The sequence below is a fragment of the Nycticebus coucang genome, chromosome 10 (assembly GCF_027406575.1).
Source record: "Nycticebus coucang isolate mNycCou1 chromosome 10, mNycCou1.pri, whole genome shotgun sequence".
Lineage (NCBI taxonomy): Eukaryota > Metazoa > Chordata > Mammalia > Primates > Lorisidae > Nycticebus > Nycticebus coucang.
In genome coordinates, this window is record NC_069789.1 from 9,908,406 (window position 1) to 10,052,584 (window position 144,179).

Sequence of the window (144,179 nt, forward strand, 5' to 3'; positions counted from 1 at the left end):
AACATAACCTTCATGTTGTAAACCACTATGATTTGGGGGAAAGCTAATACAACCCCTTCTTGCTATGCAACCTCTTTGTTACCACCTCTGTAAAATAGGGTAACCTGCCAGGACCCGTATCATTAGGGGGATGTGGGGTTCAATAAATAAGTGTAAAAGCACTTAAAACAGTGCCTGACACACAGTGAACAGTCAATAATGGTTAGCTACTCTAATTCTAATAATAACATGGGAGAATAAAAGAAATACTCTAAGAACGGTGAAGTGAAATTTCAAACAAAACATACTGTTACTCAGGAAAAGCTGGCAAGGAAGAGTATCCCTTCTTCCTACCCCACAAGCCCTTTGCCCTTTTAGAGATCTGGAGTGCCCGCTCTGTCCCCACGCCTACCTGATCTTTCCCTAATACTGTACCCCACAAACCATCATCATAACTGCTTCCTTGCAGATTCCTCAGCTCCCTCGAGGAATCTTTCATCTCACCCATGTGACAAAACCTTAACCCGGAACCAATATAGCTACCTACCATTTTTACTCCCGAGCCTCAGTTACTGAACAAAATCCTCCAGGGTTTCTTGAAAATTCTTGCATGGCCTCTTTCTCAACTCTTTCTCTAGGCCCCACAAGAGATATTTCAAAATTTGACCATTCCCCTCAAGCTCCTCCCCCAAAGAAAATAGGGACTACCTAAGTGGGTTCTTTGTCCTCAATGCCTTTTTGCTCTGGGACCCGGCCCCTCCCGCCTCTTAGAAGGTTCCGTTTCCCCGCTGGCTCAGCCCCTGAGATACAACTGGTGCCTTCAGCCTGTTGTCTCTGTCCTTCTCTTCACTGCTGAGTAACCTGCCTTCCAGGCTCCACTTTCTCCCATCTGTTCACTCCTCAACCTCCTGAACTCTATCTACGCCCTGTCACTTCACCACATCTGCTGTGGGAGAGGTCCTCAGTGAACCTTTTGTTGCTGACCCTAGTGGACATGTCCCCATCTTTGATGAACCTCACCTCTCTGTGGCATCTGACGTGGCCACTGGCTCCTCCTGACAAGTCTCTCCCATCTCAGCTTCCAAGATGTTTTTTTTCTGGCCTTCCCTCTCTTAGGCTTCTCTCTCCCAGTCTCTTTCGTGGGTTCTGTCCTCCCTTAAACACCGCTGTTCCCCACGGCTCTGCTCCTGACCCCCTCCTTCCCTTCCAAGGCAAAACTGCTACTTACATGCTGAGATCTCCACACTCCAGATCCTGAGCCACATCCCCCTCCCGTCTCTCCAAGTTATTGTTGAACGTCCCCTTGGGTGTCCAAGATGCCCACAGCCATGCTTGTTGTTTTGCCTGCCATCCCCCACACTTGCTCCTTGGACTGACCTGAAGGAATAGCACTGTTAGTTACGCGTTGTCCCAGCCAGAAACCTGGGACTCATGCTTGACCTTCCCCAGGCATTCCTCCCACCAAGAGCCAGCTGGGCTCTTCACATCTTGATCTATCAAATCTACTTTCCATACTGTTTACAATGATCATCCTAAACTCTAATACTGAAACGTTAACTCTCCAGCTAAGCTAATATTCCTAACGACATAGCTCCTGTCTACACTCTAATTTTACCTCTCCTTCTGTCTCCCAAATCTCCTACCTGCCCAATATACTAAACTACTTTCAATTCCCATAGTGTTCCATGTTGCGTGACACCCCTGGGGGTTGTGCCTGCTGCTCTCTGCTGAAATGCCGGTGCCCTGCCACTCACTAGGCAAGCTGCTCATTTTTAAGTCAGGCATTCCCTGTCCTGGGAAGCCTTCTCTACTCGCGAGCACCTTTTGTCTCTCAGAAAGCTCCCTCCCCACCAGGGCTGATTAGCTGCCTCCGTTAGGACTTCCACAGGACCCTGAAGGTGCCTGTCTGAAATGTGGTTGCCAGTTGACTTGCAGGTCTCCCTCACTAAACTGTGACCTTCTTTATTTAGAGACTTACCTTTTCCCTCCAGTTCCCACCACATTGTCTAATGATACTCATTAAATATTTCATGGACGAGTGGACAGTAATAAATAGTCTCTCGGGTAGCAGCCTACTCTCTTGGGGACAGGCGATACTGCAGGCCTTTGAGGAAGAATCACCAGCAACCTTCAACATTTATGCATTTACACATAGATATAGTGGGGAAGCTATCTTTAGAGATTTGTGTGTGTGTGTGTGTGTGTGAGAGAGAGAGAGAGAGAGACAGAGAGACAGAGAGATGAAAGAATACATAGGTTGTTCATTTTCCTTTATCTTACAAGCTGCCATGTGTTTTTCAATCATGGGTTCTTGTGCACAGGTAAGTTTATTCTGTTCTTTCAACAGCTGTACCTCCTGTACATCATAAAAGTTCTCAACATTCTTACTCAGTAAGGACAGATGCTCCAAGCAGGGGAGACTCCTAAAGACCAAAAGAGAGTGGTCACTACCACGTACTATCAGCTGCTGTGCCGTCTTCTCCTCTCTAGCTTCCATTACCTCAACTCCTTCAGCTAGTCCACAGATAGTGACACGATGCATCAGCAAATTAAGATTTTTACACTCAGTTATTATAATGGCAAATGAGATTTGTAATTAGCGCTCTGAAGGAATCAATTATTAATAACATTGATATTCCAACGTTGGCATTCCAATAACTCTTCTTCCACATTCAAATTGCTGAAGAGTTTGTTGTTTTAAAAAAGAAGCCGCTGTCAAATTGCTGCTCATTTTCAATTTGTGGTCATTCTGCCTCCCTCAAGATCTTTACGTGCCAAACCCTGGGTCACTGCAGTCATTTTTCATTTTGTCAGTTTAATCAATCTGAAGGTAATATGAGTTTTATTGTAGAAAATAAACAACAATCCATTCGAATGTTAAAATGTTTTAAAAATAGTTTTTAAATATATAGCAGTTTGTCAAATCTGTCATTCTGTAAGTCTAGACAGACTAAAATCTTGTTTCGCATTGTTATGATCATCTTTTTTTTTGTTTTTGTTTTTTTTATTTTTGGCAGGGGCTGGGTTTGAACCCGCCACCTCCAGCCTATGGGACCGGCGCCCTACTCCTTGAGCCACAGGCGCCGCCCCTGTTACGATCATCTTTAAAAAACAAAATATTGGGCAGCACCTGTGGCTCAGTGGGTAGGGCACTGGCCCCATATACCGCAAGGTGGCAGGTGCGAACTCGGCCCCAGCCAAACTGCAACAAAAAAATAGCTGGGCATTGTGGTGGGCGCCTGCAGTACCAGCTACTCGGGAGGCTGAGGCAGGAGAATCGCCTAAGCCCAGGAGTTGGAGGTTGCTGTGAGCTGTGTGAGGCCACGGCACTCTACCGACGGCAAAAAAGTGAGACTCTGTTTCTACAAAAAACACCCCAAAATCTTGAAATAGTTATATTACAATGTATTATATATCACATATAGGAATTACAAGATGAAATGTGAATTTTTTAATTATCTTTTCATTTAGAACTTGGAATGTTTAATGCTCATCTATCACCATCATTGCTATATAGTCCTTGTAATGAATTGCGTTTGACTCTGGATCAATTGCAGCAGACAACATTTCTTCCATTTCTTCTTGAGAAAAAGGCTCACCTGGGAGGGACAAGAAGGGAAAATCATCAGGTATGATCATCTTTCTCTTTACACTAGCCTGTTTAATTACCATGGAGCCACCCAAGCCCCCACCGTGTCACTAGTTGCTCTCCCTGGAGCTGTAAAACCACCACATCATGATAGTTCAGAGGTTCAAGACCATATTGATAGCTCAACAAAGTGAATATAGTCAATGATAAATTAGGGTGTACTTTAAAATAATGAGTAAAATTGGAATGTTCCTAACACAAAGAAATGATAAATGCCTGAGGTGGCTGATACCCTGATTTGATTAATTCACATTGTATGCCCGAATAAAAACATCACATGTACCCCATAAATATAGGGTTGCCATAAAGGTCACGTGCAATTTAAAATAGTGTACAACATTATGGCCACCCTGTATATACAACTATTATGTACCCATAATAATTAAAAATTATTTTTTTTAATTTTATTTATTTTTTAAATTTTGAGACAGAATCTCAAGCTGTCACCCTGGGTAGAGTGCTATGGCCTCATTGTTCACAGCAACCTCCAACTCTTGGACTCAAGCGATCTTCTTGACTCAGTTTTTCTATTTTTAGTAGAAATGGGGTCTTGCTTTTGCTCAGGCTGGTCCCTAACTTGTGAGCTCAAGCAATCCACCTACCTTGGCCTTCCAGAGTGCTAGGATTACAGGCGTGAGCCACCGGGCCCGGCCTAAAAAAATTTTTTTAAAGAGCATGCTGTTGTACACCCCAGCAGATTTTAGACTTACTTTACCCTGCAGATATCACAGATCAAGGAACTTACAGAATCCACTATTTCAGCCAAAACATCAGGAGTACTTAACAACATCATAAACAAATATGTTTTTTTTTTTTTTTTCTTTTTTTTTTTTTTTTATTGTTGGGGATTCATTGAGGGTACAATAAGCCAGGTTACACTGATTGCAATTGTTAGGTAAAGTCCCTCTTGCAATCATGTCTTGCCCCCATAAAGTGTGACACACACCAAGGCCCCACCCACCTCCCTCCTTCCCTCTTTCTGTTTCCCCCCCCATAACCATAATTGTCATTAATTGTCCTCATATCAAAATTGAGTACATAGGATTCATGCTTCTCCATTCTTGTGATGCTTTACTAAGAATAATATCTTCCACGTCCATCCAGGTTAATACGAAGGATGTAAAGTCTCCATTTTTTTTAATGGCTGAATAGTATTCCATGGGATACATATACCACAGCTTGTTAATCCATTCCTGGGTTGGTGGGCATTTAGGCTGTTTCCACATTTTGGCGACTGTAAATTGAGCTGCAATAAACAGTCTAGTACAAGTGTCCTTATGATAAAAGGATTTCTTTCCTTCTGGGTAGATGCCCAGTAATGGGATTGCAGGATCAAATGGGAGGTCTAGCTTGAGTGCTTTGAGGATTCTCCATACTTCCTTCCAGAAAGGTTGTACTAGTTTGCAGTCCCACCAGCAGTGTAAAAGTGTTCCCTTCTCTCCACATCCACGCCAGCATCTGCAGTTTTGAGATTTTGTGATGTGGGCCATTCTCACTGGGGTTAGATGATATCTCAGGGTTGTTTTGATTTGCATTTCTCTAATATATAGAGATGATGAACATTTTTTCATGTGTTTGTTAGCCATTCGTCTGTTGTCTTTAGAGAAAGTTCTATTCATGTCTCTTGCCCATTGATATAAGGGATTGTTGGCTTTTTTCATGTGGATTAATTTGAGTTCTCTATAGATCCTAGTTATCAAGCTTTTGTCTGATTGAAAATATGCAAATATCCTTTCCCATTGTGTAGGTTGTCTCTTTGCTTTGGTTATTGTCTCCTTAGCTGTACAGAAGCTTTTCAGTTTAATGAAGTCCCATTTGTTTATTTTTGTTGTTGTTGCAATTGCCATGGCAGTCTTCTTCATGAAGTCTTTCCCCAGGCCAATATCTTCCAGTGTTTTTCCTATGCTTTCTTGGAGGGTTTTTATTGTTTCATGCCTTAAGTTTAAGTCCTTTATCCATCTTGAATCAATTTTTGTGAGTGGGGAAAGGTGTGGGTCCAGTTTCAGTCTTTTACATGTAGACATCCAGTTCTCCCAACACCATTTATTGAATAGGGAGTCTTTCCCCCAAGGTATGTTCTTGTTTGGTTTATCAAAGATTAGGTGGTTGTAAGATGTTAGTTTCATTTCTTGGTTTTCCATTCGATTCCAAGTGTCTATGTCTCTGTTTTTGTGCCAGTACCATGCTGTCTTGAGCACTATGGCTTTGTAGTACAGACTAAAATCTGGTATGCTGATGCCCCCAGCTTTATTTTTATTACAGAGAACTGCCTTAGCTATACGGGGTTTTTTCCAGTTCCATACAAAATGCAGAATCATTTTTTCCAAATCTTGAAAGTATGATGTTGGTATTTTGATAGGAATGGCATTGAATAGGTAGATTGCTTTGGGAAGTATAGACATTTTAACAATGTTGATTCTTCCCATCCATGAGCATGGTATGTTCTTCCATTTGTTAATATCCTCTGCTATTTCCTTTCTGAGGATTTCATAGTTTTCTTTATATAGGTCCTTCACCTCCTTCGTTAGGTATATTCCTAGGTATTTCATTTTCTTTGAGACTATGGTGAAGGGAGTTGTGTCCTTAATTAGCTTCTCATCTTGACTGTTATTGGTGTACACAAAGGCTACTGACTTGTGGACATTGATTTTATATCCTGAAACATTACTGTATTTTTTGATGACTTCTAGGAGTCTTGTGGTTGAGTCTTTGGGGTTCTCTAAGTATAAGATCATGTCATCAGCAAAGAGGGAGAGTTTGACCTCCTCTGCTCCCATTTGGATTCCCTTTATTTCCTTGTCTTGCCTAATTGTATTGGCTAGAACTTCCAGCACTATGTTGAATAGTAAAGGTGACAGAGGACAACCTTGTCTGGTTCCAGTTCTAAGAGGAAAAGCTTTCAGTTTTACTCCATTCAGTAAAATATTGGCTGTGGGTTTGTCATAGATAGCTTCAATCAGTTTTAGAAATGTGCCACCTATGCCTATACTCTTCAGAGTTCTAATTAGAAAAGGATGCTGGATTTTATCAAATGCTTTTTCTGCATCTATTGAGAGGATCATGTGATCTTTCTTTTTGCCTCTGTTAATATGGTGGATAACGTTTATAGACTTGCGTATGTTAAACCAGCCTTGCATCCCTGGGATGAAGCCTACTTGATCATGATGAATGACTTTTTTGATGATAAGCTGTAATCTATTGGCTAGGATTTTGTTGAGAATTTTTGCGTCTATGTTCATGAGTGAGATTGATCTGAAATTCTCCTTTTTGTTTGGGTCTTTTCCTGGTTTTGGTATCAGGGTGATGTTTGCTTCATAGAATGTGTTGGGGAAGATTCCTTCTTCCTCAATTTTTTGGAATAATTTCTGCAGTACAGGAATAAGCTCTTCCTTGAAGGTTTGATAGAATTCTGGAGTGAAGCCATCTGGACCAGGGCATTTTTTGGTTGGAAGCTTTTTTATTGTTTCTTTGATCTCAGTGCTTGAAATTGGTCTGTTCAGGAGCTCTATTTCTTCCTGGCTGAGTCTAGGGAGAGGGTGTGATTCCAAATATTGATCCATTTCTTTCACATTGTCAAATTTCTGGGCATAGAGTTTCTGGTAGTATTCAGAGATGATCTCTTGTATCTCTGTGGGATCAGTTGTTATTTCCCCTTTATCGTTTCTGATTGAGGTTACTAGAGATTTTACTTTTCTATTCCTCGTTAGTCTGGCCAATGGTTTATCTATTTTATTTATTTTTTCAAAAAACCAACTCCTTGTTTCATTAATTTTCTGAATGATTCTTTTGTTTTCAATTTCATTGATCTCTGATTTGATTTTGGATATTTCTTTTCTTCTACTGAGTTTAGGCTTAGATTGTTCTTCTTTTTCCAATTCCATAAGATCTCTTGTGAGATTGTTGATGTGCTCTCTTTCAGTTTTTCGAATGTAGGCATCTAAAGCGATGAATTTTCCTCTCAAAACTGCTTTTGCAGTATCCCACAGGTTTTGGTAGCTTGTGTCTTCATTGTTGTTATGCTCAAGGAAGTTAATGATTTCCTGTTTTATTTCTTCCTGCACCCATCTGTTAATCAACAGAAGATTGTTTAGTTTCCATGCCTTTGGGTGGGGTCGAGCATTTTTGTTAGAGTTGAGTTCCACCTTTAGTGCCTTATGGTCTGAGAAGATACAAGGTAAAATTTCAATTCTTTTGATTCTGTTGATATTTGTTTTGTGTCCCAGGATATGATCAATTTTGGAGAATGTTCCATGGGGTGATGAGAAGAATGTATATTCTTTATCTTTGGGGTGGAGTGTTCTATATGCGTCTATCAAGCACAGTTGTTCTAGAGTCTCATTTAAGTCTCTTATATCCTTGTTTAATTTCTGTTCAGAGGATCTGTCCAGCTCTGTAAGAGGAGTGTTAAAGTCCCCTGTTATGATGGTATTATCAGATATCATATTGCTCAGACTGAGTAAGGTCTGCTTCAAGAATCTGGGAGCATTTAAATTGGGTGCATAAATATTTAGAACTGAAATGTCTTCTTGTTGTATTTTTCCCTTGACCAATATAAAGTGACCATCTTTGTCTTTTTTGACTTTAGTTGCTTTAAATCCACATGTGTCTGAAAATAAGATTGCAACTCCTCTTTTCTTCTGAATTCCATTTGCCTGAAAAATTGTCTTCCAACCCTTGACTCGGAGCTTTAATTTGTCTTTTGAAGCCAGGTGTGTTTCTTGCAGACAGCAAATGGATGGCTTGTGTTTTTTAATCCAGTCAACCAATCTATGTCTCTTCAGTGGGGAATTCAAGCCATTAACATTTATTGAGATAATTGACAAGTGTGGTAGTATTCTATTCGTCTTATTTTGTGAGAGTCCATTGCTTAGTTTTATCTTTTGCATCAGTGTGGAGGTTAGGTTCTGTCCTTTAATTTCTGAGTTCTTACTTTGCTGCTGATCCATTGTGGTGGTCAGTGTGCAGAACAGGTTGAAGTATTTCCTGTAGAGCTGGTCTTGTTGTGGCGAATTTCCTCAATGTTTGTATATCCGTAAATGATTTGATTTCTCCATCAATTTTGAAGCTTAGCTTAGCAGGGTACAGAATTCTAGGCTGAAAATTGTTCTGTTTAAGTAGATTAAAGGTAGATGACCATTGTCTTCTTGCTTGGAAAGTTTCATTAGAGAAGTCTGCGGTCAATCTGATGGATTTGCCCCTGTAGGTCAACTGGCGCTTACTCCTGGCAGCTTGCAGAATCTTTTCTTTGGTCTTGACTTTGGAGAGGTTCATCACAATGTGTCTTGGAGAAGCTCGGTTAGAGTTGAGGCGACCTGGGGTCCGATATCCCTCTGAAAGCAGTGTGTCAGAATCTTTGGTAATATTTGGGAAATTTTCTTTTATAATATTCTCTAGTATGGCTTCCATTCCTCTGGGGCATTCTTCTTCCCCTTCTGGAATTCCTATAACTCGTATGTTGGAACGCTTCATAAAGTCCCATAATTCTGACAGTGAACGTTCTGCTTTCTCTCTCTTCTTTTCTGCCTCTTTTACTATCTGAGTTATCTCAAAAACTTTGTCTTCTACCTCTGAAATTCTTTCTTCTGCATGGTCTAACCTGTTGCTGATACTTTCCATTGCATCTTTAAGTTCCCTGATTGACTGTTTCATTTCCTTCAGCTCTGCTATATCCTTTTTATATTCTTCATATCGTTCATCTCTTATTTGATTCTGTTTTTGAATTTCCTTTTGGTTATTTTCCACTTTATTAACAGTTTCCTTCATTGTTTCCATCATTTCCTTCATTGTTTTCAACATGTGTATTCTAAATTCCCTTTCTGTCATTCCTAACATTTCTGTATAGGTGGAATCCTCTGCAGTAGCTACCTCATGGTCCCTTGGCGGGGTAGTTCTGGACTGGTTCTTCATGTTGCCTGGAGTTTTCTGCTGATTCTTCCTCATGGGTGATTTCTTTTATCTGTTTACTTGCCCTAATTTTCCTTTCAATTCCTCTTGCTCTTTAAGTTCTTGTGCCTGTGGACTAAGGGTTACAGGACCAGAAGGGTGAGAAGGTTTAAGAGCAAAAAAGCAATGAAAGAAATGAGGACTGAGTGATAAGAAAAAAAAAAATGAAAAAAAAAAGAAAAATAGAGAAAGGAGAGTGGTTGGGTGAAAGGAATATTGACAAAAAGAAGAGAGGCACAGAAAGAGGGAGACAGAGCAATATAGGTGTACAGTAGGGTACTTTGATACGACCTTAAAAAAAAAAAAAAAAACACCTTCTGGGGGGTGCCAAGTGGGGTGGTTCCCTTGAGGTCAGCAGCTCTTTGCTAACCTGATCAGACACAGTACCCCACCTCCACCAAGTAGAGAGGAAAGACAAAAATGCTATAAATCAAACCAAAACAAGCAAACAGAAAACTTTACGGGATAAAATTGGCTGGAAAAACCAAATAATAGTGGTAGAAACACTAACAAAAATGAAGTTCAGATTATTGAAATAGGCAGCAATGGGAAATTATAATTAAACTAGAAAAATTGAGAAAGAAAAAGGATCTGTATGGAAAAGGTTGAACTTAAAAAACAAAACAACAATCTAGAATGTCAAAATAAACAAAAAAAACAACCAAACCAAAAAAAAACCAAACAAAGAAACAAAAAAAAACACACACGCAACCAAAAACAAAGCAGTATGTATATGGAATTGAATATTGTCTGGGCAGCACGTGGTCTTCTGGGGTATGAGATGTTAATCACAGTTCTGATACGACTGGAGGCTGCTAGTTTCTCGAACCCCAGCAGGTAGACACCCTAAATCTCTCTTCAGCCCACTTAAAAGGCACTTTGAACTTGTTCACTTACTGAGCAGAAGCTTTCTCAGGGAAGTACTTGTTGCTGGAATCACTGCTGAAGTGGCTATCCACTTACCCTGTGTGTCAAAACTGGTCTCCCTCTGCCCCCGAGGGTTAGGGCTGCAAGGCGGCTCAGACCCCGCCCTTAGGCTACTTGGTCGCTGGGTTACCAGCTCCCACCCAATTCCAGCTCTGCGACCCTGAGGGCGGAGCTTGCCAGGGCAGATCGCTCACAATGTCTGCCTGTGACCCAGAGCCAAACTCTATTAGCTCCGTCTGGCTCAGCGGCTCAGACTGGGGCCCTAGACAAAGGCCAGAGTTCTCCACACTCCCGCTCAGGCTCTCCCCAAGGCAGTTCAGCTGAGTGCCAAGTCCAAAGACACCAAAACAGTTCACAGGTAAGGCCTTTCTGGTTTGCAGTCTCGCTGCTACTGAACTTACAGTTGCGGGCGGGTTTAGGCGGATTGAACACACGCGACCACTTGCCGGTTTTCCACTGTTTTAGTCCTCCTCTTGGGGTCCAGAAGTCTCTCGCTGACTCCCTGTATCCTCTCAGGGGTGATGATAGGCAGATCCCACCAGCCAGAGATGCCTGGAGTCCTATATCCCCAGACTCACGGTGCCCAGATGCAAGGAAGCTGTTACTCGGCTGCCATCTTGCCCGCGTTACTGAGGAGGAGGAGGAGGAGGCGGCGGCTGGAGCGCGGCGCGGCGGAGCGACCCAAATATGTTTATTTATTTAAGTTAAAACTATCAAAATTATCTAAGGATTAAACCGAAGCTACAGTTTCACAGGGAGTCTAATCCTTAAGTTTAGTAAGAGTTTGAAGAGATGCTTGCTGCTATACAAAATTCCCAAAGAGCAGATAACAGAGACTTGAAACTGTAATGATCATATGTCTGTAACTGTAATGATTATATATCTGAAAGTGTAATACTTCCTAACCAGGTCTGGCCAACCTAGTGATGCCAGCTGAACCCAGTGAGAGACAACCACTCGTCAACTGTTTCCAAACTCCCCTTGGTTACAGTTTGGCCCAATGATGGTGTCCAATAAAACCAAAAGAAAATGTATAGGCTTTCGTTGGATTCACGTAACAGCTGAGGGCCATGTTGGAGACTGGTTTCACTAAGATGAGAAGCAAACTCAGGAAGAAGGTTGAAAAGGCTGCACACTACTTAAGTTAGAAATTTTTCCCTATGTTAGATAAAAATACAAAAACATCCAAACATCATCTTATCCTGAAGGAGGCTTATTTAAGCAGGTGACTTTCAGGGCCTGAGACTTAACCTATCTTAAGTTACCTGCCACTACAAACAATGCATTCTAAATTAGAATTTAGCTGGGTGTTGTGGTGGGCTCCTGTACTCAGGAGGCGGAGGCAAGGGGATCTACTTGAGCCCAGGAGTTTGAACTTGCTGTGAGCTGTGACATCACGGTACTCTACCGAGGGTGACAAAGTAAGACTCTGTCTCAAAAAATTAATTAATTAGAATTCAGTTACTAATACGTACAGAAATGATTCAAACAGGGATCTTAATGACAATGAAGAAAATACTGTCAAAGAAGGGGAATGTGCAGAGTTCTTTTGCAATCATGCTTACAACCAAGGAAAAGAAAGAATGCGTAAAGTGCCAAAAAGACAGATTCTGAGTCTTTTGTATACCTGATTGTTAAATACTAAATCTATTGCCAAATGAACTTCTATGTGAATCCTGAAAAAATACGAATAACTAATATTTATTGAGCACTACTGTGTGCCAGGAACTGGCCTAAATGCTTCACGTATATTAACTAAGTTAATCTCCCAAGCACACAATAAGAGGTAAGAACTGCTATCATCCCCATTTATAGCTGATGACACCAGCACATAAAGAAATGTGGCAGCCTGCCCCAGTGAGTCACGGACCCAGGGGCTGAAAGCCAGCAGTCCAGCTTACGGTTCATGGGCTGAACTACCACACCCAGGGCACAAGGCCTTACTTACTGCAATTATAGTCACGTTGCTTCTTTGGGCAAGGAAAAAGATAAGTGGGTTTGATTAAGGATGGCAGGAAAAATACCTCATTGGTTAAAAGCTCAGGTTTGGAAGCCAGTCTGCTTGGGTTCAAATACTAACTGTCTCTAACTAGTTTTAAGATTGTGAGCAAGTCACCTAACCACTCTCTGCCTCAGTTTACCTGCCTATAAACAGAATGACAGTAATACTCCCCATCACATAGGGCTGTGAGGATTAAATGTGTTATTATTTGAATAGAACTTAGAACAAACAATACCTGGAACTTAAGTAGCAACATGTAAATGTTTGTTTAAAAACATTTTAAGATCCGCTGCTAAATACTGTCTGATACAACACACACCCCTGGACACATGTGGACTTCCATCTTGTAGGAACTTGACTCAGTATGATTTATTATGTTTACCATATGACATCCTGGGCATTTAGAATGCATATTCTCAAACTGACTGATGCGTTTGATGCTCTGTGGATATTGTGAAAAGATTGTGCAAGTAACTGCTAATCCATATTGTTATAAAGCATAGATACACATAGAAACACTTTGTAGAATTCTGAGAATCTAAGACAGACAAGTGGCCAACAAACACATGAAAAAGTGCTTATCAGAGAAATGCAAATCAAACCACCTTGACCTATCACCTGTGGGAACAGCCCCTATTACAAAGTCCCAAAGCTGCAGGTGCCGACGTGGGTGCAGAGAGAAGGGAACACTTATACACTGTTGGTGGGATTGCAAAGTAATACAGACTCTTTCCATAGGAAAGAAGTATAGAGAATCTTCAAAGAGCTAAAATTTGATCCATTTGATCCCACAATCCCATCACTAGGTATTTACCCAGAAGTAAAAAAAAAAAAAATCATTTTATCATAAGGAAATTTGCATTAGAATGTTTGTTGCAGCTAAACCTACCCAAGTGCCCATCACCCCATGAATGGATTAATAAACTGCGGTACATGTACACTATGGAACACTATTCAGCCATAAAAAGATGGAGACTTTACATCTTTTGTATTTACCCAGATGGAATTGAAAAACATTCCCCTTAGTAAAGTATCACAAAAATGGAAAACCAAGTATCCAATGTACTCGATACTAATGTGAGGATTTTGAGCAGGTGAGTTACGAGGTGCAGGAGTGATTGTGGGAAGGTTATTCTGATGCTGGTAGGTTTGTTAGATGAGTGAGGAAGAGATGAGGGAAAAATGAATTAAACTCAAATGGGGAGGGAGGAAGGAGGGTGGGGGATGAGTAAGCTCTCGGCTAATGGCACAAGGTAAGGCACAGGGCACACCTCCTGGGTGAAGGGCTCAGCTACAACTTGGACTTTACATAACAAAAGCAAACAATGTAACCTAATTGTTTGTACCCTCATATTAATCTGAAATAAAAAAAAATGTAGAATTCTGAGAATCTCAAAGCACCAATTTTTACCAGACTGGTTTACCAGATGGTTGAACTGCTATTACACTTAACTGTTGGGTCTGTTATATGAAATAATACCTTACATTTGTGTAGTACTTTGCATTTTATAGATTATCATCAAACACACTAGTTCATATAATATGGAAGATATTTAATAATATTTGTTGAATGATTGACACCACATATATTCTTATCTGAAAATAATTATTCTATGCTTGGTCCACTGAGATACCCAACAATTGATCTTTAAATACTATTAATTCTGTAAATATACCTTTTTGGAAATTATCACATAGCACCTCCCAAGTAAACCACATGACTGTACTGTGTCTGTATACATTGAGTCTGTCTGATTTCCTATTTCAGTCAGTAGTGTTACTGTAACACCTGTCATCTAAGTCAAAGCCATCCATCTTTGTCCCCAGCATTCTGATGTAGACAGTCCCCCACTGTATCGGTCCTTTCTTTCTGTTCTCTTCATTCCTATTGCCCTTATTAACGTACCTTCAAAATGCTAAAATAGCCTTCTTATAGGGCTCCCTCATCTAACCTCTTTCTCACTCACCTAGCAAACCTACCAGCATCAGAATAACTTTCCCACAATCACTCCTGCACCTTGCAACTCAGCTGCTCAGAATCCTACAATAAATACTTCCTCAGTGCCCACAAGATGAATTCCTAAGTCCTGAGCCCAAGCTTCCACAAGCTTTACCAGCTTCTTTGTCCTGGTAAGCCTATCTAAATTAATTTCCGACTGATTGCTGCCTTACCCTCGGGGCCAGCTAGGCCTGCCTTCTCACAGGCTTCTGGAATCCCATGCTCATTCCTACCTCCCAGTCTCTGTTCACACTGCTCTCCCCGAGTGTGTCTCCCTCTCAGCAGCTCCTTTACCCCGTCTCCATTCATCTATTCATTCATTACCTAACTCAGCAAGCCATTTGCTGAGATCTGCTCTGTGTGAGGATATTATAATGGTAAGATTTTACCCCTGACCGCAACAGCTCATCCATATAAATTCTACTATCTTAAGAAACCTATTTTTTCTTTAATCTTTCCAGGCTGGTCCAGCTTGCATCGATCTTCTGACATTTATTTTTCCATTGCCTTGTGAATTGTTTTGTAGGTTAGTTTTATTTCCCTAATAAGACTGTAACACCCTTGAGGGAGGAGCAGATTCCGGTGTCATTATCCCTTACTGCACTTACTAAATGCTAAACACACAGCAGGTACACCATCTCGGTGAAATTGAACCGCTTTGGCTGTTTTGACAAAATTAATGTTGCCTAATATAACCTAGGAGTTACTTCCTTTAAAGTTAAACTAATCCTTAGGATTAAGAGGATGAGGCTTTGAAAATCATAACACTTCCATCAAACTTAATCCCCAGATAGTTTTACAAAGGCCTAAGAGTTCTCTGACAGCAGCTCTGATGGTCGCGTCCTTCCTACTCTCACCCCGTATCCTCACCTGACGGTGGATCAGGTAAAAATGGTCAAACCAGTTATGCGTGTAGATGCGGTCTTAGTTCCTCCTAGTCCAAATTACTTGCTTTTTGATTCTATAACAAGTGTCCAGTGACTTGGAATCCCTCAGGACTCAGTTTGTAAACCAGTGTGGGAGGAGGAGTGGTGACCACTATGACAGCAGTCTCAAGAGACTGACCATCAGGCTATTGACCTTCACGGAAAACACATTTACACATCAGTCTAAGCAGAGAGAATTGCTAAAGGAAATATGTTGGCATATTTCCATATTTTTTGTGTGACTTTATATTTGATTGAGGCTGCTAATTGATCTGTAACTTCAACTGAAAAGCTCTTTAAAAGGGATTTTTTTTGGGGGGGGAGGGGACAGGGTCTCACTCTGTTGCCCAAGCTAGAGTGCTGTGCCATCAGCTTAGTTCACAGCAACCTCAAACTCCTGGGTTCAAAGGATCCTCCTGCCTTAGCTTCTCGAGTAGCTGAGACTATAGGTGCCCTCCATAATACCCAGCTAGTTTTTCTATTTTTAGTAGAGATGGGGTCTTGCTCAGGCTGGTCTCCAACTCCTGACCTCAAGCAATCCTTCCACCTTGGCCTCTCAGAGTGATAAGATTATAGGCATGAGCCACTGCACCTGGCCTAAAAGATAATATTTCTTAGAAAGAATTTTTACTTTTTTATTTTTTGGAGACAGAGTCTTACCTTGTTGCCCTGGGTGGAGTGCTGTGGCACTGTAGCTCACAGCAACCTCAAAATCTTGGGCTCAAGCAATCCTCTTGCCTCAGCCTCCTTAGTAGCTGGGCCTATAGGCATCCACCACAACATCTGGCTAGTTTTTTCTTTTTAAAAATATTCCTTTAATAACTGTATAATATTTTGTAGTATGTATATCTTTTATTTTATTCAATAATTCCCCTGTTTATGAACAATAGAATTATTTCCTTTTTTTTTTTTAATCACTACAAGTAATGTGAAAATAAGTATCTTTCAACATAAATCCTTCCACGTTGGAAGTGGTGTTGGGCATCTCCCTAAAGCCTTGCATTTTGGATATTGCCAAATTGGAATAAATGAGTCATAAAGGACAATTTAGGCAACTGACTAGCTGGCCAGGGCTCCAGGTCCCTAGCTGGTCTACCTTCCTCTCTCCATCTTTCAGAGTCTTCTTATGTTTGTTTGATATCCAGTATCTGGAGTTTTTAGTTGAACTTTGCAGGAGGAATATGGGAAAATATGTCTGCTCCATCCTCCCTGAAGTACAGGTCCCCATCTTCGGTTTTTGATGCTGTTCTGTGGTTTCTGTCTTGCTAAGTATTATGACCAAGTAATTTTTCAACAAGATAGTGTCTCTGTTAGCAGAACATCACTATTGTCCATTTGGCAAATCTATTTTTTTTTTCATTTTCTTTTATTTCAAATTAATATGAGGGTATAAATGTTTAAGTTACATTGTTTTCATTTCTAAAGTAAAGTTCAAGTTGTAGTTTAGCCCTTCACCTGGGGGGTCATGCTGCACACCCCACATTGTTACATCAGATGACATCCCACCAGTTGCCCTCCCTCCTCCCTCCTCCCTTCTACCTCCTCTCCCCTCCCCCTTGCTAGACTGCTGCTCTCAGTAACCCAGCCTTCAGAGACACAGGCTGCATCCCTGAGAGGGAGCTCCCCAGGGCTGCAGGTGGAGGGCCGTGAGCACAAGCTCCAGTTCCTCGGACCTCCAGATCTGGTCTCACCCCACCAGTTTTTTCTATTTTTAGTAAAGTTGGAGTCTCACTCTTGCTCAGGCTGGTCTCAAACTCCTGAGCTCAAGCAATCCACCTGCCTTGGTCTCCCAGAATGCTAAGATTCCAGGGTGAGCCACCTCACCCATCCAAAAGATTATTATTTTTATTTTTATTTTTTTGCAGTTTTTGGCTGGGGCTGGGTTTGAACCCACCATCTCCTGAATGGGGCCGGCACCCTACTCCTTTGAGCCACACGCGCTGCGCCCGGAAAGAATTTTTATATAATTCCAATCTTCAATCTAGTAACAGGCATTAATTGGTAGTGATTGATAGTTGATGTTTTCCAGGTGGCATATCTTTTTTATTCTGGAGATACCCTGAATGGAATTACTACAATTTACAGAAGTCATCATTATACTTTACAAAACCCCATGAGGCAACATTCTGTGTCCCGTTACCCTACCCTTTGTCTCCTAAACCTCTGGAAACCAGAAACCATCCCTAAACCAAAATAAGAGGAAGAGCGACATCTACCTGGGTGACCAAAAACAAAACAAACAAAAAAGAAAAAAAAAAGGAAGAGTAAATAACTCCTTGAAACAGAATAATTTTAAAGTATCCCCTATAACTTTTCCATAATTATTCAAAATGATTCTTTCTTTACATAAGTCACTCTTACCTTCTTCTGTCATGTACTTGACCAGTTCCTCCTTAGTAAGAAACCCGCGTTTAGCTGAATCTAAAACCTAAGGGAAAAGAAAAAACAGATACTGTGTTTTTGTTTGGGAATAAGTTTTCTCTCTCTCCCTCCACAAAAAATAAAATCTGGCGCTTACATACCTCAAAAGCTCGAAGAAGGACATCTTCTGGAACTGGTCGGTATCTATAATTATGCAATAAAATGAGTAAATGTCACAGATATTTACCTGAGTCTTTACATAATAAATAACCACTGCTAACATACTGGGAGGATAATACTTCCCTTACTGAAGTTTTCTTTTCAATTTCTGGACATGAAAGTTGAAAGTCCCTCTCCCCCTGCAGGAGATGTTCAGTGTAGAGTCACTGGCATGTTTGATACTGTCTATAAGCTTATTGAAAATCAACTCATCTGGGCATAAAAATTAGGATTCTTAATAATTAGGATTCTTATTTATCATGGATAATTCAATATAGAAGATAATAAAGGATGTTAATTAACAATTCTTGTAGCTTACCTATTTGCCCTTTAATCATGCTTTGCGTGGATTAATAACAATGTGCTTGATAATTCTAAGCACATACCATCTGGCCGTTCAGAATTATAATAAAGTATTAGAAGGAAGGTATCCTAAGATTTTATTAGTTGAGTCTGATGCACAAAGTGAAATAACCCAGTGTTTTCAAATTAACGTAATTCTTTGTCTTAGCAACTGCATTTATTTATTTACCTTCTTTCTAGCAGTACACTCGTCATCACTGGAAGAAATTTTTCGAATCTTATGTATCCAGTGGGTTCTTCCTCCTCCACCTAAATGTCCATAGAGAGCCATTTATTCATTCAACAAATATATTCAGCAGCGACTTTCTCCAAGCACTATGCCAAATGCTGAGATATGATAGGGAGCAGGGACTATAAATTTATGAAAGCACAATGAAGTGACGGAGCAACAATCTGTAAGAGCATGTAAGAAAGGAAACTCTTTTAGACCAGGAGATCAGGGATGCCATTCATGAAGAAATAATACTCGAGCTGGTTTATCAAGGATGAGCGGAAGGTAATGAGATAAAGACAGCAGGGAAGAGACTCTGTGTCACAGAGAGGAAATTACACGCACTGAGACTCAGTGTGACAAACCAGAGGCTGTGAGGCTGGAGCACAGAGGAGGAGGAGGAGGAGAATGTTTCCAGGTGAGCCTGGAGAGAGACAGGGGTCAGACCTTGCACGGCCTTATCACCAAGAAAGTGACTTTGGAGAGGGGTGGGGCCTTGGTGTGTGCCACACCTTCTGGGGGCAAGACACAATTGCAAGAGGGACTTTACCTAACAAATGCAATCAGTGTAACCTGGCTTATTGTACCCTCAATGAATCCCCAACAATAAAAAAAAAAAAAAAGTAAGTGACTTTGGTTGTTATCTTGCCAATGGGAAATCACTGAAGGTCTCGTCCACATGTGCTTTGAAAGACTGCAGTGGTTGAGAGTGAGGCAGCTTCTTCCACAGTAAAAGCAGATAGGATGAGGGCTTGGGGTGCAGAGGCAGCCATGAAGAGAGAAGTTGATGGTTTCAAGGAATAATTAAGAAGTAAAACTGATAGACCTGGTGCTGCATCCATTATGGGTAAGGAAGAGAGAGAGTGGTAGCAAGGATGGCTCCCAGGATTCTGACTTGCATAACTGCCTTTCCCCAAGATGACGAACGCTAAATGGGGGACCTGGTTAGGGGACCAATCACTATCTCGAGGACCTTCCTGTAGCTCAAACCACTATAATATTTATTCGAGTCAGACTGTTTATAAGCTGTAAATTCTCTGCTCCCTTTCAAATAGCCTATTAAAAGACTCATAGATCCCAATTCAACACATGAGCTTTTAATAGATTTATTCTTTGAGCAACAAAATACAAAACCTATAGGATGCTGGTAAGTAGAAAACACTGTCATCCAAATGACAACTAGTTTTTAATGTTTATACTAGATTCACATGCAGGGTGAGTGGAGCCCTCAGTACACTATCAGCAGATAAAATTTAATCCACTTAATGACAGAGTGATGTGCTCCGCAATTCCTGAGTCCATACATGAACAACTCTCTTCAGCAGCCTCTGGGTCAAAGGTGAACATTTTGCAAATTGACATTCACATGGCTCTGATGCACTTGAGTAGCACTCTGCAACTCCTGACCCCAGAGCCTCTCACAAATAAAATGTCAATATCAGGAGATTACCTATGATGTCATAATTTAATAACTTTAAAATTAAAATCTTGAGTTGTTATTCTGATTTTGCAGAAATTTGCTCCAGAAGCATGAGCAGTGGTCACCTCCCATTCCTCCACCCATAACAGACCACTCTAGAGCAGTCTCAAACTTCAAAGATCAAAACCCCTCTTTATCTTATAAGCATCCTCATCAATCTAAAACGGCTTTTAGGTTGTCCAGGGGAAAACTAGACAGCTCTATAATGTTGTCTCCATCATGTAAGAATTCACTAATGGCACATATGTGCCTCATATCACTTCCCCGGGTTCCCTCACAACTCACAAACCTTCATTGATCACTGCGGTGAAAACTGCATATCATTCTTGCCTAGTAGATCTTTGCGGAGCCAAAATTACATGAAAATAAGTTAAAACAACATATCCAACTAATCAGAATAGCAGAAGAGGCATTTTCTTTGGCATTTTTTAAAAGCAGTATAATGAATAAACAGTGGCCTATAGTTAAAATGTAAGAAAAATGGTTAAGTCCATCTTTAACCTGGGGAGAAATTATGCAAGTCCTTCTATGACCCAACACTGTCCTCTAGAGGCCATATTTAATCTGTTCATTCATATAAAAACATAAGCAATGGTTTTATAGTTCTCTCCATAGACATCCTTCACATCTCTTGTTAGGTATAATCCAAGTTATTTCATTTTCTTTGTGTAGAGTATTGTATCTTTGATTTAATTCTCAGCTTGACTATTGTTGGTGTATATGAAGGTTACTGATTTGTGGACTACCACTACTGATTACTGGTAATCTTTAATCCATTTTGAGTTGACTTTTGTATATAGTGTGAGATAAAAATTCAATTCCATTATTCTCTGTATGGATATCAGTTTTCCAAACACCATTTATTACAGAGACTATTCTTTCCACATTACGTATTACTGTACTCTTATTGCAGATAAGTTGACCACACAGGCATAGGTTAATTTCTGGACTTTCTATTCTGTTCCAATAATCTATGTCTGTTACACACTTACACACTTTTGGTGGGAGTCTGTTTCTATGCTAGTACCACACTGTTTTGATTATTATTGCTTTGTAACATAATTTGTAATATAATTCCTCCATTATTAATTCTTACATTATGATGGCACACTTATTACAAATAATGAATCCATATTAACACATTATTATTCACCAAACTTTATTTAGATTTCATAAGTTTTTCTAAAACTCAGTGGGGGCTGTATTTGCTTTTGTTTTTGAGAGAGGGTCTCACTCTGTACTCAGCTAGAGTACAGTGGCACTATCATAACTGTAACCTCAAACTCCTAGGCTCAAGTGATTCTCCCATCTTGGCCTCCCAGAGTGCTAGGATTAGGCCTGAACCACCATAGCTGGCCCTAAATCCTTTTTTAAAATGTAGTATATCATCTGTCATAAAAGAGAAATAAGCCAGGTGTGGTAGCTCATGCCTGTAATCCCAGCTCTTTGGGAGGTTGAAGAGTTTGAAACTAGTCTGGCAACATTCTCTACAATAAATAAAAAAATTAGCCGAGCATGGTGGTATGTGCCTATGGTCCCAGTTACTCTGGAGGCTGAGGCAAGAGGACTGTTTGAGCCTAGGAGTTAAAGGCTGCAGTGAGATACCATCAGGCCATTGCTCTCTGGCCTGGGCAGTGGCATGAGACTTTACCTCTTAAAAAGAGAGAGAAATAGAAAAGAAATTAGAAGAATAGGGTAGACTAGCACTTCTAGTAATCTGGAAACAGGTGGGAAGAGCTCAAGGATAGGGGATGGTTCTATTATTTCTGGTACAGGACAAGATAGGTAACTTTGTAAGAAAAGACAAGAACACTAAAAATGTGATGCAATGGTGACTTAATATGATTATTTAAGTCCATAAATTTAAATGCCTTTAGGATTTAATATCAAATATTGAACCATACTCCTTTTTTGTGTGTAGAAAGAGAGAGCACACACATGAGCACATTATGGGTTGTATTGTGTCCCCCAAAATTTAGATGTTGAAGTCCCAATCCCAACACCTCAGATTGTGATCTTATATGGAGACAGGGTATTTACAGAAATAATCAAATTAAAATGAGGTCATTAGGGTGGCCCCTAAATCAATTATGACTGACATATTTGGACACAGGCAGCCACACAAGGAGAATGACAGGTGAACCTCATTTCTAGTATCTACCTTACAGGCTGCACATGTAGGTTACACGGGATGTGACACGGAGATAGTACATGCTTTGTGAGCGGTGCAAATCTATGACCAAAATGATATTTCTACCAGTAGTGCACACACTTCTATGACATGTAATGACATTTCTTCCTAAAGCAGTGGTTCTCAACCTGTGGGTTGTGACCCCTTTTTAAAAATGAAAAAACATTGCAGCATTAGGAAGGTTGAGAACCACTGTCCTAAAGCATCAATCTCTAGGGCTCAAATTTCAGGCTCACCATATAAACCTGACTGTTTACACAGAAGTCTGGCCTTGCTGCCTCTTTGTAAAATGCCATGTGAAATGTGGCAATTAAACAAAATAATGCATTAAATTGCTAAGCACATGGAATACCTTGTCCCTGGCCCCTTGTCACCTCACCCCACGTCTCGAGGACAGGCCATGTGGCTGAGCAGTAATGCCTCCTCCTCTGCTGTTTCCTTGCTTGCCTCTTTGGACTGAAAACAGATGGGAAATAACAGACACCCTCCATACTCTACACCCCTCCTCTTCAATAGACAAAAACAAAACAAATACATCCTGCCTGCAAACACGAACAAGGGAAAAGTAAATTAAATCTACTCCATTTCTTCTAAGAGGAGGGACAATGTACTGAAAAGGAGGTAATAATTTGGAAGTAACCTGGGCAGCATGTATAAATGGTTAAGGGAATAAAACCTCTTTGTGGGAAGATTCCCCATGTGCAGCCCACTCAAAGCACCATTTCCAGTGAATTCATCTTAATAGTGTGCCAGCAGATGTTTGCTTGGATGACCAAGGCCCTGGTACGCCTGGCTGCTCTTCCTCCAAAGAATTATAGTGGAGCAGGGGACCTGAAGAAAATATACTGCCTTCATTGCCACACAAAGGGGCCCCACATAACCGAGTCTCCCACAGTGCCTTCAAGCATTCACAATCTCTGCATCCTCTTCCCCAGCAGAGACGTCTCAATAAATCCATACATGCTGTAAGATTTTTAAAAAATAACAACATTGATCTAAGCCTTAAAGCGTGCAGCAAATACTGTTTCTCACTCTTCTCTGGTTGAAGTCAATTTCCTTAATCTATTTTGAATGTGGGGTAATACAGGCACAGGGAGGTTAAGTGCAGATTTGAGGTCGTCAGAGTTAGTCAGGTGTTTTGATGAGGTCACAGCCCAGACTTCTTTGCTCCATTCCTATAGAGAAATCACCAGGCCATCTCTTTTCTCATTACAGCATTATTTATTTTAATGCTGAGCTCAGGGAATAGACCCAATAAAACACACAGTGAAAATTCATTTCTCCCCAGTGACATAATAATCAGTCAATAAACTGAACTATTTCATGCTTCACAAAAAACAAGATGATATCGGTAGTTAAGAAGCTTTATTAAGCATCTACATTTCAACCAGTTCCAGGTCACCAAAAAAGATATACACAATGAGTACTAAAAAATATAAAAACTGTAAGATAGGGCCAGGCGTGGTGGCTCACACCTATAATCCTATCCTCTGGGAGGCCAAGGCAGGTGGATTGCTTGAGCTCAGGAGTCTACTGTGGGTGATAAAGTGAAACTCTGTCTCTACAAAAAAAAAAAGGATGTACACTCTCCATCTTTTTTTTTGCAATTTTTGGCCAGGGGCCAGGCTTGAACCCGCCACCTCCAGTATATGGGGCTGGTGCCCAACTCCTTTGAGCTACAGGCACCGCCCTAAAGTCTCCATCTTTTTAGTGGCTGAATAGTATTCCATGGTATACATACACCACAGCTTGTTAATCCATTCCTGGATTGATGGGAATTTAGGTTGTTTCCACATTTTGGCAATTGTAAATTGAGCTGCAGTAAATAGTCTCATGTAAATATCCTTATGGTAAAATGATTTTTTTTCTTCTGGGTAGATGCCTAGCAAAGAGATTGCAAGATCAAATGGGAGGTCTAATCTGAGTTCTTTGAGGATTATCCTTGCTTTCCTCCAAAGAGGTTATGTTAGTTTATAGTCCCACCAACGGTGTAAAAGTGTTCCCTTCTCTCCAAATTCACACCAGCATATGCAGCTTTGGGACTTTGTGATGTGGGCCATTCTCACTGGGATTAAGTGATTTCTCACGGTGGTTTTGATTTGCATTTCTCTGATCATCAGGGACAATGAGCATTTTTTCAAATGTATGTTAGCTGTCACGGTAGGTATCAAGGTGATCACACCTCTCCACAACCACAAAATCCTGGGCTCAAGTGATCCTCCTGCCTCAGCCTACTGAGTAGCTGGGACTACAAGTGCCTGCCACCACACCTAGCAATTTTTTCTATTTTTTAAAGAGATAGGGTCTTGTTCTTTCTCAGTCTGGCCTCAAACTCCTGAGTTCAAGCTATCGCCCACCTCAGCCTACTAGAGTGCTAGGATTACAACAGGTGTGAGCTACCACACCCAGCCTATTTATTTAAAATTTTTGTAATATGAGTATTATTTTTACAGTAAAAATTTTGAAATAAAAAAATTGTGTTAGTCTACTGTAATCGTTATTTGTGTTTTGGGTTTTTTTTTTGTTTGGTTGGTTTTTTTGAAGCCTACACCACCATGCCTGGCTAGTTTTTTCTACTTTTAGTAGAGGTGGGGTCTCGCCCTTGTTCAGGCTGCTCTGAATTCCTGACCTCAAGCAATCCACCCGCCTCAGCCTCCCAGAGTGCTAGGATTGCAGGCTTGAACCACCGCACCCAGCCCATGTTCTATATAAAAATAAATTTTATTTACTTAATAGAGGAAAAATCCACTTTTACAGATTTCCCTGGATCCTGTTTTCTTCCTGCTAATCACTGGTTTAGCACCATTTACTGTACTATTTTTTTTTCCAATTACAAATAAGCATTATTTTTAGTATATTCATTATTCTTTTTACAACATATTTGCCGATTTCCACTCAAAAATAATGGTTGGTAACTATCACTAGGTAATCTCCAAGTACTACCAAGTCTATAATTCTTTAACTCCATCATCTAAAATAGACAAAATTAGAGCAGCTCTGTTCATTCTCCTGCCTTCCCCAATGCCAGGATGTGTAGGAACAATAACAGATAAAATATTTCATATCATCAACTACTTCAAAATAAGAAAATAATTACTCCCACCTTTTCTCATTTTCCAAGAAGTTTAATACAAATTCTGAATAATGTGAAATCTCAGGGAACCCCTAGAACCACAATGATGTGATAAAGGTGATCCCACTTCACAGGAAAGTAGATTACATGGATCTTGCTCTACTAAGTAAAAAGCCATTTTGGAAGTTTCAAAGAAAAAAAATTCTGAGGATATTGAACCAGTTAAAAATAATGAGAAAGAGTGATTTGAGACCTTTGAAGCTTGTGGTATGTCTGGTATGGTATGGCACTTCTCATTCAAGATCAAAAAGTGTGAGGTCCATTTTACCCCCAGGGATGCTTAAAAAAAAAAAAAAGAAAAGAAAAAGTGTAGAAAATGATTCAGTAGCATCATTACATTGTTTTTACTGGTTACTAGAGAGTATCAATTACACTTTGACATCATGAAGGCTATAAATTTAACATTAAATCATTAATCATTATATAAAGATATGTAAAATTCTATTGAACATTTATTTGCAGGTTTCTTCATTTAGCTAAATGAGTAGGGATTGAATATGATCTCAAATACTAAATATACATGTATTGAAAACTTTGCTTCGGCCAGCATGGTGGCTTATGCCTGTAATCCCAAGAGTCTAGAAGGCTGAGGCAGGTGGACAGCTTGAACTCAGGAGTTCAAGACCCACCTGAGCAAGAGAGAGACCCCATCTCTGCTAAAAACAGAAAAACTAGCCAAGCATTGTGGAGGTGCCTGTAGTCCCAGATACTCAGGAGGCTGAGGCAAGAAGGGTCACTTGAGCCCAGGAGTTTGAGGTTGCTATGAGCTACAACACCACTGTACTCAAGCCTGGGGCAACAGAGTAAGACTCTGTCTCAAAAACAAAAACAAGAGAGCAAAAAATAAGCTACTGGACATTAAAAGCACAACAGAAATGGAAAACCTGATAAAAACATCAGAAGACAAAGTTCAAGAAATCTACCAGAGAGAACAAAAAGATAGAGATGGAAAACAGGAGCGTGAAAAATAAAGACATTAAAAGATGAGTCTGGAAACACACAATGATAATAGGAATTCCAAAAGAGAGAACAAAGAAAATGAGCAGTAGTTAGAAGTCATCAACAAAATAATTGTAAGAAAATTTCCTGGAAAAAAAATATATAAGTCACCAAGGCTGCAAACTCCCACCAGATACCTAACACATTAGATATAGATACACACACAAGGGAAACCATTGTGAAATTATAAACACTGGAGAGAAAAGAGACAGTAGAGTGCCGTGGCGTCACAGCCCACAGCAACCTTAAACTCTTGGGCTCAAGCAATCCTCTTGCCTCACCCTCCCAAGTAGCTGGGACTACAGGGACCTGCCACATCACCCAGCTATTTTTAGAGATGGGGTCTCACTCTTGCTCAGTCTGGTCTTGACCTCCTAAGCTCAGGAAATCTACCTGCCTCTGCCTCCCAGAGAGCTAAGATTACAGGTGTGAATGCCTTTAAAACTCTTTCTGAAGACCTTTAAAAAAACCAAAACACATTGAATATAAAAAAATACACTGAATGCAGAATTCTATGCCCCAGCAAACAAATAGACTTTCAAACACACACAATCTCAAAAATTTTACCTCCAAGTCACTCTTTTTTCAAGAAGCCATCTAAGAATGTGCCAAAATGCTATAGGAACTAGAAAGAGAGAAACTTGGGATATAGAGAAATCCAACTTAGCAGAGGGAAAACAGAGATTCCCAGGAATATCATAGTGATCCCAGAATGACAGCTGTGCACCAGATGCCGATGTCAACCATACCATATTGAAGTTGGTTGCCTAAAGAGACAAGGATGTTGAGGGCTATCATTACCGGGATCTCCCTGCCATGGAATCATCTTTTTATCTAAGGACAAGCCTGGCCCAGTTCTTATCCATCGCTCACCTCTCTTTACCAGGTACTGGTTAAGTTTTTGCTCACTCACCATGCCCCTACTCCTTGGATTTGATGAGGAACTTCATTTCATTCCTGGGTAGTTTTCTGCTTCGATCTAATCCTGAAAGCCAGAAGCAGGTCATGATAAGCTTAGAATGAAAGATACAGAGCAGCCAACTCCTTTTGGTCATATTCTATCGGACATAGAACCTGGTTCACATTGCAGCTTTTCCAGGTGCCAACTATGGCAACCACGAAGATGTACCTTTTAAATTTCCAACGGCCGGAAACATAATTGAATAATGCTCCCAGCTATCACTGAGCCAAGGCCACACTTCCTGTGGTCTTCTCCTAGCTCTTAACTGAGGGTTAAATCTCAGCATAATCTGGCTGGGGAAGTGCTGGGCCTGATGAGGGAGGAAAGAGACTATACATTGAAACAGCAAAAGGAATTAGCTGGCCAGGACTAAAAGAGCTGAGAGTATCCCTGAGATTGGATGAGAGTGCTTGACCAAGAGGGCTGGAATACAGAACTGGATAAGCAAAAATTATCCACTTCAGGTACTTTCTCATGACACAAAATCTAATAATGTGCAAGAACCTTAGGAGACAGGGCAAAGTACTGCGAGGGTAACTCTTATACAGACCTGGAACAAGTGATAATAAGCACTGAGTGAAGCAGAAAAGCTGAGCTGATGGCTGGGCGCACTGGCTCATGCCTGTAATCCCAGTACTCTGGGAGGCCAAGGCAGGTGGATTGTTTGAGCTCACAAGTTCAACACCAGCCTGAGCAACAGTGAATATTAAGGATATAAAAAAAAATAGCTGGGCATTGTGGTGGGCGCCTGTAGTCCCAGCTACTTGGGAGGCTGAAGGAAGAGAATCACTTCAGCCCAAAAGTTTGAGGTTGCTGTGAGCTATGATGCCACAGCACTCTACTGAGGACGACAAAATGAGACTGACTCAAAAAAAAAAAAAACTGAGTTGACAGAAGTGGGTACTTTTAAGTCACAAAACCCACCCAGAGAGGAGCTTAGACAACACACCGTTCACTATCAGCATCAGTCATGTGCCCAGAAGGGAACCAGCATCACCAGGCTCTGTGATGGCGCCCTCTGCAGGCAGGATTAACCAGAGCACAGACCTGGGCTTGTTAAATCCATGCAATGATTTGCTGGCCAATCCCTGCAACCTAGGTAATAAAAGCCAGACAGAGTTGTTTAACCACAGACGCTAAGAGACTTCATATAACAGTAAGTAAAGTTGAAGAGGCAGCCACAGGGAATTATGGAAATGGTTAATAGAGCACAGCATATTTAAGAGCAAAATGGGTAGCTAACAGGGTATTGCTTAATGTCTACATCCTAAAAAGGGCAGGAATGGGGAAGTGGAGGCTATGAATGGTCATGCCAAAAGAGAGTCATAATCCTTACACAGTTCCTAAACCTGAGTCAACAATCTTACCAACATGAGTCTTATTTTCAAAGATCTTTTAGTTCTCCTTTGTAATTAGTTTAAATCCTCCCTAATTCCACTTAGGTTTGAACTTCAAAGGATATACATTTTTACCTATGGAAACAGAGTGCTGGGCTATGCCTCAGAGAGCTCCTCCCAGGCCTGGGGCTCTCTCCTTGGAAGTGGGCAGACCCCCAGGGAAACATTCCAGGTGAGGAAGGTCTAGGCCTAAGTAGAGCAGAGGAACAAGCACTCGCCCCAGCCCTTTATCCACCTGCAATAGCTATGCAGGACCCACCTACCTGCTCCTGGGGCCATCTCCCACTGGAGTGTCCAGGGCTGGGCCAGGGACAGCCTGCCCACAGAACACAGCCTACCCCAAGGCCCTGGGTCAGCCCTAAAGCAGGAGGACAGCTGGAAGCAACTGGGTGAGGGGCCCTGTCCTGCCACTGACCAGCCAAGGTTGCATAGAAAGCCATTCACTACCCACTGGGGCTGGGTCATGGGCAGTAACAATTTGGGAAGAGAGGGGCAAGGCAGTCAGTGAGATAGGGGTTTGGGGGAGGAGCCCCTCCAAAGAAGCACAGCCCTGTCCACAAGTCACTGTGAGAGAGTCACTCCTAGTTACAGGTACCACACCAGTGTCTGGCCCGCCCATGTCATGCTCAACACACAGAAGCCCCTGCATTCCAGCCTGTCTAGGGCTATGTGAGGAAGGTCCTTGACACGGTGCTCACAAAAGCTGTTTCCCACAATGCCTAATAATGTGGCAAGGACCTTAGGAGACAGGGCAAACTACTGCAAGGGTAACTCTTACAGACCTGGACCAAGTGATACAAGCACTGAGTGAAGCAGAAAAGCTGAGCTGATGGCTGGGCTGATGGCCTAGAAGCTGCATCACCTCCACGTGCAAGTGCTTATTGCCTACCATTATGAGACCCATGTCCATGAGGACCTGGGTGCTGATGAGCAGGTAGGGAACCAGGTTTCTATCCAGTAGCACTGGACTTGATGCTGACACCAGCCCACATGGGGACTGTGACCACCCAACATACATTTAAATGGTTTTATATCTGACACTATTACAGAACATTTAACAATATCTGATATGTACCCTTAGATGTTTACTTTACTATTATGGAGCTTTGATTTTTAAATGTATTTAAATATATTAAATATTAAATGTATTAGGGTGGCACCTGTGGCTCAGTGGGTAGGGCGTCGGCCCCCTATACTGAGGGTGGCGGGTTCGAACCTGGCCCTGGCCAAACTGCAACAAAAAAATAGCCGGGCGTTCTGATAGGCACCTGTAGTCCCAGCTATTTGGGAGGCTGAAGCAAGAGAATTGCCTAAGCCCAAGAGTTGGAGGTTGCTGTGAGCTGTGACACCACAGCACTCTACCAAGGGTGATAAAGTGAGACAGAGTCTCACTTTTTTTTTTCTAAAAAAAAAAAAAAAAAATTAAATGTATTTAAATCTGTACAAATATGCATGTATATATAATTTTCCCCTCTTATTTCCTTGGGAATATTCAAAAAGAGCAGTCATGCTCAAAGCTGTTTAAGTATATTACTAGAATTTAATTAGAAGTAATTGTGTTGGTATTCAAATATAGAAAAAAAACTATCCTCACTGCTCCATAATTGTTCTAAATATCTGTAATTTTCACTGGTTGCATCAATGTGCCTAAGGAAAAGGATAAAAATAAAACAAAACTTTGGGATCTAAGTATCCACAATGGCTAAGTGCCCCAAATAGTGGGTTATTTTGGTAGAGAGCCACCTGCAGCGCAAACCCAAATGTGTGCCGAGTGCCCACCAAGTAACAGTTGATTCCTCACAGTTATTAAATTTAATCCCCATAAAACCCTTGATATTATTATACTCCTTTTGCAGATGTAGAACTAAGTTTTGAAGGATTAAGCAGCTTATTGAGAGCCCTATCATTTAAGTGGTAGTTGTAGGGTTTGAACCCAGATCTTCTGATACTAGAGGTGGCATTTGTTTTACTTTGGCATAGAAACCTACAGATTGAAAGTTGGGCAAACTTTTTCTGTAAAGGGCCAAAAAGTACATATTTTAAGCTCTGCAAGCCTTTCTGTTGCAACTATTAACTCTGCCCTTATAGTGAGAAAATAGCCACAGATAGTACATAAAGACTTTAACCATGTTTCAAATAATTTTATTTACTTTTTTTTTTTTTATTGTTTGGGATTCATTGAGGGTACAAAGAGTACGGTTATACTGATTTAATACAACTTAATTTACAAACACAGGCAATGGGCTGAATTTGGCCAGGGGCCATGATTTGCTCATTTCTGATAGAAGTTAAAACATACAAATGACTGACTAGGTTCTCAAGAGTCTCTTTTTCTGACCTTCAGAGGCTTTTTTTTTTTTGATACAGAGTCTCAAGCTGTTGCCCTGGGTAGAGTGCTATGGAATTCATAGCTCACAGCAACCTCCAACTCTTGAGCTCAAGCAATCTTCTTGCCTCAGTTTTTCTATTTTTTAGTAGAGACGGGGTCTTGCTTTTGCTCAGGCTGGTCTTGAACTCATGAGCTCTGCCTCAGCCTCCCAGAGTGCTAGAATTACAGATGTGAGCCACTGTGCCGGGTCTCAGAGGCATTTTTTATTACTGCTCTGCTTACCCTACTGAATATGCAATAATTATGATTTAACTGTAAATTCATCTTCTTGTTTCTATCTCTTCCACAGGGCCAGCCTGCTTCTCCCTAACACCAATTCCAGTATTGTGGTTAACAACACTTTAAGACAGCAGCTATTTTTTTTTTAAGTGTTAAGTACCAATTCAGGAAAAATAAGCTTTCCCACTACACTTGGTAAAAAAAAGCTTTATTGAATCCCCAAATGTAAAAACAATGTATTCTTAAAACTTATATTCCTTTATCAAATATTTTCAGAGTCATCTTTCTAATTTTCCATTCCTCAACTTTATACAGTTTGGCATAGAAACCATGCAAACCATGTCTTCTAGGGGCCAGATACAGTAGCTCATGCTTATAATCCCAGCATTTTGGGAGGCTGAGGAAGGAACATTGCTTGAGGCCAGGATTTCAAGACCAGCCTGGGCAACATAATGAGAGACCATGTCTCTAGAAAAACTATAAAAATATTAGCCAGGTTGCGGGGGGGGGGGGGCAGAGAAAGATGGCAGACCAGAAGGATCATTCAGGTGAGCTCTCCTAAAACAACTGTGGAAAAAGAGAGAACCTAGCCATACCTAGTGTGGGGACCTTATCCAGAGTCATAGCTTAGGGAGCACAGCAAGGAGGTGGTGAGCTGGATGCAACATATGACCTGGAGAAGTGGAAATCTAATGAATTAGGCAAGGGACTGAGACCTTCTGGGATTGGCTGGCAGCCCAGGGAGGGCAGGAAGTCTTTCTGGAGTTTTCAGTTGTTGGGGAAAGCTATGCATTGAGTGGAAAGCTTGGAAGAGTGGACAGTATACAACAACCAGATTTGACATAGGTTTGGTAGCTGGAGAGGCAGCCATACTGAGAAGGTCTCAGCAGGCAGGGGGCTGCCATTATGGGAAGGTCATGAGAAGGTCTTAACAGGGGCCCAAAGCAAAGCTGTCTTAATTCCACCTGCCAGGATCAGAACTCTACTCTTGGGACAGACTGAGGGACTCCTGCACTCCACAGGCACTGGAGTTAGGAGCTGCTATGAGACCTGCCCCTGAAGGATTCTTGTGAGCTTAAAGATCCCAACCCAGCAGTGTCTGAATGCTGAGGAAACAATCAGGCAATCACCAAAGGCAACTAAGTTTAGAATAAGAACCATAGAGGTTGCTGGCTGTGTGCTCTGCTAAAAAACCCACAGTGCCACCTGGTGTCCCAGTGACACAATGCAGCATACTGTCATCAAGAGCAAGGACTTCTGTTGGAAACAAAGGAGGCAGTGAGAAGTAAAAATGACGACAAGGGGCTGAACAAGAGGAAAGAACACATGAGGAGGAACCAACTGAAAAATTTGGGCAATGTGAAAAACCAAAACAGAGGAATGCCCCTAAGGGGCCATAAAGTACCTACCGCAGAAGGCTCTACCTATAAATAATTAATGGACTTGACAGAAAGAATTTAAAATATGGATGATAAAGACAATTAAAAGAATGGACGAGAAAATGGAAAGACAGAAACAAAAGTCAGATGAGAGATGTATAGAATACAGAAAGCTCCTTATGCTGGAGCTTAAGGAAATGAAGGAGACAATCAGGGAATAAGATGCAGCAGAAAGTATCAAAAATAGGTTAGACCATGGAGAAGAAGAAAGAGCCTCAGTGCTAGAGGAGAAAGTTTTCAAGTTAAATAATGGTTCCCAAATTATTTATGAGATCAGCCTTGGCCATGCCAATGCCAGTGTCTACCGAGGTCAGAGTTCATTCCTGAAGGTTGGGGATGATGTCAATTTTTAACTCTTTACCACTGTCCAACTTGGAAGGATCTGTCAGGCTGTCATAACAAATCTTGTCCAAGGCAGCAGAAGCATTAAGAATCAACTCTCAAAGGAAAATTTCCTTGTTGGAATAGAAGGTATTGATGATAAGAGACATGAGCTGGGCAATTTCTGCCTGAAAGACAAAAGTCTCCATCTCCTCCTCTCCACATTGCACTTCTTCAGGCATCTTAAAGAAATAGGGCTACAAGTACTAGGAATCAGGTGAGTCGGGGCTTTGTGACTCGCATACCACACTACAGCTACTCGAGGGTGACTACCAAAAGCAGTCTTAAGAGGGAAATTTATCACATTAGATGCCTACATTCAAAAAACAGAAATAGAGCACATCAACATATTCATGAACCATTTTATGTAATTAGAAAAAGAAGAGTATCTAATTCCAAACCCAGCAGAAGAAAACAAATAACCGAAATTAAATCAGAGATGAATTAAATTGAAAACAAAAGAATCATTCAGAAAATTAATCAAAAAGTTGGTTTTTTGAAAAAATAAATACATAAACCTTTAGCCAGACTAACTAGAAATAAAAAAGTAAAATCTCTAATAACCTCAATTAGAAACAATAAAGGGGAAATAACAACAGATGCCACAGAGATATAAGAAATCATCTCTGAGTACTACAAAAAACTCTATGCCCAGAAATTTGACAATGTGGAGGAAATGGATCAATACCTGAAATCACACCCTCTCCCTAGACTCAATCAAGAAGAAATAGATCTCTTGATATATGCAAGTAACAGCTAAGATGAGAAGCTAATCAATGATACGCACTGAATTCAAGAAATGAGATTGAAGAAACAATAAAAAAATCTCCCAACAAAAAAAATTCCTGGTCCAGACATTCCAGAATTCTGTCAAACCTTCAAAGAAGAGCTTATACCTGGCATACTGCAGAAATTATTCAAAAAAATTGAGAAGGAAGGAATCTTCCCCAACATGATATACAAAGCAAACATCACCCTGATACCAAAACCAGGAAAAGATGAATTTCGCACCAATTTCACTAATGAATATAGATGTAAAAATTGTCAATAAAATCTTAGCCAATAGATTACAGATGCACATTAAAAAAAATCAGTCATCACGATCAAATAGGTTTCATCCCAGGGAAAGAAGGCTGGTTTAACATATGTGAGTTCATAATTCACCGTATCAACAGAAGCAAAAAACAAAGACCATATGATTCTTTCAATAGATGTAGAAAAAGCATTTGATACAATTCAGCATCCTTTTCTAATTAGAACACTTAAGAATTTAGGCATAGGTGGCACATTTCTGAATCTGATTGAAGTCATCTATGACAAACCCACAGCTAATATTATACTGAATGGAGTAAAACTGAAAGCTTTTCCACTTAGAACTAGAACCAGACAAGGTTGTCCTCTATCACCACAACTATTCAACATAGTGCTGGAAGTTCTAGTCAAACTAGAACTTCAAGAGAAGGAAAATCAGGCAAGAGAAGGAAATAAAGGGCATCCAAATGGGGGCAGAGGACATCAAACTCTAGCTTTTTGCCAAAGGACATCAAACTCTCGCTCTTTGCCAACAATATGATCTTATACTTAGAGAATACTAAAGACTCAACCACAAGACTCCTGGAAGTGATCAAATATACAGCAATGTCTGAGGATACAAAATCAATGTACACAAATCAGTAGCCTTTGTATATGTGAGTAACAGCCAAGGTGAGAAGCTAATCAAGGACACAATTCCCTTCATAGTAGCTTCAAAAAAAAAGAAAAGAAAGAAATACCTAGGAATATACCTAACAAAAGAGGTGAAGGACCTCTACAAAGAAAATTATGAAACCCTAAGAAAAGAAATAGTAAAAGATAACAAATGAAGAACACACCATGCTCATGGCTGGGAAGAATCAACATTGTGAAGATGTCTATACTATCCAAAGCAATCTACAGATTCAATGCCATCCCCATTAAAATACCATCATCATACTTTCTATTTTTTTTTTTTTTTTTTTGTAGAGACAGAGTCTCACTTCATGGCCCTCGGTAGAGTGCCATGGCATCACACAGCTCACAGCAACCTCCAACTCCTGGGTTTAAGCGATTCTCTTGCCTCAGCCTCCCAAGCAGCTGGGACTACAGGTGCCCGCCACAATGCCCAGCTATTTTTTGGTTGCAGTTCAGCCGGGGCCGGGTTTGAACCCGCCGCCCTCGGTATATGGGGCCGGCGCCTTACCAACTGAGCCACAGGTGCCGCCCACCATCATCATACTTTCAAGACTTGGAAAAATAATTCTTTGTTTGTATGGAACCAGAAGAAACTCCATATAGCCAAGGCAGTTGTTAGTAATAAAAACAAAGCCAGGAACATCAGCCCATATCACAAAGTCTTAAATCTGCAGATGCTGGCATGGATACGGAGAGAAGGGAACACTTTTGCACTGCTAGTGCAACTGCAAACTAATATAGCCTTTTTGGAAGAAAGTACTGAGAATCCTCAAAAGAACTCAAATTAGAACTCCCATTTGATCTTGCAATCCCTTTATTAGGCATCTACCCAGAAGAAAAAAAATCCTTTTATCATAAGGACATTTGCACTAGACGGTTTATCACAGCTCAATTCATAATTGCCAAAATGTGGAAACAGCTGAATGTCCACCAACCCAAGAATGGATTAATAAGCTGTGGTGTATGTATATCGTGGAATACTATTCAGCCACTAAAAAAGATGGAGACTTTACATGTTTTGTATTAACCTGGATGGAGGTGGAACACATTCTTCTTAGTAAAGCATCACAAGAATTTTGAAGTAAGAATCCAATGTACCGTATTCTAATATGAAGGCAAGAGATCAGCTAATAAAGGGGGGGGGTATAGGGAAATGAGCAAATGGGCAGGAGAAAGGGGGTTCGGGGGGTCACAGTGTATTGCACATCTCTCGGCGGTGGACACAATTATAAGAGGGACTTTATCTAACAAATGCAATCAGTGTAACCTAATTTTTTTGTACCCTCAATGAATCCCAAACAATAAAAAAAAATTTAGCCAGGTGTAGTGGTGTGTGTTTATAGTTGTAGTTATGTGGAAGCTGAGGCAGGAGGATCACGTGAGCCTAGGAGCTTGAGGCTACAGTGAACGATGGTTGTACCACTGCACTCCAGCCTGGGCAACAGATTAAGACCCTGTCTGTAAAAACAAAAACAAACTTACGAGGTTTTTGTTTCTAGTCCTTATCTTAAACATTATTGTTGTTATTAAATTTTAAGCCTTTTTAATTTTGTGAAGGCAAAAAAATGGAAATCTAATAAACATGTGTATATGTAAAAATAAAAAAATAAAAAACACATCTTCTCATTTATCTTTGAAGCATACTTTGAAGTGGGTATTATTATTATAGAAAAACCTACACTCACAGAGGTTGACTCCCATTAAGTCACAATTCCTTCTCTTAAATTTAACACTGAACAAGTACTATGCTAGGAGTAAGGAATAAGGAGACAATTAAAGTCCCCACTAGGTGCCTTTCTTCTTTCTCCTCTTTGTTATACTCCACCCTAGAAGCTAGATAAGCAGTTCTGAAGATTCTTCTCCTACGGGTGGTCCAGGTAGCTGTTTCCCTTTAAGGTCTCTGTTAAAATGAAAGCTACACATGAAATTAGATGAGAAACCTTTCTGGAATACCAAACAGAGTATGACGCACTGTGATCTTAAGGTGCTTCTCCACTGCTTTGTGGAAAAATTCTCCAGGGACTCATCTACGCTATTATAGTCATTTAAAAAAATTATGAGAGTATTTGGTCAATAAGAAGTTAGTTCTTATTATCACGTTCTGTTTACTACTTGTTCTGAAACTTAGTTTTATTGCCCCAAATAAATATAAATTCCTTGTAGTCTCTGTTTCTGTTCCTGTTGAAACAACATTTTTTACATTATTTTCATCTGCCAATAGCCTTTCTGCATATGGTTGGTCCCTTGTGTCTACTGATGTTTCTTCAACTAATTTTAAAGAAAGGATAGTTTCTCTTTTTTTTAATTTTTTTAAATGAAATTCTATTGTTTATTTTGTTGCTGTTGTCATTGCAGTTTGGCCAGGGCTGGGTTTGAACCTGCCACCCTGGGTATGTGGGGCCAGCACCCTACTCACTGAGCCACAGGCACCACCCAAGACAGGATAGTTTCTAAAGTGGGTTCTTCATTTGGTCAATTGTGTTATTTGTTCATAGGCATTTTTTCAAGATCTGATCTTAATTCTTTCAGATCTTACTGGTCACTAATATGCAAAGCTACACAGCTGTCCTATTATCTTCACTGAGCCCCTCAAGTAGTCTGGGGTATTTTTAAGTTTCAGAGAAGGACTGTTGCGAATTACAAAGAGTAGCTGTCACATAGATGGGCTTCTGAAAGAAAACTTTCTTAGCCCACTTACCTCTGCAATCAGATCTTGCAGCTCTCCCTCACTGGGGCAGCATCCTAATGACCTGATGATTGTGCCAATCTCTCTGGGGAAAACAAAGGTTATCAATAATTTTAGAATATAAACTCTGAAAAGGCAAGTGCTATGTTTCTCGAAATTATTTCAGAGAAAATGGATCGTAGCAAACCAAATAACTCAGATATTGCTTCATGATTATAAAAGATGCTTTCTGGGAAAAGAAAAAGGCAGACAAGTGAACCAAAGACGATGAAAGAAATGTTTTCACTCACTGGCAAATGCAAGCCTTGCCTGGCCAAAATCAAAAAGTGCTAGAAAGGGAATAGAAAGGAGAGATGGGGAAGTAGGAAAAGGAATGTCATCCACTGATTTTAAGTGGTACTTAACTCTTTTGAGCCCCAGTTTCCACATCTGTAAAATGGGCATGATGATGTTGACCCAGGGGTTTTTAGGTGAAGTTTACATTAGTATCACAGTGCTTAAAAGCATGGCCTCTGATGCCAAACTGGCAGGGTTCAAATCCCACTCTGACTTGCAGGTTACCTGCCCATCACTTGCCTTTTTCTGTCCATAAATATCTGGCCATGTGGTAACTCTGGTGTCACCCTTTACCTAGTCTGTTTGAGGGGGATACCTGATTCTCAAATCATTCTTTGCTAATTACACTCTGTTAAATTTATCTGTCAATGCCTGCTTCTTTTTTACGTTTGAACAAAATGTGGCTACTAGAAAATTTAAATTTTCTATGTAAACTCCTTTCAGATAGCGCTTCATAGGGAACAGCTGCTATCATGACTCAGATTTTGAGAAGAGAGGCAAATATAAAGAAAATTAGAATTACATAGTACTCTGTCAGCACATAAACCCTCTGTGCCTCTCTGAGAAACTTAAACAATATTTAAATAGTTTTTCTTTATTTTATTTTTGTTGTTGTTGTTGTAGTTTGGCCAGGGTCACATTCAAACCCACCACCCCTGGTATATGGGGCTGGTGCCCTACTCGCTGAGCCACAGGCGCCACCCCTATTTAAATTGTTTTTTAATGTTTTGGGGATATTGGATTGTGGTTTTTCTCTAATGTTAACACTAGACCCAAGGTAGCCATTTTATATTCAGGTTACTTAAGTACTTTAATATATATGATATCATGACATAAATTCCCATACTTTATATTTGCTTAATACTTTATTTGCACAATATTTGGAAAGTAGTTTCACATATACCATCTTACTTGATCTTCCTAATAGTCCTGTCTTAGTTACATAGGTAATATTATTCCAACACACAGATAAATAAACTGAAACTTAGAAAGGATAAATGACTTGCCCAAGGTTGCACAGCTAGGAAGTGGCAGCACTAAAGTTAAAATAATTCCAGATCCCATTCAGTCAACAGAACAAACATGAGTGCTCAGTATGTGCCAGAGAGTATGCTAGGAGCTAAGGATACAGTAATGAATAAGCTAAAAATTGTCATTGCACTCATGGAATTTCTGCTCTAACAGAGAATGAAACGAATAAACAAGCTTTTAACATAAAGGAGATAAATCATAGCTGTGTACATTAATGCAATCATGGGGTACAATGTGCTGGTTTTATATACAATTTGAAATGTTTTCATCGAACTGGTTAACATAGCCTTCATGGCATTTTCTTAGTTATTGTGTTCAGACATTTATATTCTACATTTAGTACGTTTCACCTGTACCCTTCTAAGATGCACCGTAGGTGTGGTTGGTTTTTAAATGTTTAAGACCAGGAAGATATGAGCACATTTTAATGCTAAGGAAGTGAGCCGGTGCAAGGCTGGAGACTGGTGAGGGTATTGTTCACTGAGTAACTTAACGAGTAAGTGGGCTTCCTGGGAAAGTGGGAAGGCCTGAGCCAGGCACCCAGTGCTCAGTGTCCCTGCAGCCACTCCCCTCCTAGGTCCTGCCACCTACACGTTGCTACGTGTGAGAGCACGGCCCGTCTTCCCTACAGACTAATGGAATTCCCCTCTTCCTCTTCCCACATCCCCTTGCAGAACCTGTCACCATCCTCTTCTCAGCTAACTTAGCTAGATGGTCTCATTTTGCCTACGTAGACCACAGAAAACAAAGTCTATGCAATGTCTTCTGGGCATCAGGCAACTTCTGTCTACTCCTGAATCCAAAGGCCTGACTTATACAAGGGAAACAGCAAGGATTCTTTTGGTGATGGGCCTACAGTGGCCTAAAGACCAACACCATGACTGCCTCCAGAACTGACCCTATTCTCCTCTAACTGACCTGCTAGCTCAGCTCTCTTTCCCTCTTTTCCTGACACTGGACAAAGTTTCCTCCTCCCGTGCAAAGCTAATCTCTTCCTTTGAGGTCTGGGGATTTGGAAGCGGTGCTAAGGCTCCCTGTGGCTGAGCTGGCCTAGAGGAAGTGGTCACGACTCCAGCCTCAAGTCTGGACAGCCTGTCAGTTCAGTGGTTTTCCTCTTTCCTCTTTCCCCCTGAAGACTGCAGTAGTGTTGGGGTCCCAGTACAGAAACTTCTTCACTTAACATCCTGGGTTATGTTCTTGGAAACTCCGACTTTTAAGCAAAAAGATGTACAATGACATAATTTTGTTATTAACATTACAGTGAAATTTTTCAAGGACTTGCTGCAAGTCCTTGAAAAGTTGCTTTGTTTAAAGTCAGTGTCCAAAAACCTATCAACATTGAGAGGAACTTTTGTACAATATAAGAGAGGAAAAGAAAGAGCCACAAAAACAGCTCATATTGAACTTTTTACTAATCTTGACAAGTAGGGAAGTGGGACTTGGTTGCACTCAAAATGGAAAGAAATGTGACTAATTTATAACCTCAACTCTTACGGTGCAGTTCTTATCGGTATCTCTAGCATGTGCTTTGGAAATGGGATGATGAAGAAACTGTCATGTGAAGACTTCTCTTTCCTCTGTGTAGTAAAAGGTCTCTGCCAAGAGTGAAAGGGAAAGGAAAAAAGAGGAGTCTTAGCTGTTTCCAGGCTCTCTCCAGCACTTAACCATCACCAGGACTTGCCTCTCCAGCACACGTATGTCAAGATGACAAGCCCTGTCCTTGCTCTCACATTATGCACCTGCGCTCCTTCTACATAGATACTGTCCACATGCCCCTCCATTCTTCTCCATCTTGCACAGATCTCCCTTGGGACTAACCTCTATTTTTGCATCAGCCTCCCTGGCCTCAGGCTTCCTCTCAGACTTAACACAAAGCACAGCATTGCAGCCTTCTAGTGCTGTGTAACAAGCTGACCAAAACACAGTAGCTCAATCAGTAATGATTTACTATTTTTCATGACTCTGTGGGTTGACTGGATGGTTCCTTATTGGTTGTGCCTAGGCTCACTCACGCAGTTATGTTTAGCAGTTAATTAATCTATACACGGCTGCTTAATACTGTACAGCCAGCCGTTATCACCACCCTGAATCCTGCCTACTCTGTCAATCTACAACCCTGAATATCTCTAATTTTCATTTCCTCTGCTCCTACAAAGTACTGCTGGAAGAAAACAGTTAACAGAATAAAACATGACCTGTTGTGGGCCATCCAGTGTCAACTGTGTCCTGGCCGTGGCCCACAATACTTCCCTTCATGTCCTGTTGATTTCCTACTCTACAGGTAGGGGCGCTCAGTCATGGCGGAATAAAAAGTGCTCTTCCTTCGTCAAGCAGTCCCGCTTCATTTTTCTTCGTTGCAGTCTTGGCTCTTGTTCTTACCACACTTCCCTTTCCCTCTCAGCATCTCCATTCTTTTCTTTAGTAGCTGCTTCCTCTTCTGTCTTAAATTTTTCAAGTATCTTCTTTATGTTGAAAAATAAATTGTTAGGCGCTTCACTACCTCTAACCATTCTATTTCTCTGCTTCCTTTCACTAATCATAAGATTTCTTTCTTTCTTTTTATTTTTTATTTTTGCAGTTTTTGGCCTGGGCCGGGTTTGAACCCACCACCTCTGGTATATGGGGCTGGCACTCTACTCCTTGAGCCCCAGGTGCCACCCCTAATCACAAGATTTCTTCCAAATTACTTACCGTGTAACTGTCAACTCCATTTTCCACCATAAGCCTAATCCGTTTGCAGAATTCTGCCATCACTAGCTCTCCACTCCATGTCTCCCTCCCACTCCCTCTTTTCCTTCCTCAACTCTATCTCCCTCTCTTCCTCCTATAATCCCCTCACTGCCACCTGTCCCCAATCCCCTGATTGCAAGATGATCTCTATGGTTTAAAACATTATAGAAAACAGAGTATTATTACAGAATAAGCAAAATCTTAGATTTGGACAAACAGAAGATCAGTGGTGGCCTTAAAAAGAGTGCTTGCAGAGGAGAAGGGAGGAAAAACCCCAAAGAGAGTCAGCGGTAAGAAAATTTAAATCATAAGTATAGAACACCATTGAGGCTATTAAAGAGTATGGACATCATAACCAAGAGCTAACAGTTCCACAGCGTGAGTCATCATTCTGGCACAGGACATGGATTAACTCATGGAATCCTCACAACAACCTAGGAGGTACTACTATTATTATCCCCATTTTACAGATGAGAAAGCTAAAGCCCAAGATGTTACATTACTTGTCAGCGATCATAAATAGCCAATATATTCAAGCAATGACTTCTTCAGGACTAGGGAAATCTAAGTAAGAGCTGGGAAGAAGTCTGACAAGAGGGATGAATATAAAATGAGATGAGTGGCTGGGTGCAAAGTACCATAACCTCAGTACTTTGGGAGGCCAAGGCAGGAGGATCACTTGAGGCCAGCCTGGGCAACATAGCAAGAAAAGAAATTATCTGGACGTGGTGGTGTGCACCTGTAGTCCCAGATACTTGAGAGGTTGAGGCAGGAAGATGGCTTGAGGTCAGGCTGCGGTGAGCTGTGACTGTACCACTGCACTCCAGCTTGGGAAACAAATGAGACCGTATCTCAAAAAAAAGGAAAAGAAGGAAAGAAGAGAGGAAGGAGCGAAAGAACAAAGGAAGGAAGGAGAAAATGGAGATGGGAACAGAAACAAGGTTGCTCATAATGTGAAAGTAGATAAATTAGCTTTCTGGCTTGGGAATGGACATCTCTTCTAAGACTCCTAGTAATAGTCCCCATCTCTCTCAAATCCCTTATACCAGTATCATGATCTTTACAAAAGTCAGAAAAAAATATCTTCTGGCCATCAGATTAGTATTAGTAGAATACAACTGTATTCTACTATAGCATTTTATTATGTGTGCCAGGCTCTGTTTTAAAGTGCTTTAAATATTTTTATTCACTTATTCCTCACAAAAGTTCTGAGAGATGGGTACTATTATTTCACAGATTAAAAAAAACCTAAACCACAGAAATGTTAAGTTTTTCCCAAACCATAACACTAGTAAACAGTGGAAATGGGATTTAAACACACCGAGCCTGAGATCCATGCTACTAACCACTCCCACAGTTGCCCCTCTCCAGTACCACCTGGGCACTTAGACTGAAAGGAGAACTCTCACTGTGACAGGTGCCTCCAAGTAAAGGCGTGGATCTTCCACTGCATGGGACACAAACTGATTACTCAAGGGACAAATGTGGCCCCCAGTTGAGTCTAAGGCATACAGACTGGCATGACTACTGTCCTATACTCTGGTTCCCGTGTTTATATTACAGGCTGTCCCTGTAAGAATTTGTGTTTATCACTCCTGTAAAATGTCAGTTTTGTGCTGGTTAGGATTTATCTGCAAGAAGAAGGGGAATGAGCCAAATGACATCTTAATCCAAGTTTCTGCCTCTAAGATTATTTTTATGAATACACACAGAGACTAAGCCTGCATTTCAGGAAAAGGTTACAATGTTTACAGCTTACTGTCAAATAGTCCAGCAAAATGGAGATGATGATCATAACAACAATACTAAAATGTATAAATGTGTATGTGTGTGTGCATTATATACACACACGTACTAAACGCAGAGACACAGAAAGGGGGAAGAATACACAGCTATGATTTAATTTTAAAAAGAGAAGAAAAACAATAACATGCAGTGAAGAAATACAGCAGACACTACCTTCACCATGGCATCTCCGTTACCAATACAACAGAGGGAAAAATTGACATACTATGCCTTCTGGTATTTAGAAGAACAAAACAACATCTCTGGGGTGTTCTTGACAAAAATACATAAATGGAGTATAATTATAAGGTAAGATTAGCCCTACTCAAATGAAGGCACATTCTACAAAGTAACAGATTAACAATCATCAAAAGAGTCATGTAAGATAATGAAAAATGGCGGACAGGGTGTGGTGGGAGCCTATAATTCCAGCTAGTTAGGAGGCTGAGGCAAGAGAATTGCTTGTCCCCAAGAGTTTGAGGTTGCTTGAGCTATGGTGCCAACACACTCTACCAAGGGCCACAAAGTGAGACTCTGTCTCGAAAAGAAAAGAAGACAATGAAAAACCAAATAACTATTTCAGATACAAATGACCAAAAGAAATATGGAAATTATGACAACATACATCCTACATCCCTAGACCAGCAAAGGGATACTAGTGACACAAGTGACAATTTATTAAGTGTATAATTAAATATTTTATATTGTTTATATTAACATTATAATTTTGAAAGTTTTCCAGTAGCTATGTAAGACAATATTCTTATTTTCTTTGCAAACACATAAGAGTTTATGTTTAGAGATCAATGAATGGCAAATACAGGTTACACTCAAAAGTTTCAAACAAAACAATTATAAATTCTAAAGCAAATGTGATAACACATAATATCTGAAAGAAAGGTGTATCGGGATCTTTGTATTAATTTTTCCAGTTTTTTAGTCTGAAAGTACTGTGCTTGGAGAAGAACATTTTCTTTTTCATCAATCTATTTACACGTGTAAACACATACAGTGCTTATGTACATTTCTGTGTATATGTGTATAGGCATACATATTGTACAATACATATCCCTGCTGAATGTAGGTAAAAGAATATAAAAATTCTTTACACCATTTTTGCAAGTTTTCTGTCAGATTATTTCAAAATAAAAAGTTTTAAAATGTAAAAAAAAAAAAGAAAGGGGGAATGGGGGAGAAAGAGAGAAAGCAAAGCCAAGCAGCAAAGTGTTAATAACTGGTGAATCTCAGTAAAAGCACACAGGAGTTCAGTGTACTAGTCTTACAATTTACAAGTTCAAAATTTTTTTAAATAAAAAGGTTTTACTAAAAAAAAGGCTCGGTGCCTGTAGCACAGTGGTTATGACGCCAGCCACATGCACTGAGGCTGGTGGGTTTGAATCTAGCCTGGCCAGCTGAACAACAATGACAACTTCAACAAAAAAACAGCCAGGCATTGTGGCGGGCGCCTGTAGTCCCAGCTACTTGGGAGGCTGAGGCAAGAGAATAGCTTAAGCCCAAGAGTTTGAGATTGCTCTGAGCTGTGACGCCAGGGCCCTCTACCAAGGGTGACAAAGTGAGACTCTCTCTCAAAAAAAAAGGAAAAAAACAACAAAATAAACATACTTCATTTTCAGCAATTAAAACCAAAGTAATAACAAATGATAATAGAAACCCTATCACATATAAACTATTTATAAAAGAATTTACTTTTGTGTTATACTATTTATGTCACTTTGGCTTGAAAAGTGATTATTAAAGATGCCTTAATCCTCGGTTTCATAATACAATGTTAGTTACAATATTTTTACTGAGTAAAATGAAACCTGGCAATAGTGGATACATCTAAAATATTGTTTTATGAAATAAAAGTGGAAGTGAAGCTAGATGTAAGTCTACAATTCCTTGCAGCTAAAAGTACAGTTGACCTTTGAGCAACATGAGTTTAAACTGCAGCTAAAATAAAAATACAGTCGACCTTTGAGCAACATGAGTTTAAAAATCCACTTATGTGTGGATTTTCTTTGGCTTCTGTCACCCCAGAGATATCAATTCAACTCCTCTTCCTCCTCAGCCTAACAAGGATGAACATCTTGATGATACACTTCGCTTAATGAATGGTAAATATATTTTCCTTATGTTCTTAATAACACCTTATTTTCTTTTGCTTACTTTATTATAAGGATACAATATAAAATACATATTGCATATAAGGTATGTATTAATCACTGTTTATGTTATCCATAAGGCGTCTAGTCAACAGTAGGCTATTGGTAGTTAAGTTTCTGGTGTGTCAAAACTTAGGCACGGATTTTCAATTTCATGGGGGGTTGGCTTTTGCAAACCAGCTCAAAGAAGGAGAAATAGCCTGAGTGGAAATGAGAAAGAAAGACAGGGAGACAAAGATGGGATCGGGAGGTCTGGCATGGCTGATGTCTACAGCCAGCACCAAACTGCTTTATTTATAAAGTATCTAATCAAGGTGACACCTGGGTAAAGATTAACTTTAAGGAGGAAAAGCTGTGTGCTGGCCCATAATAAGGACTAGGTGACTTCTGGCAGAGGAGTAAAGAATGTTGTTAAAGGAGGAGAAGCAGCTGGGGGGGTGGGGTGAGAGGGTTGTTCTCTGAACGTCTCCCCAGACTGAGGGGGCCCTGCCACCTCACAGCCCATATTCCACAGTTGGCACCCTAATCTCCACACTGTTGAGAGTCAAGCATCCGTGGAAAGGATGAAGCCCTTTCATCCCTCTGTACACACTGATGAAGGTAGCGCTGTGAACCGCTCCTTGCTGCTACAGCCTCAGAGCTGCTTTATGTGACTGACTTGTGTTGATCACTAAGCTCAAGTCATCAGAAGAAGAAATGGCTAAGTTACCACCTGACTGGTCAGACTGACCTTGGGCCCCAGAAAGGACCTCACTGGCAGGTGCCTTTCAGTGGGCATCAGTTGATTAAATTGCCCAATAAAGGCTACATAGAGAGTGACTGAAAAGAAAATAACACAGGAGCAAATGAGGCAGGGGAAGGGACGTGATGTTTAAATACTAATAGCCCCTTCTCAAATGTTGCTTTCTTCAAGTGATAATGGAGTGAGATGTATTTATTTCAAGAGTCCTCCCAAATTCCTAGAGTGCTTAGAGAATAAAGGAAAATTATAGCAAAGAAGCACAGTCTTATACAGTGGAGAAGCGGAGGCATCTGGGTTACTACAGATGAGAAAACTGAGGCCCCACAAGGCCAGGTGGGTTGCCCAAGCCTCCCTGAAAGCTTCTGTTATTCTCCCAAGTTCTGAAATACAGGGCTAGAGGCACAGGATGAATGATCCTATGAGCTACTCTCACATCATAACTCTGGTGCCGAGAACACGGGAGTGCAGCAGAAGGGGCCAGGCAGGCCCTGAAGAACTCCAGACGGTATCCGGATAGAGCTGGGATCCTGGCCATGGCGGAGAAAACCATACTGCCAACAGTTCAGCCTTAAGGGTAATAAGGCTTCTAAAGGTGAGCGAAGAGAATGGCAAGAAAGAACATAGGCCAGGAAAAGATCAGGCCATTAATTTTCATAAAGAGAGGTCTATATGTGGAGAGATCTGAAAAGAAAAATATAAGAAAACACTAAAAGAAGCAAAAGTAAAGTTACAAGAGGCAGGAAATTAAAACTTCAAAGCTTAATAAAGAAATTAAAACAGTTCAAAAATAAGAAGAAAAAGTAAGATACTAAGCAAGAACTAGAAAACAAAACAAAAATTTAAAATAAGTAATTTGTAGAATCACATTTAATATTAAGGTTGCTTAACCTGTTTCTACTAAATGTGATTTTTTTTTTTTTTTGAGACAGTCTCGCACTGTTGCCCAGGCTAGAGTGCCATGGCATCAGCCTAGCTCACAGCAATCTCAAACTCCTGGGCTCAAGCCATCCTCCTGCCTTACCCTCCACAGTAGCTGGGACTATAGGTGCACATCAGGACACCTGCTATTTTTTTTTTCTATTTTTAGTAGAGAGGGGGTCTGGATCTTTCTCAGGCTGGTCTCCTGCGCTAAAGGGATCCTTGGCCTCCCAGAGTCCTACGATTGCAGACATGAGCCACGACTCCTGGCCTAAATGAAATTGATGTTATTTATTTATTTAGAGACGGAGTCTCAAAAACATTTAGTTAGCATTTTATACAGAATAACCTGAAAAACTGCAGAACACTCCATGAGTCTATGTGTCAACCTTATGCAGGGGCCATGATCATCTTCTCTGTGTTGTTCTGATTTTAGTGCTAAGTGCCACTGAAGACAGTGCCTTTGTTTTTAATAAAATGTAATTAAGTTTATATAATTTATCTCTTCACAGAAACTAGTTTTTTTAACAGCAGCTTGCAGAATTCCTGAAAATTTAACAATCAGCTCTTGTGAGCTACTACAAGTTAGCACAATCTGGCTCTAGCACACCACTGATATTGTGAGTCACAATCACTCCATTCAGACAGTTAACATGGCCTCACGCAGGCTCTCTACAGGTTCATCTGGTCAACAACCAGAGTGGTTAGGACCAACTCATTTAGTATTCCATCATGCATACAAAACCGAAATTGAATGCAACTTTTATAAAACAAACAAACAAAAAAGCACAACTTTTTCTTTTGAAAAAATATTTTCTTCCTTTTAAATCAATTTCATGAGATTTAAAAAAAAATTACTAACTCCTCAATTTTGGTAAGATTTTAAAGAAAATGAAAATCAACTGTTTCATATAACACCTTTATTTTTTATTTTTATTTTTTTTTGGCCAGGGCAGGGTTTGAACCCGCCACCTCCAGCATATGAGACCGGCGCCCTACTCCTTGAGCCACAGGCGCCACCCCTCATATAACATCTTTAAAATACGCAGAGACATTTCATTTCTTTTGTCAAAGTAGATGTCTTCTATTGATAAGTTCATACTAAACTCCAAAAGTCTTTATGGTTAAGTGTAAGAATTTGTTTCTGCATCTGGGCCATGTATGGAATAATGGATATGAGAGTAAAATTATTTCAGAGCAAATGAGTCACAATAAGGTGGCCCAGTGGTGTAATCATCATTTAATAATACACAGCATTTGGACCACTTAAAATGTTTGGTGAAGACTGGTTCTTGGCAACCTGGCGTTCAGTAGGTGTAGTATCCCGTTCCTGACACGAGGTGGAGCCAGTGCCATTGAGCTAGACTAGAGCTAGACTCAGAGCCTTCAGTTTAAGGGCAGTCTAAGGTCAAAAATATCCCAGAGTAAATATCTGATTCAGGACATTTGATGCAATTCTAAGAAACAAAAGAATAGGCAAAACATCTTACTTCCTCTGTGAAATAGCTAATGTTATTCTAAGTATGAGAAAACATTTAAAGTAAGTAAAAAATCTAAACAAAGGATTTAAAAATGATTTTTATTCATTTAACAAATACTTGAACACTACTATGTACCAGGTACCTTTTAAAATATGGTAGAGAATAAAATAAAGACTTTGACTTTACGGAGGGCATTTTTCACACTTTAACCTGATTTTGCAAAGCCATTAAATGAAGCCAAAATAATGACAAATCTCTTTATTTAGCTGAACTACAATTCAAAAAAGTGTCTTTTAGGCCAGGTGCAGGGCCCATGCCTGTAATCCTAGCACTCTGGAAGGCTAAAGATGGTGGATTGCCTGAGCTCACGGGTTTGAGACCAATTTGAGCAAGAGTGAGACCCTCCGTCTCTAAAAATAGCTGAGCATTGTGGTGGGCGCCTATAGTCCCAGTTGCTTGGGAGGCTGAGGCAAGACGATCGCTTGAGCCCAAGAGTTTGAAGTTGTTGTGAGCTACACAACAGAGTACCACAGAACTCTACCAAGGGTGACAAAGTGAGACTGTCTCAAAAAAAAAGTGTCTTTTCTCAAGGTCCCTCTAATCCAATGAAGATCATTTTTCCACTGCTAACATACACTTCCTGAATATCTTCTGGTTCTAACTTGTTGCAACATTATTTCTTAGATAGCCCTTTCTGCTAGAGTTTGCACCCCTCTCATGACCTCAGGGTCTCCTGTACTTTACAGAAAAAAAAAATCTCTATAAGTGTGTTGAGGTGGCTTACACCTGTAATCCTAGCACTCTGGGAGGCCAAGGGGGTGGATTGCTTCAGCTCAGGAGTTCCAGACCAACCTGAACAAGAGCGAGACCCCATCTTTACTAAAAATAGAAAAACTAGCTGTGCATCAAGGTGGGAGCCTGTAGTGTCAGCTACTCAGGAGGCTAAGGCAAGGGGATTGCTGGAGCCGAGGCATTTGAGGTTGCTGTGAGCTATGCTGATGCCATGGCATCTACCTAAGGTGACAGAGTGAGTGTCTCAAAAGAAAAACAAACAAACAAAAAAAGAAAAAAATAGGCTCTATAAAACACTGGGTTATTATAAAGAGTGATATAATAAATAAATTTAGTGATGTGGTCACTTTTAAACAACGTTGCCCTAGGCACTGCCCCGTGGCACAGGGGATTACTGTGAATTGGACAAAGTCCCTGGCTCTTACTATGGAACTTATAGTCAGGAGGGAAAAAGCACAAATGTAAATAAACATGAGCTAATTTTAGATGGCAGTCCTAAGTACTATGAAGAAATCATCACTACCATCATCATTTTCATAACTACATTAGAAGGCTGCTGCAACAAAATACCACAGACTGGGTGGCTTACACAACCAAGTCAACTTCTCCCAGCTCTGGAGGCTGGAAGTCCACAATCACGGCAGCAGGACGTTTGGCTGGTTCTCAGGCTTCTCTCCTTAACTTGCAGAGGGCCGCCTTTTCCCTGTGACCTCACACAGTCACCCTTCTGTATGTTAGCATTCCCAGCGTCTGTGTGTCCAAACTTCCTCTTCTTAGGAGGCTGACAGATTGCATAGGGACCCTCCCTAACAGCCTCATTTTAACCTAGTCACCCCTTTAAAAGACCTATCTCCCAATAAGGTCACAGTCTGAGACTTCAAAAAACATGAATGAGGATCGTGGTAACACAATTCTCCCCATAACAAAAACAAGAATGATAATGACAACTTATGCCTCACCACCACCAAGCTTGTCTGGCCACCATCCCCTCCTGCCTTGGACCACTACCTAGCATTATGCCATCTTTCTGTTTCTGTGCTTGCTGGTCACCTCAACCCATTCCCATAACTCCCTGAACAAATCTTTTTTTTTTTTATTATTGTTGGGGATTCATTGAGGGTACAAGATGTGTTACACACTGAGACAAATCTTTCTAATGAAAACCATATCTTATAACTCTCCCACTTAAAATGTTCCAGTGGCTTCCCATTGCACTGATAATAGAAACTCCTTTCTGTGGCCTTGTAGTGCTCTTCATAATTTGGGCCCTGCCAACTTTTTGCACTTGACCTTTTACCACTAACTGCATCCCAGCTACACTATCCTCTTTGCTTTCCTCCAACATGCTAAACCCCTTCCCTTTCACAAGACCTTTGTATTTGCTGGTCTCTGCTTCTTTACATGGCTGCCTCCTTCTAATCTAAAAAGATCTTGGGCTTGGGTGGTGCCTGTGGCTCAGTGAGAGGGTGGCAGGTTCAAACCTGGCCCCAGCCAAACTGCAACAAAAAAATGGCCGGGTGTTGTTGCAGGCGCCTGTGGTCCCAGCTTCTTGGGAGGCCGAGGCAAGAGAATCACCTACAGCCCAAGAGCTGTGATGCCATAGCACTCTACCAAGGGCGCCATAGTGAGACTCTGTCTCAAAAAAAAAGATCTTGACCGGCACATATTTTATACTAAGATTGTATTTCTTCGATTTCTACTTTACTGAGTCTTTAAAATTATAACTATGTTGAATTCTGTCAAATGCCTCTTATCTCAGATCTATTTATAGGATGAATTACATTTAAAAACATCCCCATTATCCTGATTTGATTAATTCACATTGTATACCCATATCAAAACATCACATGACAAACAATGTAACCTCATTGTATGTACCCATCTGAAATGAAAAATTTACATGGAAACTCCCCAAAATACCTATCATGTGTATCCTATAAAGATATACGACTATTAGGTACCCATAATAATTAAAAATAAAATAATATTGGGCGGCGCCTGTGGCTCAGTCGGTAAGGCGCCGGCCCCATATACCGAGGGTGGCGGGTTCAAGCCCGGCCCCGGCCAAACTGCAACCAAAAAATAGCCGGGCGTTGTGGCGGGCGCCTGTAGTCCCAGCTACTCGGGAGGCTGAGGCAAGAAATCGCTTAAGCCCAGGAGTTGGAGGTTGCTGTGAGCTGCGTGAGGCCACGGCACTCTACCGAGGGCCATAAAGTGAGACTCTGTCTCTACAAAAAAAAAAAAATAAATAAAAAAAAAAATAAAATAATACAATTTTTTTTTTTAAAACTTACCAATAGAACTATTTTTACATTCCTGGAATAAACTCTAGTTTAGGAGATGGGCCATTGACACATGGACTCTGCCTAGCTGTGTTAGAAAAATACTTCCTTAAAATACCCATGCAGAGTCAGCACTCACCTCATTTACGCTATCAAGAGCTCCCTGGACACTGAACCTCTAAAGGGAGGAGGTCTCCTCTGAAGCAGGAGCATCAGGGTTTCCTGGGAGCCGAACATAGGAGCGTGTAGGCCTGGGGTGGGTCAGGCCCTGGTAGCACTGCACCGTGGGAGGAGCCACTTCACCTTTGTATCAGTTGTTAAAAATAGAATTTTGATCCTTTGGTCAGGCGTCAATCAAATTTGTTCTTTAAGTCCCTGTTCAAGTCTTTTGCCCATTTTTTCTCATGCGTGTGTGTTTAGGAACTCCCCATGTGATTCTAAAGTGAACCCAAGATTAGGAACCATTGCTCTAGTCCATATGCCAATCTACAATCCTACAACTACAATTTTCTTTCTTTCTTTTTTGAGATCTCACTATGTTTCTTTTTTTTTTTTTTTTGGTTTTTGGCCAGGGCTAGGTTTGAACCCACCACCTCCGGCATATGGGACCGGCACCCTACTCCTTGAGCCACAGGCGCTGCCCATGAGATCTCACTATGTTTCTAATAATATATTTTGTGCTATTTTCTTATTTTATCTTTTTTGTTGTGTGTTTTTTCTTTTGTTTTGTTTTATTTGAGACAGAGTCTTGCTCTGTTGCCCAGGCTAGAATGCAGTGGCATCGTCATAGTTCATTGAAGCCTCCAACTCCTGGGCTCAAGCAATCCTCCTGTCCCAGCCTCCAGAGTAGCTGGGACTACAGGTAAGCACCACTGCACCTGGTGTTCTCGCTTCTCTGCATGTATGGATTTGTACTGCTTGCATAATGAAATGCAGGCTCTTCAGGGCAGCAAACAAGATCATTCACTGACTGGCCCCAGCCCACCTTTACACATTCATTCTTAACAACACCATACAACTAGTTACATACCCTCAGCTAATATTATTAGCACTGTTTAGAGAAAAAAGACAATGTTGCATACATTATAGAACCCAAATCTTAAATACATTTTGTCTTTTGTAAGTTTATAACTTAGGAGAGAAAGAAATATAGGCTTTTGTTTTAAAATGTAAGTATACAGGTGGTGCCTGTGGCTCAGTGAGTAGGGCGGTGGGCCCATATACAGAGGGTGGCAGGTTCGAACCCAGCCCTGGCCAAACTGCAACAAAAAATAGCTGGGTATTGTGGCAGGTGCCTGTAGTCCCAGCTACTCGGGAGGCTGAGGCAAGAGAATTGCCTAAGCCCAAGACCTAGAGGTTGCTGTGAGCTGTGACACCACGGCACTCTACTGAGGGCAAAAAAGTAAGACTCTGTCTCTAAAAAAAAAAAAAAAAAAAAAATTGGGAGTTAGGCAGCAAAGGAAAGATGGCCTAAAATTAGCTCTCAGTGGAGGGCTAGAAACTATAACAAAATGCACACTCTGTAGTTCTCAGAAAAAAATAAACATTTGAGTGTGACTTCTCAGGAAATCAAAAAATGAAACAGAAGAAGGCTATGGGTTAGGAGTTGGTGTGGCTGCCATGCCTTTAAATTAACCAAAAGCTTGCTTGAATCACAGCATTTGCAACCTGGCTTCTGACGTGGCACCCCTAGTTACTAACCCCTACTTCAAAAAACCTACTTCAAAAAACTGCTGAACTCTCTCACGTAACTATACAAATATATCTGATATCCACAACTTGTGATTTGTGGAAGAAGTATTAAAGGAAGACATTCTTCACGTAGTGCTGAACAGGAATAGTATTAAAAAAACGATGGCTCTTCTATACCCCATCAGCCCTCTCTGAAGGGGGTACCCTGTTAACCAATTTCAGCCTATAAAGTAACTCACCAAGATATCTAGGGGAAGGTTCCTGTGAATCAAATTTGGTATTGCCACTATGTGAGAATAATAGTCACCATTGTACCAACTGCTAACCTCCTGTGGCTTACCACAATAGTCACAGAGATGGCTTACGTTAAGTCCAAAATGGATTTCTTGATCAATGAATGGCTTACCTCCAAAAAAGTCATTCGAAGACCCAGCTCCTTCCACCTTATAGTACCCTTATTATCAACATGTAGCTTCCAGTGTCACTTTGCTGTATCAAGCTGTAAGGGGGAAAAGCCTGAAGAATCACACATGGGAGGTTTCGTGGACCAGGCCTAAAAGCGGCACACATCACATTCCACCAGCAAATTATACTATAGTTACGTGCTCAGGAGAAGGGGAAATAAAATTAGACCCACTCTCTACCACAACTGACCACCATGACATGAATCACTAGTACACTGGGAAAGGGTCAGGGGTGGGAGTGGGGTGTGGGGATGGGGTAATAAAACAGTAAGTTCACCGCAGAGTTCTCAAACAACCTCATCAGGGTGTGTGGCTAACGTACCAGATAGGCAGTTAAGGGACCTCCTTGACAAATCCACAGTCCCCTTCTCAGAATTCTGAGAGTTTCTGAATTTATAGATTGTTATGCTTTGTACCATTTGCTCTGCTGCCCTCAGCACAGAAGCAGAGATAGCCACTTAACCAAAAAATGGCATCTCTCCATAGGCCTGCAAAGGAGGATCCTCTGCTCAGCAAAGGCCTCTGCACTGAATACTGACAAATGATCAACACTGACTTGTCTTCTTTATTCCTGGGAAGTTTTAAAGCAAGGCACACAGATAGAAGACAGATGGAAGAGAAACAACAGAGAGAGAAGGCAGTAAGCTGAAGCAGAAGGCATTAGAAGCCAGGAGGAAGTGAGGTAAAGGGGTAGGAGACAACACGGCAGAGATGAAAGTCATCAGGAGCAGAAGAAGAAAAAGAATCTAGGAGAGAAGGAATAAAAGCAGAATAGGAGAGTCACAAGCATGTTTGACGACTAGAGTTGACATGGAGCTACCAGAGGACTAAATCCAAGTGGGTTTTTTTGTTTTGTTTTCTGTTCTTCAGACAGAGTCTCGAAACTGTGGCATCACCATAGGCCCTGGGCTCAAGCAATTCCCTTGCCTCAGCCTATGGAGTAGCTGGGACTACAGATGCCTGTCACAATGACCAGCTAATTTTTCTGTTTTTAGTAGAGAGCAAGTCTTGGTCTTGTTCAGGCTGGCTTGGAATTCCTGAGCTCAAGTGATCCTCCTGCCTTGGCCTCCCCAAGTGTCATTTTTATGTCACAATGCCATCCTTCAATACATAAAACCTGGAACACAGTCTGTAGGAATATCTAGAACTCCTAGAGGACAACCTTGTCTGCTTTCGGTTCTAAGTGGAAAAGCTTAGAAAAGTTTTACTCCATTCAGTATAATATTAGCTGTGGGTTTGTCATAAGTGACTTTGATCAGATTCAGAAATGTGCCACCTATGCCTAAATTCTTAAGTGTTTGAATTAGAGAAGGATACTGAATTGTATTGAATGCTTTTTCTACATCTATTGAAAGAATCATATGGTCTTTGGTTTTGCTTCTGTTGGTATGGTGAATTACATTTATAAACCATCCTTGCATGCCTGGGATGAAGCCTACTTGATCATGATGATGATTTTTTAAATGTGTAGCTGTCATTTATGGGCTAGGATTTTACTGAGAATTTTTGTATCTGTATTCATTAGTGAAATTGGTCTGAAATTCTCCTTTTTAGTTGGGTATTTTCCAGATTTGGGTATCAGGGTGATGTTTGCTTTGTATATCACGTTGGGGAAGATTCCTTCCTTCTTAATTTTTTGGAATAATTTAATTTCTGCAACATGGGTATAAGCTCTTCTTTGAAGGTTTGATAGAATTCTGGTGTGAAGCCATCTGGACCAGGGCTTTCTTTTCTTTGGGAGATTTTTTGTTGTTTCTTCAATTTCAGTTCTTGAAATCGGTCTATTCAAGAGATCTGTTTCTTCTTGATTAAGTCTGGGGAGAGGATGTGACTCTAGGTATTGATCCATTTCCTCCAAATTGTCCAATTTCTGGGCATAGAGTTTTTTATAGTTTTCAGAGATGATTTCTTATATCTCTATGGCATCTGTTGTTATTTCCCCTTTATTGGTTTTTTGTTTGTTTGTTTTTAAAGACAGAGTCTCACTTTGTTGCCCTCAGTAGAGTGCCATGGCATCATAGCAACCTCCAATTCTTGGGCTTAGATGATTCTCTTGCCTTAGCTTCCTGAGTAGCTGGGACTACAGGTGCCCGCCACAATGTGTGGCTATTTTTTGTTGCAGTTTGGCTGAGGCTGGGTTTGAACCCACCATCCTCAGTATATGGGGCCGGTGCCCTACTCACTGAGCCACAGGCACCGCACCTCCCCTTTATTGTTTCTGATTGAGGTTATTAGAGATTTTGCTTTTCTGTTTCTAGTTAATCTGTCCAAAAGTTTATCAATTTTATTTATTTTTTTGAAAAACCAACTTTTTGTTTTGTTAATTTTCTGAGTGATTCTTTTGTTTTCAATTTCATTAATCTTGGATTTAATTTGGTTACTTATTTTCTTTTGCTAGGTTTGGGATTAGATTGTTCTTCTTTTTCCAATTCCAGAAGATGGTTCATAAGTTTGTTAATGCACTCTCTTTTTGTTTTTCGAATGCAGGCATCTAATGTGATAAATGTCCCTCCTAAGACTGCTTTTGCTGGTAACTTGTGTCTTCATTGTTGTTATGTTTGAGGAATTTAATGATTTCCTCTTTTATCTCTTCCTGATCCCAACTATCATTAAGCATAAGGTTGTTTAATTTCCACATTCTTGTGTGGGGATGAACACTTTTGTTAGAGTTCCACCTTTATTGTCCTATGGTCTGATACAAGGTGTGATACAAAGATACAAGGTATAATTTCTGTTCTTTTAATTTTGCTGAGGTTTGATTCATATCTTAGGATGTGATCGATTTTGGAATTTGTACCATGGGCTGACAAGAAAAATGTATATTCCTTAGCTTTGGGATGGTATGTTCTGTATATGTCTATGAATCCCATTAGTTCTAAGTTAAGTCCTTTGTATCTTTGTTTAGTTTCTGTTTAGAGGATCTAGCCAGTTCTGCCAGAAGGGTGTTAAAGTCCCTGACCATTATAGTGTTATGGGCTATTGTATTGCTCAAACCCATCAAGGTCTGTTTCATAAATGTGGGAGCATTTAAATTGGGTGAATAAATATTTAAAATTGAAATTCCTTCTTGTTGTATTATTAATTTGATTAGTATAAAGTGTCCAACTTTGTCTTTCTTTAGTGGCTTTAAATCCACTTATACCTGCAAATAAGATTGCAACCCCTCCTTTCTTCTGATTTCCATTTGCTTAAAGTATGGCTTTCCATCCCTTAACTTTGAGTCTTGATTTGTCCATCAAGGCTAGGTGTGTTTCCTGGTGATAGCAATGGATGGTTTGTGTTTATTTTATCCAATCAGCCAGACTGTGCCTCTTCAGTGGTGAATTCAGTCCATTGACATTTATTGAGAGAATCACTAAGTGTGGTGCAGTTCTATTCATCTTATTTTGTGAAAGTCCGTTGTGTAGTTTTATCCTTTGTGCCATTGTGGAAGCTAAGTTACGACCATTAGCTTCTGGGTGTTTACTTTGCTGTGTCCATTGTGGTGGTCAGTGTTGAGAATAGGTCTAAGTATTTCGTATAGAGCTGGTCGTGTTGTGGTGAATTTCCTCAGTGCTTGTATATCCACAAAAGATTTGATTTCTTCATCAGTTTTAAAGCTTAGTTTATTAGGATACAGAATTCTGATCTGAAAATTGTTTTAAGAATGTTGAAGGTGAATGACCATGTCCTTCTTGCTTGGATGATTTCAGTTGAAAAGTCTGCTGTCATCTTAATGGCTCTGCCTCTGTTGGTCAGCTAGCACTTACTCTTGGCTGCTTGCAGAATTTTTTCTTTCATCTTGACTTTGGACAGATTCATTACAATGTGTCTTGAAGAGGGTTTGTTTGAGTGGAGATGACCTGGGGTTCGATATCCATCTGAAAAGAGTGTGTCGGGTTATTGAGTAAAACTTGGATGTTTTCATTTTTTGTAAGTAGGGCTTCTATTCCTTTGGGACAAGCTTCTTCCCCTTTAGAAATCCCTATTATTTGAATGTTTGAATGCTTCATGGAGTCTTGTAGTTCTCTAAGCACCTGTTCTGCCTTCTCTTTCTTCTTTTCTGCCTCTTTATCTACCTGGGTTAACTAAAAAACTTTATCCTCTAGGTCTGAGGCTCTTTCTTCTTCATGGTCTAATCTATTTTTGATACTTTCCACTGCATCTTTACATTCCCTGATTGTCTCCTTCATTTCCTTAAGCTCTACCATATCCCTTCTATATTCTACATATCTCCCATCTGACTTTTAGTTCTGTCTTCCCATTTTCTCATCCATTTTTTTTATTGTCTTTATCATCCATATTTTAAATTCCCTTTCTGTCAAGTCCATTAATTCTTTATAGGTGGATCTTCTGCTGTAGCTGCCACATGGTCCCTTGGGGGAGTTCCTCTGTTTGGGATTTTTTTTTTTTTTTTGTAGAGACAGAGTCTCACTTTATGGCCCTCGGTAGAGTGCTGTGGCATCACACAGCTCACAGCAACCTCCAACTCCTGGGCTTAAGCAATTCTCTTGCCTCAGCCTCCCGAGTAGCTGGGACTACAGGCGCCCGCCATAACGCCCAGCTATTTTTTTTGGTTGCAGTTCAGCTGAGGCCGGGTTTGAACCCGCCACCCTCGGTATATGGGGCCGGCGCCTTACCGACTGAGCCACAGGCGCCGCCCTCTGTTTGGGATTTTCATGTTACCTGAATTTTTCTGTTGGTTCCTCCTCATGTGTTTTTTCTTTTTGTTCACCTCCTTGTCCTCCTTTTTCCTTCTCACTGTCTCCTTTATTTCCAACAGAAGTCCTTGCTCTTGATGACAGTATGTTGCAATGTGTTGCTGGTACACAGGTGATGCTGTGGTTTTTTCAGGAGACAAAGAGCACAGCCAGCAACCTCTATAGTCCTTATTCCAAACTTTGTTGCCTTTGGTGATCAGCAACTCAGCATTTGGACCCTGTCAGCTTGAGATCTTTAAGCTCACAAGAATCCTTCAGGGACAGGTCTCACAGTGCTCCCTGACTTCAGTTCCTGTGGGATGCAGGAGTCCCTCATCCTGTCCTAAGACTAGAGTTACGATCCCGGCAGGCCGAATTAAGACAGCCGTGCTTTAGGACCCTGCGAAGACCTTCTCATGACCTTCTCCTGGGCTGCTGAGACCTTCTCAGTATAGCTGCCTTGCCAGCCACCCAACCTAGGGCAAATCCACTCCAACCAGCATTCAAATATGGTTGCTGTATCCTGGTCAAGTCCACCCACTCTTCCAAGCTTTCCACTCAATACACAACTTCCCCCAACAACTGAAAACTCCGGAAAGACTTCTTCCTGGCCCGGACCTCTGTGATGGAGGTGGGGTAGCTGATCCAAGCTGGTCTCAATCACTTGCCTAATTCATCAGATTTCTACCACTCTGGATCATACACTGTATCCAGCTCACTACCTCCTTGCTGTGCTCCCTGAGCTATGACTCTGGGTAAGGTCCCCGCACCAGGTATGGCTGGGACCATCCTCAGCTGAACTATCCTTCTGGTCCACCATCTTGCCTCAACTCCTAGGATGGACCCTTAATCCAATGACTCCTCCTTTTGTAATTTTTTTTTTTTATACAGTCTCACTATGTTGCTCTCAGTAGAGTGCAGGGGCGTCACAGCTCACAGCAACCTCAAACTCTTGGGTTTGAGCAATTCTCTTGTCTCAGTCTCCCAAGTAGCTGGGAATACAGGTGCCCACCACAATGCCCGGCTATTTTTTGTTGCAATTGTCATTGTTTAGCTGGCCCAGGCCAAGTTCTAAGCCGCCACCCTCGGTGTATGTAGCTGGCACTATAACCACTGTGCTATGGGCACCGAGCCCTTTTGTAATTTTTTTAACTCAACATTGCTTTTGAGGTTTATCCAAGTTACACATGTAGTCTTCACTTTGTTCAATATATGTGAGCAATCACTGTATTAATAAACATACAATTTCCTACTGAGGGGTATGTTTTTGTATTGCAGGAATGCAGACCCAGTTACCTAGGCAGTTTTTCAAAAGCTCTTTGAGTAGTCTCAAGGATTCTGAGATAATAATTGTTTTGGGGAAATTATCAATGCAATTTCTACATACTGCTCACACTTTTTACTACCTGATAAAAAATGAATTATGAAATGTTTTACTATCTCTTCAAAAACAGCAATGATGTGAAGAAGCAGAAGTGATATTTATGGCACCTCCAGTCCTCTTAGGAAGAGTTATTTCTAATCCATTACAAATAGTTTCTTTTTACCTGCTTCTTAACTGAATTTTAGATAGGATCTAATCTACTCAAAAGTTTCTGCCAACTGCTAATGAAACTTTAGTCTCCCAGTCAGTGAAAGAGATGAATATTGGATGTCATGAGCCTCAGACTCATGCTGAGTTGAAGATGGAAGCAGTGAAAGGAGAGATTTGCTATAGAAAGGCAACCTTAGCTTCAAATTCTCCTTTTGCTTTTGGTAGTGTCTTCAGCGGCTGAGGAAGACCAGGTGCTGTCCTCACCTGCAAAAGTTTAATCCAGTTGTTGTAGAAAGATATATCCACATACTGAAAAGTTAACTCACGTGAGCACAGGATGTCACCACATTTCCCTCCACTGGCTGTGCTGGTGGAACTCAGGGGCTGAATCACCCCTGCAAGAGTCTCTGGGATTGCTTGTAATGTTGACCTTACTGCTAACATTTCGATGGAACATCATCAGCTCCATGGAGGAAGGAAAACACTTTAATGAATATGACAAACAAAAGGATCTAGTTTGAGGCACAAAGAAGGATAAGACAGGTTGAAAAGAGCTGATGTCTTTCATCAAAGAAACATGAATTCTGCTAAAATTAAAGCAAGAAGAAACATAAAATTTTACGTGAAGCTTGGGTGAAAGAATGGTGAAATCATTGATGCTTAATGAAAAGTTGATGGGGACAATGTCCCAAAGAAATCAGTAGTTTACAAATGGATAACTTGTCTTAAGTAGAAGAGATGATGTTGAAGATGACGCCCACAGTAGCAGACCATCCACATAATTTTGCAAGGAAAAAATTCCTCTTGATTGTGCCCTAATTAAAGAGGACTGACAACAGAACAAACAATAGCCAACACTGGAGACATCTCATCTGTTTCAGCTTCCACAATTCTGACCGAAAAATTAAAGTTGAATGAACTTTCCACTTGATGGGTGTCCACTGCACCCAGATCAGCGCAGCTTTCAGTGGAAATTTTGAAAAAGGGGGAGATCCTGAAGCATTTTTCTGAAGATCTGTAACAGGAGATGAAACATAGCTTTACCATTTACTTTCAAATTTAACTTATCAGCTACATGGAAAAAATAACTTCTTTATTTTAGAAAAACACTTTATTTAAAAAAAACACTCTTATGAGTGTTTTTAATTATTATTTTTTTTGAGACAGAGTCTTACTTTGTCACCCTTGGCAGAGTGCTATTGTGTCATAGCTCACAGCAACCTCAAACTCTTGAGATCAAGCAATCTCCTTGCCTCAGCCTCCCAAGTAGGTGGGATTACAAGCACCCACCACTACACCAAACTAATGTTTCTGTTTTTTGTTTTTGTTTTTGTTTTTTTTTTAGTAGAGATGGGGTCTCACTCTTACTCAAGCTGGTCTCAAACTCTTGAGCTGAGATGATCCATTCCCCTTGGGTTCCCAGAGTACTAGGATTACAGGCATGAGCCACTGTGCCCAGCCTAATTTTTTTTTTTTTTTTGGCGGGGGCTAGGTTTGAACCTACCACCTCCGGCATATGGGACAGGCACCTTACTCGTTTGAGCCACAGGCACCGCCCAACCCAGCCTAATTTTTTTTTTTCTTTTACAAACTAGGTTTCTTTAGGATAACCTAAATTTACTCTACTAAAACTACTAAATGACTTTTATTTCAAAAAATTAAATGAATACTCAAAATATGTGTATTTGACTAAATTTTGAAAAAAACTTCTGAATGAGCCTAAGCACAGTGATTTGAGTTACCCATGAGGCTAAGGTGAAAGGATGTTGTGAGAAGGAGTTTAGCCCAGACAACACATTGAGTCCCTGGTCTCTTCACAACAAAATCTCTAAATGCCAGAAAGAAATAATAGAGTAAAAAGACAGATGACATATATATCACAAACTAAGGCTAAGAACTTTTTTTTTTTTTTTGTAGAGACAGAGTCTCACTTTATGGCCCTCGGTAGAGTGCCGTGGCCTCACACAGCTCACAGCAACCTCCAACTCCTGGGCTTAAGCGATTCTCTTGCCTCAGCCTCCCGAGTAGCTGGGACTACAGGCGCCCGCCACAATGCCCGGCTATTTTTTGGTTGCAGTTCGGCCGGGGCCGGGTTTGAACCCGCCACCCTCGATATATGGGGCCGGCGCCTTATGGACTGAGCCACAGGCACCGCCCTAAGGCTAAGAACTTTAATATATAAAAAGATAAACAATTCAATAGAAAAAACATGGAAAGGTCATGAATTGCCAGTTCAAATGAAAGAAAATGCAAATACATTGTAGAGATATAAAAGATGTTCATAATTCAAAAAATAAAAATTAACACTGTGTTTCTATTTTTCACATATCAGATTAGCAAGAATACCAAAGTTTTAGAATTAAACTTTGTTTAAGAAGGACTGAGAAAACATGTACTCTCATGTGATGAGAGAGACTGTATTGTCAAGCTAGCAACATTTACCAAAAATATTCATGCAGTTTGACATATTTCCAAGAATTTTTCCTAGGGAAAAATTTTCACTTTCACAAAATGGCACGCATACTGGGTGGGATATTCTCTGCACCATGGACTATATACAGTATAATAACAAAAGCCTAGAAACAACTTTAATGTCCCTTAGTAGAAGATGAATTCAATATATTATGGTTCATTCAGACCATGAAAAGAGGAAAATCTTTATATGTATACTAATAAAGAATAATCACCAAGGTATATTGATAAGTGCAAAAAGCAGATTGCAGAATGGTTTATACAGTATCTCACCACTTGTATTAAAAAATATACATGTATCTAGCCGGGCGTTGTGGCGGGCGCCTGTAGTCCCAGCTACTCGGGAGGCTGAGGCAAGAGAATCGCTTAAGCCCAGGAGTTGGAGGTTGCTGTGAGCTGTGTGATGCCACAGCACTCTACCGAGGGCCATAAAGTGAGACTCTGTCTCTAGACACACACACACAAAAAAATACATGTATCTTACAACCCAACAAGGAAACAAACAACCTGAGGTTAAAAATGGGCAAAGACTGGGAGGGGAGGGAGGGGGGAAGATGGGCAGAGGGAGGGTGATTGGTGGGATTACACCTACGGTGCATCTCAAGAGTATATGTGAAACTTAGTAAATGTAGAATATAAATGTCTTAACACAATTAACTAAGAAAATGCCAGGAAGGCTATGTCAACCAGTGTGATGAAAATATGTAAAATGGTCTATAAAACCAGTGTATGGTGCCCCATGATTTCATTAATGTACACAGCTATGATTTAATAATAAAAAAAATGGGCAAAAACTAAACTAGACATTTCTCCAAAGAGGATGTATAAATGGCCAATAAGTACCTGAAAAGATGCTCAACATTATCAATCATAGAGGAATGCAAATCAAAGCCCCAGTGTGATACTACTTTGCACCCATTACTTTGCTATCAGAAAAAGAACAGTAACACGGCCTCAGTAACATGGCGAGATCTGTCTCTCCAAAAAATAGAAAAATTAACTGGGTGTGGTGGGATCCCTTGACCCCAGGAATTTGAGGTTGCCGTGAGCTATGATAATACCACTGCACTCTAACCCAGCAAACAGTGAGAACCTGTCTCAAAACAGACCAAAAAAAAAGTGAAAAGTTCTTATGAAGGTTTTGTTATATAGTACAATATAATATTACTCACATAGATTAAAGAATGGAAAAACAAGTCCAAATTATTTAATTCAAGAATATCAAGAATCTATGAAGTGGAATAGTTATAATAGTTAATACTGTTCTAAGCTTTAAATCCAAAGCTAATTTGTCCCAAGTTAATACTGCACCGAGAGCTTTAAAAATGTCCTCTGACAGGCTCGGTGCCCATAGCATAGTGGTACAGCCATGTACACTAAGCCTGGCGGGTTCAAACCAGGGGACAGGCCAGCTAAACAACAATGACAACTGCAACAAAAAATAGCCAGGCGTTGTGGTGGGTGCCTGTAGTCCCAGCTCCTGGGAGGCTGAGACAAGAGAATTGCTTAAGCCCAGAAGTTTGAGGTTGCTGTGAGCTGTAATGTCATAGCACTCTACCAAGGACAACATAGTGAGACTCTGTCTCAGAAAGAAAAAGAAATGTCCTCCAACAAAAACTGGCTCTCAAACTTTTTGGTTTTCTAAAAATTATCAATACCTTCAAAGAGCTTGTGTTTATGTGAGTTACATGGATCTTTATTTATCATATTAGAAATCAAACTTTAAATTTAAAAAAGCATATTTATTAGTTCATTTAGAAATAATAAACTTTTGTTTACATAACTAATAATTTTTATTGAAAATAACTATTTTCTAAAACAAAAAATAAATTGAGAAGACTGACACTCCTTGACATATTTACTTACGCATCTCAGATCTCTAATCTCTGGCTTAGCAAAAGACGTTCTTTAGCAAAAAGACAGCTGGATTCTCATTTCTAGTTCTGTATTCAATCTGTTGTAATATCACACATAATGAGACTTTGAAAAACTCCAATATACACTCATGGAAAAAATGAGATCAAAAATAGCTAATGCTGTCTTAGATTTATTATGAAAATGGCCCGGGCGCTATGGCTTACACCTGTAATCTCAGCACTCTGGAAGGTAAAGGCAGGAGGACTGCTTGAAGCCGGAAGTTTGAGGTCAGCCTGAGCAAAAACCCTGTCACTATTGAAAATAGAAAAATTATCTGGGCATGGCACACCTGTAGTCTTAGCTAGTCATGCTGAGGCAGGGGATCACTTGAAACCAGTTTATGCTGCCGTGAACTATGATGAGGCTACTGCACTTCCTAGGAGGCAGAGCAAGACCCTGGGAAAGAAAAGAAAGAAAAGAAGGAAGAAAAAGAAGGAGAAGGAAGGAAGGAAAGAAAGAAGGGATAGGATGGGAGGATGAAAGGGAAGAAAGGGAGGGAGAAAAGAAAGAACAAAGAAAACAGTTTTGGCTTTGCAGACCCCTGAAAGGATCAGGGAACACACAGCACAGAAGTCTCCAGACCAGACTGGAGAACTCCTTTTATACTAAGTCCAGCAAGGCAAGTGTAAACACAGACGCACGAAGAGCAGAAATAAGTTACTCACAGTTACAGAGCTGGGATGGGAACTCAGGAAGTCTAATTCCAGACCTCAGGCCTGGCCCTCAGAGGTCCAGGCAAAGCAGAGGAGCTCATGTCATAGTGGTGTGCGACCTGCTGGTGACTGCCCCGCAGTCGTAATACGGGACCTCCCCTCTAGCTAATGTGATAACATTTCAATTACATCTTTCAATTTGTGCAAAGCAGATATGTGGGAAGGGAGAGCAGCCAGCATAAAACTCTCAAGACCTAGACCTCTAAAGGAGCCCAGGTCTGCCCTGAGAGAGAAGTGACACCGTACCTCCACCTGTGGGAGGAAGCACTTTGCGGAGAACCAGTCAATGCCTTGGAGCCTGCCAAACAACAGGGACAACTACAACCAAAAAAAAAAAAAAAACCGGGTGTTGTAGCAGGCGCCTACAGTCTCATTTACTTGGGAGGCTGAGGCAAAAAAATCGCTTAAGCCAGGAGTTGGAGGTTGCTGTGAGCTATGATGCCACGGCACTCTACCAAGGGTGACAAAGTGAGACTCTGTCTCAAAAAAAAAAAAAAAAAAAAAAAAAACTTTCTTTGCACCACTCAACCTTTTTTTGTTTCTTTTATTTTGAGTTGACACATAATAATTCTACATATTTATGGGATATAAAGAGGTAGTTGGTACAAGTATGTGATCAAATCAGGGTAATTAGGATATCCGCCACCTGACATATTATTTCTTTGTTCTGAACATTCAAAACCCTCTCTTCTAGCTTTTTGAAAGTATACAATAAACTACAGTTACCCATGTTCACCCTACAATGCTATAGAATGCCAGAACTCATTCCACCTGTCCAGTCATAATTTTTATATCTGTTAATCAACATTTCTCCATCTTCCCCTCCCCCTCATAGCCTTCCCAGCCTCTAATATCCACAATTCCATTCTCTATTTCCATGAACTCAATTTTTTTTTTTGTTTAGCTCCCACGCATGAACGAGGCATCATGATATTTACCTTTCTGTGCCCGGCTTATTTCACTTCGTGTCCTGTCCTCCAGGCTCATCCCTGTTGCCATGAATGACGGGATTTCAAACTTTTTTATGTATACCACTCAATCTTTACACAGAACATTGCATTCAATTCTTAATTAAAATGTTTTAAAAGAAGAGTAACAAACTAGTTTTGTCAGATGTTCGAGCATTTTATAAATTGATGGCAGTTAATGCATACACGTTTATTTATTTTTATTTTTTTGAGACAGAGCCTCAACCTATCACCCTGGGTAGAGTGCCGTGACATCACAGCTCACAACAACCTCCAGCTCCTGGGCTCAAGTGATTCTCCTGCCTCCTCCTCCCAAGTAGCTGGGACTACAAGCGCCCGCCACAGTGCCCAGCTATTTTTTGGTTGCAGTTGTCATTGTTGTTTGGAGGGCCCGGGCTGGATTCAAACCTGCCAGCTCAGATGTATGTGGCTGGTGCCTTAGCTGCTTGAGCCACAGGCGTTGAGCCGGCATACACGTTTAGTACTAAACCAGTATAAAACTGAAAGGCAGAGGAATACATCGGAAGACAGCCCTGATCCAGTTATACAAAGTGTAGCATATTATAAAGAAGGCCTAAAAATGCAAAAAAAAAAAAATTTAGTAATGTGGCTGTAAAAGTCCATTTAGATCTTCACTTTTAATCATAAGTTAAAATAAATTCCAGGTATAATAACCACTTTTACAAACAGAGACAGAGCTGAGGCTGGGAAAGGCAGGACCAGACCTTACCCATCTTGTTTCCAGAGTCTCCCCTGGGGCAGGCACATAGTATGCCCAAAGAAGAAACTAATTCAAGGGTGGCACCTGTAGCTCAGTGGGTAGGGCGCCAGCCACATATACCTAGGCTGACGGGTTCGAACCCAGCCTGGGCCTGCTAAACAACAATGACAACTGCAACAAAAAAATAGCCAGGCATTGTGGTGGGTGTCTGTAGTCTCAGCTACTTGGGAGGCTGAAGCAAGAGAATCAATTAAACCCAAGTGTTTCAGGTTGCTGTGAGCTGTGATACCACAGCACTCTACCCAGGGGAACATAGTGAGACTCCGTCTCAAAGAAAAAAACAAAGAAGTTATAACTTTGAGTTATAACTTTGCTGCTAACCTACTATACAATATTGGGCAAGTCTTTGCTTCTCTGTCCTTAATTTCCAGTTCAGAAAAAGCAGACAGTTGCCAGGCACGGTGGCTCACGCCTATAATCCCAGCACTTGGGAGGCCGATGCAGGTGGATCACCTGAGCTCACAGGTTCAAAAACAGCCTGAGCCAGAGTGAGACCTTGTCTCTAAAGGTAGCCAGGTGTTGTGGCGGGTGCCTGTAGTCCTCCCTCAGCGGGAGGCTGAGGCAAGAGAATCTCTTAAGCCCAGAAGTTAGAGGTTGCTGTGAGCTATGACATCACTGCACTCTACCAAGGGTGACAAAGTGAGACTCTGTCTTAATAAATAAATAAATAAATAAATAAGAAAGAAAGAGTGGACAGTAATGATACCAGCAGCTTGAGAACACTTATCATAAACTTTAAAGTGCTATACTAATTAATATACAGGACAGAGATTAAAAAACCACGTTCATCCACATCCCTACTCCTCAGATATGCCTAGCATCGATATTTTAATGCTAATTTCCTTAGTAACCATCTTTATTTAATGAACTATACCATTTAAGTTTTAAGAACATACACTTTCCTCCAGGGCCTCAGTAAAGTTATTTTAATTTTGAATAAAAAAAGATGCAGCCCATAAACATGTTTATTTTCCTGAATTGGCCCTTTAAGCAAAAGAGGCCTGGCCCCACTGCTCTGGAGGATTTGGGAGATTTCCTTTTCACTGCTACTGTCAGAAGCCTAAAGGCAGAAGATAAGCCCTGAGGTTCTTGAAGGGTAAGGGTGGGCAGAGTAGGCAAAGTAGCACAGCCAAAGACTTAGAATTAGAAAAACCATGATAGGCTAGATGGAGCAAACTATTTAACCGGTAGTCTCCAAAAACTGGAACTGCCAACCCTTACTACACAAATAAAAAGATGAAGATGAGGTGATGACACAGGCCCCTCGCATCCAACCACAGGTAGTTTGTCAGCGAGCCTTAAGTAAATGCTGGTTTCCCTCTCTCATAAAGCAATACCGTCTCTGGCTTCTCTTGTAATACCTCTCTGCCCTGCGCCCAGGATACTAAGTGTGAGGTCAAGGCGCTTGCCATACACAGATTTACTCATTCAAACTGCAGGCCAGAACTGCCTGCTTTGCGCACCCTCCCAACCCTGATCACCCTACCCGCTCATTTTCCTTCTCGATACACTGAGGTCTGATGCTCCGTGGAGTGGCACTTTTACAGAAGGCAAAGTGACCAGAGCCACTTGGAGCTTTGTGTGTGCGACAGCCCTGCACACTACCCTTGCTCTTCCTTAGCAATGGCTGAGCCAAGGTTCACATAAGGCCTACTACAGGGAAGGGGCTGAAAAGATGAACTCAATTCTCCTCCTTAACCACTGTAGTAAGGCCCATAAACATAGTTGAAGGATAAAACAAAACTTTGTAAGGTGGGCGGTGCCTGTGGCTCAAAGGAGTAGGGCACCGGCCCCACATGCCAGAGGTGGCAGGTTCAAACCCAGCCCTAGCCAGAAACTGCAAAAAAAAAAAAAAACTTTATAAGGTACTACTATAAGGCAATGAAACTAATTATCAGTCTTATCCTTTTAGATATAAATAACTGAGGGATACATACAGTTACAACTTGTCACAAATGAAGTCTCATGTTTTCATTCGGTTTAGTTCAAGTTTAAGGCATTTAGTCCCCCAACTAGTCTTGAAGTGATGGTACTGATTTATGAGCATCAAACAATTCCTTTCCACTACCATTTCTTTCTTTTCTTTTAGAGATGGAGTCTCACTATATTGTCCAGGCTGGCCTCCAACTCCTGGGCTCAAGTGACCCTCCTGTCTTAGCCTCCTGAATAACATGTGTCACCACACCTGGGCATTGAGAACCATTCTAAAGTCATTTCCCAACGCTTTGCTGACCTCCATAGTAAATTCTGAGTCTTTAGACTGTAATCCTACCAAATAATCTTCATGTAGCCTACACTCCTAGAAGAACGGTTTGGTTCCTTTTCTTTGATATGTGTAGCAAAGATCCTACAATCCTATAGACTCTAATCACTTCTACCTTTTGCCTTTTTGAGGCTCAAGCTATTCTTTATCTCTCGTCCTCCATTCCAGATCTACGAGTATTCTCATCTTTTTATGTTCTTCTGTTTGGGTTGTTTTTGCTATTTCATTGTACCATTGTTTAAGCACTGTTAATCATGCTTTATAATATCCCATCCATGACTCAATAATACATATTTATATATTTTTAAATGCAAGTTCTATTCATTCACTCAACAAGTATTTACTGAATTCCAACTATGTGCCAAGTACAAAAATTATAGTAAAGTTCATCTCACTCACAAAGTTCACAATCTCTAGGTTGGAATGGGCAATACGATATAGTATATTCTTCCCATAAGACTATGAAGAACAAGAAACAGCATTTATCTGAAACAATAGTTAGTAAAGACCTTTCCAGGGCTCAGGAAAATAAATACTCTACATAGCATAATAAATTCCAAAATACAGTATAATAATAAGAGAAAAAAAAAAGCCCTTTTCCATAGAATTATAATTTTAAAAAAGTATTTCCAAACCTCACATCCACTGTATTATTCGTTTCATGGTCAAACACTTCAAACGCGTCTTTGATTTTCTTGTGATATTCTGCTACTAAAATCTCTACAAAAGATAAATTAAATAAAAATTAATTTACTTTCTTTTTTTTTGAGACAGAGTCTTTTTGTCACCCTCAGTAGAGTGCTATGCCATCATAGCTCACAGCAACCTCAAGCTCTTGGGCTTAAGCGATTCTCTTGCCTCAGCCTCCCAAGTAGCTGGGACTACAGGTGTCTGCCACAACGCCTACTTTTGGTTGTAGTTGTCATCATTGTTGTTTGGCAAGCCCAGGCTGGATTCGAACCCACCAGCTCCAGTGTATGTGGCTGGTTCCCTAGCCGCTCAGTTATAGGTGCCAAGCCTAATTTACTTTAGTTTTGAATTCAAAACAAACGGTTCAATAACCAAACTAGAAATCTTAATAAGGAAAAACATGAAGAACTCTTTCCTGATATTTTTATTTACTTATTTATTTATTATTATTATTTTTTGGAGACAGAATCTCAAGCTGTCACCCTGGGTAGAGTGCGGTGGCATCATTGTTCACTGCAACCTCAAACTCTTGGGCTTAAGCGATTCTCCTGCCTCAGCCTCCCAAGTAGCTGAGACCACAGTTGCCCACCACAATGCCCAGCTATTTTTTGTTGTTGTTGTTACAGTTGTTATTGTTGTTTTAGCTGGCCTGGGCTGGGTTTGAGCCCGCCAGCCTCAGTGTATGTGGCCAGTGCCCTACCCACTGAGCTAAGGGCGCCACCAATTTCCCGATCTTTTTAAAAAATATATTTTTAATTATTATGAGTACATAATAGTTATATACTTTATCTTTGTAGGATACCTGTGATGTTTTGATATAGGCATACAATGTGAATTAATCAAATAAGGGTAATTGGATTTTCCATCACTAGGGGCAATTAATATTTCTCTTGTGTTAAGAACATCCCAATTCCACTCTTTTAGTTATTTTATAGTAAACCCTAACTTATTACTGATCACAGTTCTGATTTTCTTTATGTATCATTCAGCAAGTTTGACTGAGTTTTTTTAAGTGCTGGGATCACAACTGTCTGTTTAAGACAGAGTCTCAAGCTGTCACCCTGGGTAGAGTGCCGTGGTTTCACAGCTCACAGCAACCTCCAACCCCTGGGCTTAAGCAATTCTCTTGCCTTAGCCTCCCAAGTAGCTGGGACCACAGGCGCCTGACACAATGCCCAGCTATTTTTTTTTTTTTTTGGTTGCAGTTGTCATTGATGTTTTAGCTGGCCCGGGCTGGGTTTGAACCTGCCAGCCTCGGTATATGTGGCTGGTGCCCTACCCACAGAGCTGCGGGTGCCACCCAAGATTAACAAATTTTTAACATGTATATACTCATGGAACCACCTAGATCAAGGTAATAGAGTATTTCTAGTAGAGTCTATCTATCGCAAGTCCTGAGTGGAGTCCTAGCCTGAGAGGCAGAGTAAATCTGATACAAGAGATATTGTTTGCTTATCAATTTTGCGCCCTTCCATAGTATAGAATAAGGCCTACCTTGCCTTATTCTATGCTTAGGGAGGGCTGAAGTTGGGGAATAAAAGGCATAAGAACCAATATGTGAGCTTTCAAATTAGCTTTGGGACTAAGACTTAACTTACATGAAACAGTAATATACATGTATATTCAATAAATATTGTATTTAGTATTTATTAATACTATGTGCTAGACACTATTTCAGTATTTATTAATACTATGTGCTAGACACTATTTCAGGTGTTAAGGTTATAGTAAGAAACAAAATAGACGGGCGGCGCCTGTGGCTCAGTCGGTAAGGCGCCGGCCCCATATACCAAGGGTGGCGGGTTCAAACCCGGCCCCGGCCAAACTGCAACCAAAAAATAGCTGGGTGTTGTGGCGGGCACCTGTAGTCCCAGCTACTCGGGAGGCTGAGGCAAGAGAATCGCTTAAGCCCAGGAGTTGGAGGTTGCTGTGAGCTGGGTGAGGCCACGGCACTCTACCGAGGGCCATAAAGTGAGACTCTGTCTCTACAAAAAAAAAAAAAAAAGAAAGAAAGAAACAAAATAGACAAAAATTTCTGACTCCATAGAGCTATTTTTATTACGGAAGATACATAAGTTTATATATATTTGGTAAAATATATAAGTAAAATGGTGCTTAAAATAATAGATGAAAAATAAATTAGGGAAGAGACTTGAGAAGTGCTGGGAATATGGGCGGGAAAGTAGGGTGAGGTGGTTTGGGGAGGCCAGCCTCCGTGATAAAGGGGACATCTGGGAAGACACCTGAAGGATGGCGGCAAGCCAGCCTTGTGAATCTCTACAGGAAGAGTTTTAGGCAGAGACGACAGTAGCGCAGAAGAGTAAGAAATAAGATCAGATGGGTGTGAGTTTGAGAGTGAGGGACAGCTTCTGGAATGGCCCTGTAGGCTACCTTAAGGATTCTGGCTTTTACTCTGAATGAGATGAGAAGCCACTGAAGGGTTGTTCCAAGCAGTGAGGTGAAACGGTCTGCTTGTATTTGCTTTGGCTGTTAAGTCTTGAGAATACACTCCAGGAAAAAGGTTGAGCAGGGAGACTAACAGTTAGGAGGATACTGCAATATTCCAGGTAAGCGGCCGGGCACAGTGGCACATACCTGTGATCCTAGCACTCTGGGAGACCGAGGGGGGTGATTGCTTGAGCTCACGAGTTCAAGACCAGCCTGAGTAAAAAGTGAGACCCCATCTGTACTAAAAATAGAAAAACTGAGACAAGGGGATCACTTGAGCCCAAGAACTTGAGGTTGCTATGACCTATGAAGCTACAGCACTCTACCCAGGGTGACAACTTGAGACTCACTCTCAAAAAAAAGAAAAAAAATTCCAGGTGGGAGACTTGGGTCAGAACAGTAGCAGTAAAGGTGGTAAGAAATGATAAGATTCTAGATATATCCTAAAGGGCAGAACCAACAAGATTTCCTGATAGATTTGACATTAGGGACAAAGAGAAAAGAAAGGGGTCAAGGCTGACTGAAAGGTATATGAGTGAGAGAATGAAGGCAAATAATGTAATCAAGTCTCAAAATTTACTAGACTATATGTATAATACATTAAGACACCTAGAAATGGACAGAAAGATTACATATGAATTTAGATAATTATTTTAATTATAAATTTAATACCATCAAATAAATATTAGAAAACGATAAATTATTTTGTTGTTTGTTTTTTTGAGACAGAGCCTCAAGCTGTCGCCCTGGGTAGAGTGCTGTGCCATCATAGCTCACAGCAACCTCCAACTCCTGGGTTCAAGCGATTCTCCTGCCTTCACCTCCCAAGTAGCTGGGACTACAGGTGCCCACCACAACGCCCGGCTATTTTTTGTTTGCAGCCGTCATTGTTGTTTGTCGGGCCCAGGCTGGATTTGAACCCACCAGCTCAGGTGTATATGGCTGGCACCTTAGCCGCTTGAGCCACAGGTGCCGAGCCAGAAAATGGTAAATATTTTAATCACTTACATTCCCTTTACCCTAACATAATCACTAATCATTTTGTTGTATCTTCCTCCAATCTTTCTTCAAACATTTTTTTTTTTTCCTCTTGGGCTCAAGTGATCCTCTTCCCTCAGCCTCTACAGAAGCCGCCACAACACCTGGCTATTTTTAGAGGGGGAGGTGTCACTCTAGCTCAGGCTAGTCTCAAACTCCTGAGCTCCAGCAATCCACGCACCTTGGCCACCCAGAGTGCTAGGATTATAGGCGTGAGCCACGGCGCCTGACCTAAACGTATCCTTTTATATGTAGTATTTAATAATGGCCAGTCAGCAAATATTTACTAAATAAATACTATGTCCCAGATTCTGTGTCAGGTGCCTTCTGTACATTCACAGAGAAGAAAGTATCTCATTCTTAAGAAAAAAAGAAACTGAAGCTCAGAGAGATTAAGCAACTTGCCCAAGATCACAAAGTTATTAATGGCAGAGATGGGTTGAACCCAGATTTTCTCACTTGAACAATCCTGCTCATCTCTCCCTACCCCAACCCACCTGTTAGCACTCATAGTATAAAAACTTAAACTCCTGTACAACTGCATGCAAATTTTATATTTTTCTAGGCTGCTACATAATCTACCAACCTTTCATTTTTAATAGTACCAAAGGAATGTACCATAAATTATTGATATTATTAATTTTTCTTTATTATAAACAACACGGTAGGCTCAGCGCCCATAGCTCAGCGGTTAGGGCGCTGGCCACATACACTGAGGCAGGCAGGTTCGAACCCGGCCTGGGTCTGCTAAACAACATAACAACTGCAACAAAAATTAGCCGGGCATTGTGGTGGATGCCTGTATGCCTGTATCCCAGCTACTTGGGAGGTTGAGGCAAGAGAACTGCTTGAGCCCAAGAGTTTGAGGTTGCTGTGAGCTGTGACATCACAGCACTCTATCCAGGGTGACATAGTGAGACTCTGTCTCAAAACATAAATACATAAATAAATAAATAAGTAACATGGTAGTGAAGTTTTGCTAATGTATGTGAACTCATTATTTAAATTTAAACTTTTTTGATTACGGGCGGCGCCTGTGGCTCGGTGAGTAGGGCTCCGGCCCCATATACCGAGGGTGGTGGGTTCAAACCCAGCCCCGGCCGAACTACAACAAAAAAATAGCCGGGCGTTGTGGCGGGCCCCTGTAGTCCCAGCTGCTCGGGAGGCTGAGGCAAGAGAATCGCTTAAGCCCAAGAGTTAGAGGTTGCTGTGAGCTGTGTGAGGCCATGACACTCTACCGAGGGCAGTAAAGTGAGACTCTGTCTCTACGAAAAAAAAAAAAAAACTTTTTTGATTACAAGTGTCTGAATAATGATCCATATCTTTGTTTATCACCTCTATTTTCTGTGTTATGAATTGTCTTTATTATATGAAGTCTCACTCTCCCACCCTGGGTATAATGCTATGGCACCATCTTGGCTCAAAGCAACCTCAAACTCCTGGGTTCAAGCGATTCTCTTGCCTCAGCCTCCAGAGTAGATGGGACTACAGGTACCCACCATAACGCCTGGCTGTTTTTAGAGCTGGGGTCTCGCTCTTGCTCAGACTGTTCTCAAACTCCTGAGCTCAAGCAATTCCCTGCCTCGGCCTCCCAGAGTGATAGGATTACAGGCTTGAGCCACTGCACCCAGCCCGATTTTTCTATTTTTTTTAGTAGAGATGGGGGGGGGGTCTCTCTTTTATTCAGGCTGGTCTCAGAACTCCTGAACTCCAGCAATCCACTCCCCTCAGCCTCTCAGAGTACTAGGATTACAGGCGTAAGCCATTACACCCGGTTAATCTTCAATTATTTCTTTTTTTTTTTTTCTAGTTTTTGGCTGAGACTGGGTTGGAACCCACCACCTCCAGCATATGGTGCTGGTGCCCTACTCCTTGAGCCACAGGCACCACCCTCTTCAATTATTTCTTAACAATTCATATGAACTCTTTGAATGATGAAGACTTAACCCTATATCAAAATTACTGCAAACAACTTTTCAGGTCAATGGTTCATATTTGTTTTTCCAACATGAAAACATTTCCATTTCCTTTCTGATCATCAAAATCATACATGATTACGGGCAGGGGAAGAAAAGGACATAGTTTGAATTAAGTAAAAATCACTTCAAATCCTACCACCCAGAGTTAACTTCTCTAAATATTGATCTCTAATTTTTCATTTAAAAATAATTTTATTTAGAAAAATAATAATAATAATAATTTTATTTAGGCTCAGCGCCTGTGGCTCAAGCAGCTAAGGTGCCAGCCACGTACACCTGAGCTGGCGGGTTCGAATCCAGCCCAGGCCCGCCAAACAACAATGACGGCTGCAACCAAAAAATAGCCGGGCATTGTGGGAGGCGCCTATAGTCCCAGCTACTCGGGAGGCGGAGGCAGGAGAATCGCTTGAGCCCAGGAGTTGGAGGTTGCTGTGAGCTGTGATGCCACAGCATTCTACCCAGGGTGACAGCTTGAGGCTCTGTCTCAAAAATAAATAAATAAATAATTTTATTTAAAAAGAAATTAAATATTCTCAAAAATATTTATTACATTATCATTTTTAGTGACTGCTTCATATTCCATTATAGAACTTATCGAAATTTATTCAACCTCCTAATTAAGGATGTTTAGGTTTTTTCCCAATTTTTCATTATTATAATTAATTCTTCGGTGAATAATCCTGCCCAATTCATCTTTGAACATTTGTCTCACCTCACTCAAATTCAATGAGTTAAACACAGCTGAACTTGTGGATTAGGGAGGTCCTTGTTAGCCACGGTGGTATTCTGGGAAAATTTCACTGTTTATGATATTGCCATTGTACAAAACTGATGTTTGCTTTTTAAATTTAAGATCATTATTCAAGTAAGTATTTTTTTTTTATTTTTAGGTAGTCACATATGTAGAGATTTCTTCTCATCCTTTAAAGTTGAGAAACTTACCCCTGGAAAACACCAAGAAGGAGGGAAAAAGAGAATCATCCTTTTTCTAGAGGTTTGATGAATATCCAGTTCTATCTTTTCCTACAATTTACCAATGTATTTACTCTTTAATCTACGTGAAATTATTTTGACATGTGATTCAAAGCAGATAAAGTTAACATTTTATAGTTTACTAAGTACGTCACTTATTTCCTTCTACTTTATAACATACAATAGTCTTTTACGTCTTTGAGACTACTGCTATGGATTGATTGTGTTACCTCCCAAATGGAGGGGTTCATCTGCTTGGCACAGCCATGTTGGTTACAGCAAGAGGGGTTTATTACTTGGCACAATTAAGGAGCACACTGTGGTAGTTCCCAAAGCAGTGTGTCCCTGAACAAAGACGTGGCTGCTTTTATACTCGTAGGTTAATGAGGCATGATCTGATAGGACCTTGTGATGGGGTGATGCCAGGAAGCATGCTCTGATTGGATCCCGCCAATGGGGTGATGCCAGGCCTCTACCTCAGTGACTATACCACCGTCATCACCCCACACGGCAGTCCACTTCTTAATTTAGTCTCTGCCTCTCAGTCCAGCCAAGCATTTAGGCTCCACCCTATGGTTGCAAGCTTGGTTCTTCTGGGTATGCTCAGGTTACATAATCTGAGGGGTCCATGAGAACTGAAAAACAACTTATAACTTTGTTATATAAAAGATGAGCCAGATTGTTCTGATGCAGCTGCGATTGTCTGTTCTATCGATTCCATTCTGATTTGCATTCCTAGTGTTATTATACCATTACCGTACTATTTGATTTATTGTCACTGTAATAGTTTCTTATTAGGAATGTTCATTAACACCAGTGTACTCCTCCAAATGAAGGTAAGCAATCCATATAAAATTTAGAGATAAAATAAAATACCACCGAAAATTTTATTGCTATTGCAATCGGCTATATATTGAGAGTCAATAATTAAAAATATTTAGTTTCCACATCTAACTGATATATATTTACAGATACATATATATCCCTTTTTAGATGTCTAAATTAAAAATTGCATATTATGATTTTCCTTATATAAGTCCCACATAATTCTCTAAGAGATGATGCTGGTATTTTATGGGTTTGTAGATATTAGAAGGGAATCTTTTTTTAAATCCTATAATTTGTAGTATTTGAGGTAAATACTGACTTTTTTACTATTGATCATATAATCTACTTCCTAAAAAACTGTATTAATTAAAATCCTTCAGGTAATTACTTTGTGTTTTCTTTTTTTTATTTTTTTGAGACAGAGTCTCACTATGTCGCCTTCAGTAGAGTACCATGGCGTCACAACTCACAGCAACCTCAAACTCTTCGACTTAAGCCATTTTCTTGCCTCAGCCTCCCAAGTAGCCAGGACTACAGGCACCAGCCACAATGCCCAGCTATTTTGGGTTGCAGTTGTCATTGTTGTTTGACGGCTGCAACAAAAAATAGCCTGGTGCTGTGGCGGGCACCTGTAGTCTCAGCTACTTGGGAGGCGTAGGCAGGAGAATCCGTTGACCCCAGGAGTTGAAGATTGCTGTGAGCTGTAATGCCACAGCACTCTACCCAGGGCAACAGCTTGAGGCTCTGTCTCAAAAAAAGAAAAAAAGAAAAGAATTTCTAAATTATATTTGTCAATTAAAGGTTAAGATTTTTGATTATATAAGCATAAAATCAGTTTTTTTATAAAACTGTTATAAAAATGTTTTCACATTTCCACATAAATAAAGGTTTCTTTTTTTTGAGACAGAGTCTCACTATGTCGCCCTTGGTACAGTGCTATGGCGTCACAGTTCACAGCAACCTCAAACTCTTAGGCTTAAGCAATTCTCTTGTCTCAGCCTCCCAAATAGCTGGGACTACAGGCACCCGCCACAACACCCAGCTATTTTTTATTACACTTGTCGTTGTTTTATCTGGCCTGGGCTGGGTTCCAACCTGCCAACTTTGGTGTATGTGGCTGGCGTAACCACTGTGCCACGAGTGCCGAGCCATAGAGGTTTCTTAATTGATAATAAACTAACAAAAATTAAGAGCCATATTAAAGAGTTTTGATCAGGAATTGAGTATAACAATTTCAAGAATAAAACCTGATATTAAAAGTAATATTTTGTGAAACAGGCTGGGCTCTCGTAGCTCAGTGGTTAGGGCGCTGGCCACATACACCAGGGCTGGTGGGTTTGAACTCAGCCTAGCCCTGCTAAACAATGACATTTGCAACAAAAAAAATAGCTGGGCATCGTGGTGGGTACCTGTAGTCCCAGCTACTTGGGAGGCTGAGGCAGAAGAATCGCTTGAGCCCAAGAGTTTGAGGTTGCTGCAAGCTATGACACCACGGCACTCTACTGAGGGTGACGAAATGAGACTCTGTCTCAAAAAAAAAATTTGTGAAACAAGCCTAAAAGTTTTAAGTATTTGAAACATTTAAAATAAATTTATCATTTAAAAATTTCCTAATACTGTTTTATTTTCTTTTAAATTTTAAAAATATAATGAGTTTTTTTCATTAAGCACCATATAGATGCCCCAAAGCTCTTTCAGTAAAAACCTTAGGGTACCATGCAAATATTATTTTCCATGCTCATTTGTTAAAGTGATAAAAGTTGAGAAACACTACTCTAAGGTCATCACCTCTCTTTAAGTCCTTTTAAGAACTGACTGCTCATTCTCCTACAGCTCGACTATCTCAAAGATTTAAGGAAATGTTAGCAATACTCAGGTTCCCACTTCTGCTTATAGTCCCTTACTCTTAACCTGCCATATTTTCTCAAACTTCATTAATTAAGAACATATTCGAATAAACAGAAAAGTTAAAACCTAAAAATTATAACTCCATGCCCACCACAGATTGAACTAGTATTAATATTTTGCCATTTTTTAAAATTCTCTGGGAGAGGATCTTCCAGAGGTCTTCCAAAGTTATTTTTTGTTTGTTTTTTAGAGACAGAGTCTCACTTTATCGCCCTCGGTTGAGTGCTGTGCGTCACAGCTCACAACAACCTCCAACTCCTGGGCTTAGGCGATTCTCTTGCCTCAGCCTTCCGAGCAGCTGGGACTACAGGCGCTCACAACAACACCCGGCTATTTTTTTGTTGTTGCAGTTCGGCAGGGGGCCAGGTTTGAACCAGCCACCCTCGGTATATGGGGCCAGCGCCCCACCCATTGAGCCACAGGCACCACCCCATTTTTTTAATTCCTTTCTCTGTCTCTAAACTGTCTCTAAACCTCTGTCTCTAAACTGCAGATATCAAGATACTTTATCCCTAAATACATTAACATGCACCTCCCAAAAATAAAAACATTCTCCTACATAATCCCAATGTTATTATGACATCTTTAAAAATTAACAGAAATTTGGCTCAGTGAGGAGGGCACCGGCCCCATAACCGAGGGTGGCGGGTTCAAACCCGCACAGCCAAAGTGCAACAAAAATAGCCAGGTGTTGTGGTGGGCGCTTGTAGTCCCAGCTACTTGGGAGGTTGAGGCAAGAGAATCACCTAAGCCCATGAGCTGGAAGTTGCTGTGAGCCTTGACGCCACAACATTCTACAGAGGGTGGCAGAATAAGACTCTGTCTCTTAAAAAAAAAAAAAAATTGGGCGGCGCCTGTGGCTCAACGGGTAGGGCGCCGGTCCCATATGCCGGAGGTGGCGGGTTCAAGCCCAACCCCGGCCAAAAAAAAAATAAAATAAAAAAAAAAAAAAAAAAAAAAAAAAATTGGGCGGTGCCTGTGGCTCAGTCGGTAAGGCGCAGGCCCCATATACCGAGGGTGGCGGGTTCAAACCCGGCCCCGGCTGAACTGCAACCAAAAAATAGCTGGGCGTTGTGGCGAGCGCCTGTAGTCCCAGCTACTCGGGAGGCTGAGGCAAGAGAATCGCTTAAGCCCAGGAGTTGGAGGTTGCTGTGAGCTGTGTGATGCCATGGCACTCTACCGAGGGCCATAAAGTGAGACTCTGTCTCTACAAAAAAAAAAAAAAAAATTACCAAAAATTCACTAAGAACATCTAATATCTATTCCATATTCAAATGTCTCCATCTGTCTTCAAATGCCTTATAGCTATTTTTTTCCATCTACAATCCAATCAAACATTATGTACTACATTTGGTTATGTATTTTTTGTTTTCTTTGAAACTAAAACCATCCTTACCGTTCTCCATCCCTTTTCACCCCCATGAAATTAGCCTGTCAAGAGAGCAGGCTATATAGTGTTTTACAAAATGTCCTACATTCTGAACTTCTGATAGCATCCTTGTTCTCATATTAAAAACTATTACTCCATTCAGGTTTATCCCTTCAAGGTACATCAACTGCTGTTCCTTCTCACTGCTATCTTTTACTGATTCCCTGACCTCTGTCCTCCAAACTCATGATTCCAACAAATTCAGTGTCCAAAAACATATCCTCACAATTATGTATCAACACCTTTTAATTCTACCTATTAAACCTTTCTGAAATCCCTTTCCTTCCATTTCCACTGCTACTCCTTAAGTTTAGACCCTCATGACTTATAGCCAGATTAATGCAGATGCTTCCTGCCTTTTTGCCTTTAGTCTTCTATCAGTCCCTTCCCACTCCACCAGCAAACCATAGTCCACATTTTGCTAGGATGATCTTTCCTCCAGTGGTTCCCAAGGTCTTTCAAAATAACATTCAGACTCTTTAAGTAGACATCGCACTTTATAAATTAGGCCCTACCTATCTCAAAAATGTGATCTCTCAACACTTTCCCACATAGATCTTCCGACCTGGAAATCTTTATGGATTCCCAATGTTTATGTTTTTCCCTGGGTCTTTGTGACTGACGCTCCTACCTGGAATACTGCTCTTCTCCTTGCTGGCTATCTGCTACTCATTACTGAAGTTTAAGAAGGAAGCTACTTTCCACCTCTTTTTTAGTTAAGTACCCTCCTATGTAATCATGTAGCACTCATGGACATCTTTTTTACATCTTTATTACAATATTATAATTTGCAGGTTACTTATCTGTCTTCTGTACTGTAAACACCTTGGATATAACTTTGACAGTGTCTAGAATATATTAAAAGCTCAATTGATGCTTATAAATAGTTAATAATTGCATATGAGATAGTTTCCCTTTTTGGTGTTTTGTTGATATTACTACCAGGATTATATTTATTTCCTTCACATAATGAAACCAGGTGATGTTTCATTTTTTTCTATTATATAGCACAATTTGACTGATATAAGAAAATTATCAGCTTGGTGCCTGTTGCTCAGGGGTTAGGGCGCCAGCCACATACACCGGGGCTGGTAAACAACAATGACAACTTCAACTGCAACAGCAATAAAAATAGCCAGGCGTTGTGGTGGGAAACTGTAGTCCCAGCCACTTGGGAGACTGAAGCAAGAGAAAATTATCTGTTTCTTTAAGAAAGTGGTAAGAAAACAATTAAGGTAGTAAAATGAAATGAGAGGATAACAAATTGTTAAAATGGCTGCATACCACGACTGCATGGGATTGATACCAGAAATACAAGATGGGTTCAACACACAAAAATCAAAGTAATACAACACAACAGAATGAAAAAACTCAATGACCATCACAACTGATGCAGAAAATGCATCTGACAAAATTCGACACCCTTTTACAAAAAAAAAAAAAATTCAACTAGGAATAGAAGGAAGTTTCCTCAAGGGTATTTATAATAAATACACAGCTAACATCATATTCAAAGGTGAAAGACTTTTCCTCTAAAATCAGAAAAAGAACAAAGATGCCTACTTTCACCATTCCCCTGAAACATATTGGTGGATGTTCTAATCTAGACAGAGGATCTAGACAAAGAAAAAGAAATACAAGGCATCCAAATTAGGAAGAAGTAAAATTATCTGTTTGCAGATGACATAATCTTATATGTAGAAAACCCTAAAATTCCACAAGGAAAACTGTTAAGAGCTAATAAATACAGCAAAGCTGCAAGATTAAAATCAACAAACAAAAAAAAGTTGCATTTTTATACACTAACAACCTGCAAAAAAAGTTAAGAAAACAACTATTGATAATAGCATCAACAAATGAAATATTTAGCAAAAAATTTAACCAAAGAGGCAAAAAATTTGTGCCCTAAAACTATAAAATAATTTGGCAGGTATCAATGATAAAAGAAAAAAAAAAAAAGTGAAGGCAGGGGAGCCAAAACTCTTGAAAAAGAACCAAGTTGAAGAATTCATACTTCCTGATTCGAAACTTACTACAAAGCCACAGTAATCAAGAAACAGAATAGAATTAAAATAGAAAGCACAGAAATAAACCCTAGCATAAACGTCCAACTGATTTTTGACAAGAGTGCCAAGAACATTCAGTGGGGAAAAGATAACAAATAGCGCTAGGAAAACTGGACATCCACATGCAAAAGAAAAAAATCGCACCTTACCTTATACCACATACAGAAATTAACTAAAAATGAATCAAACACAAACATAGAGCTAAAACTCTAATAAGAATCATAAGGGAACATCTTCATGCAATGGATTTCACAATGATTTCTTGGATATAACACCAAAAATACATAAACCGTACAACAAAGTACACTATTGAGAGAGTGAAAAGACTATATATAGAATGAAGGAAATACTTGCAAAACAAATACCTGGCTAAATCAAGGAAGATCACTCTTGCTGCAATGAGGATAACTCAACGGAAGGAGAATGAGGCCGGAGAGGCCAGTAGTAAAAGAAGAGCCAGGCAGGCCCTGCAGGCTGTGCTTCACCATAACACTGAAATTGCTGTCTCTCTCCTCCCTTAGCCCCCAGGAGACTGTAAGATCAGTAAAGTCAGAGGCCCCCCTCCCCAGGTCCTACCATAAAGCAGAATCATACAGGGTACTTAGCACTCAATAAAATGTGTTATATGAATATAAAATGATTGAAAAATGATCCCAAGTGTTTTCATTTCAAACCAAAATCTGAGAAAGGATTATACTTGCAAATAGCATTCAAGAAATATCCTCCCTTCCCCCACCTTTTTTTGAGACATTCTTACTATGTTACCCTCGGTAGAGTGTTGTGGCGTCACAGCTCACAGCAACCTCAAACTCTTGGGCTCAAATGATTCTCTCACCTTAGCTTCAAAGGCGCCAGCCACAAAGCCCAGCTATTTTTGTTGTTGTTGTTGCAGTTGTCATTGTTGTTTAGGTGGCCTGGGCCAGTATTCAAACCTGCCAGCCTCAGTGTATGTGGCTGGTGCCATAACCAATGTGGGTAGAGTGACATGGCATCATCATACCTCACAGCAACCTCAGTTTCTTGGGCTGAAGCAATCATCCTCTTGTTTCAGCCTCCCAAGTAGTTGGGACTACCAGGGTCTGCCACAACACCTGGCTAAGTTTTTCTATTTTCAGTAGAAAGGGTATCCCTCTTGCCCAGGCTGCTTTCAAACTCCTGACTCAAGCAATCCACCCACCTTGGCCTCCCAGAGTTCTATCATGACATCATGCTTGGCCCTCAATAAATCTTTATCAGATAAAAGATGACCTTAGAGAAGACATAAGATAATGGGGTGAAAGATAAATTATAAGGGTGAGGCAGTAAGGAAGAAAGGAGAAGTATTCTTTCTTGAACTATTTGAAACCTGGCATTGAGTGTAACTTTTTAAAGAAATTAGCTAGGAAAAAGAGAAACTTAAATAATTGAAAGTCTGGCAGGACCAAGAGAAAAAAAAAATGCTAGAAAAAATGTTTTGTAGGCAAAAAGAAATCAGTCAAGATTTCTAAAGCAATCTGAAGATAAACGTTCTTCTTGCCTGCAATCTTGTACCTTCCACTGCATTTCTCATGTTGCTGCCAAAATGGTATGCAGAAATGCTTATCTGACTACTTCATTTCCCAGCTTCCATGCTTTCAGAAACTCCCCATCATCTGCAGGAGAAAGTGAAAGATCCTCAGCAACACACAGAAAAACCTCCCTGCCCAGGCGGCTATTTCTGCCTTGCTCTCGACACCATGTACAATGATTCTCAAGGGTGAGAGAACCAGCAACAGGCCGGTCACGTGCAAATCACCCAAGAGCTTGTTGAAAACAGGTGTCTATAAGCACTGCCCTGGAAATTCTCATTCAGTGACGTCTGAGGCAGGACCAGGAATTTATATTTTTAAAAAGTTCTTCGGGGGATTCTGATGAGCAGCCAAGTTTGGAGACCAATACATTGGTATAACATGACATTTGTAGAGAGAATCAGGCTTCTCATCCAGAAGGATTCCCAAACAAATCTCTCCTCTACCCTTTAGAGGCTAAGTGGTCTTGGGAAGTTATTTATTTTCCCTTAGGATTGGAGAGATTATTCTTTTCTAAAATGGGAATAATACCTTACTCAAAAAACACTGGAAGTAGGTAAAATACTTAGCATATGTACATAAACATATATTAAGTATTTATGTAAATACTTACTAGCTGGCGGCGCCTGCAGTTCAGTGGGTAGGGTGCCGGCCACATCCACTGAAGCTGGCGGGTTCAAACTCGGCCCAGGCCAGCTAAAACAACAATGACAACTGCAACAAAAAAAAACATAGCCCTTCCGCCGCGGCCGCCATTGGAGTTTCCCGCTGTTGTTGCAGCCATGGCTCTGCGCTACCCCATGGCCGTGGGTCTCAACAAGGGCCACAAGGTGACCAAGAATGTGAGCAAACCGAGACACAGCCGCCGTCGCGGGCGCCTAACCAAACACACGAAGTTCGTGCGGGACATGATCCGAGAAGTGTGTGGCTTTGCCCCGTATGAGCGGCGTGCCATGGAGCTGCTCAAGGTCTCCAAGGACAAACGGGCCCTCAAGTTCATCAAGAAAAGAGTGGGGATACACATCCGTGCTAAAAGGAAGCGGGAGGAGCTGAGCAACGTCCTGGCCGCCATGAGGAAAGCAGCTGCCAAGAAGGACTGAAACCCCCTTCCCTCTGTGCACAATAAAACCTTTATAGATTAAAAAAAAAAAAAAAACATAGCCGGGAGTTGTGGCTGGCGCCTGTAGTTCCAGCTACTTGTGAGGCTGACGCAAGAGAATCACATAAACCCAAGAGTTTGAAGTTGCTGTGAGCTGTGACATCATAGCACTCTAACCAGGGTGACAGCTTGAGACTCTGTCTCAAAAAAAAAAAAATACTTAATAGCTGTCAACTGCAATAACTTTATTTACAGCTAACTGTTCAAACCTTCTCCCCTCTTCCCATTTCCTACTTTTGTCCCTGTTCCTCTCTGCCTGGTACTCTCTCTTCATTTTTTCCCCCCATTGTCTCCTGGAATCTCCTCCACCAAGCTTCTACCCTATACCCTTAAATCTTCCTTCCTTCACTTTCTAGGCTGGGCCAAGAACCCATCCTCTGTGATTCCTTAATACCTCACTTACCCCTCTTCATTCATTCAGTAATATTTATTGAACAATTACTACATTATGTACTATACACCAAAGTCACAATGGACAGTAAAACCACCTGTGCTGACCTTCTAATGGAATAGAAGAAACCAAACCAATTCTACACAGAAGGCCTCCTACAATCACTGTGGTATAAAAATATTAAATGAAAAATTCCAGAAAGAAACGATGTGCTGTTAAGTTTTCAATTGTGCACCGTTCTGAGTAGCAGGATGAAATCTCACACAATCCAGCTACATCTCTTCATCACAAGAAGGATTAAGCAGAGCACAATGAAGCATTTTGAGAGAGAGACAACATCCACATAACTTACTATAGTATAGTGTTATAATTTTTTCTATTTTGTTATTATGAATCTGTTACTGTGCCTAATTTAGAAATTAAACTTTATCATATGTATGTATGTATAATAAAAAACATAGTAAACACAGAGGTCAGTACTACCAAAGTTTCAGGCAACCATGGGGGTCTTGGAACTTACCGTATCCCCTGTAGGTGGAGGGAAACTACAGTAATTATGATTATGATTAAATCATTGCATAATAATCAATTATTTGTGTGTTTCTTTCTCCATTAAATACTAAGTCCTTCAAAACCATATCAAGTTCATCTTCGCATCTCCTGCATTCAACAGTCAGAAATATAAGGAATATTAATAATCTAACCAAGCTGGTTCTCCTGCATCCCTGTTGGTTTCATTTTATGAGTTCTTTGCTATCTTCTAATGTTGTTGTTTTTTGAGACAGGGATCTTGCTATGTTGCCCAGGCTGGAGTGCTGTCACCATCCATAGGTACAATCATAGAGCACTACAGCCTCACACTCATGGGGTCAAGTGATCATCCTGCCTCAGCTGGAGCTATAGGTATGCACCACCACGCCCGCCCCTGCTATCTTCTAATGAATTCCTTTCCTATGACACAGCTAGGGTCAGTTGTGTTTAATTAATAAACTAGACAAGGGAGAATCAAGGAAACTAGATGTCTTGACCAGATCCAACACAAGGAATATATATAAGGGAGCAGAACACCAAAGCTAGGAGATTGTGGTCAGTGAACAAAATAAAGATTTCAAAGTGTTTCACAGGGTCTAATCATGAAAGTAGAATTTTGAAAAAGAGTGAAGTGAAGGTCACAGGAGTTGAAAAGAATATCAAGATTCTGAAACAAGAGTTTTGGATGAGGGCGGCACCTGTGGCTCAGTGAGTAGGGCGCCGGCCCCATATGCCGAGGGTGGCGGGTTCAAAGCCGGCCCCGGCCAAACTGCAACAACAACAAAAAAAAAATAGCCGGGCGTTGTGGCGGGCGCCTGTAGTCCCAGCTACTCGGGAGGCTGAGGCAAGAGAATCGCGTAAGCCCAAGAGTTAGAGGTTGCTGTGAGTCGTGTGACGCCACGGCACTCTACCAAGGGCGGTACAGTGAGACTCTGTCTCTAAAAAAAAAAAAAAAAAAAAAGAGTTTTGGATGGTTGTCCACCTGGTTACTTCAAGTCACCCAGAATGAGTGGAATTGGGATGGACAGAAAACTGACAGAGTGGTGCCTAAGTCTTTGAGAAGGAGTTTAATAAAGGAGTGAGATAAAGACTGATAAATGATGGTAACAAAGAGAAATAAAACACAATTAATGGCTCGGCACCTGTAGCGTAGCGGCTAGGGCACCAGCCACATACACCAGAGCTGGCAGGTTCGAATCCAGCCCGGGCCTGCCAAACAACAATGACAACTGCAACCAAAAAATAGCCAGGTGTTGTGACAGGTGCCTGCAGTCCCAGCTAGTTGGGAGGCTGAGGCAAGAGAATCGCTTAAGCCCAAGAGTTGGAGGTTGCTGTGAGGTGTAATCCACGGTACTCTACCCAGGGCAACAAAGTGAGACTCTGTGTCCAAAACAAAACAAAACACACAATTAACATGGCATAAAATTCAATGGAAGAAGAATTTTTGTAAGCAGGTGGAAAGAACAATAATTTGGAATTGGAAGAGGCTGATTCAACTTATTGGCCTGAAGACAAAAAGACATGGGAGAAAGAATTGGCCCTACTCAGAATGGCCCCCAAAGTAGTATTCTAGAAGGAAATCTAGGGTTAAGTTAATACAAAAAGATGAGAAGGGTGCTCTATAAAAGAGTATTTGTGAAGAAGTGTATTTACATTAGAATAGGTCTGAGGCTCCAAAAGACTCTATAAAAAGTGTTGAGAGAAAAGTCAATGGAAGGACAAGCAAAGATAGGTTAAAAAAGTCACAGCTATATAGTCTGCCTGCCATATCTGTGGGTTCTGCACCTGTGATTCATACAACTCTGGGTTAAAAATATTGGGGAAAAAATTGTGTCTGCACAAATATGTGCAGACTTTTTTTTCTTGTCATCATTCCCCAACCTTTTTGGCACCAGGACTGGTTTCATGGAAGCCAATTTTTTCATGGCTTGGGGAGTGGTGGGACATGGAGTGGAAATGTGACAGAAGTATAGCTCAGGCAGGGGTTGGGGACTGCATCCCTAAACAGTACAGTATAACAATCATTTACATAGCATTTACATTGTATTAGGTATTAAAAGTAACCTAGGGATGATTTAAAGTATCCAGGAGGATATGTATCAGTTATATGCAAATGATACTGCATTTCATATTAGGGACTCCAGTATCCACAGATTTTGGTACCTGAGGGAGGTCCTAGAACCAATCCCTAATGAATTCCAAGGTATATCTATGTGGAGTAGGAAATAAAAGAGTTCAGCAGAGGGGTCCACATATAAAATGAAAATCAAACAGCTGCTGCAGAAGTTAAGAATAATGAGCGTATTCGTATTTCAATACAAAAACAATAATGCTATGGAAAGAACTATTTTTTCCCATATATTCATATTATATGTTCGTATTTTAATGGGGATTGCATTGAATCTGTGGGTAGAATAGATATTTTGACAATGTTGAATCTTCCCAGCCAAGAGCATGGTAGGTTCTTCCATTTGTTATTGTCTTCTGCAATTTATTTTCTTAGAGTTTTCTAATTCTCTTTGTAAAGATCTTTCACCTCTTTTGTTAGGTACATTACAAAGTACTTCATTTTCTTTGAAGCTACTGTGAAGGGAATTGAGTCCTTGATTTGCTTTTCAACTTGGCTGTTATTGGCATATACAAAGGCTACTGATTTGTGGACACTGATTTTATACCCTGAGACATTACTGTATTTCCTGATGACTTTCAGGACTTTTGTGGTTGAGTCTCTGGGATTTTCTAAGTATACGATCATATCATCAGCAAAGAGGGAGAGCTTGACCTCCTCTGCCCCCATTTGGATGCCCTTTCTATCCTTCTCTTACCTGGTTGCATTGGCTAGAACTTCCACAACTATATTGAATAATAGTGGCAATAGTGGACATCCTTGTCTGGTTCCAGTTTTTTTTTTTTTTTAGAGATAGAGTCTCACTTTGTCAGCCTCGGTAGAGTGTCATAGCATCACAGCTCACAGCAACCTCCACCTCTTGGGCTTAAGCGATTCTCTTGCCTCAGCCTCGCGAGTAGCTGGGACTACAGGCACCTGGCTATTTTTTGTTGCAGTTTGGCCAGGGCCGGGCTCGAACCCGCCACCCTCGGTATGTGGGGCCAGCGTCCTTCTCACTGAGCCACAGGCGCCGCCCTCTGGTTCCAGTTCTAAGTGGAAAAGCTTTCAGTTTTACTCTATTCAGTATGATGTTAGCTGTGAGTTTGTAATAGATGGCTTCAATCAGCTTAAAAAATGTGATACTTATGCCTATTTTCTAAAGTGTTCTTGTTAGAAAAGGATGCTAAATTTTGTCAAATGCTTTTTCCGCATCTACTGAGGATCATATGGTCTTGGTTTTTGCTTCTACTGATATGACACATTACACTTATGGATTTGCATATGTTACACCAACCTTGCATCCCTTGGATGAATCCTACTTGATCGTGAGATTTAATTCTTTTTCATGAGTAGCTGCAGTCTATTAGCCAAGATTTTGTTGAGTATTTTTGCATCAATATTCATTAGTGAAATTGGTCTGTAGTTCTTTTTAGTTAGGTCCTTTCCTGGTTTGGGAAACAAGGTGATGTTCGCTCCATAGAATGTGTTGGGGAAGTTTCCTTTCTTCTCAATGTTTTGGAATAGGTTCTGCAGTATAGGTACAAGCTCATCTTTGAAGGTAAGATAGAATTCTGATGTGAAGCCATCTGGTCCTTTTTGGGTTGTTTTTTTTTTTTAAAGTTTTTTTATTATTTCTGCAATCTCAGAAATTGGTCTTGATATTGGTCTGCAAGAGATCTATTTCTTACTGTTTAAGTCTAGGAAGACGGTGTGATTATAGGTATTGGTCTATTTCCTCCAAGTTGTCAAATTTCTGGGCATAAAACATTTTTGGCGATTCGGCGCCTATAGCTCAAGCGGCTAGGGTGCCAGGCCCATATACCAGAGCTGGCAAGCTCAAATCCAGCCCGGCCCGCGAAACAACAATGACAACTATAACCAAAAAATAGCCAGGTGTTGGGGCAGGTGCCTGTAGTCCCAGCTACAGCTACTTGGGAAGCTGAGGCAAAAAGATTGCTTAAGCCCAAGAGTTTGAGGTTGCTGTGAGCTGTGACACCACAGCACTCTACCCAGGGCGATAGCTTGAGAGGACTGTCTCAAAAAAAAAAAAAAAAAAAATTTTGGCAGTAGTCAGACTAATCTCTTGTATCTCTGTGGTATCAGTTGTTATTTCTCCCTTTTCATTTCTGATAGAAGTTATGAAAGATTTTACTTTCCTATTTCTGGTTAATCAGGCCAATGGTTTACAATTTTAGTTATCTTTTCTAAGAACCAACTTTTTTTCATAAATTTTCTGAATGATTCTTTATTTTCAATTTCATTTACTTCTGATTTAATTTTTATTTATTTGAGACAGAGTCTTACTTTCTTTTTCATTTTTTAAGACCTTTTTTCCTGGAAGAGAGGTATTAAAGAAGGACAAAAGTTTTTTTGTTTTGTTTTGGAGACAAGAGTATCTCTCTGCTGCCCTTGGTAGAGTCCTGTGAACATAGCTCACAGCAACCTCCAAATCTTAGGCTCAGGCAGTTCTCTTGCCTCAGCCTCCTGAGTAACTGGGACTACAGATGCCCACCACAATGCCTGGCTGGGGCTGTTCTCAAATTCATGAGCTCAGGTGATCCACCCACTTTGGCTTCCCAGAGTGCTAGGATTATAGGTGTGAGCCACTATGCCTGGCCCTGCCTAGGTTTTTTTGTATTTTAAGTAGAGACAGGGTCTCACTCTTGCTCAAGCTGGTCTCAAACCTATGAGCTCAAGCAATCCACCCGCCTCGGCCTCCCAGAGTGCCAGGATTACAGGTGTGAGCCTCTGTGCCTGGCCCTGCCTCAGTTTTTTTGTATTTTTAGTAGAGACAGGGTTTCACTCTGGCTCAAGCTGGTCTCGAACCTATGAGCTCAAGCAATTCACCCGCCTCAGCCTCCCAGAGTGCCAGGATTACAGGTGTGAGCCACTGCACCAGGCCCTCCGATTTAGTTGGTTATTTCTTTTCTTCTGCTAGGTTTGGGATTGGGTTGCTCTTCCTTTTCCATTTCCTTAGGATGATTCATTCGGTTATTCATGTGCTTTCTTTTGGTTTTTCAGATGCAGGCATCTAACGGGATAAATTCTCTCTTACTACTGCTTTTGCTGCGTCCCACAGGTTTTGGTAGCTTGTTTATTCCTTGTTTTTGTGCTCAAGGAAGTTAATGATTTCCAGTTTTATTTCTTCTTGACCCAAATGTCAGCGTAAGGTTGTTTAATTTCACAGGTCTACAAATCAGGAAAAGCACCTCTGGCTTGTGGGCTCTACCCAGAAACATCTCTTTAGAGGAACAGGGAGGCATCAGGAGACTCGAGGACCCCAAGAGGAGGACGAAAGCAGTGGAGAAGTGGCAAGTGTTTGCCATCAGTCAGAGGCCAGAGGCTGTGGCGGCTGCAGCAAGAGTTTGCAGACAAGGAAGGTCTTCCTTATTTTTTTTTTCAAGGAGCTATACTTAAGTAACTATAGACAAGGAATCTCAACTACACCTGGGCTTGATGTAGAGATAACATTCTGGACTTGGAGCTGATGCTGTAAATCCAGGGAAAGCCCATTTTGGTGGGCCTTGAGAGAGGGTGAGTGTATTCTATATGGGAGAGGAATGTTAACCATTGTAGACCAGAGGTCAGACTGTGGTAGCAAGTGTCCAAGTTGGCTGTCAATACCTCTTGGTATTCACGCCAATGTGTAGTCCTCCCCAATATCATACTAGCTTATATCACCACTAAGAAAAGTAACAGGTTGTCATTTCTGAGATTAGGTTGTAAAAAGGACTGTGGCTTTCGTCTTGATTTCTCTCTCCCTTCCTCTCTCTCCCTCTCCTCTTGAACTCTTTGGGATACCAGATGCAATGTTGTAAAAATATTCAAATGGCCTACAAAGAGTCCCATGTATCAAGAAACTGAGCCCTATAGCGACCAACAAGTAAGGGAATCAAGGCTTCCTGCCAACAGCCATGTGAGCTAACCGCAGACTTGTGAGAAACTCTGAGCCAGAATCACCCAGCATAGCTATGTCCAGAAATCACGGGAGATAATAAGAATTTGTGGTTATAAGCTGCTACCTTTGATGATAATTAATTACATAGCAATAGTTAATACAGTGACTATGTCAAAGTCATTCTTATACTTTTGCAATCCTAGTTGTTTAACAAATTTTGCTAAATAGGATTAATTTTCCTTTCCCTTCCTTCTCACTTAAATTTTTCACTTTCTCAATTTTATAAAGAATTCAAGATTTGAAAAATTTCTTTGGAGGTAGTATCAAAGAACGTGTCCTCACTAAACATACATTTGTGTTCTGCTGCTGGCCTATACTTCTTAAGGAAAACTGGGGTCCCACTCAGCTTTAAAAATGAGGAGGGTGGGTTTCTGTCTTGTCATAGTTTACTGTTTTACCATAAATAGCTTTTATAAATGTAAAGGAAAGGTTTTCCTTGCTGAAAAATTATCAAGCCTAAAAACAGTGTGCTATCACAGATATGTCTATAAAAAGATGTCTGTCATCTGCATTGTATAGTTTAGAAGAAAGTTCTTATTGCAGTTTGCAGCTAGTCCTATCTATGGGTTTTGGTGTGGCTTAAAACACATACAGACACGAAATGATAAAGGCCTTCTATAAACCGACTGAATTCTAATTAATCAGTCTAGAAAATCTATTTTAACTGCTTTATTTACCTTCGATACTATGAACCTCCCCTCAAAAAAACTCTTTAAAAGATTCAAACCACATAAAAATGACTAGAAAGAGGGCGGCGCCTGTGGCTCAGTGAGCAGGGCGCCGGCCCCATATACAGAAGGTGGCGGGTTCAAACCCAGCCCCAGCCAAACTGCAACAAAAAAATAGCCGGGCGTTGTGGCGGGCGCCTGTAGTCCCAGCTACTCGGGAGGCTGAGGCAGGAGAATCGCCTAAGCCCAGGAGTTGGAGTGCTGTGAGCTGTGTGACACCACGGCACTCTACCGAGGGCAATAAAGTGAAACTCTGTCTCTATAAAAAAAAAAAAAAAGAAATGACTAGAAAGATATTGAATGTCAACAAACAATATAGTTTCCCTATGAATATTTCTTCACTAATTTTTTTTTTGTTGTTTACTGATTTTAAATGAATGTCAAGATCTCTACAGGGCCAGGTGTGGTGGCTCACGCCTGTAATCCCAACATTCTGAGAGGCTTATGTGGGTGGATTGCCTGAGCTCAGAGGTTCGAGACCAGCCTGAGCCAAAGCAAGACCCCGCCTCTAAAAACAAAAAACAAACAAACAAAAAAACAGCCAGGGTGGCGCCTGTGCCTCAAGGAGTAGGGCACCAGCCCCATATATTGGAGGTGGTGGGTTAAAATCCAGCCCTGTCCAAAAAGTGCAAAAAAAAAACAAAAAAAAAAACAGCCAGGTGTGGCAAATGCCTGTAGTCCCAGCTACTGGGGAGGCTGAGGTAAGAGAATTGCTTGAGCCAAGCATTGCTGTGACTCTACTGATGGCAACAAAGTGAGACTCTGTCTCAAAAAAAAATAATAATAATAATAAACTCTATATATGCTATGTGTTTCTCTATACATACAAACCTACAATAAAATTTAATTTATAAGTTAGGCATATTAAAAGATTAATAAAAATAATAATAAAATAACATAATAACAATATACTATAAAAAAAGTTATGTAATTATAGCCTTTCTCTCAAAATATCTACTGTACTGTACTCCCCCTTCTTATAATGAGGTGAAATGACATGGCATGTATGTGATGAGATGAAGGGACGTGAATGACACAGGTGTTGTGACATAATAATGTGAGGCTGCCATTGAACTTTGACACTATGGCAGAAGAAGGATCATCCGTTCTGGATGATCCTGGATCATTAAAGCGTGGTAATGTCCATGGCTGGATATCAGAACAGACGATGTCAATGACTCAGATCAGGTGGCATGTACAGCGTCGATAAGACGGACAAAGAGACACCTCATGTCCCAGTGGGACAGAAGGAGATTTCATCACAATACTCAAAAGAGCATGCAATTTAAAATTTATTAACTATTTCTGGAATGTTCCATTTAATATTTTCGGACCCCTGTTGACCTCAGGTAATTCATACCATGAATAAGGGGAGCAGGACTGTAACAAATAAATAGGAGAGAAGAGACAAATCTGTGCAGAAGAATTCTGAATAATTTGTGTAGATAGTCTACCCTCAAGGCGGGGAGCAGAACCCCACACTCCCTAAGTGTGGGCTTCGCATAGTGACTTCCATCCAAAGACTACAGTACGCAATGGAGAAACAGAGCAACTCACCGTGGAGAAGCCTAACACTGCCTTACCCAGGTGATCAAGGTTAACATCAACAGTGATAAACTGTATTAATAGCTTACACTTAGTATGAGGTGAAGAAAGTATCACTTTACCTCTGTGGTCTTCCTCCTAAAATCCCACTCTACCAGCGTAATCATGAGACAAACATCGAAGTCTAATAGAGGGGCATTTTAACCAGTGTTCCTCAAAACTGTCAAGGAGATTATCAAAGACAAGGAAAGTCTGAGAAACTGTCACAGCCAAGAGGAACCTAGGGAGATGTGACAACTAAATATAACTTCATATCCTCACTGAGATCCTGGAACAGAAGAAGACAACTAGATAACAATTAAGAAAATCTGGATAAATCATGGACTTTAGTCCATCTTAATGATTACTTAACAGCTTTTAACAAATTTTGCCACCATTTCTAGGTTACAATACAGTGTAATGGTTAAGATTACAGATGCTAGAGCCAGACTGTCTGGGTTCACAAATAAGATTCATCACTTACTAAGCTCTGTAATCTTTTTTTTTTTTTTTTTTGAGACAAAGTCTCACTACGTCGCCCTCAGTAGAGTGCCGTGGTGTCACAGCTCACAGCAACCTCAAACTCCTGAGCTTAAGTGATTCTCTTGCCTCAGCCTCCCAAGTAGCTGGAACTACAGGTGCCCACCACAACGCCCAGCTATTTTTTTTTTTCGGTTGTAGTTGTCATTGTTGTTTGGCAGGCCCAGGCTGGGTTCGAACCCGCCACGTTGGTGTATGTGCTGGATGTGCTGGTACCCTACCCACTGAGCTACAGGCACCGAGCCTCTGTAATCCTTTGGATGGATTTCTTAACTGCTCAGATATTTGATTTTTCTCATTTGTAAAAAGGACAGTATCAAGAGTATCTCATGAAGTTGTTTGAGGGCTACTACCTGAACTATAGTATCAGTCAATAAAAATTACCCATTACTGTTACTAACGTTATTGAATTTAGGGATATGGCTTAGTATCACAGAGAAGTTATACAGATTGATTGAGAAAATATAACTTTCCTATTACTCATTCACATGATGCACAGAGGGAGAGAAAATAAGCAAAAGTCTAATGTCACTTTCAGTGTTACAGTATTCGTTTTCATAAAGTTACTTTACTGGAATCTGTTCACATTTCCCTAATAATATTTCTGAGCTACTAATTACTATGATTTTTGTATTGAGTGAGATATATAAATCATGTTTTCTAGAATAGTAGGTAAAATTGTATATTTCATACTCAATTTATTTATTTATTTATTTAAACAGAGTCTCACCATGTCGCCCTCAGTAGAGGGCTATGGCATCACAGCTCACAGCAACCTCCAACTCTTGGGCTTCAGCAATTCTCTTGCCTCAGTCTCCCAAGTAGCTGGGACTACAGGTGACTACCATAACGCCTGGCTATTTTTTGTTGCAGTTGTTATTGTTGTTTTAGCTGGCCTGGGCCAGGTTTGAACCCGCCAACCTTGGTGTATGTGGCCGGCGCCGTAAACACTGTGCTATGGACTCCGAGCCTACATACTCACTTTAAAATATATTCTTTATCTTATTTTAGTTGTTTCTACTCCAGTAGGCCACAAAAATCATACAGCAGACTTGCTTATTATAAAATATTATAAATATAAGTTAATATGCCAACATAATTTTTTTTCTAATAATATGTCTTTTAATTGATGAAATCCCACTTAGGGAATGTTTGTATCATTATATAATAATTCTCTAGCTACTCAGGAGGCTGAGGTAGGAGGATTGCTTAAGCCCAGGAGGTGGCGGCCAGGATGGGCAACATAACAAGACATTGTCTATTAATAAAAAAATTTTTTTAAATCCCTGTCTATTTAATTCCATATTAGGTATTATCAGGTATACCAAACCCAACAATTTCACATCGCATTTGTTTTTCAGCAACATAAATGCTAAGAAGGCTAAAACCTATGTATTGAACTAAAATCAAACCACAGAAAGAAAAATTAAACTTAACTTCAAAAGAAGAAATTAATGATAATAAATACACAGCAGCAGTTATGACCAAAATAAAAGTGAAAGTGCCTAGGGATATAAGAGAAGTTTGTAAACAAATAGTACAGCCCGAATTTTTTCTAAAGTGGAGATATTTGTATACATATTTAAACATTAAACTAGGTGCTCAAAACCCCACCTATAGAAATTAAGATAAAATAACAAGCCCCTAGAGAAATACTCACCATGAGAACTGTTTAAAGCATACAACAAAGGAGGTAAGGAAACGCCCTCGAGGTTAATTAACCAGACGTACATGCAAATAGTTTTGTTGTTTTTTTTCTTGAAACTGGTCACTCTAGGTAGAGTGCCTGACATGCTAGCTCACAGCAACCTCAAACTTCTGGGCTCAAGCAATCCTTTTGCCTCAGCCTCCCAAGTAGCTGGGACTATAGGTACCCACCACAAGGTCTAGCTAGTTTTTCTATTTTTAGTACAGATGGGTCTCACTCTTGCCCAGGCTGGTCTTGAACTCCTGAGCTCACCTCAGTCTCCCAAAGTGCCAGGATTACAGGCATGAGCCACCATTCCCGGCCATGTGTTATTGTTCTGTTTGACCCAAGTAATGCCAATATGGTATTCATAAAAAGAAAAAATAGTCAAGAACCAAATTCTTGTCTATATTTTAGGAGAGGAAGGTAATTCTTAGTGTATTCGTTTGTTTTTTTTTTAAACACACAAAGTCTCACTAAGTCATCCTGGGTAGAGTGCTGTGACATCACAGCTCATAGTAACCTCAAACTCTTGTGCTTAAGTGATTCTTTTGCCTCAGCCTCTCTAGTAGCTGGGACTACAGGCACCCACCACAACGCCTGGCTATTTTTGTTGTTGTTGTTGTTGTTGTTTGGCAGGCCAGGGCTGGGTTCAAACCCAACAGCCCCCGGTACAGCGCCCGGGCTGCTGAGCTTCAGGCACCAAGCCTCTTAGTTTATTCTTATTTCATAAATAACTTGACCCAAAGACAATACACCACCAAAACACTAGGCTTAAAATGAAATACTATATTCATAATCTAGTTTTATGTCAATTTGTCCTTTGGTTTATCAAATGTTTATTGATCATCTATTATAAATCTGTTCTTATTTAAAAGGAAAATAGACCAGCTACAGTAAATTATAACAGATCAGTGGTAAAACTCAGTTAGGTATATTGATACTAAGAGTAGTAACTTCAGGCTTGAGGATGGGACTTAAATAAAGATCAGAAGAAAGAGCCAGAAGTTGGACTGGAAAGGAGGTCATACATCTCTAACTCTCTCCTCCAAACCCCACATCCAGCCACAAAATAAGTTTACAATCTCTAGACTCTAAAGCCCTCTTTCATTTTCTCTGCTGCCACCTAATCAAAGACACCACCATAATCATTTGCTTTTGCCCTGCTCCAGTCTTCCTCAGTGCAACAAAGGGACCCTCTCTCTGCCCCTCCCCCCCCTTTTTAGACAGGGTCTTGCTACCTTGCCCAGTTGAGTGCAGTGGCCATTCGCAGCTGTGATCATAACACACTGTAGCCTCAAACTCCAGGCCTGAAGTGATTTTCCTGCCTCATCCTGCCAAACAACTGGGAAGTGTGCACCATCACACCCAGCCAAGCGACCTCTTAAAAATATAAAATGAATTGTATTCACTTCCTGTTTAAAAAGCTTTGCCCCCAACCTCATTTCATTGCTCATTTCACTGTCCCCACTCTCACCTTTCCACTCCAGCCACATTGGCCCTCACTCAATTCCTCTAATGAGCCGTGTTTCCTTCTTGCTTCAAGCTTTTGAACATGCACTTTCCTCTGCCAAAAAAGTAGTAGGTTTTCAGCAGAGGGAATGCCACACTCAAAGCCGCTAACGCTGGCTCGCAGTGCCTGTACCTCAGTGGTTTCAGTGCCAGCCACATACAACGGGGCTGGCGGCTTCAAACCCAGCCCAGGGCCTGCTAAACAAGGACAACTGCAACAAAAAAAATAGCCAGGAGTTGTGGCGGGTGCCTGTAGTCCACGTTACTTGGGAGGCTGAGGGAAGAGAATTGCTTGAGCCCAAGAGTTTGAGTTTGCTGTGAGCTGTGACACCACAGCACTCTACTGAGGGTGACATAGTGAGATTCTGTCAACAACAACAACAAAAAAAGCCACTAATGCAAGAAATATTATGTCAGATGTCCTCTCCTGGAACTCAGAACTTTTTCGAACTATTTATTCCAAATGCAGTTAAATAGTTATGAACTTCTTTAGTGGTCTCTCCTCTGGAGTAAGTAATCTCTAAGAGGACAGGGCCCAAATCTGTTTATTCCACAAGAAGTAATGACTGACAACATTTACAGAGCTCTTAAAGCACATGAAGTTCTCTGCTGTGTGCTTTACACCACAGGAGACAGACTCTGCTGTTCTCACTTGACATGTCAAGAAACTGGAACAGTTGGGTACCTTGCCTAAAAAGTTATCTAGCTGTTAAAGTAGCAGAACTAGGATTCGAACCCACAGAGATTTACTACAGATTTCATGATCTTAGCCCCCAAGAGATACTACATGAAGCCCAGGATGAGGAAACAGTATATGCACAGCGTAGCACTTGTTATGGGAACAACACATAATGCTCTCTCAGATGAAATACAAAAAGCACAGAAAGTGATACTAACGTGATACGGAAAAAAGTCCGGGAGAAAGAAGACATCTATGTTTTATTAGAGTTTGGACTATCCTAAGGATTTTTTTTTTTTTTACACAGTAGTAATTTATTTAAATACTTGAAAAAGGTCAATGATGGAAAAATAGGTTTTGTTTTATTTTTATAAATCTGTTTTATAATTTTTTTTTGCAGATTTTTTTTTTTTTGGCCAGGGCTGGGTTTGAACCCATCACCTCCGGCATATGGGGCCTGTGCCCTACTCCATTGAGCCACAGGCGCTGCCCATTTTTTTAAATTTTATTTTGCAGTTTTGGCCAGGGCTGGGCTTGAACCCACCACCCCAGGTATATGGGGCCGGTGCCCTACTTCTTGAGCCACAGGCACCATCAGAAAAAATAGGTTTATCATGAGAGTTTCTATTCATTAGAATTATCATTTTAAAAAGTGCTGCCTTATCCTAAGGTTAATGGGAAAACACTGAAGAGTTTTAGGTAGAGAAGTCATAAGCAGACAACCATATTTCAGCATGATGAATGAAAAAAGTAAACCAGTTAAGAGGCTTTTGCAATAATCCAGTAGATACAGATAATAAGTGTGGCAGGAAACTGAGGGAGTTTGTATTTTATGGCTTATATTTTCTCTGCCATATAATAAGAGAAGAGGTTTGCAGAGTGAATGGCGAGGTGAGGTAATTAGAGGTAAGAGGAGATCATGAATTTGTACAGGTAATCCAAACCCTTTTAGAATCAATGTTCAATGTCATGATAGACAAAGACTAAAGTACTGCTTTAGATTTAAAAAGACTATAGACATGACACCTAAATGCAATATGTGAGGCTGGACTGGGCTAGAGAAGGAAATGCTGTAAAAGAAATTAGTGACATTTGGGACGACTGACAAAACTGAAATATAGAATGTAGAATTAAATAAGAATACAGTATCTATGGTAAAGTTCATAGATACTCTACATAAAAGACTATACTTTTTCTTAGGAAATACACACTGAAGTATTAAGGGATAAAATGGCATGACCGTATGTAACATATTCTCCAAGTTCAAGGGGAAGACTGATAAATATATATGCTATATACAGAAAGATTGATTAAAAAGAACAAATGTGGCAAAAAGAATTTCAACAAAGGAAATGTGGGAATTCTCTGTACATACTATTCTTGCAATTTTTCTGTTAATTTGAAATTATTTCACATAATTATTAAAATTGTTTAAAATAAATGTTGAGTAAGGTTATACTCCGAGAATGGAGCACCTGAGTTTAAAATTTGAGGTGGCACAATGGTAGACGCTGGCAACACACAAGGTTTGGCCATGGAAGTGGGTGGCTGAGGTGCAGTAAAGGCAAAGTCGGTGAAACTGAGGGCACGTTTTCCTTTTCGTTTGATTATATAGCATAGCTTCATAGGAAATGTCATTTATTTACTGATTTCACTTGAAGATTTCTAATCTCTAAATTCCTTTCCACTCTTCTTTTGAGGTGTTTAGTTTATAACAATTTTAATACTTAGTTACCAATGCAAACAAAGTAAAGGGGTACATAATTACTCTTCCTCTTTACTTATACCATCTTTTTTATTGTTATTTATTTATGTATTTATTTTTTGAGGCAAAGCCTCACTCTGTTGCCCTGGGTAGAGCGCCCTGGTGTCCTAACTCATAGCAACCTCAAACTCTTGGGCTCAAGAGAACGTCTTGCTTCAACCTCACAAGTATTTCAGGAGAAACGTGGTGGGGATGGGAAGGGCGCAGAGGTGGAGTGAGGGGAGTGGTGTCTTGCTCAAGCTGGTCTCAAACTCCTGAGCTCAAGCAATCCACCAGTCTCAGCCTCCCAAAGTGCTTAAGATTATAGGCATGAGCCACCTTGCCTGGCTTACTTAGAAGATCAGATCTTTTTTTTCTTTTATTAAATAAAAGATTCTTTTTTATTTATTTATTTTTTTACTTTTTTTTTGAGACAGAGCCTCAAGCTGTCACCCTGGGTAGACTGCTGTGGCATCACAGCTCACAGCAACCTCCAACTCCTGGGCTCAAGCGATTCTCCTGCCTCCACCTCCCAAGTATCTCCAACCTCCAACGCCCAGCTATTTTTTGGTTGCAGCCATGATTGTTGTTTGGCGGGCCCGGGCTGGATTCGAACCCAGCAGCTCAGGTGTATGTGGCTGGTGCCTTAGCCCCTTGAGCCACAGGCACCGAGCCTACTTAGAAGATCTTTTTACCTAACAATTGCAATCAGTGTAACTGGCTTATTGTACCCTCAATGAATCCCCAACAATAAAAAAAAAAAGAAGATCTTAAATAACAAAATTTCAAATCTCCATTGCTCTGACATCTTAGACATACTACCATTTTTCAGATTTATTGCTTGAGTCCTACTCAGAATATTAAATCTATGTGATAATATTGAATTTCATACAAATCTTAACAATATTTCAGCTACTACATTAAAGTTGATGGCACATCATCTCCACCATCAGCTATGCTAAGTATCCCTAAGTCCTGAGCCTCTGTGGTTTAAAAATTCACGGAATAAATTTTCAGCCTTCTGCATGGACAGAAGGGGAGGGGACACCTGGTTACTTGAGGGGATGACAGGTAGAACCATTTGCCTTAAGACTTTCATCCAAACCTCCTATACCTTGCCTCATTTTACATGTATGCCTTCAGAGATGGCTGCTGCCTCTAATCCTGGGCCTTCTAAGGCATTTACAAGGTAAAATTTGTTTTTATTTTTGGCTCTTTCCTCTACAGACTTACGTTTATTTTCTTTGGTTCTGGTAGGTTAGTTGCCCCTAGTCTATCCAATCAGTAATGTGGCGTCTTTATGTCTTTTTACAAACCACTATTATCTCGCCTCCTATTTTCTTGGTACCTGCAGGTCTTTTTATTCCTCTACTGTCATTGTAGGACAGTTTCAAGAGGGTAAATTTGACATGTGTGCCCAGTTACCATGTCAAAGTGGAACTTCTTTGTTTTGTTTTTGAGACGGAGTTCCACTCTGTCACCCCAGGCTACAGTGCAGTAGCGTCAACATGGCTCACAGCAACCTCAAACTCCTAGGCTCCAGCAATCCTCCTGCTTCAGCCTCCTGAGTAGCTGGGACTATAGGCACTTGCCACCACACACGCCCAGCTAATTTTTCTACTTTTTGCAGAGATGGGGTCTTACTGATTTCGAACTCCTGACCTCAAGTGATCCTCGTGCCTCAGCCTCCCAGAATGCTAGGATTACAGGCGTGAGCCACCACACCGAGCCTGGTATTTTAAATGATGAGATTGAGTTAAATATGTGATTTCCAGAGTGCCTGCACAAATGTAACGGGGGTAACTCTGAGCTTTCTTCAGTATTTTCAGATTAACAGAAAATTACCTTTATCTGTAATAAGATCATAGAGGGTGACAATTTATTATTTTTTTTTTTCTTTTTCAGACAGAGTCTCAAACTATTGCCCTGGGTAGAGTGTTGTGGCGTCATAGCTCACAGCAAACTCCAACTTTTGGGCTCAAGTGACCTTCTTGCCTCAGTTTTTCTATTTTTAAGAGACTGGGTCTTGCTTTTGTTCAGGCTGGTCTCGAACTGGTGAGCTCAAGCAATCCACCTGCCTCAGCCTCCAAGAGTGCTAGGATTACTAATTTTTTTTTTTTTTTTTTTTTGAGACAGAGTCTTTTTTTTTTCGGCCAGGGCTGGGTTTAAACCCGCCACTTCCGGCATATGGGGCCAGCGCCCTACTCCTTTGAGCCACAGGCATCGCCCAGGAGACAGAGTCTTACTATGTCGCCCTGGGTAGAGTGCTGTGACATCACAGCAACCTCAAACTCTTGGGCTTAAGTGATTCTCTTGCCTCAGCCTCCCACGTAGCTGGGACTACAGGTGCCCGCCACAACGCCCAGTTATTTTGTTGTTGTCGTCATCATGGTTGTTTAGCAGGCTCAGGCCGGGTTAGATCACACCAGTGATCTGTGGTGTGGCAGTGCATGTGGCACGCACCCTAACCACTTGGCTACAGGCACCACCCAAGCATCCTTATTTTTGTTCTACCTCTTGTCTTTGAGCTTCCCTAAGAATCTGTCCTTAACGAGAGCCTGCACCTCGCAGGTCACTCAGCTATAATCCACCATTACGTCCTGCATCCCTGTTGATATGGGAGTCAGATGTGGACAAGGAGAGGAATTTAGTCTTCTGTAGTTTTTTAGTGGGCCTGTGTGTTTCTCTGCGCTGTGACCTTCGCAAGTTATTTTCCTAGTTTCTTCCCATTCTAGTTACCCAAGCAAGAAACCGGAGTCTCATTCTTTCTCTGACCCAACTCAACATTCATTTCCAAGCCAGTACAAAATGTGTCAATTCTCTTTAGCCTCTGTCTCCTTTTTTAATACCTGACTTCCATTATTTTAGTTTAGAATGTTATCTTTCTGGATCACTATACTGGGACTCCAACCTTGTCTGACTCTAATCCATTCAACACACTTGTTCAAGTGATTTTCTAAACAACTATGATCACCTCTAAATCTTTTTTAATCACTCGAGTGGTTTAAGAATAAAATAAAAAACCCCACATCTTATTTCTCCTAAATTTCAGCCTTATTGAATGTTTGCAATTACTAGAACTCATCTTCACATTTTCAACCATGTTATTTCTTCTATTCCTGAAATATTCTTTTTTTCTTTTTTTGTTTGACACAGAGTCTCACTTTGTCGCTCTCGATAGAGTGCCGTAGCATCACAGCTCATAGCAACCTCCAACTCTTGGGTTTAGGCGATTCTCTTGCCTCAGCCTCCCCGAGTAACTGGGACTACAGGCGCCTGCCACAACGCCCAGCTATTTTTTTTGTTTGTTTGGCCAGGGCCAGGTTTGAACCCGACACCCTTGGGGCCGGCATCCTACTCACTGAGCCACAGGTGCCGCCCAGGAGGGTATAATTTTAAAAGGATGTGAATTAGGTAACTCTCCCTGAGCACTCAGTTGCTATATACTTGCAACTGTCATAGCACTTATCACATTATTATACCATTATCTCCTTAGCTGCCTGTCTTCCCTTTTAGGTGGAAATTCATTGAAGTTCAGAAAAATTAAGTAACATGCACAAGTAAAATGTGAAAGAAAAGGCAGTGTCAAAATTCCAGTTCAGGCCTTCAGACTCTCAAATTTATTACTGTATTTAAAACACAAATTACATTTTTTTTTTTTTTTTTGTGACAGTCTCACTATGTCACCCTCAGTTGAGTGCTCTGGTGTCAAAGCTCACAGCAACCTCAAACCCCTTGGGCTTAAGCAATTCTCTTGCCTCAGCCTCCCAAGTATCTGGGACTACAGGCACCTGCCAAAATGCTCGGCTATTTTTTGTTGTTGTTGTTGTCATTGTTGTTTAGCAGGCCTGGGTCGGGCTTGAACCCGCCAGCAGTGGTGTATGTGGCAGGCACCCTAACCACTGAGCTACAGGTGCCAAGCCATTACTACATTCTTAATAGTTATACAATCTATACTAGGCATTTACGAAGTATTATTAAGTACAGGATCTGATAACATGTTTTCACAAATGGGTAAGAATAATTTGTAATCACCATTCTATCAGTTTTTTAACATTTTTTATAATAGGAATGACATTAAAATAATGAGACTTTTTTTTTTTGAAACAGAATCTCACTTTGTCACCCTTAATAGAGTGCTGTGGCATCACAGCTCAAACTCTTGGGCTCAAGCGATCCTCTTGTCTCAAGTTTTTCATTTTTAGTATAGACAGGGTCTCACTCTTGCTCAGGCTGGTCCCAAACTTGTGAACTCAAGTGATCCACGCACCTCGACCTCCCAAAGGTACAGGCGTGAGCCACTGTACCCAGCCTAAAATAATGAGACTTTTAAAAATAGGGAAGCAGAAATCTAGAGGATGAGCCCAGTGAGAAGTGATACATCTGTGTGTTTTTTAAGAGCATATTCTAGCATGAGTAGCCCATTAAGGGAGGATATTCATGAAAAAACATAGACCATCTGTTATTTAGAAGAGCTTCAGTTCTGTAAGGTTCATGGCCTATACTTTTATTTAAAATTATTATAATATACGGTTATAAAATCTTAAACCACCTGTATACAAATTACTGTTAGAGGACATGTTTTTATTCTTTCTGTTTCTGTTTCTGAGGTAAGAATTATATCTATATCATTGAGATAACTTATTGCGATATCCTTGTTCATTTGTTTTGACAGAACACTCACTGTAAATGAAGAACAGGTTGAACACGAAAGGAATGCCTTTATTCTAAATAAATATATAAAATAACAAATAAATAAATAAAATTAAATACCCCAAACCAGGTAGAGTGGCTCATACCTGTAATACCAGCACTTTGGGAGGTCAAGGCAGTACAATCTCTTGAGGACAGGATTTCTAGAGCAGCCTAAGCAACATAATAAGACCTGGTCTTTACACAAATAAAAAGATTGGACGGCCTAGTAGAAAAAATTTCCCAGAAGAGGAAGGCAGGCCTCTATATACATAGGGCCTCCCCAGAAAAATGAAATATAAGAAGATCTACACTAAGTCATATTTTCATAATATGTCAGACCATGAAAGATAGAGAAAGTGCTAGAAGTTTCCACAGAAGGAAAAGATTAGTCCCATATGTGAAGATTCTGGAATGAGAATGGCAGTGGAATTCCCAAGAACATCATTGGAAACTGGCAGACCATGGAGCAAGGGCTTCAATATTTCAAGGAAAATAATTTTTCAACCTACAACTCTCTATCTCACCAAACTATGAGTCCAATGAGAGAGTAGAATCAAGATATTTTCTCTTCCTGGCCACCCTCACTCTGTGGCCATTAGAGACGATGCTCCACCAAAACGAGAGGGTAACCCCGGGAAGAGTAGGTCAGGAGAGTCAGGAGAAAGGGGGTTCTGCCCCGAGAGAGGAGAAAGGAGCCTCAGGACAGCAGCTGCACCCAGAGAGTGCCAGTCCACAAAGGAACTGGGGCCAGAAGGCTGGGAGGGGAGTGTGGGGGTCCGGGGGAAGAGGACACTACATACAGGTAGACCACCTGCTGTGTGTGACCACACAGAAAATCGCATGCAGGGGGCTTTGCAATTCAGTTGGAGAGTGTGGAAAGAAATAGCAATAATGACATGGGAAGTTGAGCAAACGAGAAATCAAATAGTAGTAGAGAGGAATGTAGTACAAAGGCCTCATTTAGCTCAACTGTGAGCAAGACTTAAATAGTAATAATGAGGCAAAAAACATATTGACTGAACCAACATTTTGATATGTTCACAGGCTTGAAGTTCGAAAGTAAGATGATATAAGAGAATAATACCAGGCCAGGTGCTGTTGCTCAGGCCTATAATCCTAGCACTGTGGGAAGTCGAGGCAGGTAGATAGCTTCAGCTCAGGAGTTCAAGACCAGCCTGAACAACTCAGTGAGACCCCATTTCTTTAAAAAAACAAACAAACAAACAAACAAACAAAACACTGGATATGGTGGCACATACCTCAGGAAGCTGAGGTAAAAGGATCAGTTGAGCCGAGGAGCTCGAGGTTGCCGTGTACTATGATAGGGCCACTGCACTCCAGCCTGGGGGACAAAGCAAGACCACTGTCTCCAGAATCAAAAAATGCATGCAAATATGCAATGTAACAAAGAATATCTTAATAGAATCAAAAGACAGTAAATCCTAGAATGAGCTTTGAATACCTGTGGCTTACTAAAAAAGCTAACATACTTTCCAAAGCTTGCTGCCCTGCCAAAAATTAGAATTTTACATCTAAGCAGTGCGTTTCCTAGATGTGATTCTAACTATAAACAGAATATCCTCCCAGTCCTATACAAAATTCTCTGACAGATATAATAAGATTTAAGGATCTAAAGAATCAGTAACTATATCAATTCTCCATTTAAACAAACAAAAGAGAAGGAAAAGAAAGAAAAAAAATGTTCTAGTTGAGGTAACTTTGGAGAAATGATAAAACTCCAAAAGTAATTTTTCCCATCCCATTTCAAGCATTTCTCCAGTTAAAAAGACAAGTGACCTGGTGGCGCCTGTGGCTCAATGGAGTAAGGCACTGGCCCCATATGCCAGAGGTGGCGGGTTCAAACCCAGCCCTGGCCAAAAACTTCAAAAAAAAAAAGACAAGTGACCTTTAAAACAAACTTGATTCTGTCCCCGTGTGGTAGCTCACACTGCAGTGAACTATGATCATGCCACTGCACTCCAGCCTGAATGACAGAGGGAGAACACTTCTAGAAAATAAAAATAAAAATAACTTGATTCTAAAATTTATTTTTTAGCTCATATAATTATGTATGTTTTAATTTAGAAAAAAATTATACTTTGTGAAAGCACAAAAATGCTGTAAATAATGGCTTCAATATAATCTTATAGAAAGGTTTTAGAAATAGACATAATAGCCCCTCTAATAGATTTAGTTTTTCTTACCAATATTCTCAGTAGTTAAATCAAGGAGATTCCCTAAACGTTAAAGAGGAACTGGATGTGATAGCTACACAGACACTTATTCCTCCTTTACAACTTAAAAAAACTCAATGTTGTCGGGCAGTGCCTGTGGCTCAGTGAGTAGGGCGCCGGCCCCATATGCCGAGGGTGGCAGGTTCAAGCCCAGCCCCGGCCAAACTGCAACCAAAAATAGCCGGGCGTTGTGGCAGGCGCCTGTAGTCCCAGCTGCTTGGGAGGCTGAGGCAAGAGAATCGCGTAAGCCCAAGAGTTAGAGGTTGCTGTGAGCTGTGTCACGCCACGGCACTCTACCGAGGGCGGTACAGTGAAACTCTGTCTCTACAAAAAAAAACAAAAAAAAAACAAAAACTCAATGTTATTTAAAACATACGTGTATTACTACAAAGAGATGTTTGTAATTACTGTCTTTAAAAGACATGCCAGTGAACACTTTGGCCTTATGAAAAAATGTTTTGCTGAGCCAGATGAAATAGGAACATAGAACATACCTACAAGGAAGAAAGGAAAAAAAAGACATAATACTACTTTTGTGTACTTTTAGGGATAGAATAGATTTGGGGGAAATAGCTAGGAATACTTTGGTTACAACATAAGCAGTCTTTGATTAATTTGAATGTCCTGAATTAAACGCATATTTATTTAGTACCATGTTCTAAGCACTTTGCAAGACACTTGGTATAACAGACCAGAAATGGTCCCCACCCTTTTGTAATTTATAAAGTAATGGAAATGTCATTCAAAACTATCTTCTATTTTTTGTGATTCCATTCTTATCAAGCAACTTCTGAAATAGAAATTCATATACCCCAAAAATTTAATACTCATAAAACAATATATTATATTGCCAAAAACAGTTTTCTAGCCAATGTATTAACCCTATCTAAACTAATAACTCATTCAGGTTTCTACATCAGTGTTTCATGAGTTTAGTTAACTTGAGTGAATCCCAAAACCTAGTCAATTCTAACGTAATTTTTGAAACTTCAGAGCTGAGAATCAAATATAATAGAAGTGGAATATGTCCATATAAATATCTTAAACACTGAAGTATTTAATGTATCCTCTCATAAAATACCTTTCTTTCATCATGCCCTTTAATTCATTAAACTATCATGAATAAATAAGATAGCATTCTCAAATTTTAATGGCAGATATGTCCAGATATGTTTTGGGGTTGTCTCAGCAGGTCAGGCGTAGGATGTGACATTCAGGCTTCTGTCCACAGACCAAAAGGGCATATAACACTTCTGGCATAATACCTGCTCCACCCAGCTATTTCCTCCCATATATGTTTTTTTTTTTGGGGGGGGGAGATAGAGTGTCACTATGTCGCCCTTGGTAGAGTACCATGGTGTACTCTACCATGGTACTATTTTTTGGTTGCAGTTGTCATTGCTGTTTAACTGGCCCAGGCTGGGCTTGAACCCAGCAGCCTAGGTGTATGTGGCCTCGCTCTACCCATTGAGCATGGGCGCTGCCCATATATGTTAATTATCTCTCTTACTAATCTCACCTTTCTTGGGACCAAAGACAATGTCCTTTTCATCTCTACATCTTCCAAAATTCTAAGCAGAATACCCTCCATATGAGAGGCCTTACATTTAGGTCAACTGAATGAAGGCAATCCTGTTTTTAACAGCAGGTACTCCTTCTTCGCTTACAGGGAGAACTGTATCTTCCTCTGAACTAATTTAAACTGAAAAGTTATTTGTCAAAAAAGCTGAAAAAATCCAGAAAGCTCTCGATCTATTTTTTTAAGTAAAGATACTGTATTTGCACCAAACTCCAGTGCATTTTCTCATTTTTCCTCATGCTGACTTATCAAATCTTCTAAAACAAGGGTTCTCAATCTGTGGGTCGTGACCCCTTTGTTCCATTTGTAACAACGTGGCAATTAGGAAGGTTGAGAACTACTGTTCTAAAAGAAAAAAAAGTACGTAATTGTTAGTTTATCTCCTAATAGTGCCCTTTTTTGGTAAATAAATATGAATTTAATAAATAAAAATAATTCATAGCTTTCCAGGCAAGTTTTAAAATTAATCTTTTCTTAATAGGTATCTTCTACTTTTCAAGCAACATGATAAAGTTTTTTTTTTTGTTTTTTTTTTTTGTAGAGACAGAGTCTCACTTTATGGACCTCGGTAGAGTGCCGTAGCCTCACACAGCTCACAGCAACCTCCAACTCCTGGGCTTAAGCGATTCTCTTGCCTCAGCCTCCGGAGCAGCTGGGACTACAGATAAAGTAACATGATAGTTTTAAGGACATCTTAGTAAAAGGTAACGCCTGTAAAATAATACTGACTTCTCTAATGAATACTTCTATGTAACAATCATAGATTCCTGGTATTATTAGGTGGATAACTAGCTGGCACAGTTGCACCTGTTTCCCCTGCTCATTTAGGCATCACCTTAATCGCAGGCTTGTTTTTGTCCCTTGTAAATATTAGCTGTTGACCTGACTACCCTTCATCCCACGCTGAGAAAAATGGTTCGTTCACAAGTGTTTTTGAGCACCCCAGAAGGAAAACAAAGAAGGAATGTTATTTTGTTTCTTAGGTGTTTTCCCTTACTGTTTCAAGGGGTGTCGTTTTTTGTTTTGGGGTTGTCTCTGATCATCACTTAACACAATTATTTTGAGTAAGCGTCTGGTAACCACAGAGCAGGTTTTGAATAATTTAAAGCAAGTTAAAGGTCTTGCGAATAAACGTAAACAGTCGGTTTTTCTCGTCTCCGCGGCGGCAACTCATGAACCCTTGCGATCTGGCGACCCGCGCGGTCCCCGCTCCGCAGGCGGCGACCGGCGGGTCCGGCGGGTCCCCGGGGCCGCGGGAGGGACCCGGCCGGCGCGCAGCGGCCCGACTCCGTCTCCGCTCGGTTTTGCTTTTTCCTCTTTATTATTATTATGTATTTTTTTAAGACAAGACACCAGGCGGGTTGTGGGCACTGCACGGCCGCCGGACAGGCACTTCAGACTCCCGAGGGGCGCTAAGGGAGCGACTCGGACCTCCAGGCCGCATCCTCCCCGGTCCTCACTAAGGACGCAAAATGGTGGCCACGGCGCCGGCAGGCTGGGCCCGGGCGGGACTTCGGCGCCCCCGGAGAGGATCCTGCCAGATTCCGGCGGCCACAACTTGTCCTCACCCAGCCCGCCGTCCCCCGCCCCCCACCCCGGGCCTGGACAGCGGCCGGCGCGGCGCCCGCGGCCCCGGGACCCCGGCGAGGGCGTGGAGGTGGCGGGCGCCTCCCGCGACCGCGAACAAGGACGCCATTATCAGCTCCCCCTGGCGACGCCTCCGCCGCAGCCCGGCGCGGCCTCGGAGGCGGGGGTGGGGGAGAAGCGCGAGGGAGGCGGAGCCCAGACGCCGGCCTCCCGGCGGGGTGTGCCCCTAGCCAGTCCCCCCTCTCCCCGCGGTGGGAGCTCAAGATGGAGGGTGGCTCGGCCCCACCCGGGGCTCCCGCGTGCGGCCCGGGGTCGCGGCGGGCGGCGAGGGCAGCCGCCCCTCGGCGCTCCCGCCTTACCTTCTCTCTCTCTCTCGTCCGCCATCTTGTGCGGAGCCCGTCTCCCGGGAGACCCTAACGTTACTCCGGCCCCCGCCGCGGGCCCGGCTGGAGGAGGGGCCGCTCCGAGCCCCGGGGCGGGAGACCCTCGGCTGGGGGCTGGGGAGGCTCCGCGCGGTCTCGGCCCCGCTTCCCGCGCGACCCTCCCGCGGGCACGACCCTGCCTCCTCCCGGCCGCGTCCTGTCTCTCCAGAACCTAGGCCTGAGCCAGGATTTCTCTGCACCTGGGAAAATGACTAAATCTTGAGGTCCCGATCCTTCTGGGAACAGCTCACAACACACAACACGCACCCCGCCCCCTCCCATCCTCTTGGCACGACGTGGCACTGCTCGATTTTTGTGTTTAACTGTAGATTTAAAAGCAGCATTAGAGCTCGGCTCCCAAGGGCGAGATAGAACCAGCCTCCGCCTGCCCACTCCGCCCGCCTTGCGCGGGGCAGGGGCCCGGGCGGCTGCGGAAAGGCTGCGCTGCCCCGCTGCCGCCCCGCCTTTCCTCCCGTGCGGCCCCGGCCGCCCTCTCCCAGAGCGCCACAGCACAGCCTAGGACAGCTGCAGCTAAAACGGAAAAACTGGGCCGGGTGCAAGAGGAAACCAGAGCCGCTTGACTATTATTACGGGCGGGGAAGAATAGCTGGAGAAAAACGTGCAAAATAGGCGCAAACATTGCGTCGTCAAGGCTGCAATTTCTAATACAAAATAGAAGGTTCTCATGGCAACCAAAACGTGCCCAGATGGCCCAACTAACACGAAAACGTTCTTACTTGTGATATTTGACGTGACCTCCGGTTAAAGTTGCAATGGAAGTTCTAAACCATTGCTGAAACTCCGGCTGTATAGCAGGATGTTAAATTTTTGTCTGATTTTAAGGGCGCGTTTACTAGAATATTTTCTTTTTAAAGACCTTTGATGCCTAATATTCATGCCAAATGTTCAAACAAGTACTTTTAAAACTAATCTTAAACGACATATTAGTGCACATGTGTACTAATTAAACGACGTGATGTTATGTAAAAGCAATTGGTAAACTGTCAGCTGTAAATTATAGCTTTCGAAAAACAAGGTTTTAGTATTTAGTGATTTTATCAGCAGTGTTTTTAATGCTTCTTATTAATTATGGTTCTATAATCTCTCAGGAAATCCTAAAGTAAATTGACTACATATTCCTCTTTATTAAAAAAAAAGTATTCTTTCCATAGAAGAGATTTATTTGGTGATGTGATCAGAAATCTATTTGAAACTTGATAAAAACAACTGGGCCATCACAAAATGACTCACGAGAGAGGAAAGCTGCTTATATAAAATGAATACATTTGTATACAGTCAATGGTTAACACCCAAAAATACAGAAAAGTAATCTTTAGCATTCATTAATATCTAAGTTTCATTTTCAATATGGTTTATTTATTTGTTTTTAAAGACTTTCTCTCTCCATTGTACCCTCAATGAATTCCCAACAATAAAACAAAAAGAAAAAAAAAAAGACTCTCTCTCCACAAAAATAACGAAGGACTTTGAAACAAGCATGGGAAACTCCAGCTCTGCTCTCAGGCTTACTGTTCACTCTCTGTGCCTTTTGTAGACTAACTTTCTTTTTCTGGAATGCCTTTCCCTCCTCTGACCTTGTCCCAACATTCACCCTCCCACAGACACACATTTGTCCCCTCCTGGTTGTCCTGCAGGAAACCTCCCTGAAGCTTTCCCACTTCTGTAGCCCCAAAACTCTTACAGCCTCTTGTCTTGATTTGGAAAGAGGTTTCCTTCGGTTACTTGCTTCCACCTACCAAACTTTAACCTCTTGAGGACAAGAACTGCTTTTTCAGCCATATATTTCTAGCGTCTAGAAAAAAATTTCGGTCTGAAATAATATGTATATATCTTAAAAATTAAATATGAGTGAAGGGACATCAAAAAAATGGGAAAAAAACTAAGACAGGAGTTAATCTTCTCAATGACTTTTGTAAAAGACCCATATTCAGATTTACTGCAATCAATACAGATTTTCATTTTACATTATATTTTTGTCTCAGTATTGGTAGGTGATACTAATACAATTAAATTCTTACATAAACATATAAATAAAAACTAAATTATTATTTTAAGAGTTGAACAGATTTCTTTGCCACCTCCCCCATGTTTTTATATTTTTCACTAACTTTATTCAGCAAAGCTTTCTATTATTTAAATTTTTTCAAACCACATCAATCTTTTATTTCTCTGAACTCCTAGAGCACATTTACAACAATACTGTTTCTCTAAAAAAATATTTAACATAAATATTTAACAAAAAAATATTTAACCCATCCTCCCACCCTGGGTTTGAAGGATAAGTAGTAGCCTTCATATTTATATCTTTTTTTTTTGTCCCACTTTATTGCCCTTGGTAGAGTGCGGTGGTGTCACAGCTCACAGCAGCCTCCAACTCCTGGGCTTAGACGATTCTCCTGCCTCAGCCTCCCGAGTAACTGGGACTACAAGCACCCGCCACAACGTTTTGTTTGCAGTTTGACTGGGGCCGGGTTCGAACCTGCCACCCTCAGTATATGGGGCCTGCGCCCTACCCACTGAGACCCAGCCACTGCCCTATACCTCCTTCTTTATATACTCACAGTATCTAGCTTAATTGGGGCACATTATTAGGTGCTCATACATAACTTTTCAACTGCCTAATTTGCTGATTAGGCATAAATGTATATATGAACTTTCCACAAGGTGAAAATGATTATCCAAATAACAAAATAAAGAACTATAATGCCAATGAGTAAATCCTCTACATTATGCTATTTAATTTGACTTTCAATTCTCCTTGGTTGTGAGAACTTGATTGTCTATTATATTACACTTTTTAAAAATCTCAGAATGTTAGGGAGTACACACATTTTGGTTACAAAATTTGTTGGTGTACAAATTGAGTCAAAGTTGTAAGGGTGCCCTTCACCCAGATAGAGTTCACTGTACCCATCCCTTCCAACTCCCTACCTCCCCTTGATTTTCACTGAGTTTTACTTCAATACATACACAAAGTGTTGAACAATTAGTTGCATTTTAGTATTGAGGACATGTGGTGTTTGTTTATCCATTCATGTGATACTTCACTTAGAAGAATGATCTTCAGTTCCATCCAGGTTGTCACAAAGATACTAGCTCAGCACTTCTTAAAATTTTTTTAGAGACAGAGTCTCACTTTGTTGCCCTTGGTAGAGTGCTGTGGCGTCACAGCTCACAGCAACCTCCAGCTCTTGGGCTTAGGCGATTCTCTTGCCTCAGCCTCCCGAGTAGGCTCAGCCCTTTTTATCACTGAGTGGTACTCCATCGTAAAGATATAGTACATTTTATTAATCCATTAATATATTGGTGGGCACTTGGGTTGTTTCCACGACTTTGTGATATTACATTATACTTTAACTCTTTTTAAAGGTCTTTAGCTTGCTTTGGACCAGAAATATATTTTATTTCTGAGCAATAGCTTGAGTAACTAGTAATATTGCATGCTGCTAAAGCATTCTTTCTCTTAAGAATATCATGATGGGGCAGCACCTGTGGCTCAAAGGAGTAGAGCACTAGCCCCATATGCCGGAGATGGTGGGTTCAAACCCAGCCCCAGCCAAAAAAAAAAAAAAAAGAATCTCATAATGATTTTCAGAAATTCAGAATTAGAAAATTGTAATATTTTGAGCCCACTCATGAATATTTAGTAAACAGGGCTAAATCAAAAAAGGACATAGTTTTGGACAATGACACATATTTGATTAATTATTTATGGGATCAGATGGACATGTACAGATTATGTCCTTTTGCATGTTTGAATTTATAGTGCGTTAACTCTGTTTAGACAGGTATTAGTACCATGTCCATGAGGAATACAGAAAATGTTTCTTTTTAATACAATTGACTCAGTTATTTCAGTATGTCTACTTCTTTTAGTATGGAGAAAATGAAAATAATAATATTATCAGAAATTTTTTTTTTTTTTTTTTGTAGAGACAGAGTTTCACTGTACCGCCCTCGGTAGAGTGCCGTGGCCTCACACAGCTCACAGCAACCTCTAACTCTTGGGCTTAGGCGATTCTCCTGCCTCAGCCTCCCGAGTAGCTGGGACTACAGGCGCCCGCCACAACGCCCGGCTATTTTTTGTTGCAGTTTGGCCGGGGCTGGGTTTGAACCCGCCACCCTCCGCATATGGGGCTGGCGCCCTACTCAGTGAGCCACAGGCGCCGCCCCCAGAAATATTTTTTTAAGCTGGATTTTTCTTGGGCATTGCCACATACTGACCTATCAATCCTATGCAAATCATATAATCTCTATAAAACTTAGTTAACTGAGAAAAATAGAAATAACAATGTTCAAAGTTCTTATCTTACAGTTTTCATGAAACTCAATAGAGTAACTGAAATCTGTGAAAAGTTTTAAAGAATGTTCAAGGAAATTCACTGTTTTTAAGTGAAAGTCTTCCATAGGAAGCACTTAGAGTTCACATCCTAATTTCTGTTCTGAGATCCACCTTCCATTTGGAGAGTTTGCTTTTCCACTGCTTCTGACTTCAGAGTTTACACTATTGCCTACTAATAGTTATTAAGTATGAAATACCCAGTTTCCTTAAGTACTAAGTTTGCAGTTTTGTCCAGGGCCGGGTTTGAACCCACCACCTCTGGTATATGGGGTCGGCACCCTACTCCTTGAGCCACAGGCACCACCCTTAAGTACTAAGTTTTTGACAGTTAATATCTCTGGCATTTCTTTTTGACACTTTTTGTTTTATTTTTATTGGGAAGGTACAATCTCATTCTCTCTTTTGTCTTGTGATGATCTTTCAATTTTTTTTTTTTTTGTAGAGTCAGAGTCTCACCTATTGCCCTCTTTAGAGTGCTGTGGCGTCACACAGCTCACAGCAACCTCCAACTCCTGGGCCTAGTGATTCTCCTGCCTCAGCCTCCCAAGTAGCTGGGACCATAGGCAATCTTTCAATTTTTTTTAGAGCAGTTTTTGTGAAACAATGGATTAAATCTAAAATTCATGTCATTTTTCAAATATAAGTTCCTGTTGTGGAACTAATGCAGTGCAGACAGCTCAAAATATCAACGAGCTGTTTGGGAAGGATGTGGCTGATAAACACACAGTGTGTCCATGGTGTGAGAATTTCCATTCTAGTGATTTTAATCTTGGAAATGAACCGCTTGAGCAACCTCAGACCAGGGTGGATAACGATGACCCGAAAGCCGTAGTGGAAGCAAAGCCATCTCAACCTCCCTGTGAATTAGCAGTAGGGTTTGGTGTTACTATTCTTACAATAGTGGACCATTTAAAACAAATTGGCAAGGTAAAGGAAGATGGATAGATGGCTTCTGCATTAAATGAGCAAAGAGATTCCAGAGAGAAATGGTCTGGAAGCTTGCCTTTATTTACTGTCATAACATAAAGGCAAACCCTTTCTATACCATATGGTTATGGGTGATGAAATATGGATTCTTTTTTTTTTATTAAGTCATAGCTGTATACATTAATGCAATCATGGGGTACCATGAGCTGGTTTTATATACAATTTTAAATTGGTTAACATAGCCTTCCTGGCATTTTCTTAGTTATAGTGTTAAGACATTTATATTCTACATTTAGTAAGTTTCACATGTACCCTTGTAAGATGCACCGTAGGTGTGGTCCCACCAAAATGGATTCTTTTTGACAATAGCAAGCATTTGGCACAATGGTTGGATAAATATGAAGCACTGAAACAGTCCAAAACTCAGTATTGATGGCGCCTGTGGCTCAAGGAGTAGGGCGCTGGTCCCATATGCCGGAGGTGGCGGGTTCAAACCCAGCGCCGGCCAAAAAATAAATAAATAAATAAATCTGAACCATACAGGGGAAAAAAAAAAAAAGCTTATAATATCTGTTTGGTGGCCCAGTGCTGGTATTGTCCACAACAGCTTCCTGACACCTGCTCAGTCGATCACAGCAGATGTCTACTGCAACCATTTGGGGGAAATGATGAGGATGCTTGTGATAAGCAGTGGACATGGTCAACTGACTCCAATCCTCTTGCAAGACAATGCTCTACCACATGTCACACAAACATTGTTGTTCAAACTGCAGATGCTGGACTTGAAAACTGTCTTGTCTTCCACCGTATTCACCAGACTTTGCACCAACTGACAGCCACTTCTTCCAGCCTTTGGATCACTTCTTGCAAGGAAAAATATTCAATTCTCAACCAGCTATGGAAAATGGCCTTGCTCAATCACTGTTTGCTCTCCAGGCTTCTTTGCTGCTGGCACACACAAGCTACTGTTAAGATGCCAAAACTGTGTTGATAGTTGAGGCTCATACTTGGCTTAAGTGTACAGCTGCTTGTTAGAGATACAATAAACTAAACTTTGTGGGGGGGTTGTTTATTTATTTATGCATTTAGAGATAGAGTCTCACTTTGTCATCCTCAGTAGAGTGCCATGGCAACATAACTCACAGCAACCTCAAACTCTAGGGCTCAAGTGATACTCTTGCCTCAACCTCCCAAGCAGCTGGGACTACAGGTGCCTGTCACAATGCTTGGCTATTTTTAGAGATGGGGTCTCATTCTTGCTTAGGCTGATCTGAAACTCCTAAGCTCAAGCTATCTACCTGCCTCAGCCTCCCAGAGTACTGGCATTATAGGCATGAGCCACTGTGCCTGGCAATAAACGAAATTTTTGATTCAAAATCAGATATTTGACATTTAATGGCCTAAATATAATCTGCTGCCTATATGTCATGTGATCTAGTTTGCACGATATATTAGGTTAGTGCAAAAGGAATTGTTGTTTTGGGCCATGAATTTTTAAAATCATTTTAACCAGGCTCACACACATTATTAATCAAAATAGGAACAATTACAATCAACACACTGCTGCCAATGAGAAATAAGTTTGTTTATTCCTGTAGCATAACAATCTATGCTTCAGAATTCCACAAACTCTTAGAAAACATTTTCTGCCTCCTTCTGGTTGTGGAAACATTTTCCCTGCAAAAATAAGTTGTCGAGATGCTTGAAAAAATGGTAGCCAGTTAGTGAGATGTCAAGTGAATATGATGGTTGAGGCAAAACTTCATAGCCCAATTGGTTCAACTTTTGAAGCATTGGTTATATGATGTGAGGTTGGGCATTGTCATGGAGAAGACTTAGGCCCTGAGGTCAGACATTGCCATGAAGAAGACTTGGGCCCTGAGGTCAGACATTGCCATGGAGAAGACTTGGGCCCTGAGGTCAGACATTGCCATGCAGAAGACTTGGGCCCTGAGGTCAAATATTGTCATGGAGAAGACTTAGGCCCACTGAAAACCAATGCCATTTTCAGTGCATTGTGGATTTCTGAGTAGACATCTCCAATGGAACAATTTCATGGGCCTTCAGAAAGCTGTAGTGGATTAGACTGGCAGCAGGCCACCAAACAGTGACCATGACCTTTTTTGGCTTTGGGGGAAGTGCTTTGGAGGTTCTTCTAGGTCAGTGTTTTTCAACCCTTTTTATCTCGCAGCACACGCAGCACACTTAAACTATGTTGATCCCAAAAAAGGAGTGAAAAAAAGAATGTACTTGCTGTGCTTCAAACTCATTTTGAAAATAGTTAATGAACTTTAAACATTTTCACAGCACAGCTAAGATTCTCTGACAGGTGAAAATCACTGCTCTAGGCCCAACCACTGAGGTGGTCATCAGCAGTTGCCATACAAAATGCACCTTTTGCCACATGTCACAATTCAGTTGAGAAATGGTTCCCTTTTGTTACATAAAATAAGAGAAGATGACACTTGAAAACAAAGATTGCTCTAATGTTCAGTCACCTCATGAGGTCACCTCTTTTCACCTTTGCAATTTGTATCCAAATTGAACGGCCATAGAAGAGTTGAGGGTGAATTCTTCAGCAGTGAGAACTTCTCATGTGGTTGTCGAGGATCAGCTTCGATGTCTGCTCTCACTTGGTCGTTGTCACCTTCCCATGGCTGCCACTATGCTCCTCATCTTCCAGGCTCTCAGCTCCTGTGCAAAACTTCTTGAACCACCCCTGTGATGTACGTTCATTAGCAGTTCTGGCCCAAATGCTTTATTGATATTGTGAGTTATCTCTGGGGCTTTACAACCCATTTTGAACTCAAATAAAGAAAATTGCTCAAGAGTGGTGCCTGTGGCTCAGGGACTAGGGCGCTGGCCCCATATACCGGAGGTGGTGGGTTCAAACCCGGCCCCATCCAAAAACTGCAAAAAAAAAGGAAAGAAAATCACTCAAATTTGCTTTTTGTCTAACGTCATTTCCATAGTCCAAAATAAATATAAAATAAATAACAAGTCTTAAGTCATTAGCAAAAAAAAAAAAAATAAAGCGAGAAAGGTGCATTAAAATGATGTATAGCATAACCAAATTTATTTAAGAATGTATTCCAGTATCAAACTGCAAATTTCAACAGTGCTAAAACCGCAATTACTTTTGCACCAAACTAATAGCTTATCATCTTCAGTTTGGTTTCCGCCTTGTCATTTTTAAACCTTACCGGGAGATGCCTTTAAATGTACCTAGATTCCTTCAGCTCTAGATTCAGAAATATGAGAGGGAGGCAGTTACTCTTCTGGTCTAATTCATTTCATAACTGAGGGCATATCCCTTCCCTGGGTGATCAATGAGCGTGTCCAGCCCTTTAAAGAAGGCACCACCTCTCCCCATAGGTGGTGACCCTATTATCTTAAAAGTAAAACCTTATCAGAATACAACAGAATGGCTCAGTGCCTGTGGCTCAAGCGGCTAAGGCACCAAACACATACACCTGAGCTGGCAGGTTTGAATTCAGCCCAGGCCCGCCAAACAACAATGACGGCCGCAACCAAAAAATAGCTGGGTGTTGTGGTGGGCACTTGTAGTCCCAGCTACTTGGGAGGTGGAGGCAGGAGAATCGCTTGAACCCGGGAGTTGGAGGTTGCTGTGAGCTGTGATGCCACAGCACTCTACCAGGGGTGACAGCTTGAGGCTCTGTCTCAAAAAAAAAAAAAAAAGAATACAGCAGAATAAGGGTATGATTTCATTACAGTTGTGATATTAAAATAGTCCTTCTTTATTAAGCTGCATGAGGTACTTTGAACACATTATCTCATTTAATCCTCATGAGGTTGATACTGGTATTCCTTTTTTGCAGATGGAAAAACTACATCCTTTTTTTTTCTTTAGAGACAGAGTCTCACCACAACACTTGGCTATTTTTTGTTGTTGTTGCAGCTTGGCTGGGGCCGGGTTTGAACCCGCCACCCTCGGTAAATGGGGCCCATGCCCTGCTCACTGAGCCACAGGCACTGCCTGAAAAACTGCATCTTAAGGTCTCACAGCTAGTAACTAAGAGAACTGGCTAGGAATCTAGTTCTGACTGTACCTTACTGACCATTTATAACTATACTATATCATTGTTAGATCCTTGCCATTAACCAAATATTTATCAAAGAATGTTAAGGGCAAAAATTCTCCATAGAATTAGTTACCTCTCTCTCTCTCTGCTTTTTTTCCTTTTTTTTCTTTCACTGCTACAAAACATCAGCAAAGCATCTGGCAGAGACTCTTAGGGACGTTAAAGAAACCAGAAAAGGGCATGCACTTTGTCCTTGTGTGGACAGTTGGACCAAATGCCTGCTCAGATGCTGGTTTGGGGACGGCAGTAGGGAGGCAGAATTTACTCTCCCATCACGGTCTGGCAGCTGCTCACCTTCTCACTTCTCTTTCCTTCCTGCCTTTCTGCAGTTTGAGGTTTCAGGCCTTTCAGTCATGACGGAGAAGTATGTTAGATTCTTGGCCCTGGACAAGAGCATGTTCAGTGCATAGATCCTTCAAGCTTTCCAGGGAAACCTAGCACAGGAAACCAGACAGCAGCGCCTGTGGGCAGCTTGCAAGCAACTCTTCATGCAACCACAGCTCTCAGATCATTGGGAAAAATCACACCCCAGCCCCGCTTGTCTCAAAAGCACATGTTTCTTCCTGTTTCCCTTTAAAACACATATTGAGGTTCGGCGCCTGTGGCTCAAGCAGCTAAGGCGCCAGCCATACACACCTGAGCTGGCAGGTTCGAATCCAGCCCAGGCTCGCCAAGCAATATTGACGGTTGCAATCAAAAAATAGCTGGGCATTGTGGTGGGCACCTGGAGTCCCAGCTACTTGGGAGGCAGAGGCAGGAGAATCACTTGAGCCCAGGAGTTGGAGGTTGCTGTGAGCTGTGATGCCATAGCACTCTACCCAGGGTGACAGCTTGAGGCTTTGTCTCCAAAACAAACAAACAAATAAACAACAAAAAAAAACACATATCGGGCGGTGCCTGTGGCTCAAGGGAGTAGGGCGCCGGCCCCATATACCAGAGGTGGCGGGTTCAAACCCAGCCCCGGCCAAAAACTGCAAAAAACAAACAAACAAACAAAAAAAACACATATTGATACAGCAAGTCACTATTTAATTTACGTAGCCATTTCCTGTCCTGAAGACCACTTTCCAGGGACTCTCATTGCTAAGCAATTTTGCTAATTCTCTGTTCTTTATTCATCAAAACTAAGACTTTAAAGGTGAAGGTGGTAGCTGACCCAAAGATTCAGATTGTTCACCCAACCTCTTTTGCCTCAAATGAAAAAAACAGGAAAAAATGTTCAGCGCCCGTAGCACAGTGGTTATGGCGCCAGCCACATACACTGAGACTGGTGGGTTCGAACCCAGCCCGGGCCAGCTAAGCAACAATGACAACTGCAACAGAAAAATAGCCGGGCGTTGTGGCAGGCCCCTATAGTCCCAGCTATTTGGGAGGCTGAGGCAAGAGAATCGCTTAAGCCCAAGAATTTGAGGTTGCTGTGAGCTGTGACACTGCGGCACTCTACTGAGGGCAACACAGTGAGACTCTGTCTCAAAAAAAAAAAAAAAGAATAAAAACCAGGAAAAGTATAAAATTCTGCTGTTAATTGACTTTGGAATGTTTGTTGGTTCCAGTTCCAAAAACAAATCTTCAAAATTAGGTTTCATTTATGTTGATATTTACATCAGGAGATAATGCTGTACCAAAGAATAAATAAATGGTCTCAGGAAGTAAAGAGATCCAGGGTTGAATCTCAGTCCACGACTCATTAGCTATGACTTTGGACATTAACTACTTCTCCCTCTGTAAAATTGGGGGGTAAGGAGATGATGATTCATCATCTTGGACCTGAAGGCACTCTGTGGTTCTCCTTTGACTTATGTCCTGATTTGATTTCTTTGGACTATGTCCATGTGACCCTCCAATTATTCTGGGACCAACAGTAGTAATATCTGGAGCATTGACTATGGTTTGGTAAATATTCTAAGCATTTTACATGGGCTATCTCAATCACAATAGCTCTAAAAGAAATAAACTATTACAATATGATTCTCATGTTAAAGATGAGGAAACAAGAATTAAGATCATAAAATTGCTTCCCTGAGAAACCTCTCTACTGCTCACCCCCAAAAGCCTCTCCTGAGATTCTCCCTCAGAATCTTACTCTGGATTTTTCTTTTTCTCCTGGTATCAAGTCCCAGGGTCTCGGCCTGCTCTGTATCTTCTGGAAGGTAGAACTGACAATCCGGTGGGGGTGCCAAGGGAGACCATGAAGGGGACTGGGTCACCCCAATCTTTCTAGTGCCCACTTTCTCTGCTACTCTCAAAGACAACCATGTAGGCATTTTTTAAAGTTTGAAGAGTTTTAATGCTTATCTATGGGGAAAGACATAGAATAATGAAACAAGCAAATAGAAATGTTATAAAGTTTATGGAATCTTAGAAAATTTTAAAGACCTGGTTTCTGATTCAGAAAGTTCTTTTTTTTTTGAGACAGAGCCTCAAGCTGTCACCCTGAGTAGAGTGCCATGGCAATCACAGCTCACAGCAACCTCCAACTCCTGGGCTTAAGCGATTCGCTTGCCTCAGCCTCCCAAGTAGCTGGGACTACAGGCGCCTGCCACAATGCCCGGCTATTTTTTGGTTGTAGTTGTCATTGTTGTTTGGCAGGCCTGGCCTGGATTCAAACCTGCCAGCTCTGGCATATGTGGCTGGCGCCTTAGCCGCTTCAGCTACAGGTGCTGAGCCGATTCAGAAAGTTCTAGACTATCTCTGACGTGATAAGAGAGAGTGCCTAGTACATGGCACATAAGTCTCCTCCATAATTACTTTTCCTGCCCAGAGTTTGCATAGATGAGGCTCTTACAGGACAGTACAAAGACAGCCTGGGGATGAACAAATAGTTAACAGATTCATATATTCAGTATATGGATTTGTAAATTGCTAGTATAAACAACAAGCAGATAGATAGTAAAAAATGAATTTGCACTATATTTTATATTATGGACAATTCCAATACCATTTTCAGCTTTTAAATTAAGCAGAAAAAGATTCAATGCGGTGCCTGACTTTGTATAGGCCCAGCCTGTGATTGTGGCCACTTCCCCTTAAAAAGATGCCCCCAGAATAACAAATAGTTGAGACTAAACATTCTTGTGGATTGGACGCTAACTACTTGAGAACTCCTGTGTTACCTAGTCACTGCTCTAGAACAAGAACCTGCAGCTCCATCCCCAAGAGAGAAAGTCACTGAGCAATAGAAACCTACGAAGGTAAAAAAATCTACATTTCACTGGATTTTTCTTTATATTCTCCCACCTCCCAACCCTGCTGCTTTTTTTTTTCAGGTCAGCTATATTTTCACTTCTTTTTTTTTTTGCAGTTTTTGGCCAGGGCTGAGTTTGAACCCGCCACCTCTGGCATATGGGGCTGGTGCTCTACTCCATTGAGCCACAGGAGCCACCCAGGTCAGCTATATTTTCAAGGAGGGAAGGGAAGGTGTGAGATTGGAAATGAATATTGGCAACAGGAGGGAAAGGTTAGAAAAGGAAGTTATTTTTGGAAGGATGGGCTAGGATGGGATGTGAAGGGAAAAGTGAGTTGCCCTTGGGGTATGGGGGTGGTAGAGAAAGTCAATGGAAAACTAGTTAATTGGCCTTTTGCTGGTGACCACCCAAACTAGCTGGTAAGTTCTTCAGGGCCTTTTCTTTCTTTCTTTCTTTTTTTTTTTTTTGTAGGGACAGAATCGCACTTTGTCGCCCTCAGTGCCATGGCGTCACACAGTTCACAGCAACCTCCAACCCCTGGGCTTAGGCAATTCTCTTGCCTCAGTCTCCCGAGTAGCTGGGACTACAAGCGCCTGCCACAATGCCTGGCTATTTTTTTGTTGCAGTTTGGCTGGGGCCGGGCTCGAACCCGCCACCCTCGGTATATGGGATCGGTGCTTTACACACTGAGCCACAGGCACTGCGCTCTTCAGGGCCTTTTCACACATAAAGGGCTTCTCTGACAGGTGAGGTTCTTGACAAATGAGGCCTGGCCTTCATCCCTTCCTAAGGGTTTCTTGAGGCTATAATGCTGCTGGTGCATGTTGTACTGACCTGGAGTTGTCTCCCACGTGCCCCACACATATGAGGTTTCAGTCTGTGGTATGTTCCATGGTGTTCGTCCAGCTGCAAAATATCTTTCAAGTTGGGGCCACATATGTCACAGAGTGAAGGTGCTGGGTGGATGAACCCTTCTTAGGAATACTAACACTGACAGTCCAGAGACGTTCTGCTCAGAAGATGCCACTTCATTCTCCACCCTAGGCCCCTCCTGCTGTGCCCTTTTGAGCACTCAGAGTTCTCTCCCCTGTTACAGTGCAGCAAGCACAGAGGATCGGCCTAGGGCCTGTCACCTCAGCGGCCCCCATCACAATAGGGTCACACTAGGGGGTTCGGGGAGGAATCAGGATGCCACCCAGGCCCTGAGGTCACCCAGTCCTGAGGTGGAGGTGGGGATCTTTGTAGGTGTCGCCACTGCCCAGCCTCTTTGCAGTAGGACCAGCATCTCCTCCCCCATTTCTCCGCCTCTGTCACATCGGAACCACCCCTGTGGTCTCACATGCAGCTCGCAGCAACCTCAAACTCTCGGGTTCAAGTGATCCTCTTGCTGCAGCCTCCCAAGTAGCTGGGAGTACAAGCGCCCACCACAACTCCCAGCTATTTTTAGAGATATGATCTTGCTCTTGCTGGAACTCTGAGCTCAGGAAATCCACCCATCTCCGCCTCCCAGGGTGCTAGGATTACAGGCGTGGAGCTAGGCTAGGAGCCACAGCACCTGGCCCTTTCAAACTTTTTTAAAAAAAGGACAACGTATTGCTCCTAAATTTATAAATCAATTTGTGATAAGACGTATGTAATTTTTTTCTGATATTTTGTTTTTGTTGAATATGGTATGCTTCATGAATGTATGTAATTTTTGCTCAAGGGCAATGCTAATCTTCTCTGTATCATTCCAATTTTATTTTTTTTTTTAGAGACAGAGTCTCACTCTGTCACCCAGACTTTCGTGCACTCGCAGGATCAAAACTCACTGCAGCCTTGAATGCCTGGGCTCAAGAGATGCTCCTGCCCCAGACTCCTTAGTGACAGGCATATGTCACCACACCCAGCTAATTTTTCTTCGTTTTTGTAGAAATGAAGTCTCACTATGTTGCCCAGGCTGGTCTCAAACTCCTGGCCACAAGCAACCATCTCCCCCTTGACCTCCCAAAGTGCTAGTACAGGCATGAGCTGCCATACCCACCCCTGTTCCAATATTATGTGGAACAATTTGTGCTAAAGTGAGCAGTGTAGTTTTAGGGGTTTTTTAATTCTATTTTTTTATTATTAAATCATAGCTGTGTACAATAATGCAATCATGTGGTATAATGTGCTGGTTTTATATACAGTTTGAAATATTTTCATCAAACTGGTTAACATAGCCTTCATGGCATTTTCTTAGTTATTGTGTTCAGACATTTATATTCTACATTTAGTAAGTTTCACCTGTACCCTTCTAAGATGCACCGTAGGTGTGGCCCCACCAATTACCCTCCCTCCAGCCATCCTCCCCTTTCCCCTCACCCCCCTTGCCCCTTTCTCCACATGGGTTTTTTAATTCTTCATATGCCACTCAAAAAATGTATTCCTCAAATGTATCTGCTTTTATGTTTGTATTTTTATGGAAAGGTTTGTTTGTTGTGATAGGACATCACTTCGCATTCCATTATACACTCAGCTGTCACGTTCTTCTTGATGTACGTGGAATAAGACTATGTGATTGAAGGATTCCCACCTCATAGCTCTTTCCCCCAATAATATGCCCACAGCTGAAGTAAAGTAAAATGCTCCAAACAGCATTTTACAGTTAGAGAACTAAAGGAAAACCTCACTCAGCTCCATGCCTTTTCCCGAGAGCCACTTGTGATTGTGAGAAAAGTGTCCTCGGCACAGTGGTTGGAGTTTTTAATCTTGTATACTGGGGTTTCAAATGACAGAATGGGAACCCAACTTTCTAAGGCTGCCACTGTAATTTTACAGAGCGCAGAGGGAGTAGTTATGAATGTCGCTCAGTCTGCCATCCTTTCTAGTTACCCACTTGTCTAGCCATGTCTGCACCCCAAATATTCCACCTAAAGATTTTTTTTTTTTTGTAGACACAGAGTCTCACTTTACCACCCTCTGTAGAGTGCTGTGGTGTCACACAGCTCACAGCAACCCCCAACTCCTGGGCTTGGGCGATTCTCTTGCCTCAACCTCCCGAGTAGCTGGGACTACAGGCGCCCACCATAACACCCAGCTATTTTTTTGGTTGCAGTTTGGCCAGGGCCGGGTTTGAACCCGCCACCCTTGGTATAGGGGGCCGGCACCCTACCCACTGAGCCACAGGCGCCAGCCCCACCTAAAGATTTTAAGGAACCGCATATTATTATAGTGTGTCTAGTATGTATCAATAAGAACTAAAGCCTCAAGGAATGTTATTGCAGACAAATAGGAATCTGTCATCGTAGTTTATTTGCATATACGCCTATTATACACACATATGTATGTTTTCTGCTATAGAGAAGGGATAAAGTGAACCTGAAATGGAGGTGGGTAATTTTATCCAAATGCATAATAAGTTTACGAATGCTTGACTTTTTCTGTTGTAGCCACTGTCATTGCTTTCCATGACTTGGTATCTTAGATTGAGTTTCTGTTCTTGCTATGTTTAGAATCTATTTTTAACTTGGCCAACTGATTTACTATGGAACCATGTGAGGGTTGCTATTTTTAAATACATAATAGTTGTCCCCAGAACCCACTAAAAACCCTTCGGGAAACCATTGTGTGCCTGTCCCTCTCTACTGCACATGTTCCAGAATATAAAATAATGATATTTTAAAAAAAGTATTCACTGAGTTCCTCCTGGATGTCAGGCAGCAGGCTCTGTGCTTATGTATGTTTTCTTACTTAACCCTCAAAATATTCCGTGTGAGTAGAGACTTCTTGTCTTACCAAGCACATAATAACCCTGCATATAATTATAAAGCTGTATACCAAGTGCAAAGATCAAGGGTATTCATGCCACTCAGTCCTGAATTCAAATCCTTTCTTTGCCACTTGTTAGCTACATAAACTTGAACAAATTGCCTAACTTCCCTGCGTCTCAGTTTTTCATTAGTAAAATAAGACAATACTTCCTTGCAGATTGTTAAGAAGAAATATTAACTGAGTTAAGGTAGCACAGTAGGCACTTTCATAGTCTGCGGTAAGCAGCTACATACTAAAAGGGAGTTACTGTATTTTTTTATTATTCTGAGTTTTTTCATGTTCTGGAAAAAAACATTCCAAAGGGTTTGGAAGACGCATGTTTGTTGAAAGGGTCACTTCATTGCTCCTAGAACTCTTTGAGCCGGGCAGTTTCCATTTGAGAGGCTGGAAGTTGCAGCAATAACCCAATGTGGCATTTGAACCACTGCCAGGCCTTTCAGTTGGGGCCTTTTGCCCCTGGGAGTTCTCAGACACCTGCTGAAACCTCAGGAGTGATCTTTGGTTGTTGTTTAACAGACTATTAGCTTTGAACAGGTGTGTTTTTGCCTGCTTAATCTCAACAGAGCTCCTACAGCAGCACCTCTACATACACTTAGAGGGAAATCCTTGCTCTTATCTCTGTGTCCAACTGGATCTGGGTTAAAATCACTTGTGATGATTTCAGAATCCTGGCAACTGGTTGCTTTCTGATTTAAGGGCCCATGGAGCTTTTCTGGGTGGTCTGAGGCTATAGCTTGAGACTTGGAATTTTCCCTGACTCTCAAAATATGGTACAGATTTGGCTCACCTATGGCTGCTCAGGCAGCTCTTTAAGTACAGTCTTCTGTCTGCTGCTGAAAGTGTCATATTAGGAGACACTGACAGTGTTTCTTCAGTTGCAGGGCAGGAGTTAGGAAACTGTAGTTGCTGAGGTTGGTGAAGAAGAAGGAAGAGGTCTGACATCCACCGAGTACCCACTATTGCATCAGGAACTTCACGAGGGAGTTAAAATAGCATTATACCAGGTATTGATAAGTTATGGAGGGAGGTCCCCCAGCTAATCAAATCTCACATGTAGTTTAAAAGCAAATTGCTGGGCCGGGCGCAGGTGGCTCAGACCTGTAATCCCAGGACTCTGTGGGGCCGAGGTGGGAGATTGCCTGAGCTCAGGAGTTTGAGACCAGCCTGAGCAAGAGCAAGACCCCATCTGTAAAAATAGCCAGGCGTTGTGACAGGTGCCTGTAGTCCCAGCTACTTGGGAGGGTGAGGCAACAGGATCACTTAAACCCCAAGAGTTTGAGGCTGTGAGCTATGATGCCATGGCACTCTATCCAGGATGAGAAAATGAGATTCTGTCTCAAAAATGAATAAATAAATAAAGAAAAACAAATTGTTTTATATGAATATTACAAGAAAACCATTTTCTTCTGATTATATGAGCAAAGTGAAAAAGTTATTTTCCATTGAGTGTCGGCAGATAATCCATATCTATACACCATACTTAAGAAATACAGTAGAACCGGGCGGCGCCTGTGGCTCAGTCGGTAGGGCGCCTGCCCCATATACCGAGGGTGGCGGGTTCAAACCCGGCCCCGGCCAAACTGCAACCAAAAAATAGCCGGGCGTTGTGGCAGGCACCTGTAGTCCCAGCTACTCGGGAGGCCGAGGCAAGAGAATCGCTTAAGCCTAAGAGCTGGAGGTTGCTGTGAGCTGTGTGACACCACGACACTATACTAAGGGCCATAAAGTGAGACTCTGTCTCTACAAAAAAAAAAAAAAAGAAATACAGTAGAACCTCTGAGTTGACCACCCAAGGAACTGTAACAAATTGGTCAACATACAGAGATGGTCAGCATAAGGAACTAGGCCTGCTGTACTGATACGTACATGTGGTGCACATCTGGTCTACGAAAATTAGGTCAGTTTAAGGAGGTGGTCAAGGTAGGGAGGGTCTGTCGTATTTGCAGAAAGTAATTCAAGTTTCTGGTTCTGGTGCTCTGCAGGTTCTTTTTTTTTTTTCTTTTTGTTGCAGTTTGGCCGGGGCTGGGTTTGAACCCGCCACCCTCGGCATATGGGGCCGGCGCCCTGCTCACTGAGCCACAGGCACCGCCCACTCTGCAGGTTCTTATGGACTTTCTGAAGTCGTTAATGTATCCTCAGGTTATTCACTCCCTAAGGCAAGGATTTTAGCTTTAATTTTTCTGGCATTTCCCAAATCACCTAATATAATCTCTGTGATAATGTCTGCTCCATAGCAGTCACTGGGACAAGGAAAATTGCTGTGGTGTTGTATAATACCTCAAGGCTTATGCATTTTCTAAATAAGTATTTGCATGAAATTTTGCAAACTGATGGACTCTTGTTTAATATCATAAAACTAAATCATCTAAGAAGTCCTCAGAAATGGTTATTTGTAATATCTCTCTCTTGCATACAATCTTATTTAGAAAACTCTTTTTTTATTTGCCTTACATGAGCAGAGTTTATTGTTGGTTGTTCACATGTACAATTTTGTCAACAAAAATCAAATGTACAGGGTAGCGCCTGTGGTTCAGTGAATAGGGCACTGGCCCCAGATATGGAAGGTGGTGGGTTCAACCCGGCCCCTGCCAAGCTGCAACAAAAAAATAGCTGGGAGTTGTGGCAGGTGTCTGTAGTCCCAGCTACTTGGGAGGCTGAGGCAAGAGAATTGCCTAAGCCCAAGAGCTGGAGGTTGCTGTGAGCTGTGTGACACCACGACACTCTACCGAGGGTGACGAAGTGAGACTCCGTCTCTAAAAAAAAAAAAAAATCAAATGTACAATCAGAAAAGGGCCAGGCATGGTGGCTCACACCTATAATCCTAGTACTTTGGGAGACAGAGGCAGGTGGACTGCCTGAAGTCAGGAGTTTCAGACAAGCCCAACCAAGAGCAAGATCCCTTCTCTACCACAAATAGAAAAACTATCCAGGTATTGTAGTGGGCACCTGCAGTCCCAGCTACTTGGGAGGCTGAGGCAAGAGAATCACTTGAGCCCAAGAGTTTGAGGTTGCTGTGAGCTGTGATGCCATGGCACTCTATTGAGGGCAACAGAGTGAGACTCTGTCTCAAAAAATAAAATAAAAATAAATCACAAAAGATATGAAGTTGTCCAAAATATTTTTTAAAAATGGACTTTGATATTTTAGTGCCTAAATCTAGTTTACTATCTTCCTTCATTATACTTTAACTGTCGATGTTTAAGAATTTGGTGTTCTCAGAGTTTTTGCAATGTATTGGGCACCTTTGTAGAAACAATTTAGTTTTCCTTTGAATGCCCAGCAGGCAGAGTTTAGAAATTGTTATGAAACAAATCCATTTTAACGTTGTTCATTTAACAGGTTTAACTCATATATTATGAGAGTTGAATGGGACCTCTCAGGGAATTTAGTTTGCCTTCTTTCTATTCAAGGCTTTGAGATTTTACAAAAAGAAGCTCTCAGTGAAAAGGATAGTGTTATTTAAGATTCTTTTTTCCACTACTTAAAAAGGATTAACTATTTTTGAATCAGAAATATATGCACATAATTCAAAATTCAAAAGGGCCATAGAGTGAAAAGATAGTCTTCCTCCCTGGCCCCACACTTATCTAATATTCCCCTCTAGACACAGTTATCAGGATTTTTTCACTCTACTTTTTCAAAACCAGAAAGGTTTTACGTTCTTTGAGTAGTGTCTGATCATCTTCCTTTTAAAATAACTAGAAAAATGGCATGCATATAATCACTCCAGAATCCTATACAAAGTCCTTATTTAACATAGGAAGTACAGAGAAAATACAACTTTCTCATTTTCCCTTCTATTGCATATTAATAAAATAATGACGGTAAAGTAAACTGTGGAAAGGATTATGATGGAAATAGACTCCATCTGGAATATGTTTCAAACTCTGGGCCCCAGGTGTTAGCAAGAACAATGAGCTGTACAGAATCCATAGCAAAGGGACTAGGGCAGCGGTTCTCAACCGTGGGTCGCAACCCACAGGAGCTGTATTAAAGGGCGCGGCGTTAGGAAGGTTGAGAACCACTGGACTAGGGTGACAGATGGAATTAATCTGACCCATGAAGAATAGTTGATGGAATTACAAGTTTTAGTTTAGAGAAAACTAATTTGGGGAAACATAATAGTTATCTTTGAGAAGCTGAACAGCATATGGAGAAGAAATTATATTTACAGGATAGTACTAGGCCATAGACTCACCGGATTTGAAGAATCTTCAGAGGTTATCCCACCTCTCCATCTACAGCTTATAACTTTCACACGTATCTCAATCAGATTATAACACAGAGTTGATCTGGTACCTAGATAATTGGTTCTCAGAGAGTGGACCCAAGACCAGTAGCATCAGAATTAACTGGGATCTTGTTAGAAATACAAAACTTTTGGGCTCAGTGCCCGTAGCTCAGTGAGTAGCATGCCAGCCACATACACTGACCGAGGCTGGTAGGTTCAAGCTCAGCCTGGGCCTGCTAAACAAAAGTGACAACTGCAACCAAAAAATACCCAGGCGTTGCGACGGGCACCTGTAGTCCTAACTATTAGGGAGGCTGAGGCAAGAGACTCACTTAAGCCCAAGGAGTTTGAGGTCGCTGTGAGCTGTGATGCCACAGCACTCTACCGAGGGCAACATAGTGAGACTCTGTCTCAAAAAACAAAAAGTACAAAACTTTTGGACCCCACCCATATCTACCGAATCAGGAAAGCCTTCCAGGTGATTCTGACACAAGCTGAAGTTTGAGAACCATTTCAGAGCATCCGATACGGATAGTTAGCCTAAGATTCATTCTAGAAGGCAATTATGTCTACCTTCTTCTTTTTTTTTTTTTTTTTTTGTAGAGACAGAGTCTCACTTTATGGCCCTCGGTAGAGTGCCGTGGCCTCACACGGCTCACAGCAACCTCCAACTCCTGGGCCTAAGCGATTCTCTTGCCTCAGCCTCCCGAGTAGCCAGGACCACAGGCGCCCACCTCAACGCCTGGCTATTTTTTTGTTGCAGTTTGGCCGGGGCTGGTTTGAACCCGCCACCCTCAGCATATGGGGCCGGCGCCCTACTCACTGAGCCACAGGCGCCGCCCTACCTTCTTCTTATTAATTCCTTTTCACTTGTCCTTTGAATTAGTCCAGCTGGTAATCCAATTCATCCTGTGCAATGCATATTTGTTCCACTTTTTGGCTATACAGAATTCAAATCCCCTTAAGTACACTCTGGAGCAGCGAAAAGCAAGTGTGTCTGATGCCGGTGGTAGAAGAGGGTAGCAGCTTCCCATCCAGTAGGTTCCTGGGGGAGGACCTTGCTTGTAGCTGCTTCTACCTAGCTGAGGTTTCTGTCCCTGGTTTTCTGAACCTGGTTGTCCAGGCTTCCTACACATCCTACAATCCATCCTTTAATATTGATTTTGTTTTTTTTTTTTTTTGCAGTTTTGGCCAGGGCTAGGTTTGAACCTGCCACCTCCGGCATATGGGGCCGGTGCCCTACTCCTTTGAGCCACAGGCACCGCCCTTGAATTTTTTTTTTTTTTTTTTGGTTTTTGGCCGGGGCTAGGTTTGAACCCGCCACCTCTGGCATATGGGACGGGCGCCCTACTCCTTGAACCACAGGCGCCGCCACGCCCTTGAATTTTTTTTTTGAGAGATGGGGGTCTCTCTATGTTGTCCAGGCTGGTCTCAAACTCCTGGCCTCAAGCAATCTTCCCACCTCCGCCTCGCGAGATGTTAGGATTAGAGGCGTAAGCCATATTGCTCGGCTCTTTTTAAAAAATACAATACTTTAGGGCGGCGCCTGTGGCTCAGTCGGTAAGGTGCTGGCCCCATATACCGAGGGTGGCAGTTTCAAACCCAGCCCCGGCTGAACTGCAACCAAAAAATAGCCGGGCTTTGAGGCGGGCTCCTGTAGTCCCAGCTACTCTGGAGGCTGAGGCAAGAGAATTGCTGAAGCCCAGGAGTTGGAGGTTGCTGTGAGCTGTGTGACGCCACGGCACTCTACCGAGGGCCATAAAGTGAGACTCTGTCTCTACAAAAAAAAATACAATACTTTAAATAAGGTGGGCAGTTCATTTCTGTTGTTTGCAACAAAGAACCAGAATGATACACAGCTTCTTGTTCCTTATTGCACATTCCATATTCAGCTAAGTCCTCAGTTTATTATCTCTGCTTTGGACGATGGCAAAAATAGGTAATTGGTGCTGGCTAACATTGGCAAGGAGTAGAGAAAAAGGTTGAAGCTGGTAAACTAGCAACTGGACTCTTGAGCTATTTTTATTCCTTATCGTAGTAAATTTGGGGGCGAGGTCCCAAATGCTTCTTGAAATAATCCAAACCTGCTTGCATTTTGAGGGAAGTTCTATTAAATTACTGGTGGCTATACTACCTATGAACTATTCTAGTCAAGGAAATTTAACCTGAATCTAGTCAAGCTTCTAATTTACAGGAGGTGGAGGTGGGAAAGGAGTAAAGGAGCCTGAGTTCAAGCCTCCACTGTCTGGCCTGCACTGAAGAGTCGGCCTCCTAACTGGTCACCCCACCTTCAGCCTTGCTCCACTTGACTCCATCTTCCCCACTGCCACCTGTCATCTTTCTAAACCACAGGCATGATTGAGTCAATTCCCAGTTCAAAAATATTTAACAGCTCTTTATAACCTATAGATAAAGTCGGAAATCCAAAATGCTTTATATTGCATTTTATAATCTGGCCTCAAGATAACTTTCAGGCTTCCTGCCTCACGCACTCCTGCTCTGCCTCAACCCTTCCTCCTCACCAAAATCTTTAGTGAAAAGAAATTCCAATGCTTTAAATTCTTGTGGCTTTTCCCCCTAACCTGAAAAGCCCTCTTCCTTGCATAAAATAAGCACTAACCTTTGTGCAATGCATTGCAATTCACAAAGAGAGGCTTTCTTGTAAATGCTCATTTCAGAAGCTTTGCGTTAGTGATTAAGAGCTGTAGCCAGACTTACTTGCTATGAAACCTTGGACAATTGATTTAACCTCAATTAAATACTATTTCCCAAAATAGTGTCTTGTTTTGAAGTTTATTTATTTATATATATATATATTTTTTTTTTTTGTAGAGACAGAGTCTCACTGTACCGCCCTCGGGTAGAGTGCCGTGGCATCACACAGCTCACAGCAACCTCTAACGCTTGGGCTTACGCGATTCTCCTGCCTCAGCCTCCCGAGCAGCTGGGACCACAGGCGCCCGCCACAACACCCGGCTATTTTTTTGTTGCAGTTTGGCCAGGGCTGGGTTTGAACCCACCACCCTTGGCATATGGGACCAGCGCCCTACTCACTGAGCCACAGGCGCCGCCCAAAGTTTATTTATTTATTTAGACAGACTCTCAAGCTGTTGCCCTGGGTAGAGTGCTGTGGCATCACAGCTCACAGCAACCTCCAACTCCTGGGCTTAGGCGATTCTCTTGCCTCAGCCTCCCCAGTAGCTGGGACTACAGGCACCCGCCACAATTCCTGGCTATTTTTTGGTTGCAGTTGTCATTGTTGCTTGACTGAGCCATACTGCTCTGCTCTTTTTAAAAAATACAGTACTTTCAATAAGGTGGGCAGTTCATTTCTGTTGCTTGCAACAAAGAATGAGAGCTTGCCGACTGAGCTACGGGTGCCACCATTATTTTGAAGTTTAAATGGGTTAATACGTTACCAGACATGCAGCATACATGAAATAAACAATGTGCCCGCCCTTAAGCAAGAGACAGTCCAGACTCTCTGAGGTGACAGGCACTTAGATGACGGATTCCACCATAGCAAAAGTCCTGTTCATTCTTCAGAGATCCCAACCTCAAGAATCTCTTTCTCTGTCAATCTCCCCTCATCTGTGTGTGACCCTGATATACAATCAACATGTTCAATAGAAATATCATTGATTGTTAGTTGCACCATTGTTTTATGCATTAGTAAGGAAAAAACATGCCAATAATCATTAGGAAACATCATCTAGTATAAGGATGCATCTTGATTTCAGAGACCTTCATGTGCATCTAAGAAGAGATGAAATATGGGTGGTGCCTGTGCCTCGTGAGTAGGGTGCCGGCCCCATATACCAAGGGTGGTGGGTTCAAACTCTGCCCCAGCCAAACTGCAACAAAAAATAGGCAGGCGTTGTGGCAGGCGCCTGTGGTCCCAGCTACTCGGGACGCTGAGGCAAGAGAATCGCCTGAGCCCAAGAGCTGGAGGTTGCTGTGAGCTGTGACGCTATGGCACTCTACTGAGGGTGACAAAGTAAAACTTTGTCTCTTAAAAAAAAAGAAAACAAGAGAGAGATGAAATAAGGTAACCCTTCCCTTACCTGGGTACAGGCGGCAGGTTGTGTATCTCTAATAAACACACATTGTACTGCATTATAATTGGTTGTTACCAGGGCTGCTTTCCCCAGTAGTATTCATATCCCTAGTAGATAGGAGTAAACGTAGGGTAGGGGACATATCTCACTAAATTTGATATTCCAGTGATTAACACTGTGCTTGGCACAAGATTGATGCTCAATTTATGATTACCATAAATTGAAATCATAGTACATAATATGACATTAGACACTGTGTCTACTGAGAACAAAACATGTGTACACACTTTGCATAATAATAAAGCTTTCATGACCCAACAGCTCAACCAGACATAGGTTGGTGAACTGGCTTTCCAGCCTTGAGGTATAGAAAAGTGAATAATGTCCTAGTTTCGGGCAACGCCTGTGGCTCAAAGGAATAGGGCGCTGGCCCCATACGATGGAGGTGGAGGGTTCAAACCCAGCCCTGGCCAAAAACTGCAAAAAAAAAAAATAAATAAATAATAATAATAATAATGTCCTAGGTTGCCTTCCATATTGACACGACTTCCCATGGGAAATAGAGCCTTATCTTGCTTGAAAGTGTTGCAAATACATATACATCTTATGTAGGTTTTCAAAAACAGATGGCCCCTTTGTCAGCAAGAAAAAACAAGCAACATACCTAGTGTTCTGCAGGCATCTGCTTTAGAATTTAATGTTAAAGGACATTTTCATCCCTTCAGAACTTTCAGATACACCTATCCTGCTTTCTTTTCCTCCTTCCATAGGGCTCGGATGACCTACCTTTTAAGGTTTAAAAATAGGTGCCCAGACTATGCTTTGAAATATTTCAAGAATCTAGCATCACAGGAATCCCAGATTCTATAAAAAACGTTAGCTACATTCTCTTCCTTACAAATACTGCAAGTTTTGTCATCATTTGAAAAGTAATAGCATTGCTTTGCTTTGTTTCATTAATCAATTAATCTTCCAGGAAAAAGAAAACTTTGAGCAGTGCAGAAAAGTTGCTTCTGGTGGTCCAGGGAACAAAAACCCACCCACCTGGAAAATGTGATGAAGACAAACCTCCTCTCCACTGAAAAGAACATCTTTCAAAGAAGTTCTTGGCTGGGTTTCTTAATGACATAAGAACCATTAGATGAATACTGATTCTGTTTTCCGCCTTTCTTTTTAGATGTATAAAACCAAAGAGAGAAAACGGTCTAGGCCACGCTACACGCATGTTCTGCCCGTATTTGCATTGAGGTGTGGGCGCCCTTTGTGCATGTCACCTTGCTTTGTATTATATAATCCTGTAACCTTGGCCACACGGACTGTACTGCGAAAAAACCTTACCAAAGCCAATGCACTATAAAAGGGAGCTAATAGCCCATGAGATGGCCTGGCATAAGAACCCTGCCCAGCAGAAGTAATCTCAATCGAATGGTGATTAGACAACCTAATCGAATGCTTTATCTTAGGGAATTTTGAATATGAACCAGCGAGAAGACATTAGAAACTGAATCGGAGGGGCAGCACCTGTAGCTCAGTGGTTACAGTGCCGGCCACACATACCAAAGCTGGTGGGTTTGATCCCAGCGTGGGCCTGCTAAAACAACAATGACAACTGCAACAAAAAAATCTCTGGGCGCCTGTAATCCCAGCTATGTGGGAGGCTGAGGTAAGAGAACTGCTTAAGCCCAAGAGTTTGAGGTTGCTGTGAGCTGTGACGCCACAGCACTCTACTCAGGGCGACAACTTGAGACTCTGTTTCAAAAAAAATAAGAAAAGAAACTGAATCTGAGAAAATGACTTAGTATTATGGGCAAGACGCTAAAGCAGAGTACATAAGGCTTCCGCTTCAGAGGACAGAATAAGATGGACAGGTCACTGAACTGCCACTGCTTTAGGCAAAGGTCTGCTTGGAATTACTGTTTCATATGAAGCCTGTTTCTGGCTGCTGAGACATTTTCTTGTTTCTTTACTTTCCTGATTTTTTTGTATATTTAAAAATGTAATTTTAAAATGATAAATATGATATATGTTTATTGACTACATCTCAAATAATAAAGAAATTTATGCTGGTATAAGTGAAAGTCCAGAGGTGGGTGCAGTGGCTCACATCTGTAATCCCAGAACTTTGGGAGACCAATGGGTGAAGATTGCTTGAGTCTAGGAGTTCAAGATCAGCCTGAGCAACATAGCAAGACCTTGTCTCTACAAAAAAATAAGAATTAACCAGGCATAGTGGAGTGTAACTATAGTCCAAGCTACTTGAGATGATGAGGCGGAAGGAACACTTGAGCCCAGGAGTTCGAGAATGTAGTGAGTTTTGATTGCACCACTGCACTTGAGCCCTGATGACAGAGTGAGACCTTGTCTCTAAAAAAAATGATGAAAGTCAATCCGTTCCTTCCTTTTAATATTCCAGAGATGATCACTAACTATTAAAAGTTTTGGTGTAATATTCTTGCATATTAATTTTAATATAGTATGTTCTGTAACTTGCTTTATTATTTCAGCAATAAATTATGGATATATATAATATAAAAATTATTCCTTGCAACATCTGCGTAGTATTCCCTTGTATGGATAGTCCATATTTTACTTATCTAATCTAATCTAATAATGATGAATGTGAAAACTATTTCAAATCTTCAAAATAACAACCAAAGGTCACCTTTCCCCACATGTTTATGTATTTATGCAAACATTCTATACAATAAATTCCCAAAATTGGGATTTGGGGGATCAAAGGAAATGTGTACTTTCAATTTTAATAGCTATTGCCTCTCTACCATTTGAGACAAGCATGAAATCAATGTGAAGATCAGTCCCTCCATCACTGTGAAGTCCAAGTTAATAACACCTAAAGGTCTACTCCCCGTTACCTGAGGAGTGAGGGCGTGTCTCTTAGGCTCTCAGTCTGTTTTCAGCACCTTGCTCAACTAATTTACCCTCGAATGACTACCTCCTACATTTTGAGAGTCCTTGTGGTTATCATTCAAGAACTGTTAATATGTTGGAGTCCATCCTCATAAAAGGCAACAAGTCAAAAAGACACATTAATTTCAAATTTATGATTTAGTGCACTACTATGCACTGCCATCAAATCAGTGATTTGATTCAAGCCTGCACCAGGCAGATTTTATGTATGGAGGCTTAAAGTTAGAAGCCATCCATGAGCTCTGCAATTAGGAACGGCCACGTCCAATGCTATTGAAGTAGACAAAGCAAAATTGAATTAAGAAGGCTGAACATTTAAAATGTAGCTGACTAAAATGCTGGTAGAGAAGCAAGGTCTAAGCTCAACTGAAGTTCTTCTTTCAATATCCACTACTGAGAACTTAGAGGGCAGCATGCTGTGGCCCAGGAACTCAGAGACAACTGAGGTGTAGTCCACGATCTCAGACACATCGCAGGCCATGGCCACCTAAAGCAGAAACAGAGTTGGGGGCATTTAGCCAGACCTGAGGAGCTGGGGTGGATTTCACATGATAGCTAAATGTGATAGCTCCATGATAGCTGAATGGAGATGCGATGGGTCAGTTGACATTTTCCAGGTGCACAAAGCAGGGGAAAGCATTTAGGCAAAAGGACAGGAGGTATAGGGCGGCACCTGTGGCTCAAAGGAGTAGGGCGCCGGCCCCATTTGCCAGAGGTGATGGGTTCAAACCCAGCCCTGGCCAAAAACTGCAAAAAAAAAAAAAAAGGCGGGGGGGAACAGATGGAATGTGGGAAATGGGATAAATTTTGTGCTTTTGTAAGACAATGATAATACGGCTTCTGTCAGCAGTGCTCCATCTAATGAGCATCTTTTGTGAGCCATATGTCTCAAACTGGGTCCTCTATTTCTGTCTTCATTCCCTGTCTGGAACATGCTACCCAATATGGAAGCCACTGGCCACATGTGAATACTAAGTCCTGGAAAGGTGACAGTGTTAGTGAGGAATGGAATTTTCAATTTCATTTTAACTTAAATTTAAAAATAGGTATACACAATATACTCGACTCAGTTGTTGGAAAAATTTTTAGTATGTATAGAATAATTTGGTAATGCAAGTCTACTCTTTCTTTCTCTTATTTATTTATCATTGAGACAGAATCTCACGTTGTCACCCTCAGTAGACTGCCATGGTGTCACAACTCATAGCAAACTCAAACTTTTGGGCACAAGCAATTCTCTTGCCTCAGCCTCCCAAGTAGCTGGGACTACAGGTGCCCTCCACACCAGCTATTTTTAGAGATGAGGTCTTGCTCAGGCTCAGGCTGGTCTCTAATTTGCGACCTCAGGCGATCCACCCACCTCGGCCTCCCGGAGTGCTAGGATTACAGGCATGAGCCACCACAGCAGGCCTTTTCTCTCTCTCTCTCTCTTTTTTTTTGGGGGGGGACAGAGTTTTATTCTGTCTCCAGAGCTAGACTGCCATGGCCTCAATCTAGCTAGCTCAGAGCAACCCAAAACCAACTCCTGAGCTCAAGCAATCCTCCTGCCTCAGCCTCCTGAGTAGCTGGGACTACAGGCATCCACCACAAATCATGGCTAATTTTTTTATTAAATCATAACTGTGTATATTAATGCAATCATGGGGTACAATGTACTGGTTTTTTCTTAACACAATAACTAAGAAAATTCTGCATTAGTTATTGTGTTAAGACATTTATATTCTACATTTAGTAAATTTCACATGTACCCTTATAAGATGCACCATAGGTGTGGTCCCTCCGATTACCCTCCCTTCACCTATCCTCCCCTCTCCCCTCCCCTCCCTATCCCCTTTCCCCATATTCTTGGGCTATAATTGGGTTATAGCTTTCATATGAAAGCTATAAATTAGTTTCATAGTAGGGCTGAGTACATTGGATATTTTTTCTTCCATTCTTGAGATACTTTGCTAAGAAGAATATGTTCTAACTCCATTCATGTAAAATTTTTCTATTTTTAGTAGAGACCGGGTCTGCTGTAGTTCAGACTGGTCTTGAGCGTCTGACCTTAAGCAATCCTCCTGCCTTGGCCTCCCAGAGTGCTACGATTCCAGGCATGAGCCACCGTGCCCAGACATACTTTTTCAACTATAAATTTTATACAATCTAAATACAGATCGACTATTTCTGATGAAAACTGAACATCTGAATTGAGATGTGCTGTAAGGGTAAAATCCCATACACAGTGGATTTCAATGACACTACAAAAACAAGGAGTGTAAAATACGTTGTTGATGACTTTTCATATGATTACATGTTGAAACGGTAAGGTTTCAGACATAATTGGTAAATAAAATATACTATTTTATTTTATTATCATTATTTTTTTTTCTTTTTTTTTGCGGTTTTTGGCCAGGGCAAGGTTCAAACCCGCTACCCCCAGCATAGGGGGCCCGAGCCCTACTCCTTGAGCCACAGGCGCTGCCCAATAAAATATACTATTAAAATTAATTTTACCGGGGCGGCGCCTGTGGCTCAGTGAGTAGGGCACCGGCCCCATATGCCGAGGGTGGTGGGTTCAAATCCCGCCCCAGCCAAACTGCAACCAAAAAATAGCCGGGTGTTGTGGCGGGCGCCTGCAGTCCCAGCTACTCGGGAGGCTGAGGCAAGAGAATCGCATAAGCCCTAGAGTTAGAGGTTGCTGTGAGCCGTGTGACGCCACTGTACTCTACCGAGGGCAGTGCAGTGAGACTCTGTCTCTACAAAAAAAAAAAAATTAATTTTACCTGTTTATTTTTGCTTTTTAAAACATAGCGACTAAAAAAGTTTTATTTATTTATTTATTTTTTATTAAATCATAGCTGTGTACATTAATGCAATCATGGGGCACCATGCACTGGTTTTGTATACAATGTGAAATATTTTCATCAAACTGGCTAAAAAGTTTTAAATGATATCTGTGGCTCACATTGTATTTCTATGGACATTGCTGGTCTGCACTCTCATCCTTCTTGCCTGGATCTCTGTAATAGTTGTTGTATGTTCTTTCTGTCTTCCACTAGATTAGTCCTTTCAAAACACTAATTTTATCGGCTCAGTTCCTGTAGCTCAGTGGCTAAAGAGCCAGCCACATGCACTAGAGGGTTTGAATCCAGCCCAGGCCTGCCAAACAACAATGACAACTACAACCAAAAAAAAAATAGCTGAGCACTGTGGTGGGTCCCTGTAGTCCCAACTACCTGGGAGGCTGAGGCAAGAGAATCTCTTAGCCCAAGAGTTTGAGGTTGCTGTGAGCTGTGATGCCAACGCACTCTACCAAGGGTGACATAGTAAAACTCTATCTTAAAAAAAAAAAAAAATTAAGGGGTGTCGCCTGTGGCTCAAAGGAATAGGACACTGGCTCCATATGCCGAAGTGGCGGGTTCAAACTCAGCCCCGGTCAAAACCTGCAAAACAACAAAAAAAAATTAAAACAAAAATCCCATTAATTTTTATCAAAGTAGTATGCAAACTTCCAAATCACTCAAGTCCTTGGACATCAACTCCCCGCTCCCTCCTCAGCCCACGTTTCCTGGGCCTCCTCCATTTCAGGTAACTTTCCCTTCAATCCCGCTGAATCGTCCCTTCTTCCTGGTCCCAAACCTCAGCTCCGTCTTCTGATTTTTACAGGACAAGCTGAACCCCAAGATTTCTATGTGAAAATGTCTGATTTGCAAAACATTGACAACTCTGACAGGAACTATCTACCATTTCCCCCCTTTCCCTTATAATAGAACCCTGCTTTTAACCTGGACAGCAAAGTTCCCAGGTAAAGAATATATTTTCCTGTTTCTCTTGCACCTTGGGTAGATAATAAGATAAAAGGCAAAGTCAAAGGGTTTCAGTTCAGCTCAAAAATGCCCCATTGCCCCAGCATTAGTTTTATCAACAGAAGAAATTGAGAGACACCTTCAAAATTCAGAGGAAACATGATTTTTCAAATTAAAATCACAATCCCAGGCTGTAGGAAACAAAGTAAAAACATTTTCTGCTGCGCTTTGGCACAGCAAAAATTTTATTTGTTCCACGCTTTTTCTCAGTAAGTTATGAGAAGACGCACACTACCAAAACAAAACAAAACAAACAAAAAACCCCAAACCAGGATAAACCAACAAAGACTGAAAATATGTGACACAGAAGACCAGAAATCTCATCCACAAAAGAAATCAAGAAGAAAAAAAAAAAAGAAATCAAGAAAATTTCTAAGTTGCTGGGGAAGAAAAATCCCAGGACACAGGTGTGTGGTGAGTTCAGAAAGCAACTTACCCAGGTTGGAATAAGAGGAAGAGGGTTCTGGTAAGTATCCTAGAAAAAAATAAAACCAATAGGCTATTTAATGTATTTGATCAGTTTCTATCTTTACTGAAACATCTGGAGTTGATTTATTGGTAAGTGCACAAAAAATGAAGTAAATGAAAAAGTCAGACAATTATAAAAGAGGAAAAACACATTAAAAATATTAAATTTGGGGGTGGCACCTGTGGCTCAAAGGAGTAGGGCGCTGGCCCCATATGCCGGAGGTGGCGGGTTCAAATCCAGCCCTGGCCAAGAACTGCCAAAAAAAAAAGAAAGAAAAGAAAAGAGAAAAAAAACATTAAATTTTAAAATATTAAGTATTAAAAGTTATAAAACATTAGAGAAACAAAAAATATATAGAAAAAATGTAACTAGCTGAGAGCTATATTTACAGAGTCATGATACAAATGCTAAATATTGATTTTAAAAAACTGTGATGTGACGGTATTGGGAAAATGGGGGAAAGGTGACAGAGCAAGAGTTGGGAATCATCTTTTATAAAAGGAAACAAATAGATTCAAATAACCAAGAGTTTATTTGAGTTGATTATGGTTGCCTCAGCGCAGTGCATTGGGGAGTTAGGGCAGGGTATTATTGTTTTTCATTGTACACAATGACTCTAAACCAGTGGTTCTCAACCTTCCTAATGCCTCCTAATGCCGCAACCCTTTAATACAGTTCCTCATGTTGTGGTGACCCCCAACCATAAAATTATTTTCATTGCTACTGATTCAGGATTCCACCACTCAGGGCTAGACAGGGAGCCCCCCATTCTTTAGGCCCAGGTGAGCTCAGAGGTCAGACCCCCATTTCCAGGCACAAGCAGACTGCCTTCTTCGGGACACACCCTCTGGCTCTGATAAGATCATGAACAAAGCAGCCTGTGGTGGTTTTTTGGGTGGTTCCACCTTTGGTAGGAGCACACA

At 41.2% G+C, this 144,179-nt stretch overlaps 2 protein-coding genes, 1 non-coding gene and 1 pseudogene across 4 annotated transcripts; 1 reads left to right on the top strand and 3 right to left on the bottom strand.

Moving 5' to 3' along the window:
• Positions 1–3,075: 3,075 nt before the first annotated feature.
• EFCAB2 (EF-hand calcium binding domain 2) lies at positions 3,076–111,445 on the bottom strand. Of its 2 annotated transcripts, none has more exons than XM_053607807.1 (7): positions 111,290–111,445; positions 69,946–70,030; positions 37,577–37,649; positions 18,538–18,617; positions 17,948–17,990; positions 17,787–17,853; positions 3,076–3,578 (listed from the first exon to the last, which is right to left on the bottom strand). In XM_053607807.1, the coding sequence occupies exons 1-7, from the start codon at positions 111,312–111,314 to the stop codon at positions 3,463–3,465; spliced, it is 489 nt and encodes a 162-aa protein (XP_053463782.1). In that variant the 5' UTR covers positions 111,315–111,445; the 3' UTR covers positions 3,076–3,462. The 2 variants fall into 2 exon arrangements, with proteins under 2 accessions (XP_053463782.1, XP_053463781.1); XM_053607806.1 differs by lacking the exon at positions 111,290–111,445 and adding an exon at positions 96,874–96,961.
• Positions 47,626–47,730, bottom strand: LOC128597914 (U6 spliceosomal RNA). Its single transcript, XR_008383462.1, has one exon. It is a non-coding gene; the product is annotated as a U6 spliceosomal RNA (small nuclear RNA).
• Positions 84,956–85,330, top strand: LOC128597433 (60S ribosomal protein L36-like). Its single transcript, XM_053607809.1, has one exon. The coding sequence runs from the start codon at positions 84,998–85,000 to the stop codon at positions 85,313–85,315; it is 318 nt and encodes a 105-aa protein (XP_053463784.1). The 5' UTR covers positions 84,956–84,997; the 3' UTR covers positions 85,316–85,330.
• A 14,146-nt stretch (positions 111,446–125,591) lies between the features above and the next one.
• Positions 125,592–125,691, bottom strand: LOC128597923 (uncharacterized; annotated as a pseudogene).
• Positions 125,692–144,179: the final 18,488 nt, after the last annotated feature.

Bases quoted from the DNA above. Each gene is read 5' to 3' on its own strand.
- LOC128597433 (XM_053607809.1), top strand. From the start codon at position 84,998: ATGGCTCTGCGCTACCCCATGGCCGTGGGTCTCAACAAGGGCCACAAG.
- EFCAB2 (XM_053607806.1), bottom strand. From the start codon at position 96,946: ATGTACGTCTGGTTAATTAACCTCGAGGGCGTTTCCTTACCTCCTTTG. The intron at 18,618-37,576 runs GTAAGTGGGCTA...ATGGACATTTAG, and splicing joins TGCAAGATCTGATTGCAGAG to GTGGAGGAGGAAGAACCCAC. The intron at 17,991-18,537 runs GTAAATAAATAA...GCATAATTATAG, and splicing joins AGTGTACTGCTAGAAAGAAG to ATACCGACCAGTTCCAGAAG.